The following is a 131,212-nucleotide window of genomic DNA, read 5'->3' on the forward strand; positions in this document are numbered from 1 at the left end:
AAGCAATTTAATGTTATCTTGACCTTTTCAGAAAAGTACTGACAGTAGAGCAGACTTGAGAGGCACTCTGTGGGTGACCTTGTCCCAGCACAAGATTCCCTCTTGCAAAGCCCTTCAAACTGTCATCAGGTCCTATGATTTATCTGTCTAAACAAGATCCTGTGGTTTATTTGTGATTCCCTCTCAAACCCAGAAGCCAAGCAATTTCCATGGCAGGGACTCCCTGCGTGAATTCACGCTCCCTTGGGGGTCACAGAGGATGCAAAGAGAAGGTGGAGACTTCTGTGCGTTGTTGAAGTTGTGAATGAGGAGAAACACAGGACAGCCAACCAAGGCAGAGCCAGTTGAGAAATCAGCTTAGTTTGACTAGCCTTTGGTGGCACAATGCTGTGTCAGGGTGGAGAAACCATGACCTCTGTGTTGCACCCTGGCCTCTCCTAGAGAAGAAAGGCTAGCCAACATGCTGGCAGAGACACGAGCAGGTCCACCCATGGCCAACCCCACCACTTGGGATGGCCCAGGATCCCAAGGCACTCAGAGACAAATGAAGTTGCAATATTGTGAATCTCCTTTTAGGAAGCATAAAACAGGGAAAGTGAGCAGGAAAATGTTTATTGTACTTTCCTCCACTTTTTTTTTTTTTTTTTTTTCTGGTCTCATGTCAAGCACGTCTGGCCAAAGAGAGGGGAAATGTGGTTTCCACAAGACGAAACTTTGAATGGATACAAGCAGTTTCTAAGGAGACCTGCTCTATAATTGTAGAGGAAATTACAAGCTGAATCATCTGTGGTTTGGGGAGAGAAATCAATGATATCTTGTAAGCTGAACCCAACTGTGATGTCTCTGACCAATAAGGAAACTGGAAAGAAATCAATTCCAAGAACTTTCTGCAAAAATCCATTTTAATTCAGGTCTGACAGAACAATTTTGTTCTCCCTCCTTAACACAACAGTGTGCACCAGCCCAAAATCCCCAATACTCTTGCAGAGACAAGCCTTTCACAGCAGAGGCAGACTAATGCACTACACTCCAGGCCTGACAAACCACTTGACAGTGAGTCTTGGGAGTGCACAAAAGACTACACACCTTTCAGGGCTGGCCTGCCAAAACTGCCTGTGTCTCTCCAGCAGGCAGATCCAAAGCAGAATCCACCAATTGTGATGCACTGCACCACGCATTGAGACGGATTACTGAAGCAAAACTGCACCCATTGGACCCTGTAATGACAGCAGCAAACTAATTCTGCTTATACCCTAAATGACATCTGACTCTCAAATGAGTGCTCTTTATATGCTGACGTTTTGCACAATTTAACTTTTTTCTATGAGACAGGAAAAAAAGTGAAAGCCTGAATATCTACTAGCATTTGCCCTTCATTTTGTACTTTCACTTTACTGTATACCTCTGTGAAATGCTCAACTCATTTAATCATAAGAGATAATAGGAGAACAATACTCTATTTTCTGGTAAGATGAGTGAGACGTTGTTATTGTGTTTATTCTACATTTTTCTCCGGTGTTGAGAGCTCTACAGTCAAAAATTGCAATGCTTGGTCCTCAATCTTTGGCAGATTTAATCCTGCATATGGTGTTATTTCTAATCCAACTCATCAGGACTCTTCCACAAAACAGAATGACAAAATATGTGTCAGAAAGATTGGATTAGTTACAAAGGTCACTGCTGCTTACTCGAAAGAGAATAACATGAACACAGGCTGAAGCACAGGCTTCTTCAAAACTTAAAAAAACTTTTTTCATAATTTATTCTCTACATCATGCTGTTGTTTTCCTTGTACCTGTCTTTTTTTCCCCCTTCTTTTCTGTTTCTCTTTTTGTGTATCAGTGTTGACCAAAAAATTTGATACTAAGCTCAGTGATGCTGGTGAGGTTAGTCGCACTCCGCACAGCTGCAGGACACACTCAGATATTAATGAACAAGCTTCTGTCTGGAACTTCAAACTTCTGGAACTTTTATTCCTTTTTCATATCATCCTGTCAACCTCATTATGTCAAGGGTTTTGAGCATGGGGTCTGACTCCCTCACGCAGTAAAATAGGCGGCACATGAAGCATCAGTGCAGGGAAGTGAAGGAGGTTCCTGGGGATCCTTTACTGCACCAGGACATGAAAACAATGGGTTATAGTTGAGGGGTTTCTCCCTTTGCTTCCCACACACAGGATGATGCCTACCAGCTAGCTACCTACAGCCTTTCTCTGTGTTTTATCAACCCCCTTGTGAACAGTCTTTCATCCTCACAGGACACAATTGCTAAAGACATTCTGCCTTCACCTTGCTCTCTGCTCAGATTGTGTCAGATGAGCCCTGTAACTTGAAACCCTGTACCAAAACTACTTGCTCTATCTTTCAGAAGCCAAGCACAAATGCTCCCATAAATATTTGCCTTGGGGTGCCACAGATCTCTTGAGCCATGTCTACAGTACGGATGGCATTTAAATCCCTGAGGATGGTGAAGAGTTCCCCTCTGAGCCTAAACATCAATATGATGCATGCTCTTGCTTCAGGGCATGGATGAAAGTGTATCCTTCCACAGCAATTGCAAAAAAAGACTCTTGAGAACTCTGAAGAGAGTCAGAGGGGACAACCGTCCCTCTCTATGCCATCCTAGTCATTTCATGACTAGAAATCCAGATTTCCACTGAAAGAGCTCTGTGATTCAACAGAAAAAAAAACTTCTAGTGTAAAAAAGTGCTTTTGTTTTCAAGTGAATAGTTTCCCTCCGTAAACGTGGAAATTCTTTTCAGTCTCAGCAAAATTAAGGAACTATCAAAAAATTGTGGGTTTTAACCTTTCTGTGGTTTTGTGGGTTGAAAATGGGGGAAGACAGGAGTTTTAGGAGGAAAAAGTCGAAGTGGTAAAATCTGATCAACAACATTTGATTTATATAAAGAAAGTTGAGGTTTCAAAGGCAAAGTTGAATGATGGGTAATAAGTTCTCCATTTCATCTCTGGCAGAATGTCAGGTCACTTAGTGTTATAAAAAGCTGTATGAATATTTTCTTCAAGATTCTTTTAATGAATTTCTTCAGCACTTCTTCCTACTTTCAAACATTCCAGCCAATGAATCTGCTGGAGATATTGCTGAGATGGTGAATTTAGAATTAGCACTGCAGAATAGTAAAAGCAAGTGAATTCCAGATATGTAAATATATGTTGGAAGTAGAAACTTGGTTCTGTATATTTCACCTGTGTAACAGGGGACAAAAATGACCTCTATGTCCATCCTGAAAGCCTCAAATTCTGAATGTCACCTACCTGAAATGAATGACTCATGAGTCTTATAACCTATTCTGAATAATAAATATATTCAAGAAAATTACAACTTATTGGAGGACAATTCACAAAGAGAGGATGAGATGAAATTAATCTAATATGGAATTAAAAATGAATTATTCATGCAACGCTACAGGACAATTATATCTTCACCAGTAATAACTGTATTGACATCCATGTGGAAGAGGGCCCCCATCTGGTCCTTCTTCCATTCCATCAAATATGAGCGTACCAAACCGCTTTCAGAAATTAATAGAGAATTGTGGTTTCTGTGTAAGATTCTGGATTGATTTCTTGGCCTGTAGGGGTCAGTTTTAAAAATGGATTGATGAATCTCTGACAATCTTCATCCGGAAGCCTCTGGTATTCCTTTTCAGATCCGTTGGAGAACTAGTTAACATAAAATTGTTTTTCATGAAAATTTGCCCTATCCTTTGTATTTGAGTTAAGAAAAATCTGGGATGATTTATGATTCACATAATTTACCTTGCTCTTGAACCTCTGCTATACCTGTGGGAGAAGTATTTCCAGGATTAGACAGAGAAAACATCATCTTATTAAAATGTTGCCCAAAGCTGCAATATACATACGATGGGAAGAGAAATTAAAGGAAATTGGATTTCCAGAGACTAAGCTGAGCCTGAATGATTTCATGTCAGAAGTGAAAGAGTTCCCTTTTTGCATCTTCTTGTTTTCCTTTTGGGTCTCTCTTTGTCTTTGTTTCCAGGCAGGGGTGAACGGGACCAATCTCCCCTGCAGCAAGGGGTGCATTCTTCTGTGCTTACAAACCAAAACTGATGCACCCCTCAACCTGTCACTGAATCACTGATGAAACCTGACTGGCCGCTGCAGGTCTTGGGATAGAGTCCAGCTGCAATTCATTAGTGCAGAAAAATTCTTTGCAAGGAAAAATCAAGAGCTTATGCTAAAAAAAGCAGAGCAGTTACAGTGTGACACTTTTCTGTTCCATCTGCATTATTGTGGCAATGCTCTTGTAGACTATGATGCTATAAAAATAAATTCTGATTAGATTTGAATGCTTGATGAAATCAGCATACAATTTAGTTTTTCCTCAGGGTGTTCAAGAATATTCATAAGAGCTCTTTAATTATTAAATAATTACAAATCACTCATTAAAACATTATTCATTTCTCCACATAATTATGCCAAGTCATATATTTCAAACCCTAGAATTTTTTCTTTCTTAGTGCCAGACAGATCCAAGCAAAGTTAATTGAATATTTTCATTATTTATGTAGTTAAATGGCTAGTTCACTAAACTGCAGTAGAGTAATAAGATGAGGCCCAAATCACAGGGAGAGCTCATGAGCGTTTCATGGGCTCAGCAGGCAGTGCAACACTTGGTGAAATGCATGGGATGACACTTGGTTAAATTGAAAAAATATCCTTGCTACCACATTAGGTTTGTTCAAGTTCTCCACAGGACCCATGAGGTAACATTTTCACTTTGTTTTCCTTAGGTCAAAGTGTCCCTATTGCTTTTGACTCCATCAGTTTCTTGCCAGCTCCTATTTCAAGGTACTTTCCCTCACTATCCAAGAATATAAAGGGAAAAGCTTGGGTGAGGAATGCTTGCCTGACTCCTCCAGATGAAAACAAAATACTTCATCAGTTAGGAGGGGTGAGGACACTAGCAACAAGCTAGTTAGGGTTTCAGCCATCCCATCGTCCAGCATGACCTCAGAGAATGATTACACCAATATCAAGAGGAGCTGCCTGTTTTACATAAGCATTTTCTGTGAAGCAGACATCACGTTTCCCCTTTCATGAGCAAACTGAGGGTAGGAGCAACCCAAGAGTATGAGTGGTTCAAGGGCTGCATGAGGACCCTAACCTGGTGTTAGGAGAACAAACACCCAGCATGGGCAGCACACCTTTTCACATCCCGAGGTCCCCTGAGGTGTGGTCCTGCCCAGGAGACCTGCCAAGGAGCAGAGGGCACCAGACAAAAGGCCGCTCCAGAGACTCGTTGTCCTGAGCACTGGCATAGCTCTGTTCACTCAGGATCAATCACTTGTAATTATCTCAAGGACCACTAACCATAACAAGATAAAATCCTACACAACATTTTTTTTTCTGTCTGTCTGCTATTCTAGTATTTTAATAATGTCCACAGGGGTTTGTTCAGGGTCACAAGGGAAGATGGTGGCAGAGCTGGGGACAAAGCTGAGGAAAATTTCATTCTCTTTCTTTCTATCCACCAAGGAATGCAGCTTCCCAAATCAAAGTGACAGGATGAGTTCAAAGGAAAATCAGCAAACTCACCAGTTAATCCAAGCATTATTTCTACAAATGATACTCTATCATACTGACAGAGATGAGGCCCACTCCCTGACCTTATTTTTGGCAGAATTGCTTTCTCGGGAGAGAAAAAAGCATTCTGCATCCTTGAGGTAGGGTTATGAAGAGCCTTATTAGTAATTGAATATATTTTCTTTTCTTCCCCAGCAGGCTACTGAAGATTCAATATCTGCAGAAATAGCCATGGAGAAGCCAACAAAGTATTCATCTGCTTACAAAGTCACAACACAGCATGGCTACCAGCTTCATACAGTAAGAGAGTAAAGGCTACAACCATGCTGTGCCACAGAAAGTCATTTCAGAAGGGTGGATGACATTGCAAACATGCAGGTGTAGCAAAAGAGAGGTCTGCAACACCTAGAAATTATAGTTGTATCAGTCAGAATGTAATTAACATGCCTGCCTTCCTTTTAAATATGTACAAAGATGGTTTAACTATTAATATTAACAACAGAATATAAGTATTTTGCAACACTCAAGGCACAATAAGTTGCCATTTTGCATAAGTATGTGAGCAACATGACTACCAAAGATGGGTGAAGTTGCAAGTAGGTGGCACTGAGCTAACAAAAAATTGCTAGAGAGAGAGTAAGATAAGCACATGGGAGTACAAATAGCCCAAGCAACCTGCATACTACACGAGAATGATGACTGACAAAGAAAAAAGCACAGTAAGTGAAACTGGAGGGAGGTGGGCTTTTCCTTATTGAGAGCAGGAAACAGCATAAAGCCATCAGGCATAAGCAAATAAAAACATAAATAGAGAAAAGGAAGATGACAAGCCAAATTCTAGCTTCTCTCATAAATGAGCTTTCAAGCCTCATGACCAAACCTTGGCAAACAAGGACTACTGAAGACCAAAACTGTAAGTGCCAGCTGTGAGGCAGCAACCCCTGCAGCACTGGGTACCCACAGCTGGTTGACAATGTGGCTGCTGAACACAGTGATGATGTTGGAATGATGGGTGGCAAATAGCTGTGAGCGCAAAGGCTGTCCTTAAGGAATGGATTTAGTAAAGATAAAAGTTTAAAACTTCCCTGATCTGTCAACCATCTAAACATCTCCACGATGGAAAATCCTAATTGCCACACCATATATGCATGTTCAGTTGGCATATTTGCAAAACAAGTTTCCTGCAACAGAAGGAATTTCTTTGCAAGAGCTCCTAACTGATCCTGAGGAGTGCACACCTAAGAAAATCCAGGTGCTATAGTAGTTATTTTTCAAAATAAAAAAAAAACTTTCCACAGTAAGGAGAGAAGAATTAACAGACTGGAGGAGTTCATAATGGGCATCTGTTCAGTACCAATATGAACCAGACTACACGATCTGTGGCCTAATCTGCATTCAGTGGATCACTGTTAAGCTATTTAAACTGAAGCGATTGCTTCAGTTAAGCTCCTAATGAATATTTGTTCACACCAGAGAAGCCTTATCACAGTTAGCAGTAACTCACAATTTAGCATATCTTGGGGAAGGTCAGCAGAAATAGCAAGACTTGGGCAATGAACCTGAGTCTTGCTCCAGAATGAAAATAGTTACTTTTTATCATTCCCTGATCCTAAAGGTCTTTCTGCAAGTGCGCAAAACTGCATCTTGTTTAGAGATGGGCAGCAGTGAGGTGCAGGAGGGGGTGTGATTAGCTTACGGCTTATTTTAACACTGCAGGACAGAATCAGTGGCTGGAAAGAGAAACCACAGCTCAGTTTCCAGCCCTGCAGCCTTTCAGCCAGGCTGCCCCCTTCCAGAGCATGACAGCACCAATTGTACATTACTTCTGAGGTGTCAAAAGACAAAGAAAAAACCTTGAGGTGGAATTTTTCTTGCCAGCACCTTTAGCAATCAGAATACTTTTGGAAATGTGGCCCACAGGCAGCCAAGAAGACTCTGATGACTTTATCACACCCTTTTAATAACCGAAGGCCTTGAGTTTTCAGACAATAAATCAAATATCTTCCCTGAGCTTTATATGTTTAGGAATACTGATTATTAACCCATTTAAAAAAAAACTAATTACTGCATTCCTAACTTGCATGAATGAATCTGTCTGTATGCTGCGACCACAAACCAGAACAATTTTACCAATACTATAAATTATGGTGATCTCTATAGGCCATCAGAAGGAAGGAGGCTTCAGTATCCTAGGTGCTATCTAGTCTGCCAGGAGGACAGGTTTTCTTTCTCTTCCAGTTTATAACTTATGAAAAAGAGCATTAGGGATGATGAAAGACAAAGGTTCTTAAGACGCTGTGACCTGATTTGCTGGTTTCCCACACTCTCTTGCCACGATGATCACGTTGTTAGGAAATGCCTGGGCTGTTCTTGTGTGGCAAAACCCAACATGGAAGCATGGGGAGGGAAGTGCCACTCTGTGCAGAAGGCACATTCAGCTGGGTGTTCATTAAATTGTCTGCTCTCAGGCAACTGGAGAGAAATGTGAGACAATACAGCTGACAGAGCCTCGCCAAACCATCTGAAGTTTGTGGTAGCCCCATGCGAGGGTTTTATTGCCATCAGTCAATCAACCAGCATGTTTGGCTGAACTTGTGGGTTCTTTTCCCTCAGGCAGTCAATGACATTAGATTGATGTCATGTTAACACAACTTTCTGAGCTAAGCAAACAAGAGTTTAGGCCTGATTTGTGTAAGGGGCTACCACAACATGCAAGCAAAAGGGGTAAATACAAGTAATTAGGCGTTGGGTTTGTTCTGTGTTGGGATGGGCCAGAACGGCACACCAAAACATGCTCTGGGAATAAAAGAAAATTGCAAGTTCTCCTGGAATATGATTGGTGAAAATGACCCTGGATTGACATTCTGTTCTTTCAGACAAAACTAACCCTGCTGGGCCTGTAACTTCACACTAATGCCAAGATTTCATAGTAGAACCAGGAGTCATCAAATAACGGGAAGAAAATTCTAAATAATCAAAAGAAAATAATTCTTCACAAGCAGAATTCCTTGACAGAGGATGTTGTAGACAGAGAAAATGTATATAGGTTCCAAGGAAGAGTGAAGAGATTGGTGAAATCCTCTGAAGGTTAATAAACCTTGGTCCAGCCCAGAAAACTTAAAAAATGAGAAAGAATTAGAGGAAAATACTATTATAGCTCTTCTTCTCTAACAGTCCTCTCTAAATCTCCATTTCTAATCAGCAGTGGAACCAGTATGCAGGGCTAGAAGAACATTTTGTTTGACCTGCCACTTTTGTATTACGTTGATGTTCTGAAATAATATCTCAAGTTTATTTGGCTTTTTTTCTTTTGCAGGTTTTTGTGGGGTTGGTTTTGGGTTTTTGTTGGGTTTTTTTGGGGGGGGTAGTTTTGTTTTGGTTTTGTTTGTTTGTTTATTTGTTTTGCTTTTTGTCTTCCCCCACTGACAACCCAGGAGGCAAAAGCATAGCTCTTGATGTGAGTATGTGGGTGTCAGAATTTCCACACTCTCTCAAATGCAGGCTAGATGTCTTCTAGCAAGTACATGGATGAGATTAAAGATCATCCTTGGACCACAGGAAAAAAATCATATTTTGCCAGGTCAGAACTGTGCCTTCCACTGTTTAACATGTGTATCAGTGTTAAGATAAATGCCTTAGAATTTGAATAAAAAGCCCACCAGAATCCACAAGCTACATAGATGAAGTGCACTTAATCCTGTATCACCATGCCAAAAGGATGAAAAATTACAGCTCTCTTCACTTTGATCTGGTAGGAAATATATAAATTCTTTTTCTACAGCAAGAAATCCATTTCTGTAGCCAGGGCTGGTTGTGCTGCAGGAGGGAAAAAAAAAAAAAAAAAAAAAAAAAAAAAAAAGAATGCAGGTTAATTCAGCTTCCAAACCACTACAATATACCACAAAGCCCTCAACTACTTTACACACAGCCTTCACCTCAAGAGACTCTAACAATTTTCTTCTTGCTTCTAGGTGATGATTAATACACAGGCTCCAAATACACAAAGGGGTAATAAAACACCCTGTGCCATGAGCACATATTGGATTGAGTTCATTATTTCTTGAAGGTGTTGAAAGCCCTTCCAGCAGCTCTTCCTGGGGAACAGCCCTTCTCTTTCTGAAATCCAAAGGTCTGATTATGAAGGGACACCTTATTAAAAAAAATTAAAAACTAAAAGGAAACATCATTAGACAATGTCAATAGATGTTTAAAATCCCAGAAATAAAATACTTACTGAAAAATGGTGCTCATTTTCTTTGGACAGGGCCTGTGTTATCACAGAGAAATGTCTCTTCAAAGATGGCCCAGTGGAAAAGCAGACAGTGAAAGGAGAAACAATGACTACTGGCAGCTACACACAAGAGAGGCCTGATGTCATGCACCTGGGAACTAAACCATCAGGACCTCAAATCTCTTTTCTTTCACTGCAAGCAAGCAGATGAACAGCCCTAGCGTAAAAGGGTGAGAAGGATGGGTCTTTTCTGAGCCACCTCTCCAAGGCATTGTTACACTAAATTAGCACAGAAGCATCTCCCACTCTTGCTAAACCTTCTTTTCTAATCAGCTTTACTAACCATGCTGGGAACCTTAGTGTCCCAAGATCAAGCCCAGCTTCCCCTGCTGATAAAGAACCACCTATGGTCACAGTCAATGAGTGCCAGTCCATGCAGGTCACTGACAGCAGTAGGAATAAGAGTTTCATCTCCTCAGTACCTCAGTAGCTGACCCTGCTTTAACAATATCTGCAGCATTGGCAACACTGGAAATTATTACAAGTGAGAGATTGATCACACAGTCAAAAGCATATCTCACAAATTCAGAGCTGTAGAAGAGCTCCTTTTCCCCACCTCTGTTTCTCCCAGCATCATTGTGAGAGTTGATGAGCTCCAAGTTGGCAGTGTCTTAGAGTCCAGCTGGCAAAACACAGTTCTGGTGTGCCAAATTCAGTGCAAACAAAAGGACAGCTTGTGTGGGTTTCACTTAACAGTAGATATCTGCCTATGTAGTCATCTAGGGAGACTCATACTACTCTTTTTCCCTAAACTCTGGGAAACAATCAGCATGTTTAGGGAGCAATTTCTCTAACCACAGACAGCTATGCTAGGGTAAAGTGAATCACACCTAGAAATTCCCATTTCGCTGCAAAGGCTACCAAGAGAGTAGAGGGCAGACAGCTTTGATCTCAACAGATACCTGTATGAAGGAAAATAACATCATCATCTTGTCCTTAAGAGCTTATGTTTGAAAGGGAAACAATTTACTGGCACAAATACTGCCCACAAGATATTTTCCAAGGATTCCTGTTTAAAGTGCCCATTCAATCAAACATTATCAAGTAATCCTACTGAGCTAAGGCTAAAGAGCCAGGTAAAGAAACAATGTCATACACTCTGAGGAAAAAGACAGCCTCTTTCATCCCCTTAGGTGATTGGATAATATGAAAATCCACTGCTCATACCAACAGGGAGAGTTGTGGAGGTTAATCAGTCATCCTGCTCCAGCTGAGACACTGAAATGCTGGGCAAAGTGCATTTCAGCCTGGTGGATAGACTGTGGAGAAGTCATGAAAACAGCTGAGCCCTGAGTATCACCGGCGAGGCACAAGCCTTTGACATGAGGCAGGAGTTGACCACTTCATCCTTACAAATCCATGCCTAGGAAGACGCCAAACTGACCCCTTTTGTAAAGCCACAAGGCCCTTGCTGTGAACAAAGGCAGCTTTTTGATCTCTCCTGAGCAGCTTAATGAGCCTGAGGTTTTTGCAGGGACAAAATATTTTTCAATCCAAACAGCACAGAGGATACCTGCCATCCAACACCCCCATCTCAGCCTGAATCACTACCTGTGTTTTTTCTTTGGTAACTATTTTCCTCTAAGCTCACCACTTGCACGTTTAGCAAGTAATACAAACCACCTTAAAGACACAGCAGTTCTACTTCCCCTGTGTAAAATATCCCGTATTGAATAGAAAACTTTGTTCACCTATGAAACAAAGGGAGGTGATCACCAAGATCAGCCTTTGACTGAAAAGAAGATGTTCTCATTATTTCAGACCTATGTTCCTGTAATCAGCAGCTCACACTCCAGATGAGGGAAAGCAGCACCAAGACTGATAGCAGAAACACTCAGGTTCAGACTGTGTGCTCATAGATTCAGGCAAAATATTCTTGCTAGTGTATAATTAGTCAGCTCTGTATGCACACTAATGGCAGCTGAAAAAAGGCCTGATGCTTTGAGCTTCAGGAGCCTTCACCACAGGAAACAATGTTTTATTGTAATGTAGGCTTCTGTATTATCTGCAAAAGTCCTCAGTGCAGGACAGATATTTTCATCACTCACTGTTGTATCTAGGAAAAAGAACTGATAGAAAGAATTTAAGAATAAATATTTTAATAAACGAACAAAAGAATTTTTAATTCTCTGCTTCTCATGCAGAATATAACATATATATAATTTCCAGGAGGAGGTGATTGGTGGTTCACCTCAGTGAGAAATTTTCATCCTTAGATTGAAGCAGACACTCAAAGCATGTGGGACCACAATGAGCCACTCAGGCTGAACGACACATTAGGGTCTCCAGAAAAAGTGTGGTGGGAGGAAAAGGATGAGGGAAGGCTCAGGCAGTATTTTCCTTCACTCAGGTTGGCCAGAGAAGTTGTGGATGCCCCATCCCTGGCAAGGTTAAAGGCCAGGTTGTACAGAGCTCTGAACAACCTGGTCTAGTGGGAGATGTTCCCCATCCGTGGCAGGAGGGTTGAAACAAGATGATCTTTAGGTCCTTAACCCAGGCCATTCTATGATTGCATGATTCTGAGTGGATTTCAGGCCAGACGCTTTCAGCAAGCCGAGTGCTCAGCATGCAGGCCTCCTTTATTCTGTACCAAGAAAGACCTATAAGCTCTTCTGCTCTCAAGGGCTACTTTTTCCCTTCATGTGGGAAAACATATCTGAAGCCTACCACTATTTACAAAGCTTTCTCTATTCCATCCATTGTATTCAATGGATTTTAGTGTGTCTAAAAAAAAAAAAAAAAAAATAAAGGAAGATAGTGAGTTAGAATTATAGAAGTCTGGGAGGAGATGTGGGAAAGGAATGCTTTTTCCGGTGTTTAATTATCAGAAAGCAGCTGGTGCCGCTAGAAAGAGCCAAGTTGTTCCTTTTCATTCTAGTCTATTCTTTGGTTTATTGAGAGAGGAGATTTTTGTTTGGTTTTTTCTCATTTTGTTTTGCGGCATTTTGGAGGGTTTTTTTTCGCATTACTTTGTAGCATGGTTCCCAGGCTGAAAATACTGTGTAAGCTAGGTTACAAGACTAGAAGTTAAACTAATACAAAGTGACAATCGAGAAAGCCTCTTTTAAAGTCTCCTGAATGAAAATGGGATGTTATCAACATAACATGAAATGGGAAGAGCCTATTCCAGCGCAGCTTTTCTTCAGATTCTTTGCATTTGAAAGCATAAGTCAGATACAGATTTGATATGAATTAACACGTCCCAAAATACATATCAAAAATAAACATTTGGGATTCTGAAAAGTCATGCAAAAGATAATGGCTGCTTTAAAAAATCCTTTCACTGACATAGATTTGTTTTCACTGTCTGTTCAAAAGCTGAAGTGTGTTGGTCAATCCAGCTGTTTCAGGACAAGGAGTGGGAATCAGACATGTGGACTAGAATTGTACTTGCAGATGAGGTGAGGAGTAATGTGATTAAAAGTCTGCTGCGTGCACATACTGCACCAACTCTTCAAGATCTGTGCTTTGAGCTTTGGACAAAGATAAAAAAGTGAAACCACAAATGGAAAAATGGATCTCTGGAGTTTTTCTAAAAGGCTGTGTTAGGCCTTTCACTGTGTAATTTTGTTTTACGTTACAGACAATATAATGAGTCATCTTTAAAAGCTGCTAATTGATTGGGCTGGGGTCATGTAACCCATCAGCTTCCTTTCAATCTCTTTCATAGTGAGCAAACAGAGAAAAGATATAGAGGTAACAGGACAATCCAGAGACACGCTATTTAAACAGTCACCTTAAAATGCCCTTTTCCTTAATGTTCCATTTTTGTACTACACATTCAGAAGACTTCAGTATTCCTTTAAAGAGAGTTGTTCAGTTCAGAAGAAAAGGCTAGTCTAGGCAGTTAAACTGAATTAAAACAACAGAGTGGAGAAAGTTCAGTTCAGCCCAACTTGCCATAGGATTTAGTTGCCCCTTGCAAATATTTTTCATTTAGACTGAAATTTCCCTTTCTGTGTGTCTGCTTTAGGCCAAGATTTTTTTGTGTGTTCTATCTGTCTATCTATTGATAGATACACATACGCTGTTTATTTGAAAAAAATATCACCAGTTTCTGAGAGCGGAGCTAGGCAAAACGCTAATTTCTCTGTGTGGTTCCCCAAGACACCTTTCATGTAACTAGACTGTAGGTGTTCAGATTTGACAGCAAGGCTTCACCTTGCTCTAGGACTTGCCCAGTGCTGTTACAAAAAATCACATCTACATGGGGCTAGGCTGTGAGGGTTTGATAAACTACATGTGTATTGGCTTAATAGAGGCTTCATGTGCATTATGTGCCCTGGCTGTGCCCCAGTCCAGGGCTCAGAGAGACTTTTCCTGTAATTTCAGCCATAGCCAGAAACTGAAGTGAAATTAGGTGGAGGCATTCTCTTGCATCCTTCCTACGTTTGATGCCCAGGTACTGGAGGGGAGAATGCCAGCAACAGTCTGGGTCCAGCCTGAAGGAAAAGAGCTCTACTTGGAAGAAAAAACTTGGGAGAGACAAAAAGAGAGTTACATCAATTCACCCAAAAACAGGTTACAGAATGAAAACTAAGAGTGGATGCAAAGAAAAAGGCTTCTGGAAAGTAAAAATGAAAATATTTCCACAGGCCCATTCCCATCTTTTCAAAAACAAAACAAAACAAATAAAACAAAAACAAAAAACCAAAACCAAAACCAACCAAACAAAACCAACCCCCCCCCTCCAAAAAAAACAAACAAACCCCCCCACTCTTTTTCTTTTAGTTGGAATCTAAACAAGATTGAGAATTAATGTGTCCTCTTTTTTTTTTTCAAATCATGAATCCTCTTAGATTAGGAGATGTAGCCTTCACTGTGTTGTAATCAATTCCTGCAGAACATTTAGTGTTCCCACCACTCTGCTGTTGTTCTCAAATCCTTCACAAGCCCCAGAAGATGAGGAAATAATATTCTCTCTCTATTAAAGACCAAGAAAGGGAGTAGAGAGGGAATTAAGTAAGAAAAAAATATCCATTAACCTGGGGATTTCTCATTTGTAACATCCTGTGGCCTGGCACTTTTCTACCTTCAAAGTGCAGCTGCTGATATTCCCTTGCAGCTGCGAATGCTCAGCTCTCTCACAAATCAGAGCTGAGGTTGAAGACAGACTCCTAGAAAACAGGAAGGGCACAACAAAGCATCACTTCAGTGTCCTGCCTGAAGACATCAGGGAGGTGGAACCCTGCCTCATCCTCTGCAGGGAGAGCTGGAGACAGACATTCTGTTTTGGGTGGCACCACCCTCATTGCGATGGCGGACGCAGTATTTATGGTCTCATGAGGGCTCCTTGTCGTGGTGTTTCGTGGCCGGGAGGCAATAAGCACAGTTAGCCCTGTGATTAATTTCTCTGGCATGCCTGTGTGACAGCTGGATTGGGAGCTGCCTTCCTGCTCCCTGTTTACGTGCCCAGTGCTGGAGTGGTTCAAATGCACTGTGACCTAAACGTGCTTCCAGAGTCAAGGCTGATCTACTAATATATAAAGATAGATCTCTCTGAGATTCTAGGTGACACCTTTCAAGCAGATGAATTCATTACATTACCTTGCATTGCAAAACCACCTCATCCGCTAAACCAAAGAAATTCTAAACTATCAAATTAAGTGTGACAGCTCTGCTAACACAAGAATACGTTGTTATCTCAGGTGAATAAACTGAAAATCTAAACTATCGGATGAGGAAAAAATTTGGAAAGGCATCCTGTCTCATTACATAACCCAACAGAAATGATAACCTACCCTAGCTTGGAGGGGTAGGTGTAAACCAGAGGAGTAAACCAGAGGAGGAGTAAACCAGAAACATGCAGCAGGATACAATGAAATAATTTGCTCTCTAAGGATGGACAAATTTAAATGTATGAAGTTATTTCATTGCTGGGTAAAAAGTGTTTTACTTGCTTTATGGGAAATGTATTGATCCAAACACTGTTATAGCCTAACCCCTTCTTTGGAATGTATTAGAAGTTCAGTGCAGAGTCTTGGGCTATCAGGTAACTGGTGCAGACCTAGACTCTGAATACTTACTTTTGTTTTGGCCTTTTGCATTGCTTTAAACAGAAGAGAAGAGCAAGTTTTCCTTCAAAAGCCCTTTTGCCACGCTGAAATTATTGAATTAGGTCCTCAGATTATTGGAATTTGAATAAACCATGTTTTGCTCAGGGTAAAAATGCACAAATACAAATTCACCCTTTGTTTTCCAAGCATCTTGGAAAATTGAGGAGGAATTAGAATCCCTTCACTGACCAGCCTGAAAATCAGTGATGCTTAGAAGCCATTGTCAATATTCCAGGGATCTCTGCCTAACCGGAAGAAGAGTCAGGAGGCACCTAGAAACAAGCTTAAGATCATTTCATCCTAAATACAGGAATATGGAACTTCAGCAATGAAACCCCAAACCGAGCAGGTAACTCAGCAGAATTTTGATTTTCTTATAGCCACCATACTTGGTCAACACACTCCAAAACATCCACTCGGGTTCAGAGACTGTCTCATAACTTTGGGTTGTGGCTTGAGTGAAACAGGGATGTGTTTCAGTTGAACAACCCTATTTATAGTTTCCAGCAGACACTAGGCCAAACTCTGTGGTTTTGCATGGTTTCCATCTGAAAGACAGCAAAAATTGGCCATTTCAGCTGATTTTTTGCTTTGGGTTTTGGTGCGGATGAGAGAAAAGAGAGAGGAAGTTTCATTCAAAACTTGAAGCGATGAGAAAAGTAAGAGTCTATGAACCCCACAAGCCAAAACTACAGAAGGTTGACATAGAGCCCTGGGAACAGAAACCACGGTGATTTTCCTGTCTACCATGGTAAGCAGAGACTATGTGGTGAGTGATAGTGCTGTAGGAAAATGTCTGAGTGGAGCTCCACAGACAGGAGGTGGATTGGATGGACAAGAAACCAACTGATTACTGCTGGATGGATCCTGTCCTCCTACATAAAGAACTTCTGGTCTGAAATCAGCTGTTCACATGTTAGCAGCAAAACCTTTACAGCATGCACCTCTCAGCTGTGAAACCTCAAAGCACGCAAAGAGGAAGCCATGTGGTCTTCTCAATGGCTGGAATAAAACCATGGGAAGCTTGGAGTACTGAGCCACTGACTCAGAGTGTAACCGTTAGGAAGTCACTCCGCTTTCTTGTGCTTCAGTCATAGCAGTCCAAAATAGCTTTAAAAAGCAGGAATCACTAAAAAACACCCACTCTGACTAACCCATTTGTTGAGTAACAATGCATGTGATGTCTCTGGAAGCTTTCTTGGCATATGAACACCTTCCCAAAAAGATAATCACCCAAGATATTTCAGGGTCATGATATTGTAAAGGGATATCCCTTTAAGGGAAACAAGAAAATGCCAACAGAAAATATCAGTGGAATCAAAACTAACCTACAAGTGTAGATGCCATCTTCCAAAAAGACATCTGGAATCACTCATTTTATAATTTTATTTTATATTGGAATCACTCACAATCATTTTATTGCTACTCATTTGCACAGGATTGTTTTCTACCTCATCATCATTTTCAAAGGGATGAAACAAAGTAGACCAGAATGAGAAACTACTGAAATGTACTTTCTAAAATGGAAGAAGACATCAAGGTATACCTTTTTTCCTCTTTCACAACTGGATGGAAAACAAGTGAAGCTGAATTATATTATTATGCACTTATCATACTTGCAGTAGTGAGAGGTACATAGCAATTTGGCAAGCATTAAAAAGACCTCAGTAAAACTTGAGTGAAAAAAGTTCAGTAAAGTGATGTTATTCACACAGTATAATGGCATGAACAGAAAGCACATTAAAAGTGTCAAGCCTGTTCTCTTCCTGCTATCCCAGCAGTATTCCCCCAAAGCTTTTACTCCATCTCCCAGATAATGCACAAAGAAACTGGGGCAGATACAAAAGCTATCTATAACAGAAAATTAAATGCAGTCTGACAGCACCACGACCTTTTGCACTGGCTTTAGACACAAACTACACTTTTAGTGAGCTAAGAAACAGCCAAGCTATGGATCTCTGCTCTAGCATGACCTTTCTGATCCAGCCTGGTGCTACAAACAAAGGCACTTGATCATGCCAGGGTGCCAAACCTGCCCAGTACGACAGTTGACAAAGAGTGTGAACAGAGGCAGGCACGTGCCCACTCCTTCTTTTTCCTTTCCAAGTCATAAGGAACTTTGACTTGAGGCAGTGCTGAACAAAAAACTCTTAAGCTTATTAATACAAAATACTGATCAGTCTGAAGGAAACTGGTTTTAGCCTTACTCAATGGATATAATTGTGGTTAACTCTATGGTTATCAATCAGAAAGATTATTCAGGGAAAAAAATAGTAAATCCTAATTTATTTCTGCAAGGATGAAATTTGACAAAATACAAACCACATGCACCACTAGAACTACTCATGGCTGTTGAACATAGTGTCATGTCACATGCAATCTATCCTATGTATAAGCAGAGTTCAAGAGTTCAGCTGATGAAGGTGGAAGTACACAAAAAAAATTTGTCACTAGTATTATCCCTGATCATCCCATTCCCTGAAGAAAGCAAGTCTAACATTGAAGTTAAGCCTTTCCAGAAGAGTTTTGAGTATGTCCAAAGATGGAATTTGCACAACTTCTCTGGACAATTTTTCCACCTCTGAAAAACCCTTGTGAACTAATTTTTCCTTATGTTTAACTGGAATTTCCCTTTCTGCAACCAATGTCTGCTGCACTTTCCTTCTCTTTGTGTGTCCTGGGTTATAGTTTAGGATGTATTCTATCACCATCTTCAGTTAATGGCCCATCAATGCCTTGTGCATGACTCATAGATAACTCCCTCCAGGAGCTATCTCTCTTTAATGGGCCATCAAGGACCTCCTGTATGACTCATCATCCCATTGTGAGATGCTCCGCCAGGGGGAGGAGCCAAGCATTCTCACCTGGATATAAGCTGGGATTTGGGACAGTAGAGGCAGCTCTCACCTATTGGTTCCCAGAAGACCAGAGCTACCAGATCTTTCTATGAGATCACTGCTTCAGGAAGACCGCCTCGTCTGGACTGCTTCCATCACCCTGCTCAGGTTGTATTCTGACTCTGTCAGTGGTTTTTTCTTTTTGTATTGTTGCTTTTATTTCATTTTATTTCCTTTTCTTCTCATTAAATTTTATTTCTGACTTAGAGCCTCTCACTTGGTTTGTTTTCAAACCACAACACTGTGTGTCTCTGAAAGGGTCCAGTACTTCCTGATCCCTACTAGGTTGGTGTTAGGCCCCTGTAAAACCATCTCTTCTCAGGCTGCTAATGCCAAGCTCCCACAGGCTGTCCTTGCACATGGCACGCTTCAGTTCCCATCCATCCTAGTAGCTCCCTATTAGCTCCCCTTTCTCAACTATTCTTCAGCCCTGCTGTGAGCAGTGGCCCAGTCACAGTCAGCACTGAATCATAGGAAGATTGCAACTGGAAGGGACCTTCAGGTATAGGTGCTGATGGGGGTTCTGCCCCCTCCTCAACAGCAGCAGCATCCACCAATGTTGATGGTATCAAACAAACAAAGTTTGAGAAACCTTACTCCAGGGTGGAAAATTCTAAAATATGACCAAATCCCAAAACTTCCTGCGGCTGTTCAAAAACTCCCGGCCTTCATATGCATGCCTGAAGATGTAGGATTTCATATTTAAAGGTTTTGGTGGCACATGTATTACTCTGTAGGGGGCTATTTATAGCTCCCTACTGATGCTCACAACACTGGCTCTTTGTACTGCCCACAAGTCATGTAACCTGGCTGTTGCCCAGGACGGTGTTAGTGGAAGACAGTGGGTACACTGGTTATGCTTTGAGAAGTGGCCAAGAGGCAGCTGAACACAATAAGGAACATAATAACCTGGACCTTTGCCCTTCCCAAATTGTAGGGCTGGCTAGGCAGTGGTCTGGTCCCCAGAGTATTTATACTTCCATTTACCTCAGCTCGGGGACAAAGCAGAAGAAAATTCCTGGCCATACACAAATTCAGGGGAGCAACTAAGCCAGACCTCTCTCCTGATACTAACAAAATGTCTAAACCAGAACTAGATGGGTAGGTTTAGGTGGCTAACTCTCAATGTTTGGAGAGACTGAAAGACTTGGAGGACAGCAGTCTCCCACCCTTCCAGAAGAGTCTCTGGGAACAGCTCACCCTCCCAGAGCCATGCTGAAGACTTGCACACCATCTCAAGCAGACTTACTGTCTTGTTTCCCCAACACTTTCATCTTGCCTTTATGTCTTCCCCAGTCTGCAAGAAAACACAAAACTCTCTTCCCCTCTCCCTTGAACACCTGCCCCTCTGGATTCACCTTCTTCTCCCATTCTGTTCTTAGGAACAGCTGACCAGGCTAATTTTTACGTGGTGAGAGACAAGTAAGACAAATCCCACAATAGTGCTTGTATCACACTGTGGTCCCAGAAATTCTGAAAAAGTTTTGAATTGTCCTTGTTTTTCCACAGCATGGGCTCCCATGGTCTCTTTTGCTGGAATTAATGCAGCTTTTATTTGCCTGAGGAGCACAGAGTGTGTGGACATAGCAGAGAATAAAGGCCTATGTATTTATTTAGTAGATTAAAGATCTTATATTATTTAAAAAGACACAAATATCAAGGGAAAAATACTGCACAGCATATGTCTCAAGAATAGTCAGATTCCAATTACTGTAATTATATCTTTCAAATGTAAGGTATGAAAATTATCACCTTAATGAGGGAACAAGGAAAGCAGAGGGAACAGTACCTTATTTCTCATCTTATCTTTGTCTTCCTGCCATTGTACTGAATTGCCATGATTACTTTTTGTTAAAGTCTTTTCATTTTTCTCACTGTTCTCTTGAGGATATAAGGCTAGGTGAACAAAGCAAGGTTATCAACCAAAATTCAATTTCACAAACTCCTAAAAGGAAATATTTATGAAAATGCAGACTTCAGAAAGATCAGGTTCATGTCTAACTTTCCTTTATGACTTTGAGCAGTGAATGAACAAAAGCAAATGCTTCAGTGTTGAAGTTTTTCCCAGATGGAGATTGGGCTAAATTAAGGGCACAAAAACACCTCCCACAGAAGGAAGTTAGCAAAACCTGCCTTCTTCTCCAGGTTTTTCTCTTTTCTGCCTTCCTGACACCTCCCCATCTTTATTCTTTTGAGCAACTAGGGGTGGGTCTAGTTCTCATTGAGCTGTTGCTGCAATTGTCTCTCACAGCCAGAATGTTCCTGCTCTGGCTGCTGCTGAGCTCCCCACCAGCTCCTGCTTTCCTCCCAACTGGATGGCATCTCTAGGACCGTGAGTTACACTTTGTGTAACCTTGTTCCATTAAATTGTGTGTCTATCAGTGAAAGCAATACGTTCCTCTTTGAAAGAAGAAGGTATCATCTCAACATTGATGGCACAAAAATAACTCCACAAATAATTTTCTTGCAAACTCAGTTCCTTGAGACAGTACAAGGCCTTTTTCCTTCTCAACAGTCCAGAAAACTCCAGGAGATTTAACCCCATGATCACTGAGTCCATTTCATGTTCACTGGGCATGAGGCAGCCTCAGAGCACAGGAGATGGGCACAAGCTGGTGACACATTCCCTGTGACAAAGCCATCCAAAACACTGTTTTTCTAAAGGGACTCACAGACAGACTTTCTGTCCTTTTCCGTTTTGGTGTAAAGGCAGAGGGTTCAGAAGAAGAGGAAGCTAAGGGAAGAAGAGATGTAAATAATGATGAAGGGCTAAGAGAGGAAGAGGTGTGAAGGTTAAGGTCTCAGACATGAGTGGGAAGGTAATAGGAGGAGGCCACCCAGCAGACCATTTCTAACAACATCCATTCTGCACAGAGGGCATCTGGGTTGGTGACCAGTGTCTGACAGTGCTCCACTTGGATATGCAAATGGACAAGGGAACGAAGCTAGCCCCACAGGCCCAGTTATACCCTCTCTAGGAAATCTGGGGTTGCTGTCACCACAGATGGACAGCTTGGTGCAGGACAGAAGGCAAATGATGACACCCTGTGACTTGGGGAGGACTTGGATGGGGAGGGCACAGATCATGAGGTGATGTCTCAGCTAGAGACAATAGGGCAGCTGTGACAAGGTCTGTGACACCATGGGGAAAATGTCTCCAGTCCTTGCTTGGTCTGGATATGCCTGAGTAAGGGAGGCCTGGACATCCAGTGTGCTTTGCCCCTCTGCACTGCAGAGGACTTTTCCATCTGATGTTGCCTGCAAGAGGATTGAACTTAGAACAAACACAGAAAGAAAGCTGTTTCATTGTAAGAAGCCTCCTGTGCTGTATTGTTCATATTTCTCTGCCTCTCGTGAAATCCCTGAAAAGGCTTGGTGAGGTGACACAACTATATGGATCCAGCTTCCTAATGCAGATAATTCAAAGAATAACAAGGAACAAGACAGGAGAGCTATTAACATTGCTTTAAACTTTGATGGAATAATTTGATGACTGAATTTCAGCTCTTTTTGAAGTAGAGATTAGTAGTCATGAATGCTGCTTTTCAAGGTAACCCTGCTTAAATTAAACCAGACAGTACTGAACTCTCACTGGAACGTGTTAAATTAATGGCAGAAGTCTTTAGCAAAGCCTTTTTCCCCCCTTCTAAACTGTGATAAGTGAGGAATTAGTGTTTTTAAAACAAAAATGCAATTTAAAAATTCAGAGTGTTGAAACTCATGCAGAACACTTAGCTTCTCCACTAAAGTCAGACAACTCCTACGCACACCAGCTCAAAGTAAGATGGGTCAGAAATGAAAAAAATGCTGACAGAAGCTCAGTTATAAATTATAGACGTAATGTTTGTAAAAACAACTTGTAAAAAAACAAGCAATATTATGCAGGTGATGCTGGAATTCCAAGCAGACAAGAATCAGAGGAGAAATGAAGTGCATATTTTGAACAGCAATTTGAAGACCTTCAGTACAGGTACAGTAGATTCTCATATGAAGGCTTGAAATAAAGTATGTCTCGTCTCTGAGAAGTTATGTTTTGGCACAGCCAGAAATGATGACCTCAACGTGGAAGTCTATAAGCAAAATTTTCTGCCTTTTTTTGCTGCAGCTCAGACTTAAGGATAGTAGAGCTACCTGCCAGCCTTGGAGTCTTTGAATCCCTGCACACACAGAGATGTGTATGCACATAGAGTATATCTAAAGCTCTCCATCTAGTGGCACTTCACAGAATCATAGGAACCTAGACTCCTTTGGACTGGAAGGGATGTTTCCAAGGCCTCTTACTCCACTTACTCTGCAATGATCAGGGTTATCTTCCACTACAGCAGATTGATCAGAGCCTCATCCAATCTGATCTTGAATGTCTCCAGGTTTTGGGGTATCTACCATGTCTCTGGACAACCTATTCCAATGCCTCAGCACCCTCACTGCAATCTGAATCAACCCTCTTTTAGCTTAAATCAGGGTTGTAAAGAGCCACGTGATGTTGCCCATTGGGTGGAGGCTCAATGTGGTTGTTGCTGTGCACTGAGTATGTACTGCATGTGCACAGAGACACAGGCCACCCTCAGCCCACTGCTCAATGCTGTCTTCTTCACTGACTGTCTCACTCCTCTCTCTAACACAGGCGTACACAGTCATTTCCCGTTCCCAGAAAAAATTACAGAGGAAAAAAACCTGTGAAGATTCATCAGCTTCCTTAGGACTTTCTCATCCTGTTCCTTAGGACCTTCTCATCCTGTGAGTATGTTTCCCTTGAAATGAGCTATCCTTGTTATTATGTTATTATGTTATCCTTTCGAATCTTTTTTAACTTGGGTGTTCAAACCTTGGAACTGGTGCAGGTGAGATAATGGAAGACAGAATAAAGTAAGGATGAGAGGACCACCAAAGATTCTAGCCAGCTTTGTGGACCTGTGTCTCCGAAAAACACCATTATAAGGAGCAGCGAGGGCATGTGAGGGGAAAAAGAAAAAGGGAGGGGGCTTTTACACAGTAAAAGTAGAGGGAAAGAAAAAAATCCTTCTCATTCAAAGTCTTCTGTGCACTTATCTATAAATCAAACAGAACCTCTCTGCAGTTTCATCGTGGTCACTGAGCTGGTAAATGCTAGGTCTAGGGACATATAGAACCTTGATCCTTCATCTATGCTTCCAGAGTGGATTTTTACATAGCTGAAGGTTATCTCTGCATCAGTGACCAAGTTAAGAAGTGTGTCCTGCTTCTTTCCTGGTGAAGATGAGGTCGTCCTCATGGGTGCCTGACAAGTGTGGGCGCAAGTATTCCCTTCATTCTTCCTCTCCACTAGAGCTCTCACTGGATTTAGTGGGAGAGAGCCCCAAACAAGGGGTGAAGGTCACGGGAAAACTATCTGCAGTTTTTCAGGGTTTTAGCCAAGTTTTATGCAGTTGATTGTTGGCTGGCTTGCAGATTTTCCAGCTGTTTGATTTATTATTTTTTCCCCTGTTCTCTAGCTTATGGGTTGATATTCTGGCCAGATGATTCAGTCCCAAGCTGGGACTATCTTGCCTCTCTCTGCTCCCTCATTGTGTTGTTGATCCAGAAGTCAAGTTGCCCACTGCCAGCCTTACTTTTATAAATTCTGTTGCCTTATGGTTTTTACATAAAGATTTAATTTTGTATTACCTTTACATACCCCATCACTAAACCTGATGCATGACTGGCTGAAGAACAGCAGGAGCAAAGAAAACCCTTTGATGTGTCATGAAACAAAGCAGAGGCCCATCTCTGACTCCGTTTGAGACAGAGTGAGTAACAGTTGACAAGTCTGTCTCTGTATTTGTGTTTCTCTATATCATCCCTAAAGGTGGAATGGACTCCTTGGTGCCTCTCTTTGGGCAGAGGAATGCCATCCTACACAGCAGGGGCCTTGATCAACATTCTCAGAAAAAGCTCTCTGCACGACTGACGGGCAGATTTCTCAACACAAATTTTTTTATTAAGCTCTTTATTATAACATGAAAAAAGTTATTCAACATATTGGATCTTTTGGAATCTATGTTTTGGAACTATATAGTAACTGGTTTTTCTTTGGTTAAAAACAATAGTTTGATAAAAGTATACAAGATATACGCACCCATACAATTTAAGAATGACAAGCATTAAAACTTCAAGTCCTATTTTTAAGTGGAAGAAACATAAATGTTGGAGACAATGTCATAAAATAATAGAATCATTAAGGTTAGAAAAGACCTCCAAGATCACTGAGTCCAACCTTTGACCAAACACCACTATGTCAATTAAGCCATAGTACTAAGTATTATATCCAGTTGTTTCTTGAACAGTTTCAGGGATGGTGACTCCACCACCTCCCTGGACAATCCGTTCCATTGTCTGACTCTTCCTTCAGTGAAGAAATTCTTCCTGATGTCCAGTCTGAAGCTCTCCTGGTGCTGCAGGCCATTTCCTTGTCCTGTCAACAATGTCAATCCAATATTGTTTGGTTTTTTCCTTACAGTAACACAACCAGTAAGCAAGAAACCAGATAATAAACAGAAAAAGAAATAAATCCATGCAGATGATTTCAGCATTAAACAGCTTGACCCTTCTGCTCTTTCTCCAGAAAAACAACTACTCCTGATGTCATAACATTTGGATATCCAGAAAAAGCATTATAAACTACCCGTAACAGAACTCTGCAGAGCAAAAACAGGGCATTTGGTAGATGGAGGCAATTCATTTTCTTGCCATCAATCTCTCCTATCTTATATGCTTGAGATTTAGATGATTATGTAGCTTGACATTTCCACTCTGATGACAGAGTTCTGAGAGTTGTCACTTCTTTGGGACAGTGTCCCACCCTTCCCTACACACATGGTCCTTCTCTTTGAGTGATAAACTCATGTACAAACAGCTGCTGGGACTTTTACCCAAAGTGCATCTTGGCTGTCTTTTGACCTGATTTTGCTCCCTTTAAGCTCAACAGAAGAAATCCCCGTAATTCTATATGAGCGGGAAATAACTTGCTGACCTCCTCCATGAACATCTCTTGGGTGGCCTTTGTCCTTTCTTGAATCTGATGAGGGTGTTCTCTGATCATCTTCAGTCCAAAGACTTATGCCATCATCCCTCAGTTTTGGCCTTCCAGTATGCAAGGGGTCACAACACAGCTTCTTTCACATTACACAAATTAAAAATTGGACAGGGAAAAAAGAAGCATTAAGGAAAGGGAAGGACATACATGGTCTTTCAGTTCCGTGAGTGTCTGTTGCTCTGTTTTTCTCCATTGTTTTATTTTCTTAGTCGATTGAGAGAATTTCTATTAGTATATATACTGTTAACTTCCTAGCTTACTAACCCTCAAAACGTGATATTTTCATTTCAACCTATGAATTAGCTGTTTTTTTCTTTAAAACACATGAAAAGGAAAATTACAAGAGCATTTGTTTTGTTAATGTATTTATTACAAACCACTAATGACAGAAAAAAAAGCCTGAAAACCTAAAGGGGAAAGGAAGATGTATAACCATGTCTAACTAACAAAACACTGGAAAAAAGAAGGAATCAGGTGAAAATTTTAACTGACTGAGAACTTACCTCATTAAAAGCTACAAATATAGGGAAAACAAGGAAGATCCCTGGGATCTGGGTGCATTGGAAATCCAACATGTGAAACTTATGTGATTGTTCCTTCCTCTAAACGTAAACCCCATGAAGGCTCTGCATCAGTTTTGTACACTGTAAATTATTAATGTGTAGTAGCAAGAAAATCTCACTTTGTGACTCTGACTCAACCTGTCAAAAGATAAAGAAATTTTGTGGAAAGCAAGCAATTGAAAATTATAATTGTAAATGAAAATAGCTCATGCTTCTAAAAGCATAAGATAAACATTTACCAAGTGGCCTCTTGAAGCAGACAAACAGAACGTTACTGAGTCAGAGTATATTATAGCCAAAAATGGTCTGATGTTTTACTGGCGTCAAATAATAGGTCCCAGTGCCCCTCCCTGAAATCCTTGTATGGTGATCCAGATACTGGCTGCATATACAGAAGATGTGTGTACACCTGGGAAATGGTAATGTCCCATCAGAGATGGTACTGTAAAAATTAATATGAGAGAAAGAATTGAGTGTAATAAGACATTCTGGACATTTTTCATACTGGGAATCTCACCTCTGTGAAACACAAAATGGGCAATTAAAAATATTTATTGAACTACCTCCCTCTGGATACTGAAATGTGAAGGGTTCATTATGCAATGCTGTCATTGCAGCAAAAGAGGACAATTTAAAGTAGCTTAAAAAATTAATTTTGACACAAATGCAAGATCGTTCCCTGACTGGATAATAGTCATGCACATGGGAGGGAAAAGAAAAAAAGCCATTTCTAACTGCAATTGCATCTTCATTTGGCAATTAAAGGAAAATAGGATAAAGGGGCACTTGAATGCAAAGACATCCAGAATGTAGTGGGCAGATCAGCTGAGCTCTTGTTTCAGACCAAAGAAATAAAGTGAGAAAGAGAATTTGCCTTGAGTGTTTCCCATGTGAACTTCAGCACATTACAGAAAAGACTGCTCAAAATAAAAAAGATAAAAGTAAGTTATCCTCCTTCACAGGACATTTCTCAAGTCATTGAGACACTGAACCTGCCCTTACCTTGTGTTGTTTCACCATGACCACGATGAACCAGAAATTCCACAGCTTCCCAGACATAACCAAATTCCGCTGGAACTTTGTGCAGAACCAAGAAGACTTTTGTCTTTTGAGTGCAAGCTTTTTCGGGAGATGACAGTCACTTGTTCATTCCAACAATGAGAAGACTAGCAGGCTCTGTCCTAGGTGAAATCTGGCTTCTTTAGCCTGTGGGAAAAAATAATAGCAACCAACCACTACAAGTTCCAAATACTTTTTCTTGATAAAATTTGAACAGCTGAGTAGGACTGGGGCAGGAGGGGTGTTTCATCCCCCAAAACTGCACATTTTTTGCTGAATCAGTAAAAGTGCATCTGATCAAATAAAAATTTAAAAGTACAAATCTTTAAAATAACAGCTTGTCATGATGATGGCTTCAGCTGTTTAAATGCAGAAGCCCAGTGATATTCTACATTCTCTACAGCACCTGACACACCTGCATGTGGCTAGCAGACAACAAATATCACACTTCTCTTTGTAGGTACCCATGGATAACTTTGGTCAATTCTCTGCAGCAGGACGAAGGAGCCGAAACCAGCTATTGGTAAAATCTGTCTGCACCTAGAGGACTATAAAATGAAAGGAAGCTTTATAATTCAGTAGTGCAGCATCTCAGCTTTCATTTTCTTTTATTTTCCTAAGAGTTTGCTTTCTGCCTGGCCAAAGAACTGTACTTACTCACAAATATTTCAGCATGCTGAGGAGTAAGCCCCCAGTAGGGCTACGTGTGTTTTGTGTTTCACATCATTTTGTAGATAGATAGGCAGTAAAGGAGCAGGGCGCATTTTGCCTAGGGAGGGTGGGAAGGGAATGCAACAGCCCTGCAAGCTTTAGTTGTTTGAGGTGAAGATTCTCTGATTGAAGCGGGGTTTGAGTTCTCCGCTCCTGGGTACTTACAATGCATGCAAATACTCCATTCACTGATAGCCTGGTATTTCCAAACTTAGCTCATTCTGCCTGCCTCAGCTTTGTGCATTACCCTTTTGACTCTGCGAAGAGCATTTGAATAGAATCAAACAACTTTGTTCTTTCATTGTGATCACATTTCTCCTGATAAGCCCACCTTTTTATGTGGTGGTGACCTTCTGGCATCTTTTAAGACACACAAATCACTCCCCCCTCCATTCCCCCTCCCCACCAAATAACACAACAACAAGAAGAGAACAAAAACTTAAAACGTGGGAATAGGGAATTTTACTGCTCCCCTTTCTTCCATGATTCAGCAAATAACTTCATAGTTTTTACTCAAACCTCCCTATACCTTGGTCAAATTTGGATGAAAATTTGGAATAATGCATACTCTGGTTTACCTAGGAGGATTTGAGTACAATAAACCAAATATTTATAGAAAAATTGCTAAATATTTGCAGTCTGGGTTTCTGTATTGTTTAAATTATTTTCCAAAAATAGCTTCCTATTTCATCACAGTTTTTTAACTTGGAAAATTTTGTTTTCTGAAAGTTTCTTTTACAGTTCTTAGTTTTTCTTTCTTATCTCAATCCCTTCAAAGGATCTAAATCTTTTCCTGTGCCAGCCTTCCTCTGAAAGGTGAAGGAAATCTCAGTGTGGAGCGAGGAAACTGAGAAGAGAGAGAAAAAAGAAGGAATATAATGAACTACCCTTGAAATGCTTACAAGCATTGACCCTGCAAGAAATTTCCCAGGTGACTTCTGCAAATTATATGCTATAAACAATTATTTTTATTACATACAAAGACACAAAGCAAAGTTGAGAACCTGATGGTGCAAGATACTGGTAAAAATAACAGAGGAACATCTTATTCTGACCCCAGGAGCCATGACCCTGCTGGGAAAGGGAGTGAACGTACTAATTCAAGGAAACAGCTAGCTTTTAAACATTCTGCATTAAAAGTGTGTGGGAATTGCTTTCCAGAGAAGAAAATATTTGGGATATGGTCCAAATCCTGAAGTAAGAAGAAGACATCAGCATCTTTAGGAAGAAAGACAAGACCAAATCTTCCTGTATTATCATAAATTCATTAATGAAACAAATATGCTCATTCTCACTCTTACCAAGGCTTAACTGTCTTTTTCTGAGGCTCATAGTCTCCAAGACACCTGTATTACCTCATCTCAGCTGCCATTATTCAGGACAACACTCCTTGTGTTTCACCTTCTAGATAACAGCCTTGTGTTTGATGCTGTTCATTGCATTATATTGTAATGTTCTGGGCCTTTGATTGTAAAATCACATCTGTGTCTTCTTTCTGTGTTTGGAATGGAGAAAAGCAGTTGTAAAGGTAAGTGCAGGAACAGAGTTGTGCAGATCAATGAGCAAACAAATTCATGAAAGCACCTTTACAAGGAAAAAGCCCCAACTCTGCCAGACTCCATAAATAAGTATCAGGTATTATTAGGAACATAAATACAAAAATGTATAAAATACTAAAAATTATGTGTACGTTCGAGATGTATGAAAACTGTGGATAAGTAGAACATTTCTGTCCATTAGGACTTAAACCTTTTTCTCTCCTATTTACTCTAGAGTTAGAGAAGTCATTTGGCATGCAAAGCTGGACTTGGATTGTGCCCTCTCCCAAAAGGGCTTTAGATATTTCTAAGTGACTGCCCTGCTCCCTTGTACTACAGGTTGAGCTATTTTCTACTTTTTCCTGTGAAAATTTCTGAATCTTGGCTCAAGTATTTTGTTCACCAGGCTGTAGGGAAAAGAAAAAGATACATTTTGTGTGCGTGAATGAACTTATAACCTGCTGCACAAAGTGCCAAAGAAATACATAGGGTTTTAAACATGATTTCCAAGCAAGACTTCTTGCTTATTCAAATAGTACCTCCACAGTGTGTCCATTATATAGCATAGGCATTGTTCTTTGCCATGGCATGCTCAGATTTAAACACATCAGACAGCAAATGTATTTCTCTTAGACATCCTGCAGCCTTATTGAGTGCCCACACCGTTGACCAAGGAGGGTGGTACCTTTGTAGATGAGCCTGTGAATTGGTTCGCCTCTATTAAAAACTAAATAGAACCATTTTTTTTCTGTACAAAACCAAGCTTTCTTTTCCCCTTTCTGTTTTTGCTTATTGTTCTGTTTAATGAAAAAACCTGAACGTTTTGTTTTCAGCATTATCTAAATCTGTTATCTCCCATGATTTGAGTTGTGAAACAAACCCCAGCTGTTCCCTCAGACTTCACTCATACTGAATCAAACCTCCAGCCTGCAGTGGAGGGCGGACAGTGCCACCCCTGTAGAAAAGGGACCTGCACTGGGAATTCTGGAATACAGGCAGACTTTCTCCCACCATCCTATGCCTCTATTTAGATGTTTTGTCATTGTTTGCTATTTATAAATAAGCAGGTTTCCATTGCATGACAAAGACTCAAATGAAAAACACAATGCTGATGGAAAACTACTTGAAGTAGGAGCCACGTGGGTGCTCAACAACAGAATGAAGGAGTATTTTAAGTGTTTGCTAAACCTTGTGAACCTTTCATGGAGTCAGTTTCTTTCACTGACTAGAAGAAAAATTACAGCAGATGAAGACTCTTAATATATATAAAAATCTCAGATGATACTTTGCAGTACAGCTAGGTGAAATTGTGCCATTCTGCCCGATAAACATGAAGTTCTTAAAAAATGGGACAGGAAAAGCTGACCTCACAATAGTAAGCAGAATAAACCAGTTATACTTAGTCTCATTGGTGTTTATAAGAGGTTTTAGCTGGCTTCCTTCCTGACTGGCTATAACTGGCACAAACAATTTCCTTCTTTGAGAGCAGCTGCCACTAGTGTAGTTTCTCTTAAGGCCAGGAATGGAATAAAGCATTTATTCTCTTGAAACATCCTCCTTTGTGTGGAGCCCTATAAACAAATGGTAACAATAACCAGACGTTCATCAAGTTGTGGAGTGGTGATTAGTGGGATGCCACAAGCATTAGTGTTCAGCCTAGGTAAAATTGGCATCTTTAGTCTCTTACACAATCTAATAAAATTTAGCTGCTGGAAAACCTTTTCTCATTTCATTGTTTTACTCGCATAGTGTCAAGGTAAAGATTGTTAGATCACCTTCTGCAATTATTCTTTTTTACTGTGGATTCTTCCACTGCCTGTAAAGGACTGACTTCACAGACATCTGTCCATACTAGAAAGCAAAGCAAAGTAGTTTAGAAGTAACATGACAGTGATAGATGTTGCTATTTAGCACAATTCATAACCTCTTAGTACAGAGGGATCACAGTGTGTGAGCCTGACTTGTACAGAACTGAACCAAAGGGATTTTTCTGAATTCAGAACAGAAAACACAGAACCAGGCGAGATGTGTTAAGCTGATATCTTGGGTTTGTAGACAATTGAACTAAATATCCTAAGTCAAAACTTTGTGCGTTCTATTTCTAAGAAAATAACCTTGTATCTCCTCACCATTTCTTTTGGAAATTCATTCCAGGGCCTTATAGCTCTGTCATTCAGAAAACCAAGAAAAATTCCAATGCAAATTTATTCACTTTATTTCAGTCCCCATACATTTGTAGACTGACTGTAATTTTCTGAACTAGGAAAGAGAAGCTTTTGTGAGAGCTTTTTCAGAGGTCAAGCTATTCTTGCAGTTCAGACTCCCAAAAGCTTGGGGCCAAGCCACAGAAACTTACATTGCACTTTTCACAGGTCTGATTTTGCTAGCTTTGCAGTATTCCCATATTCCCATAGCTGAAAGTGGGAAAAGCTATATCCCTTATTAAATTATTCCAAAACTTTGCATAAGAAACCTTAAAATACATGTTTGATCAATGAAAACAACATAGCATTGGTTTGTGTAGTTTCATGCCAACCTAAACCTCTAATTAAAATTTAGCACTAGGAGGTAAATGTTTTAGACCATCTAAATGAAAAAATGCACAAAATCAGGAGTGGAACTTGTGTTGATGGCAAGCTAAGGTTTCATAGTTTAATTATGTATCCAACAGTCCATCAGCTTAATGAAACAGAAAATCAGTTTAATAAGTTAATCAATATGACAATTGAGCAAATATACACATATATAACCATAAAAAAAGAGAGTGATAATTAAATATATACCATTTTAAGGAAAAACATCTTGAAGAATGTTTGGGGTCTTGGGAGCTGCTACACCCTGTCCCAACAGTATTTGTTGTTGTTTGAACTAAAAAGCCCTATATGCGTCATTCCTGGTGTCTTTACCAACATTTGGCCCAAATACAGATATTTTTATGTAACTACCAACTGCCCATTTAGTGGTCTCTCTAAAAACAGAACCTACATAAAATATGTACAAGTGGAGTGCCACCCCTGATGTATTATGAGGATATAAACGTCTTAAGTCCAATGCATGGCTTGCAAGGCTTAACTTGGACCTCAAATGTTTGCAGGTGCAGACACAGTTTACAACTGAGGAGCAGTGTTTATCAAGTAGAGCAAGGCAATGACCAGAGAAACAAACGGGAAGAACTTTGGCTAATTATCCAAGATGACTGAGAATTACAGTCAAAAAGGAACATTCCAGGACAGAGCAAAACCAAAGTCATAGTTATTAATTGTAAAAAAAAAAAAAAAAAAAAAAAAAAAAAAAAAAAAAAAAAGTGCATAGATTGGAAAAAGATACTTCATTTTCCTTTTTTTTTTTTTATCAAAGAAGATTACATTTGGATATCTTTTTTGTAAAAAATTATACCTGCAATGCATTGTTTTGTTGTACTGGAATGAGTTTAGAAACTGAGGAAGACTGTTGATAGTAAGTGTGTATAAAGATATTTATGAGGTTAGAAATAATAGCATAAAGGAATTTTTAAAGGTGTTAGTAGGGTCACTATCCCATGAGCATGCCAAAAATATGAAAATTACATTTGATCGGTAGCTGAGGATACCCACATTCTGATATTTATATAGTAAATATGTAATTATTAACAGCTTGGACATTAAGTGATGTACCTGAAGGCACTGTGGAGTTTTCTTGGGATGATGCCTTTGAAATCTGTTGATTTTCTTGCTTTTCTGGGCAAGAAAGTTGTGAGTGTAAGAATATTAGCAAATTGCAAACAAGATTTTTATTTGTCTTTTTTTATATTAACACCAAAGAATTTTAACTCTTAATCGCTTTTTACCTAACCAGAGTTTGTAATGATTCTTGCATGCCTATGCTAGATTGACACTAACAAAAATATTGATTGGTAATTAAGTTTTATGTAGTCCCCAAACAAATGATGACTAAATCATTTCATGTCAGCACTGTTCCCCTCAATGCTTTGTGGTTTTAACTCCTTGAAGTATTTAGAGAGAGAAAGCATCGTCCTATTTTGCTACAATAAACGTGTCTAATAGCAACTCAATACCTTGTGGATAGTAAGATTTTTTGTGAAATTCCACCAATCATATCAGTAGCTTTTATCTCTTCAATCATCAATCTTGAATATGGTAAACTGCAATTAAAAGAGAAATGCTAGCAAGACCCAGTGAAATAACCTTGGGACTTTACCTCTAGAAAGCACATTTTGTGCAACATCCTCGAGGGTGCATTTGTCTTTTTCATGGCCATATCATAGTCCTGACTGATGGCATGCCGCTCCAAAACTGGACTCCAAAATTTATGTGTCTGCATGTGTGTGTGTCTATATTACAGTCAGCAGCACCTAGGTAGCTATTAATCTCAACCTTAAATGAGTCTCTCCAGGCTCCATTTTCTGTAACAACTTGATCTTCATTGCGTACCTTAGGACCTCCACAATCCAGCTCACATCGAGGCATGTATGTTGCAGATGCAGAGATTCAGGAGCCTGAACCCACACCCCCACTTTACACCACATAACCAGCCCAAGTATTAATGCCTTTTGTTTCATAGAACCATAGAATTGTGCAAAAGAGAGAATAATTCAGGCTGGAAGGGACTTGAGAGACCTTTTGTTTAGCCTTCTATTTGACTTAGGGTCTAATTTGTACTACGTGGCCTACTGAGCAGTCCAGGCTGTCTAGGGCTTTATCCAGTCGGGTTTTCTTCATTTCTAACTGATGAGCATCATTTATACCAGAAATTCTTCCTAATAGTACTGTATTCTTGCTAACATTACTGAGTTTCACTTTTGTACTGCCAAAACGCTTTCCATTTCTCTTTCTCTATTTCTGTTTCCTTGCTTTTGTTCCAGAAGGCATCTCAGTATTGCCTCTGTTGTGCATGTCCAGTATCAATTTCTCTTTGAAGCAAAATATAATTTTTAAAACAAAAAAATATAATTTTCACCTCCAAAAAACCACCAGTGATAAACTCACCACAGGTCTTGATAAGTTGCTTGCTAATTCTTTAGTTTGCTGACTCTCTGTTTCCAACCATGTATCTTACCATTTCTTCAACTGATGGATAGAAGAGCCTTCAGGAAACAGTTTCCCATGCCTTTTTGAAAACATACATGAATCTGTAGTCGATATTGTAGTGTCTTATGTTTTACAAGCAGAAATTCTCCATTTGATCACCACTCACTGGGAAGCAAATTCATCAGGTAGGAGTAGAGGGCAAGACACATACAGCAGGCTGTGGCTGAAGAGTGGTAACTCAGCAAGGCATTTCTGGAGCTCTCATTCACACTTAATGAACTTCTCTAGTAACAGCAAATCCCTGAACACAGATGTCCATTACTGCCAAAAATGACAACAACCAGTAAGTATACAGGCAAAAAGTACCAGGATGATGAATGGTCTGAAGACAAAAATTCATAGGACAAGTCAGCAGGACAAACTCTCCGATGCAGAGGTACAGTGACATCTAAGAGAGGCTGATCAACAGCTTCATCTGGTTTTTGCAGTTGCATGGGTTAAACAGTCTCCCTGTGACAGGCTTGGACCAAAAACTGCAACAACATTGCTGCCTCTCAGGCAAATATTTACACACCTGAGGATAAAGCATGTATATGAGTGGTTACAGGGAGAAGTACAAGAACAACTACATTTTCCTGTCTCTGCTGTACTCACAGCCAGCTTTAAATCTCTGCCTGGACCTTGATAACCTGACTGCCCCTGCCCACCCCTCGAGGGCTCCCTTGTCCCAGGGTCCCATATCATCCCCCAGGCTATGATTCCTTGCCCCAGCAACTCCAAGCAGGGTTGGTCTTGTTATCCTATATATACATTTGAATTTTATCTATCATACTAATTGTTTTGCCATATTTGGCTATTACAATCATCCCAACTCAGCTTTTAACTTTCAGGCTTTAGCAATAATTTAACAGAATAATACCTTGTTTAGTTATTCTTAACCAATCTGCAATTCCCTTCAAAACATTTCTCATGCACTTTCCTTTCCATCTTTTATTTTTAGTCAGTTCTACTGGAATCTGCCCTCCCACATCAGGTGAGAGGGCATAAGACATACCCAGGTGACAATCTTACACAGCGCTGTTGCTGTCACAAGTCCCACATGGCAGATGGACCTGATGTTGTCTTCTTAACCAAGAGATCCCTCCACAGCTGGGTCACTGCAAGGCATGTGCTACAAGGAGATCCTCTGTGTGTTCTATCAGTTAGAAAGTTTTGTGGCACAGTCTTTGAAAGAGTTCTTCCATGACAAATAAGTCTTGTCTCTTCGGAACAAACTGTGATGGGCTGCACAACAGAGCTGAGACACTCAGTCACCGAGTGTCCTTCAGAGAAATATGACAAGGTGTTTTGCCTTCCGTCTGAAGCATCTCATTTCTCATTTAATAAGCAATTTGCTGCCAAATTTTTAATTAGGGGTCTATCAGAAAACATTCTTTTTTTGTCAGCAAAACATGCAACATCTGCCTGGTAATCTATCTTCCCTGTTTTCTCATCCAGACCAACAACTAAAAAAATCTTTAAAAAATCATCAGTTTCCTGCCTACTCAGAAAAAAATACAACCCCTCTTCAGTCCTGTGTTTTCTGACTCTCAGATGCATCAGTTTTCTACTGTCATCTCCCTCTTGTGTTACGCCCCTTCTGTTGAGAGGAGCTGCCCTGAGCGGTGGGTGTCCTGGGAGGGCACTTTCTCTGCTTAGAAAATAAAGAGAACTCCAGCCGGCTGTGCCTGCCAGGTGGAGATGTCCAACCCGGGTGGTGAGGCAGTCCTGTAGAGCACAGGGAGTGCAGAGAGGGCAGCACTGCTGCCAAAGTGAGCGCACCCACCATCCTCAGTGCATGGGGCCCATCCAAATGTGTTGCTCCTCACTGTGACCCTAAGAGCTGGACACAGCCCGGAGCTGTGTGATTGATACGGGTCCCATCTTAGGGAAAGAAGATGCCAAAAGCCCAGCTGCCCTCTGGTGTGTGCTTGAAGCAGCTGTAGTAGCAGGGGGATTCAGGGATTCTGCAACAGTCTCGTTTTGTTTTCCTAAAAACAGACTGTTGGGAACATAACTACGGAAATTCCACACATGAGCCCTTGTTGGTATGTATGAGATTTCAGTGTATCCACAGATGGATTTGTACACATTAGGAAGACTTGTAGCAGCTTCTGAAACTGTAATTATTTCCCATCTGTGACTGCGGACCTCAGAGAGGAGCAGGCTGCTGGGCAGGCCACCCTGATGAAGGGGCAGCTGTGCATTAACACCGTGCTGTGCACAAAGCTGACCAGTGATTCATGTGAGGCAGAAGCCTTATCCAGAGGATTTATCAGGAACCTTGATCCCTAAGCTCTGTTGATTTATTTTGCATGAGAAGTGTGGGTGTTGGGAGGAATTCTTTGGTCCTTCCTTGTTGCTCCCTGCAGAAACAGAGGGCTGCTGTGCATCCATCTTAATTACAGTGTTTGCCTCACAGTGGTTTTCCTTTCCAAAGCTGTCTTCCTGTGACAAAGGTGACAGTCTTCACTGTTTTCTTCTGATCAAGAGCTGAGCCACTCCATTACAAAGCCCATAGGCCAGATGTGTTACAAATGCAGCTGCCCAATCCCTGCAGGTTCACTGAAACAGTGCAGATCCAGATCTGAAAAACAGCTCATTGTTGCATGCCTCTAATTAAATTAACTAGAAAATCTTAATGCTAACATTGAAAGAAACCAAACCGTTTTCTATCTTTGCTTTCTTTTTGTTGCTTTTATGTCCAGCATTTTCTTCATGTGAGTTCAGTGAGTTTTGAATGGAATTGGGCTATTGAAGCCATATTCGGACATTTTCCTTATATCTGCCTACCTTAGATATTGCAGCTTATTTGTCCCCTTGGAACAAAACTTAAAAAGAGGTAGACATTGCTTTCTTGTTTCAAGTGGCCCAATATTTGTAGTTAATAATATACATGTGCAGATAGGTAGGTCAAGTCCAGATCCTCACAAAAATGCAGGTAATTAAAGTGAATTGTGTTCCTACACACCTCCAGAAAACTAAATTTCCATTCCTGAAGAGCAGTATATGTGAGGGAATTTAACATCACAGATGTGTTACCCTTAAGTCGATGGTATTCAGTAAAAAAACGTCAATGGCATTCAGTGCGAAAGGGTAGAGATAGAAAATGCCCATTTGAAAACTGAACCCCAAATATACAGTTAATGTTCACTTGCCCAGAGAATGTTGTTTTGTAACTTTGCCTGAAAGATAGATTGAGATAGAAAATATCTGAATTTCTTTTCATTACATCAATAATTTTCATTTGAGTATTTGTTTTCCCTAGCATCAATCCCAAATGCTACTTAAAAACACTCCTTGTTCTGATTTCAGATAAAGCTGTTTTACTACTGTTTATGTAGCACTGAAATCAAGTTTATATCCCAATGCTATCAGTGTTTCTTTATATCACACATGTACATAGAACAAACTTCCTGGTGAAGTACTATTTCTAAAATTTCATTACTGAAATTTCAGTCACAAGCATTACTTCTCCTCACAATCTCCTAGTCTGTTCCACTTGGGTAGCATTAATCCACTACACAGATGGAGGCAAGACATTCCCATTATTTGCTAAGATAACTAGTTCCTCCTCAGTTTCTGCAGACAAGGTTGGTTTGAGCTATTCTGACCCAAAAAGCTGACCAGAGTGCGTTAGGAACTCAAAGACACAACCCTCAGGATTATTATGTATGCAAAATGTCAAGTCTTTTTATATTTGTTCTTATAGGCCTGGAATATGGTAGATGGTAAAACTGCAGCTCCTATATTTTATACTTGATATAAAGAAGAAGTAAGGTCTTACATTGTGTAGGATCAGCTTTCTTCTGCAAGTTGAATGTTCAAAATTCACAGAGCCCAGTGAGATCTTTGCCTGGGGAAACGTTTTAAGATAGTCTCTATAATTAGTGGTCTAATTTTGTTGTGCACAATGACCTTACCCACCCAAGTGGGAACACAAAACTCTTATTTGCGAGCTCAAATTGGCTGAATGTGTGTCCTCAAAGAGGCATACTCTGAGTATGCTGCATACATAATATTAAGTATGGCAGGCTCTGAAACAACAGTCAACAACTGAATATGAAACACTGCAGAACTATTTTGGTGCAACATAGGTGAGACTAGGAAAAAAGCCAGAATGAAAACTTAGACCTTTCTAAATTGGCTCCAGTTCAGATCCCCAAACATGAGCAAATTTCTCCCAAGAGACTTGGAGCACTCAGAATAATTTGTAGTGTCAATGAACTGCCCTAAATAAGATATTAATATTTGATATCAGAATCTCGTCACTGCTCCAGTGTACCAGGATGTAGAACTCCATTCCTGGAGTGCCTGAGGCTCTGCATGAAGGAGGTCTATAAACCCCTGTGAACCAGCTATCCTGTACCAGACAGAGCAGACTACTGATAAATTCATTCACAATCCCAAAAATATACTTGCTCTGCATGGACATTTATAGCCTTGATTTTCATACTGTGCCTGTTTCTGTATTTATAAGCTGCCTACCAGAACAGCCCAGACACTCTTATCCTGATCATTCCTTGGCAATTGGCTGTTCCTGTTTCAAGACTTCTGTCTCGTGTTCAATTATCCAAATAAGACTAAAGGAATGAAGAGTGGAAAAGGCACTAATTAGTGCAGACAGTGATCCAGATCTCCAGGAAAAGCTATGAGAATCCTCAGCGGTAAGTAATGTGTGAACCACCATAGCTTGATTCTTTCTATGTTTCCTGCAATATTCCAGAGGAAAGAATAGTGCAGTAGGAACAATTAAGCTTATTCACCTACCAAATGTGGAGGGGCTATACACTCTTGTGAGTAAATACCCCAATTTCATTTTTGTCTGCACCCTTTAGTCCTATCTCCTCTACATAAGTAGAATTTGCAGTAACATCAATTATTGTTATTACTATAACTAATAGCACATTCCTGAAAATGAGGCTATTTTTTAGCTACATGACACAAAAAAGCTTGAAACAGGTAGAATTATTTTCTTTAAAAGTTGCAAAATACAAACTGAATTTTTTTAAAAGTTTTTTTTTGGAGCTAAAAACAGAGTCAAGTTTCACCCTAGGGCAAATTTCTATAGATGAATTATAAATCTCTAAATAATGAGATTTTTAATGAAAACAAGACTAACTCAGTGTGAACTGTAGCACAGCAAATTGTGCCACTAAAACTGTAACTTAATGGAAATCTGCAGAATATTGAAAATTTTTTTCGATTATTGCTTAATTTATCAAACCATATCATTTACTGCACACTCTAAATGAGGCAGAAGCTTATTCAAGGATGCGGCAAAGATAATTACAAAAAGCACCAAGGAGACACGTAATAAGTAGGTAGAGGAATAAGTCACATGAGAGAAGAAAGTATTGCTGTTATTATTATGTAAATCCGTGATACCAATGATTACATCAGCTATACCTGTGGGAGATGGTGGGAAGAACTGAGGACAGGGGGCTAAATGGAGAGAGAGATACAGAGCATGAGTGAAGGCGGCATTGTGGCTGGTGAGTCAGTAACATCATCTCTAATATCTTCTTCCCGGGGCATGGTAGAACTGCTGTATGTGTAGCATTTTTAACTGGAAGCTTGAGATGCAATTAAGCAAATGAACAGCTAAACCCAAAGGCTCCCAAATAAAGAAAAGATTGGCAAATTAGCTCTGAAATAAATAGCACTCATCATTTGTGTGGCACTTTATATTTTCAAGGCATTGTACAAACATTGACTAATGAAGGACCTTTGTGGGGGTTTTTTGTGTTTTTTTTTTTTTTTTTTTTTGTTCCCCCTGGAGTTCACATGCATCAAGGAATCTACAAATGAACAGGCCAAAAATGTAGCTAACCAAAGATAACAGAAGAGGGGATAGCAAGGAATAGCAGGGTACTAGGTAGACTCATGGAAGATAAAATCCTAAACCAGCCATGAATGGTGCAGTGCAGACTTGGTGCATTAACATAATGCATTCGTAGATGCTGCTCCTGAGAGAGAAAACCTCCCTCCCAGCAAGGCACGAGCACTGTGCTGGGACCAGCTATTGCTCCATCAGCCTCTGTGCCACACTTCATTGCTTGTGAAAGGTGTGCCTGAAACATCACAGAGCTCACCAAGGGGACCACAGACCAGGGAACTGCATCCAACAGCAGCCACACCAGTTGCAAGGAGATCCCATGACCACCACACTTTCCTCTCTGGAAACTCAACCATCATCCAGAAATGAATAAGAGATCCATGGAATGGAAAAACTTTAAAGCCTAATGTCCACAGAGTTCACTTGCTGAACTTGCTCCTCAGCATTAATTTATGCTACATGCTCTTACAATAAAAAATACATTAACTATTTTGGGAATGAGGGAAGAAGCACTTGCTAGTGAATACCCTTATTTATAAGGTGATTTTGCAAGGGATCCCTCCAGTCTCACAACTATTTTAGTTGCAGTTTTAAAACAATCCAGTTTTTGTCTTTCTCCTGTTTTGCTTCAAACACTAACTTTTTAGATGAAGACACCAGAAACATGATTTTACCACCTCAGTCAGTTACAGTAGGTGGGATGTCACTTTTCCTTTCTTCTGTACAAAAGCTTCTTTGATGGCTCACCATCCTGCGAGCTCAATGAACGAAGATGTAGCAGCGATTTCTCTGCTTTAAATGGATACCAGTCTCCCCAGTGTGAGTTAAGTGTGCTAATAACAAATACACCAAATCTGCTCGGAAGTTTAAGCCTAAAAAGCCTTTGTGGATCCCACAAGAACTCCAGACTAATTCCACACTCAGCTGAAAATGTACCAGTTCTGAAAATGGATAAGCAGGTCTGCCAAAGCCAGGCAAAAGTGCAAGCACTTGGGTCTTCACTCCTGAGGAGGGGGTTAGGTGCATTGCTCATGCCTCAGTTAGACTGGTGTGGCATTTGAAGTATCTGAGTGTCTTTCTGGATGTGGGCAGGGGTGTTAGAGATAACAATAACAACATATCATCAGGAGCCCTACATGTCCTGGACTGTCAAACATTGAGTCTTTAGCAACAAATAGCTTCTGAGCAGTGAAGGCTGGATCACAGAAAGAGATGCTGAGAGTACACAAGTCATTCTGTGACTGTGTAGTGGCTGCTCGTGCAAAGGGTACATTTTTAAGTGTTTGCAGTACCACAGAAGCCTTGCAGCTGGCTCTGAGTCATTCTGAGCACCAAAAAAGGTGATGAACATTATAGGAAATGATCTCCAGTTACTTCAAAGTATTATTCTGAAATGGAAATTTCTGAGAGTTATTTGCACTAAGAGGTATTTTGTGGTTATTAAGCTCATTTCTGTTATTTTTGCAGAAAAGCACTGCCTACTCCTGCCCATGACTCTGCAATGGTAGGCACAGCTGCATCCCATGAAGGACTATGCAAAGCATCATTTAAAGAATGCCAACAACAGAACAACAAATAATAGTTCACTCAGCAGATGCTGAAGATAGTGTCTTATGCTGGCACATGCTGGGATTCTTCCTCCTTACATCACTGCAGTGAATATTCACCAAAGCTATCACAAATCAGAGACTTTATCACCTAAAAGGAGCAGATCCAATTATTACAACCTGAGCTGGAGGATCTATTCAGGCATCTTCACCACCATTCTGCTGACTGCTCTCAGTTCTCCTCTCAGTCTCCAGGCTTCCAGGGTTTCCAATGGTCTGGTCTGTTCCATCCCCGGATAAATTTATCTCAGCTGTTCAGCTAAAAGATAGTACAAGATCACCTGAGTGCTTACTGGAGATGAAGATTGCTTCCAGGTCTAGAAGCAGAAAACATACGGGCCATGCAGCTGGCCCTACTTGCTCATTGTAAGTGCACTGAAGATACAAACCACCAATCTTGCAAATTTTCAGAGAAAATTTTCCCGACACTGACTTCCATTCTATTGCGCTCCTATATCTGAAAGGAAATGGTAGAAGCTTCTTGACTTAGACAATTAAGTCTCACCGGCTGAATAAAGCTCTAGGAGCAGACTGCTGTGAGTAGCTTTTCCTGGGCAAGAAGACAGCCTCATCATAAGGGCTTGCTCTGTCACATGTCTATGGTACCTGACAGATTACAGTTAACCAGGTAATTAAGGTAAAAAAAGTAGCTTAAATGGTAACCTAAAACTGTAAGAAAGGAGAATGATTATAAACAGTGCAGACCATACTAAGGAATTATAGTAAAAAGAAAAAGCCCTGAGGAGGATTAAAGTGTTAAATAGTAGTTAAATAGCAAGAGAGGGAAAGACAGTCTAATGCCTCTTTTTCTTCTTCTTCTTTTTCTTTCCTTTGTAATCCAGATTTAGCAGCAATTTTTGGATGCCTGATGCCCTGGTGTGTGGAAATTGGATGCTTTTTCATGAGATTAATTTCCTCAGCAGGCATGGGGTCAGGTGAGGGAGTTTGTAACTTCTACTGTCACACAGCCACTAGGACATTGGTGGAGGTCTCAGCACAGGTCTTATACCTTGCTCCCCCCTTCACTGGGAGGCAGTGGTTGCAGAAGGGAATGGTTTTGCCCTCTAATTGGAGCTGGGCAGTCCTGTGAGTACCACTGTTTATTTGGAGAGGGTAGATATGACATAAAACAATCCCTTTAGTTACCAGTATCAAAGGAGAGAGACACTCTCAAAAGAAAGAAAACAGAGAAGACTGTCTGAAAATGAAGCCTGGACTGGACAGAGGGCACCTTATACATTCCTATGGTGGTGGTAACCCAAAAAAGATGCATTTCATCAGGAAGCAGTTTATGAACCACAGCTGATTTACAAGGTGAGTCACTGAAGCACATACTCTAAAAGAAGGGCAGTGCCCAGTAAAAACTGACTACATGTGGCAAACCACACACCAGCCCGCCGCAAATTCATCCGTGCTGGCCCATGTTCGTGTGTCCAGCCCTACGTACCAATCCTAATGCAGAGTGAGAGAACCTCTCCTTTCAGGCTTGGCAATGCCTGTGACAAGATTTAGCTTAGATTCAGCTAATATATCAAGCTATTTGCACGGTATGCCTTATCACTTGAGTGAAGAAAAGAGGCCAGCTGAGAATCTATGTTTAAATATATTTAGCCTGTCAAGCAAGTGCTCCACAGTGTGGGGGTGTTTAAACAGGAGTCAAGGCCCTTGTCATGAAACAGCAAGGTCAAAGACATGCCACCACTGTCCCAGCCCTGCTTCCAGCTCCAGGCTCTGGGTGGCAAGAGAGGAGGCTCCAAGAGGACAAGGCAGCAGTTGGGAGCACTGAAGAAGCCATGCTGAAGGAGGCAGGAGCAGGCAGATGCCAGCTCCTGGGGCTTGCATTTCCTGAGGCAAACATCCCTTCATGTTTTTCCTCTGCTGCTACCCACTGCCAGTGAGCCTGTCTGCCCAGGCATGTATCTAGCTCCAAAATAAGCCACCTCCACAAGTTTTCCCCACACTGAGCTCCCAGGTCTGCTTGGGAGAGCTGCCTCTGGGTAGGGAAATTCAGCCCCTTGCAGGCACAGGGATGGAAGCAATGCAGAGCTGCCTTTACACATCCTGTTCTGTACAGTCAGCTCATAGCTGCCTAGCTACAACCAACCCTTGAAACAATCATTCCAAGAAAAACACCTCCTTAAATAGTGGTGATTTGGGTGAATTTGAAATGCCACTGCACTGCTGCATAGATCTGCTATCTGTGGCTGAAGTTGCAGTACTGACATTCACTTCCCATTAGTGCTGAATTCTGAAGCTCCAGCTCCATGCAGTACTTAGAAAATTTTCCCCTATGTACCTTCCAAGATCCATCAGCGCAGTTTACTGACACCATCAAATGCTCACTGTTTTCAGTTCTGCAGAGCCCAGGACAGCTGAACTGCAAGCTGTATCTACCCCTTGCAGCATCATCAAAATTGCTAGCTAAATTATGAGTTCTGATGCTTTATTACTGCAGTGAAGATATAAGGAGAAAAAAAAAAAAAAAAAAGGTTTTAGGTTTATTTCCAGTACCTGTATGATTCTTAAAACTGTCATTGAAACAAAAAATACCCACCCCCACTAGCCCCGAAAAACGAACATATTTTTCTGCATGGCAAATGAGCTTCTCAAGACAAGAATAAATTAGCCAAGGAAGAACCAATATATCATTTTTTTATAACTTTATGTGGAAGTAAATTCTCAAAATAAATGGTCATTATTATGAGCACAAATTTTGCCACCCATGATTGTAGGCAGTTAGTAACTGAGCATCCCGATGTAACCCAACTTCACTGTTTTGGTATCATCTATGTATTTAGTTGAAATAACACATGCAGCACAAGGACCCTTGGAACTAAAGCCTATTCAGGCTTGTATCTTCTGTTTGCTGACGTGGCTTCTAGGACCCAGAGTTTGGTGTTTTGGGGCTCACTGAGCTTTATGAGCTGCCAGAGTGAGCTCACAGTTCCCTGCAGGTGAGAGCTAAAACCCTGAGCCTTGAATATCTCTTATTTTTTTAAAGGCTTTTCAGCAGGGTGGTTGTGTCCAATACTTTTCTTGATGGATAGGACTCTTCCTGAGGAAGCACAGCTTCAAACTTCCTCATGCTGAGGATGGCCTCAGAAACAGATTTACTCAGGCAGTCTCCTGGTCACAGAGCTGCTCACAAGCTCCACAGTAAAAAGAAAGGTGGAGTTAAGATAACCTGCCTCAGTTGCCTACCTTTCATCTTCTAGTTGACAAGAGAGTGCAGAAGAGGACCCAGATGATGGAGAAATATATTTTGGACAGGAAGGTTGCTCCCCATTGAAACTCCATGGAGGACTGAGTGACCAGAAAATGTCTGTGCAGCTATGACCCACTTAGACTGTCAAGCCTCAAGATTTATATCTGAGAAGTATTTGTTCAGCTGACTCCTGGAGAGCAGCAGCAAGGCAGATTTTCACTGCCTTTATCTCCATTGACCAGCTATATCCACTGCAGGAGGTACCAGACCTAAGGGAGGCTCTGGCAAGCAATGGAGGCAGTGGAGTCTGTTTTCCTATTGGGCTGGTTGGTACTGGTTGGTGCCACTGGTTTCATACATCAGCCACAAGTAACTGGATTGGATTGGATTGGATTGGATTGGATTGGATTGGATTGGATTGGATTGGATTGGATTGGATTGAGCTGGATTGGGGAAATGTGGTGTCAAAAAGCCATCACAGCCATCTGTCAGGTATTCTGACACCTGAAGTTTGTTACCCTGAAAAAGGCCAGATGTCAGTCCTAGGTGAAGACGACTCCCATGCTGAGATAGAAAAAGCCTTTGATTTAATAAAATAAGGCATTATCATAGGTATTGAAAATACTAGTTTTGTTTCTACAGCTTGTTTGGCACACCTTCTAGTTTTAAAGGCCTGGAGAAACTTGACAGCTGATATGGGGATTAATGTTGTCATTTGCTATGGTTACCAGCAAACCTTTCATTAATTCATTGCTGCAAGGTAAACTGTATTTCTACATTTGCTCTTGTTCTATGGCTGCAGCGAGCTGTTAAGGTAGGACTTGGGATTTAGGTGCTTCAACACAAATGTGGGCAACTGATTCATTGTAATTTGGCTGTCATGCTATTTGGGCATTTGTTGGATTTTTTTTCAGTTCATACAGACAATGATTACTGCACAAGCAGAGATGTTTAGGCTAACTTTCAGGAACTTTCAAAGCACCACTCTGGTTCTGATCTACCTCTTGTCAATAATTCTTTCTTTTTTGAAATGGCTGAAGCACATTCTTCATTCACACAGGCATTAAATAAAATTATGAATTTGAAATATCTACAGTGAAAATACTAGATGGAAATAAAAGGGCAACTGCTTTGTAGTTATATATACACAGCATCAATATGCCCATTTCCATTAAAATATTGCACATTAAAGGTTATAGGAAAAGCCATGCTGCAGCAATAGTTTGATTTGTACTGCTTTTCTCTATAGAGTGTGTAAATCCTGTCTTAATTTTGTCCAATGATATGCCAGCCTAGAAGAAGGGCATGCAATTAAGAATGAAAAAAGCACAAATAAAGTGCCATCTTTTGGGCACCGCTTAAACTCCACATACGTTAAATTCCAGATACAAGTAAGTACAAAGGTTATACAGGAATGTGCATGCACACGTATCCATGTGGCAGGGTATTTTAGGGTATCAGCTTTACTGTCTCTAGAGAGGCAGTGATAGGGACTCAAAGCCTGAAATTCTCCATCCAGTTTCCTGCAACTGATCACTTCTCTGCTGTAGCATCCCAGGCTCCAGCAGCATGAGGTGCAGAACAATGCCTATTTCTGAGGCTGCCTGTGCCATCTCCCTGCTGGACGTAAATCCTATCAAGACAGATAAATAGATGAATATTTGTTCTGAAATTTTGTGTTTTGAAACACAAGAACAGTGAGAGTAAGGCAGAAATGCAGTGTTTTAATTTCTGTAAGGGAGAAGAGCTTCATACTTTACCAACATGACATGTTTTTCCAACATTTGGAAATGGATTTCATTCAATATCAGACTGCAAACTTCTGGGACAGGTTTTCTAATGGAATCTGCATAAATAACCTTCCCCCTGGTGGATACAGGCTTTCCCACTGTGATTCACACTTTCACCACTGCTGGGATTAATTATTACAACACATTGCTGTGAGCAGAAAGAGGGCCTAAAACAAGTTCCAGCCCAATCAGAACAAGCCTTCCCAACCATAACTCCAAACGTCTGTGTCTCAGGCACTGCCTTAACATTTTCTGGATGCCACAACAAATTTCATAGGTTGTCAGGAGTAATTACATGCCCATGTTGGATAGAGTCAGGTGCTCAAAACTCCTCTGAGAAGCTGATCCAACCTTGAAAGAAGATTGGGTGTTCAGATCACACTTTCCTGAAAAGATACTTCGGCCCCATACAAGGTTAAGGGCTAATTACAGGATGACAGAAAAGTGCTGCCCTTACCAGTGATGTTTGTACATTACAGCTATCACCATTATGGCTGCATGATGGCTGGCTGTAAGCACGCAATCAACTCCCTAGGTCATAACAAGGCATTAGGCAGTTCTTGAAACATGCAGGAGCACTCTGGCCAAGAAGGTGCTGTATAAGGAGATAGGACACCATTCAATCTGCTTCCAGGCAAATTTCAAATATTAATTTGTGCCCAAATTGGTCAGTGTGATCATTGAACCCAGCTGTGTTTAGGGTCATGATGACATACCTCTCAAGGCTTATTATTCAGAATTGTGCATGACTTCAATACACTATGAGATCAGAAGGTCAAGCCTTGGCAGCTCCTTCCCTGACCTCCTTGGAGACATGGCGCTGAATCCTACAGTGTTCTGCAGACACTGCTGTCCTGCCCCTGGATCCACCAGAGCAAGCCAGGACAATAAGGATGAATATTCAGAGATAGAAGAAGTGCTGACACTTGAAGCCATTACTGTTGCGATCAGGAACTGAAGAATGGAGACAGGCAGACAATTCTGAGCTCAGGCTGGAGGGGGAAAACAACATAATTTCCCTTTTGCACAGATTTTTAAAGATGTTTAGGCTCCTATAGCTTCAGAAATTTGTTGTCTCTGAGATTCAGCTGTACAATACTCAGGTTTTCTTTGACAGACACATTCCTGTGCATCTCCTGTCCCTATGGTCTCTCTCCTTTCTTTTTCCATCATGGCTCTGTGGTGGGAAGGCAGGTTACTCTGTTACATTTCCAGATAAAGGTACTACTCCTCCTTAACATCTCTCTAGGGAAGACCTACACAGAAATTGATATTTCAGGAAAAGGAGAATTAGATTATAAAGAACTATGAATTGGGACAGGGGTTCAAAAAAAAAACCCATTTAATTGAAGATCTCCATATTCCCATGCGATTCTTTACCTTAGATATGCTCTGGTAAAGATGAGTCTCTTTTCAGCTTAGCTTTCTCCCAGCTAACATTGCTCTGCTCCTACATTTTCCTCTTACCATCATCAGATGCTGAATTTTTTAATATTTTCCCAAGGATACAGAGAGTTTGAGGTCTGATGTGCTCTCTTTATTTCTGTAAATTGATATGCTCTGTTCGCTTACTCAGAGGAGTTTGGCAGCAGTGGCCACAGCCCAGTGTGCATGGCAGACATCGCACATTGCAGAGAGATCAGCACACGATCTCGCTACTCTGCTTACCAAGCATATCATTTACTGCTTTGCAAACAGTAAAAGGCCTGATTAAATTCAGGGTTGTGTGTTTGCCAACCTGACTTGAGTTCGTAGTCAATGGAATCAAAATGTTCATTAGAACTGGTGTACGCTCAAGAATAAATCATTATCTTTCTCATCTGCAGACTCTTCAGTGGCTTGCATGTATTGTTTCTGTGTGCAGTCCTATATATTTGAATGGGTTCTCAGTAACAAATATTATATGTATTTGCTTCTGGTGACAAGAACACATTGTTTGACACCTGTTTGGCGGGATACATTGTCAAGTTTTTCCTTTCTGCATTGTTGAAGGCCCAGGGTCAGCCATCAGAATGCTACCTTAGGCATCTGCTTCAGATTGGAAATTGCAAAGAAATGTCAAGAATCAAAGAAGAGTGCGGTGCCTTCTTTAAACAACTGGATGAATTCTCTTGTCTCAAGCTCTGGTTCTCAAGGTGGGGTTTACCCACTCCAGCATCTGCTGTGGGGCTCAGGCAAGCCAGGAGATTTCTGGGATGTGTTGAGACAATTTGAAGAGGCAGAACATCTAGGAGGTGTTCAGCCAGTTCAGCTGGTTGTGGACAATGAATGACTAGCCAAGGACATGATAACTGAGAGCATCCTTGGCTGTTGGAACCATGAGTTGGTAGGGCCTATGACCCCTAGGGAAGTGAGGAAGAAAAACGAAGCAAAAATTTATTATGAATGGAAGGAGAGTGGACAACAACTTTTTTTTTCAGGGTAGAAGTAGACATTATCTTGTAGGAGGTTGTTCAGAGACCCAAGGAGAGTTGGCTGTGAAAACCACTTTGGAGCACAACAATAGTCCACCCCAATGGACAGGACAGAGCACACAGCATCGATAGAGCAGCAGGAGCCAGCCTGGTTGAACAGGGAAATGCCAAGCTCAAATGTCAAAAGGGGATATAGGAAAGGGGGAGCAGGGAAGGCTGTCATGAAAGAAGATGAAGACAATGTGAGAACATGACAGAGGGACAGATGTATCCTTGAAACTAGTGTGAAATGCAAAAAGGAGCAAAAGAGCTTGAATAGTCATGACTCTCTGGGCTTACACATCCTCAAGAGATTCACCCTACACAGAGATCTTGCTTCTCAGTTTATTATGTCAGCCTTGCACCAATAGCACAGAGAAGGATGGAATTATTTCAGTGGGAAAATAAGTTTGTCTTCACACACACACACACAAAAAAAGAGGCAATTTTGCATGAGAAAATTTTCAATTTCAATTTTGTTTAAAAATGTTTTGATTTTCTGTCAAGCAAATTGAGCAGACAGCAGCCCAGCTGCTGACTTATAAAGTTCTTTCAGCTGTGTTTCATAGTAGCAAAAAGTCAAATCAACCAAAGCCTGCCAAGGGGGAAGCTAAAAGCCACTTCATCTCCTTTGTTTTCCAGTCAGCTCTTCTTCCTGATTTGCACACCCAGCAAGGAAAGCTAAGTTCTTCTTCCTTCTGCCCTGCTGGATCCTACTCAGCACATCTCCAACCACAGGCAGGAGGGAAGTGGAAGCAGTCCCCTGCTACAGCTGCTGGAGCTATGAGGACTTGTCCTTGCTCCTCCTACTCTAAAGCAACATGGAAAATGCCAGCTGATTTCACGTGACATCCACTAATAGGAGTCTTCAGATAGGCAGACAGAAACCTTCCTCGCGAGGTTTCTTGGATTCTTGACATCTCTTTTTTTATTTCCACCTCTACTTCATATGTTTTGTTGGTTTATGTTTTTGGGGTTGTTTTTTTTTTTTAATCCAAACGCTTTCCTTCTTGAGGAACCATCAGATTCCAAGCCAGGATGACCACAAGTTGCTTCTGCTGAGTCCTTCAGGCCACATTGGTACACAGAAGGGTTCCAGGGATGAGCGTGAGTCCAAGCCTGCAGGTGGGCTCCAGGCCATCCTGCAGACAGCTCTGCCCTGTGCAGAGCAGGGCTGCAGCAGCAAACAGCACAGCCACAGCCAGACAGCACACAAAGCACAGGAGCTTGTACGCCAACTTTTGTCCTCCCCCTCTTTTATTTAGTAGCAAAGCCATACCCTTTGGCACAGACCAGGACCTTGCTTCAGACCACTCCAAGACATGTCTATTGACCAGGGGGAACTCACAGCATCTTCTGAGCCTTCCTTACTCCTTTTGCCACTGAAAGAGGTGATGTCTCCCTCTGGGCTCTCATATTCTGGGAGCACAGCAGTTTTCCCCACTCTTGACAACTTGTGCAGCTGCTCCTGGAAGGCATCTCTGGGGTGACCCCAGAAAGCTGGGATTTTCCACTGATACTGAAAGCTGTACCTATCAGAAACAAACAGGTTTACCTGGATCACTGTGTGGTTCAGCTTCAAGATCTAAACGGGATTTTAAAATGTCTCAGAAGCCTAATCCTCACATGACTGTCACTTCAAAGGCTAAGGACCATTGCGCCCTACTAGTGGCAGTCCATTTTACCTAGGCCATTAATGGTAGTGTTTCTCTAACATCATAATGCTTAAACAATTATTAGGGATGTGTTTTACCAGACAGCATAAGAATTTTCCTGGAGCCATTCATGCTGCTGATGTTCCAGGGAAACAAAATGAACAGCTAGTTCAGAAGTGAGAAATTTCATTTGTAAATGTGCATCTAGAAAACATTTAGAAAGTGTATACATCTATGTATGTATGTATGCATGTATATATTTCATAACTCTACTGCCTAATTTGCATTGGTATTTTGAGAATTTCAGCTCCTACGTGAAAATGGCATTTTGTAGAAATAACCCAGAGATAATGAAGTAGAGCAGAGTGTGGATGTCTGCACCTTTACTAGGAGAAATTAAATGAGTAACAGCTTGACACAGTTGAGCTGATTTCCAGGACTAGGGGGCAGGTGAAAAATTCTAGCATGTGCTGAGGTTATACCAGATAACAGCATCATTTGAAATTTTACCAGATAACCCATTTCCTGCTTCAGATTTTTTATGATGTGTTTCAAATGAAGAGGAAATTCTAGGTAGTGCAGCTGCCTAGCTGTGTTACACCACTCCAGTCTGCCAGTGGCTGATTTCTGATGCTGTTTTAGTGCTGTGGATGCTGGTTCAGAGTGTGATAAGCAGCACAGATCCTTGTTAATGCAGATACTTCCTTTGGCTCTGCAACTGAGGCCAAATCAGAAACTGCAAACATCTCAGTATCTACCCCTTGCTTGCTAAGAAGCAGCTGCTAATGCAATGTGTCCCTAAAAGGTCCCTAAATCTGGTTTCTTTATAATACATCTCTTTCAGAGAACTTGGGTGTTTTGGAGTGAGGAGAAGACTGATAGGAAATAGAAGTCTGCTTTGATCTTAGAGTATTTAGGTTTTAGACACAAAACAAGAGGAGGGAAGGTCTTTCCATGGACAGTCACTGGAGGAGTGGGGGCTAACATATCCTTAAGCACAAGAGATAGAAGGACACTGAGAGGATACAAGTTCTCAGTTGTCTTAATCAGTGCACTAATGTTGGGGAAGAAGAAAGGGAGATAAATAACCCTACCTTTCTGGAGGGATGTGTGCTGTCCTGTCTGTGCTGGAAAGAGGGAAAGTTTTCCAGGGTGTACAAATAAGGGTCAAAACCCCACTTGCCTCATTGACTGACCCACTGGGACAAATTATTTCAGCTCCATGTAAAACATAGTTAGCTTTGATCACAATTACTACAGCAAAGCTGAAGGATTAACCAAGGACCTCACAAGACTGGACATCACATAGGCATCAAAAAGCAGTCTCTGGACATTGGTGGAGGCAGTTAGGACTCACAGAAAACACAACTTCTCCCCAAAAAGTCATTGTAGCAAAAACTTCCAGTGCCAAATGGATGCAGGGTTTCTGAACAGTGGCAAAGGGTTTGCTGTGGGACTGCAAGCTAAGAAATAGGGAGAGGGACAGGTTGTGGAGGAGAGAAGGGCCTTGAGCTGAGCAGAGGTGGGTGGCAGAGATGCCACAAGGAGCAGGATGTGAACAAGCAGTCAACACAGGGAGCGAAAATGAAGGCAGCAAAAGTCCCTGGCGTGCATTCTCAAGCCTGCTGGCTGCAGGGTTTCCCCTAAGCAGAGGAGAGACATGTGTTGTCATGCAAGTCAGCAAGATTAGACTCAAGTGGGGTCTTTCCCCACCAGATCGGGGCTGGACTAAGGTCTATTTGGGTAAAATGTGGCTCTGTTTTATCTCTTCTTAACAGCCATCCCAGCATTGCTCATTCTTCCCTACACTCCTTGTAGTATGGACACTTCTCATTCCATACAGCAAACAGGAAAATTCAGAGGACTGGGTTTTTCTGGGACAGTGAAAGAATTTCAGTGCTCAGCTCTCTGGAAATTAGAAGCTAAACCCTTGAGTTCAGCTTCAAAAATCTCAGCCAGATCAGTCACTGCAGTTGTTCTTCTGTATTCAGATACTTTTGGCCAAGTGCATTATTTATGGTTCTAAATAATGTCCCAGTTACTGTTTGCTATGACACTGAGTTAGGACTCACTGGGAATGTAAAGAAGAACCTGCAGATATCAGCCCTTTCTTGCGCAGAAATCAATGCTTGTAAGAATCAGCACAGATACATCAATTGTCAGAAGAGTTAGTTTGGTCATTGATTCCACAGACACGGAGAGTATCTGAGACTGCTTCTCCCATTAATGAGTCTAAAGAACCTACTGAGTATTCTAGTTTTTATGCATAATTTCCAAGAGCTACTGACTTTGCATGGTATTGTGAGGATTATTAATATTAAAATGTTTCATTGGTCAATTCAGAAAGCTCTAAATTTCTCTTCTGACCCCTGCAAATCCAGGTGACTTTCAAACTTGCCAGAGCAAACCTCCCCCTTACTTATGCAATTTATAGGAATGGAACCAGAAAGCTCTGTGTTGAATGTTCCTGCTCAGAAAACTTCAAATTACTCAGCTAAAACCACAAGCAGCATCAATGTTTGCACCAAGAATTATTTTGAAAAGGAAGTACGTTCCATTTTCATGAAGCAGAGGAAGATAAAGTGATGTTTTATGAACTTCCTCTTATGTGTCAAGCTGGCTTGGTTGATTTTTGGATAGCACTTCATTGCTGGGTCTTTTCCAGGAAATGGTAATCTACTTTTGAAACTCATCCTCCCCCTCTTCACTAGTCAGAAAGTACGACCTAGTTTAAGTTACAGCTTGAAAACATGACCCAGTTTCACAGGTAGCCTGCCCTCACTGAACTCAGCATTGTAAAATCTGGGAATCTTTTCTTCATGAAAAGTGATTTAGATTGTTGCTTTGAAGCATTGTTCCTTTTAATCTGCCCCTGATAACTTAGGAGTATTGCCTAATTTAGAAAGGTCAGGACAAAAAATAATTTAGAGGTACTTGATATCCTAGATTTCGCCCCAGTGATAAAAAAAGGCTTGAGGGATCTTCTGTAGACCCCTTCAAAGGACAGTTGTCTGAAGGCCAGTTAAAGACCACTTCACCACTGAAGACACAGCTGGTAGCCTGTGGGTTGAGAAACTTGAGCACAAAGAGTGATTGCACTGCTGACATGGGAACAACCTGGGAGAATCATAGTGTGGTGTGGGGGAGGGCACACATGCCAATTTTTTCCTTCTCACACAAACAATATGCAATGAGGGAAGAAAATGTCTCCTTGCTTTTCTGGTCTCTCTGTTTCATGGCTGAATATTTCAGTATCTCTAAACATTGAACAAATACACTGTTTTATACAGACCCTGGACTTATTTGTGGCTTGATGTTAGCACAGCAGTTGGCCCATTACCTCTGGGGCAGAGAACACTGGTATGCTTTCTCTTTACATCTCTACCTGAATCAGGAGGAGTTGCTCAGATGAGGCCAGTTCTGACCATGTCCAAAATAGAAAAATAGGCACCCTTGAAAACAAAGACAGATGGTGAGAGTGGGTCTTCTATATGTAAATGGTCTGGCAGCTTTTCTGGAAGCAGTATTTCTCTTAAATGCTGTGATTCTAGCAGAGCACATCACAGCAAAGGCATTAAACCTTCCTGAGATTGTCCTAACTGCTGACGACCATTTGAAGAGATGTCCACATGTTTCTCATCACTTTTCCAAATTTTTCTCTGCGTTAAATAGGGTTCTGCCTTAAACACTCTAAATACATAGGAGGAGTGCTCATTGTCACATCCAAACAGATGAATGAGAGGAATAATACCAGAGAGAAAAGTTTCTATTGTATAACCAAGAGAGCACTGCTGTAATTAAAATGGTGGTTCCTCTATATTGAAAGCTACCATGATCACATCCATCACACCAGTGCCTTTGGAGTGATCAGCCAGACATCCAACAAACATCTCACTTCCATAGCATAAGAAACACCAAAACATGCAGCACTGAGATTTAGGAGTGATGGAGAATTTGAGCCTTCAGAGGCACATACTGAGTTAATTTTCCCTTAAGAAAAATTAATGCCCTACAAACACGAGTATGGGGGAGCCATAGAGATAGTTACGTGCCATCTCCTTTGCACATAAGTAGGAATGAATTAGGTGAAAATGGTATTGTGCAAGGTTTACTTGCATCACCTAAATCTAGGTCACATCATGAAATTCAAAGAAAACTTCTGAGTTCACCGATTTATTTTTAGCAAATATCACATTTCCAAGTATGTAGGAGTTGATAATACCAGTATTTCGTTTAGGCTGGTCTTTTCTCGCTTTAACATCAGTACTGGTGGTGAACTTTTGGATAAAGGTTATATAATGTGAAACGAACATGTAGGAAGGGCTTGGTCTAGCCCAAACTCGGCTGCCTGTTTCCCTGGCTGAAGCAGCATGACACTCTCTGTCACCTTCATTCCTCTTGTATTCTATGTGAGAAGCTGACCAGCGTGTGCTGGTCTTGATGTTCAACCCAAACTACTGACTCCAAACAAAAGCCCACGATGAAAGATAGTCCATCAGTAACCATTGGGCAGCATCAACTATAATTACTTTGAGAGGAGGAGCTGGTATTAAACCCATGGTACATTCTTGGTGTTGGTCCTTATTTTAGTGGCTCTTATAGTCCTGTTATTTTTTCCTCCCTCTAATGGCCAAGAGGGAGAGGAGATCCTGCCCTGGCAGCGGGAACTTGCTCCAGCAGACTCTTTGGTAACCGGCCCATTCCCATTGTTGATTCAGACTGTCTCGTGTTGGGAACAAACCCACATTCATGTACTTTTTCTTTTTCTGTAAGAACTTAAATTACTTTTCATTGAATGTGTCTCCAGCCCATAATGGTCATACAGGCCATCTGCGCTCCCGGGCATTTGGCTCGCAAGAGGAGCAGCAGATGCTGACTGGAGCTTCCTCTGCTGGCCACCTCTCAGTTTTGTAAGCAACATCAATACCTGGCAAAAACAACACAAGAAGAACAACAACAAAAAAGCCTCCTTACCACTAAGGCAGAATTTCTGCCTGGATTTTATTTTACACAATGCAAGCACCCTAGATATGGAAGTGTGAAAATCTCTGGCAAGTCAGGTGTGCCATATTACCTCTCCCTCACTGGATTATAGCCTCAAAACCTGGCATGGAGCAACTAGAAGCCCTTGTGCCTATTCCTGGCCTGTTCCTGGCTGGGATGCTGACAAAAGATGGGTCATTCTGGACATTTGGTGAGCAAAGACATTTACACCACCTATTCATTTGTTGTAGATTTTGTCAGAGACATTTGGTATGATCCTTTTAACACAGGCACAAAATGCCCAAACAAGTTAATAATCTTATTCGTGACAGACCTCCCAAAAGGTACAAAAACTAGTATGTCACCAATGAGCAATTATTCTCAGGGCTGTGTTATCCTCAGTTACACATGGGCTGTAGATGCTATATTTGAAATAGATGTAACAGAAGAAATATTATTTGCATTGTGCTTTGTATTAAAGTAGTTTTTACTGCAGTGACAAATATTAAAATATATTTAAACTATATATTAAAATAGTGGCCATCTAAAAAAGGCTTAAAAGAAACTGTCTCATATAAAACTATTTATGATAATAAACAGTTATTGATGTCAGCATGAAAACATCCACTGATTTAAAAGTGGGAAGCTCAGCCCTTTCACTCCAGTGTGATATTAACCAGGTTTAATAAAACTGAGTGAATTGTAACAAGCAATTTATGTATTTTGGAGGAATTTTTCACATTCAGCAAGTCTTACAGCACAGCTGGGCCAATAGGGTTCTCAATTATCTTTTTTATGTGAGCTGCTTTGTTTCACAATCTCACACATCAGCAAAATTCTGCAAGTGTGCAGATGGCATATACCAGAGGACAAGAGTAAAATTGAGGAAATTGGTGCAGATATTTTCAAATAAATCATGGAGCATTTCTATTTGGCTCATATTTGGGGAAAAATGTTTTTTAAATGTAATTTTAAGACAACTGAAAAAAAAAAAATAACCAGATAACAAAGCAAGAATAGAATGAAGTGCTACAGGAAGCAGAATGCTGGACTGCAGTCCAACACATTTGTGAGAGAAAAATAGTAATCATAATACTACTTTTTATATATACAATAAGACTAATGAGGTTTAAATAACATTATCTCTTTTTACATAGTGGCATGATAGGTCTGTTAGATTTGAGAGAAAATGCAGATCCACATAAATAGTAATTCAATTATACATTTACAGGTGACAGGTAAAGTCACCTGTAGGTAATAGGTGGTAAATTCAACAGTTGCTTTCAGGAAACGTTTACTGTTTCCTGAAAGTTTATTTATGATTAAAAATACTTTGTGCTACCAGAGTATTCTCCAATTAATTATTCTCTATTGACAGTGATAGTTTGGGAAAAAAAAAAAAAAAAAAAAAAAAAAGCAGAGGCTCATTCCTGGACCTTCGCTGCCCACAGGGGTTTATGTTAGCTCTCATGTTTGACCTGCTGGGGGGAGCCCTCTCTGTCGGGTCCTGGGCCGTGCAGCACATATGCTCAGATTCATGTGATAAAAACACAACTTAGTGGGTTGTAACTTGGTAGGATCTTCTGCTTAAGAGGGAAGCTGGCTTAAGCTGCAAGGCTGTCCGCCACTCAGTGCCTCGTAACTCCAGCCCTCTTCCAGTTAGCAGGACAGAAATAACCTAACTATCCATTTCCAGAACTGCAGATGTTTTCCCAGAGCAAAGATCTGGAGCCATGATGAGTGATAAAACATTACACCAGATGGATCTTGTTTTGTTTTAGATGTGTCACTGCATGTGATACTGCACTGCAGAAAAAAAAATACTTAGTGACAATATCATTGCAAAAAGCTACAGGTCAAGAAGGCAGCTGGTCAAACTTGTAGGTAATACAGAAAAATTTATATCTGGGAGATGTTTACACAGAGAAATAGTCAATGTGCAAATGGTTGCTAACCAAAGCAGTGTCATTAGTTATTAGTTCCCAGAGGGCAGAATAAGCATGTACAGGTTACATTTGCTGTACATCAGTTCATTTGCTGGGATGCCAGCAGGCTGGAGGGCCCATGCTGGGGTCAGAGCATGCACAGCAGTAAACTGTGGACAAGCAAGGAAGGTCTGCTCCACTCTGCACTCATAGCCAGCATCTCTGGTGAACTGATTTTATCTGTGATGTCCATGGAAGGTCGTGATTGTGCCATCTGGTGTTCTTGCATGACAGAGTGAGGAAAAAATTCCCAACACTACACCCATCCCAATTAACAGCGAAGAGTAGGTTAAAATCCTTCAAACTGATGGAATATGAAGTAAGAGAATTATGTACAAGAGAGTATCTGAAGTTCCCAAAATGTTTTCTGCCATGTGACCACATTTCAGTGCCTCCAAAATCCATCACCTGTGCTGGAGGGGATGGGGGAGGAGATCCTATTTGTAAATCTTCCCCTTGTAAGGAGCTGCGGTCCCCAAAGCCACCTATCAGGCATCCTTATTCACACCTGATAATACAGACAGGGACTGAGGGATTTTGGAACCTACAGGATGAGAAAGCAGCTATTTTATGAAGATACAGGAGTACCTCAGTAGTCACAGAAGGATTCTGGCATCCTCTACTAAAAGAACAACCAGGGATTTCCTGTGCAGTGAATGAATCAAGATCCAGAAGGCTGGGAAAATGAATCTATCATTTTGTGACTTGCAGCATGGAGGGAGCTGAAAGCAATTGGAGTTCCTGCTTGTCTTCTGTCACAGCCCAGCATAAATTGATTGACATTTGGTGACGTACAGTCTGGGGAAAAGCAGCGTGGCACAAGACAGCAGGCAGTAACAGCACACGGCTCAAGCGCTGAACAAATGGAAGGAAAATATGCCCTCCCTAAACTTCATAAAATGAATTGTGAACAGACAGTACTAAATCAAAGATACCCAAGCCCTCACCTCCACCAGCACAAGTATTTCCTTGGAAACACAGCTAGAAACCCCAGCATATCTAGACTTAAGGCTAAAAAAAAAAAAGCAGAAAAAAAAAACATTTGAAGTTGCCAAGAAGTTTTTGAAATCTGATTCAAACAACCTCAAGCTGACACAGGTTTCTCAGCTTTCCATGACTGAGCTTTGCTTTGGAGCTGGTCTCAAATGGAGACGTTAGGCAAAGGTATGGGATTTACAGGATCAGACCCCGGTGAGCTAAAAAAAAAAATAAAAAAAAATAAACAGTTGGTAAAGTCTGCAGGTTGTGAGCCCAAATACAGCAACTGTGAAATACTGGACAAGAGACCAATACAGAGAGGGAGAAAGAACAAGAAGTTGCCTGTGTATTTGTGCAAGAGTGTTTTTTGCTTTAGGTGTGATTTTTCTCTGATCACCACAGCAAAATGCAACATACCCCCATCTATATTAAGTTCTGCTGCAGACTAATTTTTTAACAGCAGAATATAAACATGTGGTTATTGTCTGGAGCCCTCCAAAGCTGGTACATCAAATCAAAGGGCAGCAGAGACTGCTTAGTGTCCAACCTGCTGGTTCCTTATTCCCTAACTACTTTCCTTTGTTCCTTTCCAGCTCAGTCCTTGCGCCAAGGGTTAAAAAATCCTTTTGAAAAGCAAAATTCTTGTTCTTTTTCATGCAAAGGCACAGCAAAGCTACCTGACAGTGGGCCAGAAAAAGGAGAATATACCTAGATCTGAACCAAGGCTGTTGCTAGCACCAGGAAAAGGAGCTGTAAGAGTGGGGTGAGCAGAACACACTGGCAGCTGGAAGGAGCCAGAGAAAAGGAAGTGGGATAGACAGAAAAAGAAACAGCCACTGACTGGAGTGAGTTTGGGAAGGCGGGGGGAGGAGTACCCAGGTGCCAAAATATGCAATCATAACCCCATGTATAAAAATTAACTTAGCAAGAACATGGTAAGAATATACAGATGTTTACATGCACACAAATATCCTGAATTGCAAGTGAACTATTTCCAAGTAAGATTTTTTTAACTTCAATTTTCAGCAAATAATCACTCCCTATCCACAGACCAAAATTATCTTTTGAATATTATAAATAACAGTCACAGGTACTTTTCTTTGCCTAGAGCACACACCCCTTCTTCTCAAGGTAACCCTCTCCATTAATTGATTAGTCTGCTCTTTTCATTAATTGTATTCTGATGAAGCAATCAAATAAATGAAACAGACACAAAGGAACAGAGACTTCTGGGAGAAGACTTGGTTTTAGGGAGGTCAGTGGTAGTGTAGGCAGGTTTCATCATCTTGGAATACGTGCCCAGGTTGCCTCAAATGACACCACTGAAGCTTTTCAATCTGTGGCTGCTCTGATATAAAAAGCAAAGTCAAACTGTACCTGGACCTCTGCATGGAGCTTCCTGCTTCCTTTCAGATGCATAAAGGCTAAGAAGGGACTAAGGTATGAGAGGCAGAATAACAAGATCTCTTATTTGATTTCTATTTTGTAGAAGGCAGAGTAAGGGCTCGGCTTCTAATTGTTGCTCTCACAATGAGTAGACTATAAAGGTCCATGAGGACGTTATCACAACCCTCCCACCTAGTTCATCACACAACTGGACAACTTGCAGCCAGAAGATGCTAAGGAAGAAAAAACCACAAAAACCACCCTAACCCTCAAACCATTTAGGCTTCAAAGTTGTTGCACAAGGGAAATTTAAAGCCTCCTATTGTGAAATGTAAATGTTTACAGCCCTTCTATTGAGAACATGCATGCTAAGCTGAGCCTCAGGAGCTCTCTTCTCAGCTTTGGTGGCTTAGGATGCACAACCAACCAACAAATCCATGCTCAGGGGTTCAATACATGCTACAGGCCCTGTGACCTTCTCTAGAACACACTCACAGTCCACAGCCACTGTGATTCAGATGACCTTTAATGCTGGTGGCTCCCCTCCTTCATATCACACCATCTGTGGGCATCTGCTAAGGTCAGCTACTAAGTCTAACTTTACTTTCAATCACTTGAACCCCATCTCTGATTCCTCAGAGGGTAGCTGAAACCCCTAGGACAGACACAGAATAGACATTTTTCTCCCAGGCCTGCTACCTTTATAGCAGTAAAAATGATTGTGACCTGTAGCTCCTGAAAATAAGAAAACCAAGAGCCCTAGATTCCTCAGTCATTTCTGGGTTTGAACTGACAACTGATGTGAAACATAAATGGGAAGTCCTCGTTTTCAGCTGAATTTCTGACATCTGAAGATCTAACCTGACTTGAAAGTCATGTTCTTCTTCAGTCATGATCTGAAGCCAAATCAAAACTCCATTAAATTCATTGTAATTTCCTCAAAGTAGTTGATTTACACCTCAGTTTTCTTTAATGAGTTATACTATACCCAGCCTGCACATTCTGAAATCCGAATAAAATTATCAAAGCTACACAAGATATATGGGTACACATGAAAATAAAGAAATCACAAAGTTGCTTTTTTTCTTAGAAATATATTTTGTATGAAAACAATATTAACATCAAAAAGAAATGTATATTATACAGTATAAAATAATTGCTTGGATTCAGCTCAGTTCCTTTAACAAAAAAAAAATTTAAAAGCCTGAGGATTTGATAAAGCCCCAATTCCTACAGATTTGATTCCTACTGCAATAAATAGTGGGCTTTCCCCACATCATCCATAGAGCATAAAAACACTTCAAACCTCCCTCAACCCCTTACCCAGCAAGCTGCTGTCCCCTGTCCAGATGTGCTCTAAATATCACCTCCCTGGCCCCTGTACCCACCCTCAGATTCCATCCACCCACTTCTCTTGGCCAAGCACTACACAAGCTACAACTCACGCTGCAGGAGTCTCCCCAGTTAATCTCTCGGCTAAAATGAACAGTGGCCAGCCACTGACAAATAATGTATAAATGGCTGAGTTGTTCTCAGCTGTCTGTCCTCATAAAACCTGCAAGAATATCTCTTAACTCTGCCATTCATCTGCCAAAGCTGGCAGAAGGGTGCAGAGTTTTAAAAGCTACAGTGGGAGACAAGAACAGGCAATGCAACAAGCTCCACTTTTTCAGGAAACTAAGCTAAAAAAGTTACTGCTCAATTGCAGAATTTAACACTGGCAAATTTTGTTGTTGGAAAATATGCCTGCTCAGCACCTATAAATACCCCTAAAACATATCTGGGGCTCACTATGTTTTGGGTTTTTTTTTATTTCATTTTTACATAATACCAGTTTAATTGCCCTCCAGGTTTGAAAGGCACCCAGTGACCAGCATTCTGGTGTAATTACTCATGGCATTGGTGTGATTTCGCCTCCCTTAATACTGACAATTTTAAAAGAAATCTATTAAGTTAAGAAGAACAGAGATATATATTACATTTGCTAATTGCAAACAACCTCTTATAGCTGCATTTTTTCCCATTGGGATTAAAAAGTGCACCAGTTTAACATGTCTGTACATAAAAACAGTTTTAAAACATTAAATATACAAACAGCAAGGCATCTTAAATATTTTGTATCAAATACTATAGGACAATATAATTTACACTTTTTTTTTTTACACAAAACATTACACCTGAAATATAACTTTAGATATTACAGAATATAAAAATACATACTTTTTGTTTAAAAAATGTCTTTGCAGGTTCTGGCACAATGTAATACTTAAAGGCACACCATAGTTTGGCAATCTATATTTGCAATTAACTGTGCAACAATAATAACATGACCTGTAATTAACTTTTTAGAACTGAAAGGTGAGATGATCTCCCTTCTTCCTGGAATGGCCCTTTTAATCAGGTAAAAGTTAAGTTGAAGTGTTTAGCTGTTCTCCAACACACTTCTGCTATGGTCTGAGCTCTCCAGCCCTAATCCAGCAAAGCAGAATCAGCCCCAATTCAACATGTGAAAAGCCACATCAAATGCAATGGGATTAGTCACACTTTCGTAATCTTTGCTGTCTCAGGGTCAGAACGCTCAACCCCAAGCAAAATGGAGCCCTAAGTGCAAGCTGGGAGCCAAGTTCTGTCCTGCCCTACGTTTGCACCAAAACAAGCAAGGGTAATCAGGGCAGAACTTGGAAAGAGAAGCTCAATAACATTAATTGAGCTATTTCAACTATACCAATGCAAAAGGCACAATGACTCTAGTGAGGACAGTGGAGACAACTGAAGTAAAACTGCTTTAACACTAAATCAGGAGAACATTTGCCCTCATTTTGCCCTTCCATGTATTTGCAGGACTCTCGCTGGAGTCCACATGGGACAAAACCGTGTCTTTAGCGATATATGGCTTATACAGATGTAATTGGGTTGCAGAAGATTTTCAGTTCTTCAAGTTGTTTTTGGACAACTAAAAACTCAAACGATTTTCAGCACACTAAAGAAAGGTTCAATCTAAATCTCTAACTTTAAATGCTCCAAAATAAGTTGCTTCTTGCGAAGAATCCAGTAGCAATGGGTTTGATACCTGTATACTTATCATTTCACCAGATTTTAATTTAAAAAACCCCCCTACATTTACAGAATAAAAATGAAATTCTGAATTCCCGGACCAGTATTTGGTGCTTCCTCCCTTCATCAACACATCAAAGCGCCTTATTTTAAGGTTTGTCTTAATCACATACACCATCAACTGAAGTCCTCTTTTAGTCAAGTTTCCTGAAGTTTCATGATGTCTAAAACAAATATTGGCATAAAGGTAGTAAAATCCATCTTGATTAACAATTAGTTTTCCATCATGGAATGTCATATTTGATAAGTTGCCTGGCCTTTGTCATGATGCCAGGACGTGAGGTTCACTTTGCGAGTTCCTGGAGATAAAAAAAAAAAAAAAAAAGGATTATTTATAAATATTTGACAAATCCCAACATTTAGAAAGCAACCTCTACATTTTTAGAATCAATAGCAGCTAGAGTTCGATAGGTCAAAGTGAATATGAAACAATTATGATAGAAATTCCTAAGAAATTTCCTCTTTTCATCACACACTCCCACATTCTGCTTAGTATTATAAATTGTGCCCTCCCAACACAACACCTGCTGGACTGTGGTACGAAACAGTTGCTTGGCCTGTAGTTTGATTATGCTAAGCAACCATGCAACAAGCTCTGCACAGACATTGCATTCCACCTAAAACCTTATTCAAGTTACAAACAGTTGAGAGTAACTTGAAAAACTTGTTATTGGTTAAAACATGTAAATGTTGACAAGGAATAACTAAATGGCTAGGGGAAAAAAGCTGAACTGACAATTCCCAAGAGAGAAACTTTCCATATTTTATGTTTGCATGACTGTAATGGTAGAAGGGTAAACATTTTCATTTGACAACACCAAAAATGGGGGAAAACCAGTACAATAGTGCATCTTTAGTACTACACACTAAACTGCCTAGACTTTACGCAGCACTTCAAGTATTTATGACATAAACTTCCTGATCGGCACAAGCCACTAACCTTCTATTATTCGGGGTAATACCCAGGGCATAACACAACAAATGGGAGGTGGCCAACTTGTCCTTCTAACCACTAGTAATTTTCAGCACACAAGACTGACTCCACTTGCTCCCTCCCACAGCAGTGGGCTCACCAGAGGACTTCACATCTCAGCATCTAAATGCCTGCCTGAAATACTCAGTACCTTCTTCTCCCAACATCAAACCAAAACAGTCCATCCTTAGCAAACTTTCCACAGCACACAGCAGGGCACAGTGCTCTCTCCTCCAAGCATGTACAGAGGCATGTCCCAGGACCCTGCAAGGTCTGTGCAGAAAGGGAGGGGAAGCAGGAACAGGGGAATTTGAGAGAGATGAGTCTTCCCTAACTGCCAAGGACAAACAACTTCTCCATGTGAGAGGAATACTTTAACAGCAGCCCACAACAAAAGCCTTCTAGTGTTCATCCACAAAGACTTAAGCAAAAGCACTGTCAAAGTGATCACAAGTAGCTGCACCCCTATGGGTCTAGTGCAGCCAGGCAGAAATTAAGAAAGCAAAACCAGACAGAGAAGTCATCTTCTCTGTAGTGCCTCAAAAACCCTCATCTGAAATCCATTAGTTAACTGGAAGAGACACCAAGATCTTAAGTCTCTTAGGCTGCAATTATTCACCCTGCGAAATACGCTGAGTTAGAAGTACCAGAGTGCACCTCTGAAGCACCAGGAATAGCTGAAGAAGTTGTAGAATTTTGTGTGCACAGCATTAAGTTGGGAGAAATCCTGCACCATGGAGACTGGGCTAACCTCAGGATGAGGAGGACAAGCAAGAAGTCACTGCCTGGGCTGAGGAGAGGCACATTAGATACAGGACAGGAATGCACACCTATGATGGAACAGAAAGGCATGCTGTGATTGCCCAGTGACACGCTGGGTAGTTGCTAGGCAGATTTTATTTACCTGACAAGTCAACCTTTTAAGTTGCCAGTCAAGCTGCAATTTTGAAGAAATCCTTAGTGAGAAGGTTTTCTGCTGAAGAACGTAAAAGAGAGTAAATGAATGCCACAGTCACTTGTAATTGAGAGAGGGGCTCTGGATGAGTTTTGATTACACTATTTGGATGTTCAGGGGAACAGGCCAAGAGATGATGGGAGATGACCCTCTCTGTTTTGAGCCAAGGTTTTGTACAGATAACTTCTGGAAGTCCCTTCCAAGCTAGATTAGAATGCTACGATTGTGTGTGCTGAGGCAGACAGGCATTTTTGCCACAATTCAAAGCTCCAGAAGAGGTGTGCCACAGGCAGCAGCACAGCACAAGGATGTTCTGGTAGGAGTTATGCCATGCAACCTGTAATGGACAGAGCAAGCAAGTTCTCAGCACTTCTGGTGGTAACACACCCAAATTTGGAGACATCAAAACAATCAGTACTCTGAAACACAGGAACTGCAGGAAACTGGAGCATGTAAGTGCCAGATCTGTTGTCCATGAATGTCATGTGTCAGAAACTCTGACACAAAACCCAAGCCATGAGATGGTCAAAAGTGCTGCAATACAGTATCTTCTGTGAAACAGTTTACTTTGGAACCATGAAAAAAGCAACACAAGGTTAGTCCTGTTGACAGAGAAGGAAGTGGCTGGGGGATAATGAGCAAAATAATTGCCTTCCAGACAGGACAAAAAGCATTATTTAAGAATTCAAGATAATGCATGCTCTTTCTCAAAACTGAAGATTAAAAAAACACTGTCTTGGTTTTTTGTGAGTTTGAACCAAGACTAACACAAATGAGTTAAATAAAATTAATTAGCAAGAAGGAAGATGATGTGAGGGGAACAGAGGAGAAAGGAGCCCTGTTTTGATAATTTGTTTGTATCCCAGTAGCTTTCAGGTATAAATAAAGCCTGAAAAAAGGACCAAAGTACTGTTTGCTCTGAAAAGTCTTTTGGAAGCAAAGGGCAGCCAAGTTGAACCTGCAGCTGCAAATAGCACAGAATACTACAGCATTTCCTTAGACAGCTAAAGATATCAATTCACACCCCAAATTATATATTTAAAATTTATATTTATTTCTGTTTGTGATTTTCCCCTTTAAACTGTGACTAATTTCTGTAATCAGTTTACAAACCAAAATTCACTGTTTTTATTTAAAACCTGGGTAGCATTTATAGTGAACTCTGGTAAAAACCAAACAGCAAGGATCCAGCTCTAACCTAAGGCAGCAAACTTAAAAAATACACACAGCAAGCCAAACCACTACAGCTTCTGCGCCAAATGGTGGGTGAGGACACCAAGATCTGGGAAGGGTTATTTTCCCCCCTCCCTTGCACTATCCCCCCAGCTGAAAAAGTCCACTTGGGACCTGACATTATTGTGAACCAGGTCAAAGCAAAATGTTCTCTCACAGACACTGCTCAGTGCCTGTTCATGAAGGGTGTTCAGCAGAAAACTGCTTAAAATCCTGTTAGATAGTGATGAAGACTTTTTTTTTATTTTCTGGCACTGTTTATTCTGGATGAGTGTGATGAACAGAAAAGAACCTTAAAATACTAAGAACAGATCTGTCCACTCAGGGATGGTAGGAAAAGATTCAGATGGATTTCAGACATGCAGGGTGAAGAATCAAGGGAAGAAAATAGCAATTGCCATTTGCAGTCAGAGAAAACAAGATGGGAGAGGAAAAACTCCTGGTGACCCCTCAGGCAAATTTTTCTTTATTTATGCCTGTCACTAATCTCTGTACTACCCAGCCAAGTGGGGTACTGCCTCATGCCAGTGAGCATGATATTAAACTGCCTCACAGCCAGCAGGTTCAGGTTCCTGCTATCCCTAAGGATGCAGCCCCTCACTGCTGCAATGCTCACAAGGGCTGCAAAAGCTGTGCTCATGGATTAACTCCTGGAAATGCTCTTTCAAAAGAGGCAAAAGCCAGATCAGGAGGGAATATATGCATATCTTATCACATTGGTAAGGAGTTGATCTGCAGAAAAAAAAAACCCCAGTGTCTCTCTGGCTATTAAAAAAAAAAAAACAACCCAGTGTCCCTCTGGCTATTACCCATAGATGTGCTGTGCCACACCCCTGAAGGTTAATGCAGCAATGCACAACTGTAAAAATTATCAGCTGCTGTAAATTACAGTTGTAAAATTACAGTTTACAACAAAATACCCAGGAAAGCAGCAAATAAATTCCACACAGAAAAAGGTGGATTTCACAGACTGTGACACTGACACACACTGCACTTCTGCAGATAAGTGATCTGTTTCTATGACTAACAAATTAATCGAAACCTTCCAAAGATATGCTGATATTCCAAAATGCTAAGGCAAGTTTTCTGATACTGAATCCTCTACTATTGACCTATTGTAAAAGTAGGTCAAAGCCAAAATCTGACTAAAATAGAAGCTTGTCAGGAAGCATTTGAGCTAACAAGAAAGCTTGTGGAAGTTCTGCCATCTGACAAGCTGTTTATGCTCCATGCTATAAAGCTCTAGATTGTGGCAATGCCAATGCACTTTAAAGAGTCCTATCCCTCCAGGCAAGAAGTCGTACAGAAGTGCTTTGTCTTTAAATAGAGCAAGAGCAAGGTATTACTATGCAAGCTGCTAAAATCTCAGATTTCAAGTCTCAACACACCAATTCCCCTTTGGTTGGGTTATATAAAACAGAAAAGCAATGTGCACAGCTCAATTAACAATGAGTTCAGCCCTGCAGAATGTATAAACCTTCAGAGAAAGAAGACAGCGGTGATCAATACACCCCTTCTTAAGATCCTCTACCTAATAGCTTCACAAAAAAACTCTGGTTTACTTCTACCACACCAACTGTTGAGAGTACAGCATTGAAAATACAGCGAAAAATCTCAACTGACAGTGCCCCAGGGCGAAAACTAAAACTGTTCTAACATTTTAAAATTTTAGGAATGAATCTGTTCCTCTGGAAAGTGTTCCAAGGCAGACTCATGTCTTGTTCTCTGATATTGTACTAGCGAGGATACTCCGAAAGCCATCTGAATACTTGTGTGTAGAAAATAAGAGCTCTGGCAAGATAAAAGAACACCATCCTCTTACCACAGGGGAAGATAAAAGCCACACAAACAATTTTTTCCCCCACTGAGTAGCTCGGGCAATGTTTGTGCAGGTACCCACTTGTATGTATGCATGCATCCTCATGGCTGGTGTCCAGCAGGAGTCAAAGACTCCTGATGGGCCCTACAGGCCAAAGGAAAATGGGAAATTTCAGAGGAGAGTGTTCAATGTAGATCTTGCTGCCTCTCCTGAAGACAGCACAAAGGGGCAGGCCATGCCCCACAAGAGGCTGATCACGAAATGTGGCAATTTGAAATGGAGGCCATTCAGCACAAGACTGATACAAACGGGAGCCATCCTCCTTTTAGCACTTCCCCTCCTGCCTCTGAAATCCTTTAATGCATCCTATTTATCCTCACTATCAAAAGCCATTTCTGAAGTCTCAGTCTGTTGCTGTTTTACTTAACCATCTTCATACACTTCACAGTATTGGAAGTATTCACTTAAAAATTGAACTTACCAGATGGAATATTCTTATCATCAATAATGAGATGGGCAAATGGCTGCTTCTCAGGTTTGTTCCTCCTGTACAGCTCAAGTCCTAATGCCTCCATTGCAGCTAGAGATAAAAGAATTGCATTATCCCAAAAAGACAAGTTTAGTGGAACTAAAATATTTCTTATTCATAAACCAATACCTACCTTTTTCTGGTCTTGGTGGCGCTCTTCCCATAGCACGCTGGACTTCCTAAAATGAGAAGGAGATTTTGCTTTGATGTTTTCTTGGTTTTATAACAATGTTTAGTTTGCACACTTACAATACTCTGTGCATGTATCTGGGGACACTGCTCCACCTGCAGCACATTCAGATGTCTGGGATTTGTATCATGTAAATATGATAATATATATAACAGGAACACACAATCAAATTACTTCTACTAATCTGGTAATTCTACTAAAGGTGAATAGAAATGATACTATGTATGATCACTGCATTATTTACTGAAGTAGTAGTGACAGCACATTTAAACCTTTTGTGTTTACTGTCCTTGGAATATGTCTCTAAATATAATAGAACAATGATTGATAAGAAAACAATGGAATTTATGAACTGATTTAATTATTTGGAGTCTAAAGGCAAAGAAAGAGGCATTTTGATACAGGAATTAGTGTGTAATCACTGTAACAACTAAGGACAGCTAACCTGAATTTTGTTAGTGATGAAGTGAACAAAAACCTCCACACCTCACACTTGGCCACCAACAGGGAAAGCTACAAGGTTTTACAATCAAGGCTTACTTCTAACAAGGTATGCAGGAAGGTTTAAGATACTTAAACTGAAGGTTTAAGTATCATCTCCACTGGACCAAAGGGACTGGGTACCAGACCTGGAAAGTACGTAATTCTTCAAAGCTGCAGATAAATTTTAGCATTAATGAAAACTATGCTACCCAAACCCAAGAATAGCACAAAATGCAGGCATCAGGCACCACAAAAAGCTTTTCTTTTAATCACTCATACCTGTACTCCCCTTGAGAAAAAGATACAAATAGCAGACTTCAAGAATCTAAAGACCCTGTTCTTGTTACAAGCCTAGCTCAACCCTCAGTTCTGTCTTCCTTTTCCCCATAACTCTCCCATCTATTTTCTAAAAAAACAGGGGTAATATGTTTGTTATTCTGAATAACCCGTACCATGGAGCTTTCAAGAAGATGTTTAGTAAAAGGAAACATTTTGCTGAAGACAGCAAGTCATGTCCCTTTTGAAACCTAAGAGTGGTGGCCCTTGGTTTCATCTTTATGCCATGCACACTGCTGTTTGCCTGATTCAATCCATGTATACAAAATACATCTCAGATTTGGCCAGATCAGCAAAGTCCCACTGTGCTCTCAATCACTGGGGTGTTTCAGAACTTGAAATCCTGCTCTGAAAACACCTGAAGTCCTGCTTTTATGTCGTTTTGCAACCGCAGTGAAATATGTGAAATATGCCTTGGCTGGTGCATTTATTACTCTCACTTTCCCCTTTCAGTAGGTGCTTAAATGCTAAACCAAAATGAAAAGCCACAGCAGTATGGAAGTTGTAGTATGACTATCAAAACACAGTACTTCAGCTGAGATATGCTGATTTCATAGATAAGAATCATGAAGATGCTTTTTGCTGTAAAGACAAGAAGAAAAGCAGAAGAATCACAACTTCAAAAGCAGCAAAACTCACATTCAGTTCCCGCATTTACATTCACTTTGCTTCTCTGATCTTCCTACTTCAATGTCAGTTCTAGGAACATGAAAATTTAGTTCAATTCTAGGAGCTGCATGTCAGCAGCAGCCACTAGCCACACTTGTGTAGGAAATAGGAAGATGGCAAGAGAATGCAAGTACTAGGTACTGTGAAAAACAGCAAAAGCCTCTGAAAACAACAGGATGTAAGGCAAGAAGAGCCTGGGAGATGGACCACACTCTCAGAGATTACTGCAGCATACCTATCCCAACTCTTTTTCTCTTGAAGGAGAGACATGTTTGTTTTCTTGCCTCCTTACTGGAAACTTCTCAGACATGGAGTTTGCTTTAAGACCCTTTCCTCTGGGAGGATGTGATAACATCCTTGCCTGGAAAGCCTACTGAGCAGATCCAAAAAGAACCATGTACATTTCAATCTCCTACTATCTAGATTTGGTACTTTAAAAAAGATAAAATATCCCATGGTTGATAATTGCTGTGCCCTTGAAAGCCCTGAAGTGGTTGACTGCTATTCTACTTTGAACTTACATTTTTCTTAGGGTCATTCAGTTCTGCTTCTGCACATTTCCAAACGTGCTCTTGCTTAAGCAGCTGAATACCTCACTTCCTGAGACCCAAGCAGCCTGACTCAGCTCTGCTTCCACACAGAATGGCTCTGGTCCTCATGAGATCAGCCTGATCTGCTCTCCTTGTAGCTGGTGGTGGTGCTGTTCATCTGCAGCTTCTGCACTCAGTAAGCAGGACAGCTACCCAGGAAGACTTGGCTCCACAACTCTCCTTGTCTGGAGTCTGTGACTAGCTCAGCTGGTTAGATCATGGCACTAATAACACCAGGGCTGAGGGGTTGAGAAAATGTTTCGCTGACTCTTCTGTGAGCTTATGACTAGCTCAGAAGTGGCTAGACTGTGGCCAGAAAACAAAATCCTCCAGCAGTTCTCTAAGCTCTGGGCTAGTGTCAAGTTCTTTACCTGATTCTGACCAGCCTCATGAAAGGTTGTAATTCTTTCTGTAATGCTGCCCCAGCTTCCAAAACAAAGATGAAACACATTAACTAGTCCCTAGAAAACAGATCCAACAGCTGTAGGATCCCTCATAAAGAACAAGCAGTTAAACACTTCTTGATTCTCTGTTTTTTTACTTGGTGTTCATACAGTTCCAAGGTGCTGATACACAACTTACCTTAGAAAAGCATTTAACTATGTATTTGCTTCTGACCCTGAAGGACATTTTTCAGTGGGTGTTTGAAGGTAGCCTCTTAATGGGATTATAAAAGCCCCTCGTATTCTTACTGCATGCAAGGAATTAAGAGCTGTGATTTCTCAAATCACTGAAGTATCAATTGTGCTTTTTAGCTCCTGAATGTTCTTAGGTGTTTCATACTTAGTCACAATGTAGAGACTCATTAAGGAGGCCAAAATAGCTCAAGAGAACCCATGACTAAGACACTGCTATAACGGCATGAAAACTGCTGACAAAACATTACCAGCAACTTCTTTTAAGACTGCCATCCACTGGACCATGTGTGATACCAGGCTGTTCAGTTATTTTTAGCAGAATTGTACACAAAAATCACCCCACTCTTAATCTTATGACAAGCTGCACTTGTACACCTTTGTCATTTGCTCACTGCCCACCAAGTCAACTGTGCTGGCCTGCTTCCCACATTCCAACCTCCTCCATACACTCACTGTTTAAACAACAGACAAGGAGATAGGCACAAAAATGAAAAATATGTTTTCCCCGCATTAAAAAAAAAATAAATAAATAAATTAAGAGGCCGCTAAGAAGCTCCACAATTTTCTCATTTTAAAGCTAAAAACCATGTTTTAAGTGCCTAGAAAGTTGGGAACTGCTCTCTACCTCATTCACAGCAGGTTGCAAAAATAACTGTTGCTCTTGAAGTTATGTCCAATGCTGAGGATGCAGAGACAAGGCTACACCTGAAGACATGACATTTGTGAAAGGTTTCTAGTCTCCTTTAGCTTTTATCTAAATATCTCAGTATCTACTTTGAGCAGCTCTAATAGCCTTTTGAGACCAATGAGAACTCCTGGACTTACTGCTCCAGATGTGGTCTTAAAGCGTCTTTATGCACTTTATTCTTTTACTACCAAGTGCTTTAAGTACAGCTGATATCAGGAAGAAGTATCTTATTCTCTTGCCGGAAATTCAGCAATTTGAAGAATGCTAATCAGGAAGGAAGTGAAATAGAAAGTACACGAACCTATATTCATCAGACTGTGGTTTAGAGACTAGCAATAAAATCTCTATCCAAATGAATAGTCTACTGCTTGCAGGAAAAAAAAAAAAAAAAAAAAGACATGTAAAATTGTAGAATGGAAAGCTACAAAATTGTAGGTGAAATTTTAACAACTTACAGCAATCACTTGTGAAACCTTTACTTGGTCCATAACTATGTGCTCTTTAAATGTCTGCTAAGTATATAGATGTCCTTATAAATGCTGCCCTAGGGGTCTAGCAAAGCACTCTGCTGCCATGTGGGAGAACAGCTTAGGCCTGAACTCCACAAGCAGCTAGAAGCTGGGAGCATTGCCAAGCAAAGTTACTTATGGATTGACCCAAGATATGTTTGTAGTCCTTTCTGCTTCAGGCTCATAACAGACTTCATAACGACTGTGGTTAGAGCATCTGGACTGCCAAAAGCTTTTTAGGGTTATATGGAAAAAAATTAAGCAAACAGACTGGCTAGGAAAGTATATTATTTGTCTGCTTGAAAGTTTATGTCCAATATTGAAAATATGCTCTCTACTTAGTAAGCTGCTCCTTAAGCAGAATTTTTATCACAGAACATGTTAAGGAATCAATCATTAGATTCTGATTAAAATAAAAAGCTTTATTATTTTTCAGGAGACAAGTACTTCCCGACTGGACCTTGCAGCCCTACTACACTGGTTTTCATATGAGCACTTTCATTTTCAACATCAATCCCTGCTTTACATTTCAGCTCTCTGTCTACAGGTGTGCAAAGAAAACCGATGAGAACTGGCACAGGAAGCTGTAACCATAAACCTGAGCAAAAGAAATTTGCCTATTTTCATTTCCTGAACAGCTTGAATTGCAGAAGACAATATATTGAAAAACGAAAAAAACATTAATGGCATTTTGAAGTGTTCCATTTTAATAACTTAGCATGCTGCCAGTTCAAATAAAGATATTGGTTTTTAAACATACATAATTTAGATTCTTTAGATTCTCCTTAAGGAAAGTGAAAAAAACACATTCAACAGGAAACCTCCTTTAAGTCCCATTAGCTGCATCCACACACAAAGGAGTGGCCAACGGCAAGTAAGCTACAGCTGCATCTCTACTCCGCAGGGTGACGGAAAGGCAGAATTTACACATGACGATCAAGTATAATTCTGCCTTAACACTATTACTTTCACTTCTCTGATGTATCGAAAAGATGTAAAAAGCCTCAGCTCACCACCTTTGTATCTAGTTTTTTTCCTCTGTCATTGATACAAGATGACAAAGCACCCAGACTACTGGTGCAGCTGCTTAATAAACTCCACTGCATTCAAAGGAAAATCAGAGTCTAATTACTTTGGCAAGGGAAATTTTATTGTTCTCAAACTAATGGTCATCAGCCAAAAAAGTTATCCCTACTCACTACTTATCCTGGCCACGGACATTGCAGCATTTAACCTCCATCCAGACTGGCAGGATATAAAGCCTCAGCTAAAGCCAGTGCCTTTGTTGAGCAACCAGCAGCAAAATGACCAGAACACAGGGGCCCCCCATTGACTTACTGTAACAAGCTCCTTACTCTGTCACAAGTGAATGAGCAGCTCAGCACACAGCACACATGTGGGTGCAGGGTGAGAGGCTCTATAAAATGCAGGAGGAAAGAACTACAGACCTAACTAATCCTACAGACATAACCCTTTGTTTCCCCCTTAAGCTCTTGCAGGATGTGGCAAGCAAAAGGGACAAGACATGAACTCCTATGCCTCTCTGTGTTTTGTTCACAAAAAGATGTCACTCGAGTTCTCTGTTAAAAGCAAACATCACACTAGCACAATTCAAATGCTGTAAATTTAACTCAAGTACAGTTCATGCTAAAGCACATGTGAGTTCAGCTCAAATCTAATGTAGTATCCTTAATGAAAAACTGCCAGTCCTAGGCAGATGTGAGGCAGTAAAGCTGTAATGGGCCTGATTAACCAAGAAAACCAAATACCATAGCAGACATCCATCTGTTACATAGCCCATAATTAGCACTAAACACTATCATGAACACAAGAAGATCAAAGGCAGTAACTGGGGATTGTGGCATATTTCCAGCTTGCCTAGGTTTCTTCATTAGGGCTGACTTCTTTTGTCATTTGTGTTTGGGAACAAGCTGTCATTCTCAGCTCCTGGGCAAGGACCACCCAGCTATGATGCTAAAAAAGCAGGTCTACTGCCTGTGTAGAACACAGAACTGGCAAAGTGAGCAAAACCAAAGCAGGAACTGATGCTCATTTTGAACTTCAGACTGAGTAAGAAACAAGAGCAAATGCTATCTCCTTTTCCTTCAGGCAATATTTTGCTTGCTGATGATCTTGTCTTAAGAGAATCTTGTCTAGAAGATTCCTTTGAGAAGAATGTAGAACTGACACTTGTTATGAGCATCCAAAGCGTTGGAAAACCTATACAAATATTAGCAAAAATTACTACTGCTCACACCCATCTAAATGTCGGAATGGCTAATCACCTAACTTCAACCAGTTTTCTTAGTACAACTTCAAATCTTCCTTTCTTAAAAAGAAAGCAAATAAAATGTGCTTGAATACAGAATTGGTTAGCCACTACCAGATTCATCAGCAAATACAATACAATTCTGGATTAAACTTCAGGTGCTATTCAAACACCAGGAACTAATTTATAGAACTTGTCTCTGAATACAGATTTAGAAAACTTGTTTTAATTTCAACAGGACCATGAAATAAACAAACACATTGTCTGTGCCACTTACCCTCTGCACAGCCCTTTGGAGAGCCTGTTTCACACTTCTACAGGATTCAGGCATTAACTTGGCTTCTTGACTTTCAAAGGAGGCATCATGCAAATCTGTACTTTCTTGGTGTCCAAAAAGTGTTCTGACACAGTGTGCATGTTCTTTTGAAATTCTAGTAGGGTCCATCTGGAACAAAAACATAAGCACAACCACAGTTCTAAGTGTTACAGACACTTTTCAAACATCTGAAAGTTTGGGCCTTGGCTAAGTTTGTTATCTAAATTCTCATCATAAACAGTGTAGAGAGAAAAAGTTCCCAACATCAGGTTTATTTCATTGAACAAACATGTGAAATAGGAGAATGAATTATCTTCTGGTACTGCCTATTTCATTAGCTTAGACTAGATATGCGACTTTCGAAAGTTAAAGGTAAATCCCATTCTTATGGTAAAGTCAATAATTTTGAATTCCATATTTCAACCACTCAGGGCAACATCACAGTTATTTTATCAGGAAACATACACAGTTATGCTACCTCAAAAGCTATTGTTTGTAAGCTGACACATGAATGTCAAGTACAGAAACTTGGGGAAAGTACGTATGTGTGTATATAGCACATCATTTTCAAGAGGAAAAACAGAAGTTATCTCTGAAACCATTTCATCACTGAAATCTTATCACTGAAGCTGTCAGTCAGCTATCACTGAAACTGTGATATGTATGGATGTGCTTATTGTGGACAGAGTTTGCTTACTTTACAGAGGCTGATACAGAGCTGTGTTTTGGATTTGTGACCAACACAGTGCTGGCAACACAGGGATGTGTTTCTTACCGCTGAGCAGGGCTGACACTGAGTCAGGGTCCTTTCTCTGTCTCACCCCACTCCATCAGAGAGGGCTGGGGGTGCAACAGGAGCTGGGAGGAGACACAGCCTGGACAGCTGACCAGAACTGGCCAAAGGGATATCCCAGACCATATCTGCATCATGCTCAGCATATAAAGCTGGGGGAAAAAGGAGGAAAGGGGAGACATTTGGAATTATGGCATTTGTCCTCCCAAGTCACTTTATGTAGGGTGGAGTCCTGCTGTCCTAGGGACAGCTGAACATCTGCCTTCATATTCTGCTTCATTTGTGCATGCAGATTTTTCTTTACCTTTTAAACTTTCTTTATCTCAAGCCACAAGTTCTCACTTTTACTCTTCCAATTCTCTCCATAATCCCATCAGGGAGTGAGCAGCTGTCTGAGATTTAGTTGCCAGCTGGGATTAAGCCATGACAGTGGCAAGAGATACTGCTGTGCGAAACAGTCACCAAGACAGCAAAAGTCAAAGACTAAAAGATGATTAAACTGCACCACAAGACACTTCTGCATTATTGGACAAGGAATGGTAAGTTTAGAGTATCTGCAAGACGTTTTTAGCAATCAGTCTTTGAGACTGAATCAAGTATATTTTTAAATCCTGCATCCTATCACTCAGATAAACTGGAAAATAATCCAAGGATTAGGATTGTACCTTGATGGAATTTTATTGCACAGAACCTATTTAAGCCATTTCACCTTTTTTTTCTTTTTTTTCACATACTCCAAACCCTTTACACTGAAGACATTAATAACTATCTTTTGTAGATGGCCTAAGACTCTTAGAAATTGTTCTCAACTTGCATTTAGTCTGCTTTCACTTCAGGCTTAAAGAAGGGTTTATGCATCCAAACTCTTGTCTGGGTTCTCTAATTGTAGCAGCTAGCCTATTAAAGAACATTTACTTCTGTCTTTCTTTAGTTGGAAGAAACTTTTACCTGAGAATTACAAAAGATTATCTGTAATTGCAAAGCAGGAATACCAAGACATTATGGACAGTGCCTAATGTTCAGGTTCCTTTTACACAGAGCTGAACAAAACAGCATGTCAAAAGGAAGTATTTCACAGTACAAAACAGCTGGAGTGAATCAAATATATCATTTGTTCACAGGAACATAAACTTCCTAACCCCCAAGAGAAGAAAGTAGTTAACTTAAAATCATAAGATTAGGATTATAGAGCTGAATTAAAGTCTACACCACCCAGGCAGCCACCCAATGGTAACACAGAGCAGAGAGTCATTTGTTGCACAGACAGCAGTACCAAATGCTGCCTCCTCCATCATCATCCTTCTGCTCAGGTCTCCAGATAGAAAGCTCTTTGCCCGATTCATTCAGACCAGCATCAGATCCTGTAGCCTGGTTTAGCTATCTCAGTCATCCCTGCAGATTTGGAATGAAACGAGTCCTAGAAGGCGCACCCGAAGATCATAAGATGCCACAGCTTTGACAGAGGGTTAGTGATAAGTTACAGAGTGGCTTGGAGGCAGCAACATCTTCCTGTAATGACCTGACACAGCTGAATTCCAAAGAAAATCTGTGTATAGCCATTGCAGCTCTATGAATTAAATGCTAAAAACCTACACTAATGCCTTCTGAAGTGAGCCAGCGCAGCACAGCCTCATTAACTGCATAAGGAGATCTGAACCAACACCCCTCTGCTCTCACCCCCTTCACCATGGAATTTAATTCCTGGATTTCAGTCTCCTCTTCTAAATCAGTTATAAGGGAGGAATTCTTGCCGACCTAATTTCCTTTAGGATTAGTTCCCCAAAACCAAGTCACTCCAGATAACAGCATCAGAGTCAGTATAAGGATAGGCATAAGAACAAAATATCAGGAAGGCAGCTCTAGCTTTAATTGACTATAAAACTGCACTCTTAAGACATCTCTCATGTTATGTTCCACCTGTATTCAGAACTCAGAAAATCAACTGTAAATTAAAATAATAACAATGAAAAAAGAAGCACAGAATGTTTACCAACAGCTGCTAAAAGGCCATTAATGCAAAATGACGTGGGTTGGAAGGTACCTTTGGACATCTCTAGTCCAGCCCTCTGCTTGAAGCAGGGCCAACTTGTAACTTAGGTCAGGTGAGTTAAGGTCTTTTTGTGACAAGCTTTGGGGAATGTCCATCAATGAAGACTTTCAGCTTCTCTGGGCAAACTGTCCTGAAACTTCACTACTTCTACTGTGTAAAAAAAAACTTGGGTTTTATATCCAGCTACAGCTCCCCTTGCTGCAATTTATGACTGTGCCTCTTGTTTTTGCTGCACGCAACTGAAGAGCCTGAAGTCTTTAGGTAGCTAAAAACAGGATTAGCTTCCCTTACCTTAGTCTGTTCTTAGTCAAATCCAGTTCTCCATTCTTTTATACATTTTGATTCCTACCTGTCACAGTGGTTTTCTGCTGGACACCTTCCAGTCTGCTGACACTTCTGGCACTAAGGGACCCAAAATAAGACCCATTATTTCAAATGTAGCCTCTCATGCTGGGATTGTTAGAGACCTGATGGAACTGATGTCTCTAACAGGATCTGGATATCCGAGTCTTCTCCTCTCTACACAAATCACAGGATAGAACATAGAAAGCTACAGGAAATAACTGCCAATAAATACTAATTTTTATCACTAATTCTAATCGACAGAGACTACTAAAAATCCAGTTTTGGATTAATTAAAACACATCTTCTGAATAACAAGCAAGAAAACTAGGTTTTACAACAAAGATGACAAAATTTGTACAGGCCTGAGTGTCCAGCATGACAAATCATGCCAGCATAAACTCACTGCTATCAGCAATCATTCAAATGTGTCACACAATACTATATCACAGCAGTAACAGCAGCCTGCACAGAACCACTTGCTCAGATTACAGTTTATCTGCTCAAGGCTTAAGACAGCAAACCAGCATCTCTGCACCTACAGGTAAAAGACTGAAGACTTAATGGAAACACTGCAGCTGATAGTTTCAGCAGCTTGGAGCTGTGCAGCCCACCCTGACAAAACCTGCAAGTCTCCAGAGTTACTTTTTGATAAGGGGAAACTGATTTTGGGACTGGCTAACCCACCTGTTGCCCTCACCTTTTTCAAAGAATACCTTTAAGAACAGTCTTCACCACACTGAACTATGAAAATCAGCTCACTTGCCTGAAGAGGCATTCTCAGAAATCCTGCACCTCACATCTTCACAAAGAACAAGCACTGAACTGCCATGGCTGTAAACAAGTACTACCAAGCACTGAGATCAAAACTGTGGGGAAGCAGTGATACACAGAAAAACTTCCAAGGACATGTTTTGAGAAGAACTTCTAAAGAACAAGAAAATGATGATGAAATACCAGAAGCAGCTTGCTAGCTTACAGGGCAGGGCATCTTCAGCAGAAAGCCCTAAAGATTTAGTATCTGGAAGAAACACCAAGATGCAAACAAAAATAAAGGAGAAAGCTCTATAAAGTGCAAAGTAACCTAAATGCCCTAGAGGGATTAAACTAAAGAGAGGAGTGTATAACTTATTTTTTTATATCTGTTTTGCTTGACCTTGCAATCAGATCAGACTGCTCAGTGCCCCCTGGTTTTCAGCATCTCTCATCATTCTAGTTGTGTTTCTGGACTCTATTCACCCATTTCAGGGCAGCCAAAACGAACTCCAGCATCATGGGTAAGACTAAATTAATTTACAGAATTAAGAACCAATTTTCTGATGTAAAAAAGACTCGGTTTGGTTTTAAAAGACACAATACATTCTACCCACCTTTACTATTAAATTTTGCATCAATTACGCACTGAAACAATATTGCATTAAATACTTACTCGTTACAATACATGTTTAACATCTACACTTGTATTTATTTTCAAACTTAAACCACTTTTCAGACTATCAAATATCACTCTGCACTCCTTTTCCCCTGCCAAATGCACAGCAGGCAGATGTGTGGGAGTCAGATGCAATGAAGCCAGGAGCCTGGAAATCATGAGGTGAGTTCTCCTTCTCCTTCTTAAACACCAAGAAGGGATTCTTCCAGGCTTCTGAAACATGCTAATGATCTTTAAAATCTAAAAGATCTCTAAAAATAGCAAGCTGTTTTTTCTGTTAGCCACAATGCTCACAAAACTTCAGATGAAGTCTGAAAGGTAATCATTTAAAAACATACCACAACGAAAATCAGAGTTCCACATAAGCATGAAATGACAATAAAAAATGAGCTTCCAAGTCACCATTTACCCAAATGTGAACTCTTCAATCCGGTAGAATACTCAAGATTTGTACAGACTTCTTTTAATGGGAAAAATGCACACTCTTTGAGGTCTAGCTTAAACAGTGGGCATAAGACACCCAGCCACTACATTTCAATTTGAGCACTTTCAATTTGCTTCACTGCCCTCCAGCTCAGCGTTAGATCAGATTCCTACTCTTTTGAGATCTAAGTGCAGTAAGGAAATGGGCCAAAAAGAAAAGATTAAAAGCTAAGCTTTTGGAGACTATACCTCAACATTTGTCAATCAAAGTTAAAGAAAATACTTCTCTCACTTTGTGCTGTGTATGAGTCTCTATTGAGTGATGACCACCAGCTGTTCTGAGTACTTGAACTAAATTTTCACAGCATTTTTACAGATAAGAGAAAATATTCCTCAAAATATAGGCAAAACAAATGCTTAAGTACCAATACATTTTTTTATTGCTTAATTTCTTAGATTCAGTACACTGCACAGGATGGACCAAAAAGCAAGGATAAAACATGCTAGTGTCTTTACATTTCAGTACCCTATTTTGAGAATACTGGTAAAATTCAAACTTATTGGTTTTTTTCTTTCTTTTCTGACATACTAGCTCATTGTCTCACTTGCAAGGCACTGCATTATTTCTTGGCCACAAACATGTGTTTACTCGTGAAAACTTAGTGTCAGTCTTAGTTATGTGTCTTGTGAAATTCCAAATGCCCAAGCCACAAAATAAACAAAATTAAGGAAAAACCAAAACCTCAACTATTGTCTCAGCTTATAGTGTGTCATGATCCAGCCCAAATGATTTTATGCGAATACAGACAAAATGTGAGTGGTAAAACTGAGTCAGAGTTTACTCAGACTCTCAGATAAGATTTAAAGAGCTTCTAAGATATAATTTCTTAATATCAGCCTATACAGTCAAATCCTTCTTATTCACATTTGCTTAATTTACCAAGCAAACAATTCAAATCTTTTCATGCACAGCTTCTACAAGTAATACTTTATTATTTTAACAAAATTAATTAAAAATAATTTAGTTCTGTTATTAAAGTACAAACTTAGCTGAAATTTACACTGTAAAGGCCAAACTGAAGTAGCTTAATATAATCAAATTTCATAGAAATCTTTTCAAAAGAAAGAGGTCTGATTATGACCCATTTAAATCAAATAAATCTCTAAGAGCGTGAAATAAGAATTAACTGCTGCAGGACCTACTATGTTTTTCCATCTATCTTATTTTACAATTAGAAGCAGACAAAAAATATGAATCATCATATCATCACTGTAAGAACTACCACTTCTTATAGTGAATTATGTACTTAGTTCAAGAGTATACTTATTATTCTATTTTCCATTGATTACATTTTTTTCATTAAAATTCTTCTAGGCAATGACTTCAGCCAAGCCTACATTGAGTTATACCACCTCTTCCAGATGTGAATTTCCTTTTGGAAATTCAAATTTACAAAAGACTTCATTCAATAGCATTACTCCAAATCTACAGGAACAAGAAACTAGTATGAGAATTAAGCTGTCAAATCCAGTTACACCTGAACCACGCTATTTTTTTAAATCAAGGAAGCAGAAGAAAAATAGCCATTATAGTTCTTTTCACCCTTTGTTAGGCCCACGTGAACCCCTGACATGTACCTATCAGAAAGAGTCTCTAATAAGGGGGTATACTTTTATTAGTTGCTTTGATTGCAACAGCTCTCAGGCTCCCTAATGAATGTATAGCTGTGCATCCCTGAGCTATGTTTTGACAAGAATGTCTTTTCAGGTTCATGAACATCTGGAGTGAAAAACATTCCCCTGTCACAAGTTGAAGCAGGCATTCATTTATTTTACTGTCAAGCAAACAAGTAGCTTTAAGCTACTTTACAATGAGTCCCAGAAATTAGATGTCACTCTTCTGAAACATACAAGTTATGATTAACTAAGTGCTGTATTGACGCTACATTTTATTTGGAGACAAACGGAAAACACAAAGACATTGTCAGTAAGAAAACACGAAATAGTCCGTAAAATAAATTATCAGCAGTGCTACTGTATATTTGACAGCCATTCATTTGATTAAGTGGGTATACACTTGTGCAACACCTGTTTTCAGAGTGCACTTTCTTAAGAAATCCAGCCTGCTACCTCAAGATCAAGTGCCTCTACCTAGAAAGTAAACCAAAAGAAACAAGTTTCCAGTCTCTGTCGACTTCAAACGAAAAGTACACACAACAGAAGTACCACTTTCATGACGGCAGTCAGACCCACATTAACAGAACTAACTAGCATCCGCCAATAAAGCCCAGCAGACATCTAACACCTAGCCCTGAGAACCACGTAGCTGGCAGCTCCCCACTTCCTCCGAGAGGGCTCAGCCCCGCCGGGTAAGAGATAGAGCAGCGAGGGAATCCAGGCAGCCGAGCCATTTCCAAGAAGCAGGCTCCTCTTCTCTCTGAAAGCCCAACCGCTCGTCGCCTTATCTGCCCCCGCAGCGACCCCTCCCCGCGCTCCTCCGGGCACGCACCGCCGCCTCTCCCGAGCCAGCCCGCACACTGGAGGCCTGGCAGGTGAGGGGAGCCTCTCGCCCAGAAATCCCCAGAATCCCAAAGAAAACTCCTGAGCTGCGGCAGGCACCTCGGGCCGATGCCCACGAGCACACAGGCCCCGCTCCTCTGCGGTGCCCCTGCGCAGCCGGAGTGACAAACCATCGCCAGTGGTGCTGCATTATGACCTTTTCTGTCCTTAAAGCTATTTTCTCCTGCTCGTGAAACATTCATGGCACCCAGAGACCTCAGCCATGTCACAGAATCACAATTATAGGGAGTTGGAAGGGACTCCCAAGGATCATCGAGTCCAACTCTTGACTCCTCACAGACTATCTCCAAAAATCTCGCCATATGCCTGAGATTATTGTCCAAACGCTTCTAGAACTCTGTCAGGCTTGGTGCTGCGACCGCTTCCCTAGGAAACCTGCTTCCAACCATTCTCTGGGAGAAGAACCTTTTTCTAATAGCCAATGTCAGACTTCTCCACAGTGGAAAACTGAAAGATGGTCATTAAAAACCAAAGCCCTGCAAGACTTCAGGTGAAGGATCAGGACTAACCCGTTTCCCGAGTCCGGGAGCCCCTCCCGCCCAAGCCCGCCGCGAAGCCCTGTATCCCAACCAGCACCCGATGCCCGGGGCGCCACCTGGAACCCCCCGTACTGAGCAGCTCCAGGAACAGGGGTCAGCACAAGCTGGGCAGGGCACTGCGAGCCCACTGGCCCGACCCCCTCTCAGAACTGGATCAACTTCAGAGACAGAGAAGTGTGTTCTAAAACTTTCTAGTTGGTTCTTTTTTTTTTAATTAATCGCCTCGATGGCACCTACAGGAGGGCCTCCCCCTCTTCCGCAGGGTGCGAGGCGGCCGCACTTGCCACAGCGGGAAACGCCCGCGCCAGTCCCGCTTACCTGAGCTCGGAAGTAGAGGAAGAGGGCGACGCTGCAGACCACCTGTCCCAGCCCCAGGAGGACGAGGGCGGCCAGGAGGGAGCGGGATGCGGGCGGCGGGTGCGCGGGCGGCGGGGGCGGCGGCGGCGCCGGGGCGCTCTCGTGGGCGGCGCCGCTGCCCAGCTCCTCGGAGCCGCGCAAGTACTTGGTGTAGTCTCGGCTGGCGCGACGCATCGCAGCTCCGCTCCGCTCCGACGGCTGCACACGCGGCTCCCCCGACCTCCCTAGCGCCGGCAAACAACCCCGCCGCTCCGGCCGGGCACTTCTTATAAACGGGGCGGCCAATCAGCCCCGGGCGGAGCGCCCCTGCCGCCCTCCTCCTCCTCCTCCTGCCTCCCGCCCGCCGCCACCGCCACACACATCACCGCCGCCCCCTCCTCGCCTCGCCTCCCCGAGCACAGACCGGCCCCCGCCGGCCCGGGCCGGGTCGGGCCCGCCCCTGCCCCCGGTGCCCCGTTCCCCGCCGCCGGGCAGGTCGCCTGGGGCTGGCGGTCGGCGCTGCTCCGCCCCGCGCAGCGGAGCGCTGCTCCTCCGCGCCGCCGGGGCGAGCAGTGCGCGGGCAGCCGTGCCTCCGCCGCCTCCTGCCCCATCCTCACCCTTGCCCCACTCGGGTTTGTGGTCTGCCCCGGCGGCCCCGTCAGCCGAGGCTTCCCTGAGCCCCTGGTTGTATCCGCAGCCGCTTTCCCCTAAGTTCCCGGTATCTGAAGTCAGCGTGCACCTCGGGTGCACATCCCCTGGCCCCTTTGGTGGGTCCAAGGGCCTGTCAACCCCTCCCTGTCTCACTCGCTCCTCACTCATGCCAGGCTAAAATGAGCACAAATGCCTTTGACTTGCACTGTCCAAAGATGCAGCGCCGTTCACAATCGTGTTAAGGGAATGGGTTAAAGACATGACAGAGGGGTGCTGATACCTGGCTGCCAGTGAAACCAGCTCAGAGCCTCCTCATCTCCTGCACGCAGCCAGCCTGCTACATACACATTTCTGAACCCTTGGTTGGGAACATCTTCTGGTGCTGTCCATGTCTCAGCTTACATTCAATATTGAAACCTCTTCTTCATAAAGCTATACTACAGTCTGTAGGCATTTTCTTTCTCATGGTCCTCTCAATGTCCTGTTTAGGCCAGATAAAAAAGTGAGTTGAAGTCCAGCTGAGGCTCTGTGGAACTGGGGAGAATGACACAGATCCATCTTGGTCATCTTGTCTGTAGAAAAAACCCTGTATTTCAACTTAAGTACATGAAACAATGTATTTGTTTAGGTCTCTCTAATCTTAAAAATTGAGAAAATTTTACTTTCTAGAGAGTTTGACGGAACCAGAGCTCATAATTATGAACTCCAACAAAGTAAAGGAAATGGGAACTCAGCAAACCACAGTGTAACAAATCGCTATCAGAAGAAACTGATGTTTAGCACTGAACCCAAATAGTGCAATAGCAATTCCTTCAGCAACAAGACAATACCTGAGGAATGATGACGAGAGGACCTGCATCTCAACATCACCCGCCACAAAGTCATTGGGAGGAATGCCCCAACCTTGAATATCTGCCACTATTTCTTCTTTCTAAATGTTTACTTTTATTCTCAGAAACGTTGGGAGCACTGTGGTCTGTAGTCCAATTGGAGGGAGTGTTCCTGTAAACATGTCTCAACTTTTCTAGAAAAAAAAAAAAAGACAAAATAGCCACCTGTAAAATAACCATGAAAATAATCTCATATTAGAGTGAGCTGCACCCTCCTAAATAGATTTTACATTGGTCTACAAAAACAATTCTTTCAGAAAGAATTTTTTAAAGGTACAATTGGGCTTTTTAAACGGTCTAGGTAGTTTTTAAAATCCAGTCACCAATTAGTTAAAGGAGGAGTTAGGATAGTATCAGTGATGCTAGCACATGACTTTTTGTGCTTTCCTGTGAGAAGGAACTCAAGAAAGTCTGCTTTTTTTCAGGCTAGAGTTCAAATTTCTTCCTAATGAAGACGGAAAAAATTTATGTCAGCTCGTGCCACCTTAAGCTGCTCTTCTAGATTCTTGCAGAAGGAAATGGAAAGAGACTTTCAGTGAGGAGCTGTGAGGATCTGGAGATGCCATATTTAAATACTTTGTCACATATGGAAACAACTTGCTCCTGACAAACATGCTTCCACCAGGATCACTGCTTCATTAACCATCTTCTCTACTGACACCATCTTTAGTATTGCCATTGTATGCTACACCAGGGAACCACTACCACTGACTCTATTGCCTAGGTGTCTTATATGTGCCAGTCTCTTGACACTGAATAATGAAGCCCATCTCTTTCATGTTCATCCACAACCATTTCACCCTCACAAAATCTCCAATGCAACTACAAGCACCCAGGTGCTTGTATCCAAGCACCAGGACGTCAAGCTCATCAGGGGTCACCCCGCTTAAAACACAAACCTTCCCACCAAACTGACATGGGCTCCTAGGGTGTGCTGGGGTACATAAATTACATCTGTACTGAAAACTTAGATTCCCTCATTGATTTCTACCACAAATTCAGCAACCAGAGTTACCCATCAAACTCTCTGGAAAACTTACATCAGCATCGACTTTCTAGACACCAAGGTCAACATAAAAAATAGCAACCGTCAAAATACCATATGCAGAAAATCCACAGACCAACACACCTCCTTCCACAAACCATCAGCTATCCAAAACACACTAGAAAAACTGATACAGCCCACAGACATCACCTCACTTGCTCTGAGGAAAGCACTCATGACACGCCCTCACAAAGCTACAGATGATGCTCATCTAACACTGACACTCCACTAGGGTCGCATATTTGAAGAAGCCACCTAAGCCTTTTCCAAACTTACTACAATACAGAGAGGAAATCCCCTACTGGGTATCATATACCACAATATGCAAGAAATGTATACTGGAAAATGTTAACGAGTTGTAGCTTATATTGGAAGAAAACCATACCTTGAAATTATTTTTCCTAGAAACACCCATCCTTCCCTTCAAACCACACTCATTATCATTAGCTCCATCACTGAAAGCAAATTTTGACAGACCAGTATATGCTGGCTAGAGCCAGAAAGCTCAGGAAAATCATACCCAAATCTTGTCACAGCCCTCATGATAAACACCTGCTCCAGCAAAACCACCAAAATATACAAATCCTACACATTCTGAAGGGCCATAAGCAGTATCAAAAGCATTCACTGCTCTTAGGGACCTCTGTGCGTGAAACCAAACATCCACCACAGGACACCTAATTTAGAAAGAACAGCGACACCCACTTACCATTTGGAAAATTACATTCCCAGAACAAATACTCCATCTCTAACCTTGCAGTCCTGGCACTACAAGACCAGAGATGGGCCAGAGAACCAAATCTTTGATTACTGTTTGCTCTGATCATTCTGCTTCTGTCACCACTTATATTCTTATTTGGGTCAGGATCACCCTCTGCTTCCGACATAGAAAACACTTTTCTCTCAATGTCCGACTGATTAAGATAATCAAACAGAATTCAAAGCAACCAGCTACAATTACTTTCGTATTTTCTCTATACTTTAGACTCAAAGAGTATTTAATCTGCATGAAAATTAGTCAGCTTTATCTATATCTCATTTACACAATTGTCTCTGTGGGCCTAATAAAAGTACTTTCCTCTTAAAACGTGTTATTATTTGGATTGTGTGAGGACTAATGACATGCACAAAAGTTCCCATAAACAAAGTCCTGGCTCTGTAATATGAACTCTTGGTCCTTGAGCAGAACACAGCTCTTTCCTATTGTCTACAAAATGCTTGTTGTTGCAAGAGATGATCACAAATATAGTACCCGTTGTGATAACACTGCATAGCTGCTAGGATTTTTTTTTTCATCATTTTGCTTTGAAGCAAAACAGGAAATTGTGTTTACATAAAAAGGCTATGTTGAAAGTAGTTCTCATTGCGAGGCCGATTCTCATTGCGAAGTTGAAAGTTTTGAAAAATCTGAAAATGTCAAAGAGCAACAAACCTGCAGGTCAAAGTGAAACATTATGGGGGGAAAATTTAGGGGTTTTAATTTTAGCTTATTCTCTTTCTAAACAAAGAGAATCACAAAAAGTTCTTGTCCTGACCTACACCTTAAATAATACAGTGTTTTCTACCTCAAGAGAGATTATGCAGCTGAAATATTCCATTTTGGTAAAGCAGTTAAACAAGTATTATATTCTTACATTAGAAAGATTTTTTTTTCTCCTGTGGACTTCTGTTTACAACTAAAGTTTCTTGGTATTACTATTAGTTGGAATATTGTCAGTCAGTGTCAGTGAAATTAATCCATTAGACAGAGGTTGTTTTTGACCTGACACAAATGTTTAGTTGAGTTTTATCAATTTTGAGGATGTTTTGGACAGTAAGGGTTCCAAGGAACAGCACAGACTCTTTAGGGGATGTAAAGAGAATCCTGTACTGAAAGTCTGATCTACTCAGTTTGCATAGGGATGTTTTGATGAAAGTAGTGAGAATAGGCAGAAATTCCATGTATGTTGGGAGGGAATGAAATTCTACAACTTCCAAAATTGTCATGAAATGAACTTTACCTTTTTTTTTTTTTTTTTTTTTTTTTTTTTCACTTCTCAACACTCTATACAGTGGTTAATATAAGTAAATATGAAAATGTAAAGAGAAGGATGGCAAAATAGGACCAATAAGGGAGAATGCCTTAGTGAAAACTTAGGCTTTTATTTAAAATACTATTCTAGAAAAGTCTGGGAAACAGCAATTGATAAGCTGGAAATATTTACAATATTTTAAAAGAATGGAAAAATGAATTAAAATGTCATTTAAGTTTTCCAGCAAATTGCCATTCTGCTTCTTTCTAGTCTAGTGGGTATGACAAAGGTCAAAAGAATGAAACTGATTTTGAAATATAAACAGAAATAATTAGCATATTAGTCTTTTACATTTATGTAAAAACACTTAAATTAAGATCATAGAAGTTACTTCATCCTTGCTCAAGAAAAATTAACTGAAATGAAATTGTAGGGACATTCTTATGCTATTTTAGAGCTGGAGACAGCAACAGGATGTAGGGAATATAGTGGGAGAAAAGTTCATATCTCTCTAGGTTTGGTAAAACAAAAAAAACCCACGTTCTTGTCAGTAGCTAAAGTCCTCAGAGTCTGTCAAAAAGCTCAGAGAAATTGGTGAATATATTTTTCAGGACTTAATATGTTTTGGATCAGATTTATTTTGTACTGTACAGGTTTCACACATTAGGATTGCAGCACCTCATTACCTCTTTGCAGAAAAGAGAGTTTCTGAATTTTTTTTAAGCCAGATATGCTGAAACATTTTTTAATATAAAAGATTTCTTTAGTGTCACTTGACTGTGATGGCACATTTCTTTGTGGTGTGTCAGTTTCAAGTATCCTAGTCCATGTCCAAGTTGCAAGTGACATGCAGACCTGTGAATCTCCTGAGATGGAGTCAAAAGTCAGGCAAGAGTACATCCCAGTGATTATAATCCATACCAGGAGCACAGTCAATGAAGCACTTTGATCAGAAGGGTTTGATATTGGACAAGGTCACTCTGGTCAAACTATACATTAAAAGTTCTTCTATTTTATTTTCCAAATAAAACAAATCAAAACATTGTACAATACAATAAGCTGAATGTATTAAGGCATTTCAGAAATAGTAGTTTTCATTAACTGATGCTGTCAGAATTACATGAACACTTTCTATTTTATTTCACTGAGCTGCCTTTCCTTCTCCATGATTTTTTTTGTTGAAATACACACAGCCCTACATTTTTATTAAGACCAGATGCCTAAATTTAAATATTTCAGTTTACATTGCAGCTAGGAACTGTGTAACTTTATAACTGTATAACTTTACCTTCTTATGGCTGTCTCCCAAGCTGCTACTACACATCCGCTTTCAGCAGTACCTAGAGATGGTGGAATTGCTTGGATTCCTGTTGCTGCTAGTACTGATCAGATTGAGTTAAGGTATATGCAGTTGAAAAAAAAATCATTCATTGACAGCAGCTGTGCCTCAGGACAGCTTTCTCACACAGGAGGATAAGAGCATGACTGAGTCAGATGGAGATCCATCTACACACCCTGGCCCGTGTGGGTGGCAGCTGCTGTAGAGTAGGAGTAGCCATGTCCAGCTGTGGAAAGCAGTGTGGCTAGCCCAAGCTCTGCTCTTTGGAAACCAGACTGCAGTTGCCTGGAGCCTGTCTTTCACAGGGATGGTTTTGTTAATCAAGTGTAGTCTGGAGCTCCAGCCACCACGCTGGAATTTCTGGATCTGAGACTCTTGAACTTGTTGGTTCAGGCAAAAAAACAAAAAAACCTCCCAACCCAGGATTATGCACTAGCACCAGCAGTTCTGCATCCACAGTGACAGGGAGCAGAACAGTTTCATGCTTATTCAATACCCAGACTCTTGCTGCCCAAGAAACCCAAAATCAATAGTGAGTAAACCCAGCTAAGACAAGAGAATAACGTTCTGATTTCAGAAGTAGGAGTGGCCAACAGTTTTTGCCCAGGAAAGAAATAAAAGAACAGGCCAAGCATGTAATTAGACTTCCCAGTACACTCCAGCAGCTTGTGGCTCAGAGCTGCCTTATGTCAGTGGCCGTATTTTTTTGTGTTTAAGTTTGTGCCTGAAGCTGCCTGAAGCTTCTGATGGTGTGTGGACATGTGATGGAGCCTTGGTGGGAGCTGAGTCTTGGATGGGGCAGGCTCAGGAAGATGTGACACAAAAAGAAAAGGCATAACACAGCAGTGATCACAACAAGGAATGTGAGTCAGAAGCTGTCAGACATGCCCAGCAATGCTTGTGGCTCACAGGAGGGGACACAGAGAGTACCAGATGATGTAGCAAAGATCCTTTAGAGGGGATATTGGAAAAAGGAGACCTGGAAACATGAAGTACTGGATGAAGACCAGTGGGAAAAGAGTAAGATGAAACACTTGGAGGTCAACAAAAAAAAAAACCCTCCTTCTTAAGGTTTAACTTAATCATAGAAGGGCTTGGGTTGGAAAGGCCCTTTAAGATGATCTAGTACTAAGTACATAGTGATATGGGAAAGGAAGTTGATTGAGATAAGTTGCATCCACTTGATATAGACAAATCTAAATCTTACAAAAGGGATATGCCATTCCAGGCTATATGGGAGGACAAAAGTGGAAGAGGCAATGCCTCTACCCTTCCCATTAAAGTTTTGACATTGCTCTCATCAAATCCCATCAAATTTCACAAACTACTTTATTCCCACTCATCTTGTTGGCGGTGGTCATGTCTGTAGGTGCTCTCTGGGCTTGGCACAGAACAGCCATTAAGGAAGGGATACTGGGCACTCCCACAGTCACTCCACAGGATGTGGGAGACTTGCCTTCACATTTCTTTTTTTCCAGTGGGAGTCAAGCCCACAAATATTCCAGGATCCCTAGGAAGAAATCCTAACCACATATCTGTGTGCTGGCTGAATATTTCACTCTCCCAATTTGTACATTTTTAGGGATTTTGAAGAGGAAGGAAATGGGAAAAAGAATACTATGGGGGAGGGAGGCGGTGTATAGGTGTGTTCCCATGAAAAGCAATGTTTGCCTTAGAGATAGTATCTATCTATCTGGAACATCTGTCTTCATCTCACACTTCCTCTTTTCTCCACGTATTTCAGTGGTTAAAGCATGGGGCAAGAGCATCTGGTTTCAATTCTGCCTCCATGAAGGCACAGAAACATGTCCCACGTCCCCAAAAAGAAGTACAATCATCCATTCCTCTGACACAGTAGCAAATGCATTTGCATAAGCCCACCTGCCAGAACATTCCACATTGCTTGGAATGATTAGAAGGAAAACAAATGGATTTTCCAACTTAGTGGGATTGTCAATGCAGAAAGGAGATGGAATTAGAGAAAGATTTCATGTAGATTATGATGTTATGTTTATTGTATATCCTGAAAGCAGGGGTTTCACAGTCAGCACTGGGCCTTGTGAGTTTGATTCCAAGTACCTGCTGTGGGGAGAACTGACTGCAGACCCAGCTCAGGACAGTGTCCCAATGCTTTGGTAAGGACAGCATGAAGTCTGGTGTCACAGTGCCCAACATGTCAGCCCCAGAGCGCTGAAGATGATCAAACACACATTCACTAATTTTTTTCCTCCTTTATCACCTCATTTGATCCTGCAGCCGGTATCACTTAACAGTTCAAATAAAGACACTGGTAGAAGCTGCCCAGGAGCACTATAAAGCAGAGGCAGGTTTCAGTCTGAGGCCACCTAACATGGCATAGCCACTGTAGCATAGTCAATAGCAAAGAAATACGCGTGTACTTGTTATCTCTTTTTTGTATGGATCAGTGCCCAGTAGGGTTGCAGTGCTAAAGCCTGTATAAACCCTTCAACAAATGCATCAGAATCACACAGAATCAGCAGTGATTTCTGAAAACATTCAAGTAGAAAGCAGCAACTCCCTCAGCATTGCTTGGAGCCTGAAGAAATAGGGTAGTTTCTTCATGAATAACTACTTACAGACTGCTTATATCATATTCTTCTTCATCATACAAAAGCACAATAAAAGAATGAACTGAAACAGGGAACAATGCTGTTTATTCTACCACATTTTTGAAGATCTCAGTCCTAATTACATATCATAAAATACTTTGATGCCTCATATAAAAGCAAAGTGTTAAAATAATACTTTGCTTGTTGAGAAGTTCCTACTAATTATAGTTTGAAATGTTTGCATTTGCTTTATTTCCTCAAAGGCAATTATCAGCAAGCTGGTGAAGTTGACTGAGACTCCAAACAGAGTGCTCTTGTGCCAGATCTATTTACACAAGGGGATAGGGCTAAGCCCTGGTGAAAGCTTAGTCTGTCCCAATCTGGTACCCACACTGAAGAAAAATTTCAAACAGGAAGCAGGACAAAGACATGCTATCAGAATATCAGAGGAGTGAAAAGCCTTCAGTCAAGGCTAAAGGGGTGTAATTACTTGTCACAAATACATTAGATATATGAAAGTGGAAAAGGATCTTATTTAAAGTAAAGATCTACAGACAAACAAATCAATATAAATTGTCAATGATTATTAAACAGGAAATCAGAGGAAGACTTTCAAAGAATCATAGAATACTTCAGGTTTGAAGAGACCATTAAGATCATGGAGTCCAACCATTAACATAACATTGCCAATTCCACCACTAAGCCTTGTCCCTAAGCACCACGAATACTTGTCTTTTAATCCCTGCAGGAATGGTCACTGCAGCACTTTCCTGGGCAGCTTGTTCCAACACTTGACAATCCTTTTATTGAAGGATATTTTCCTAACATCTAACCTCTCCTCTTGCAATTGGAGGCCATTTCCTCTTGTCCTGTTGCTAGTTGCTTGAGAGAAGAGGCCGTCCCCCACCTCACTAAGTTCTCCTTTCAGGCAGTTGTAGGGAGTGATAAAGCCTCCCTGAGGCCCCTTTTCTCCAGGGTAAACCCCAGCTCACTCAGCTGCTCCTTGTAAGACTTGTGCTCCAGACCCTTCACTAGGTTCATAGCTCCTTTTTTACCCATGTAAGGAGTAATGTTTTAGAATAGCCTATCAGTTAGAGTAAATGGAGCAAGGAGTTTCTCCAGAAACCTCACTAGATAGACTTTACTTTATCTGTGAAAGGAGTTATTTGAGTGTTTTATAACTCTTGCAATAGCAGGCATCTATCTTGAAAGGTCTTTTCCAGTCCTCCTCCTGTGGTGACTTCTGCTTCTGGAAATCAAGAACTTTTGAATACAAAGGAGATGATCCTATGCTTTTGCAAGGTGCGTATGAGGCACAGAGGAATTGAACCTTGAAGCACAGAGGAATTAAGTGGTTTCTACCTTAAATCTATAAAAGGAGGCTGTTTCACATGCAATTTTAAAATTATAATAATGAATAGTTTTATGGGAGAAAGGCTCAGTAGCTAGGTATTGTTATCAACATGAATGGAGAGGTTTAAAGAATGAAACTGCAGTACAAGATTTCGATTTTAAGTTCTGTGCAGCTTTGTTCTCTTGGAAACCGGTACCTATTGTGCCTGTAATTAGCAGAAAACTGAATCCCACAAAGAAAAGGGTGAGTTTCAAACTCTTGCAATAAAATAGATGCCACTGGAGGAAAGACCTCCATGCTAGCAATTTTACAAATTAGGAACTGAATCTGGAAAAGAGCACATATTCTGCTCCATGTTAGGGGTCTGGCATTGCAGCCAACGTGCACTGTAAGTCCTTGAACTGCTTATGCAGGTGATGGTTTTATCTTCCTGTTTTATGGAGCCTTTCCTGGGCAACAAGTCAATGGATTTTACTTATTTTTGCTCTCCAGACATCTTGTAATTTAAAAAACGAACAAACAAACAAACACATGCCTCAAGGTTCATTTCTAGCTACAAGACACATAATTAATTAAATGGCAGCTTTTCTATCCCATCCCCACACTTATGGACAGCAGAGTTCAAGAAGTTCATGAACTGGTTCCCCACAGTTATCTTGAACATGAACTCACTGTTTAGTCAATGGCTTAGAAAAACAAGGCTGGACAGCTGGTCTCTGTGCTACTCACCACAGTCTCAGGGCAGGGACAGAGGAAATTTAGAGAATATTTCCAAATACAGTCTGCCAGATTATTCAAATCTACAATGCATCCACATAGATGTTAAGTATTATTTGCTCTGGAACTTAATGTACACTGTAATATGCTCCCTGTTTTATGGAGTGTGAAGGCTGACGTTTGAAATTAGTGCTGTTTCATAGCCTGGTATCTGGTTGCTACATCTGGCTGTGTCATGTAGTCTGGGGAAGTGCTCTACCACAAGGACTTGAGCCGCAGAAGATGGTGAGACAGATGAAGCTAGATAATCTTTTTTATGTCCATGAGGGTCAGTGTTTCAACACCAAGAAGAACTAAGACAAATAAACAGAAACAGGACTCACTGAAATTAATGGCTCCAGAACACAACAAATCCAAACAGCTTCTTATTTTCTATCCACAGTCACTTCAGACTAATATGAAAATTCAGACGGTAAAGAAGATCTTTCCTCTTAATTGTTGAATTGAAACTTTCTTACAGAACCACTTTCAAACTAAATATGCACACAGACAGAGCACTCCCCCCACCTAAGGTCTCTGTCTGTATGTATGCATGGCTGTGCCAGTATGTCATTTGAGAGGGTTCTTCCTTTCCCAGTGTTTCCTAATCCTAAGAAAACACCATGTCCTTGCCTTGTAACTGTGCAAGAGCATTTCAAAAATGTTGCCACGTGGATGTAGATATCAAATACAATTTGTTCCTTCTCAGTTTTTCATGTATTATCTGGCGATCCAAACAAATTTTCACTTTAAAGTCCTTAAATATTAGGCTTGAAGCAAAGATGGCTGCAAAGATTTTTTTCAGCACAGATTACCAGGTTCACACACACTTCACTGTTGCTGTGTAATATGACAGGTTTTGCCGTATGAGAACTAAAGATTTACAAACATGATTTTTTAGTACTCTCCCCAGCCCAAACACACACACACACACACATATGAAAGCTGCAGTCTGGACTCAGCAAACACTTTCATCTTCACACAGAAGTGAATGAAATATTTCCATTTAGAGTCAGAGACTGCCTCCTTCTGTTTTACACCCCACCTCCAGCACCCCAAGGCATCATCTCTCCTCCTCTTTGGCATTGGCACAGGAGAAAGAAAGGAGGTAAAGCAGGGAAGGAGTAGGAGGGACAAAATGAAATTCCTAAGAAAGGCTATGTTTCTTGTGCAAGCTTCATGTTCTGATGCCTGTTCAAATCAAGCCTGCAATTCTGCACATTATCTACTAAACATATACTGCATAATTTGAAGAAAAACCTCTGGTTAAACATCATTCCTTGAGGCTGGTTCTTCAGCAGTCTCTTGTTTACAACTGATTTTGAAGCAGTTTATCTCATTTTATTATGGAAGTTTAGGCAGTATCTCTTTATGAGATGTGTTAAGTCCCCACACACACAAGTTTTGGGGTTTTTTAAATTTATTTTGAATAGCTGCTCTCATGTGGACTGTCAGTGTGCCAGCCCTTTTTGCAAATAGCATGCTGTCCTTCTGTGCCCTGGGCCTCCTGGTTGGTCTGGGAAATGCAGTGTGCTTGGAGTTTCTGGCCTCCTTTGGGGTTAGGTATGATGGTCTCCGTTGTGCGTAAGCAAGTGGTTTCAATCCTTAATTGCAATGGGGAAGTGGTCAGACAACATACAGTCCTGGCAGGATAATGGCAAAATGTCTTGGAAGAGGACCAGAAAATAGCAAATACGTTACATATGAAGTGAATATGTATTTCTAACATAACATGGAAAATGTGTAACATATAGGAAAGAAAAATGCAAATATGTTTTTGATGGTTTTTCTTTGAAACTGGTGTATTATGTCATGCTTTTCCCTTATTCCTCTTTAAAGAAATTAAAGAAGTTGTCTAAACATTTCTTCTTACATCACAATTACACAAATCCAAACACTTATTAAGAAAAAATGAATGTGTGTTTTGACTATAATTACGAATTTAAAATTAGCTGTCAGTCATCAGTAGGGAAGCACGAAATTACAGGATTTTGCCTTGTTTTATCTAGGAGAATGATTGCTTCATCACAGATGAACACTAATACCTCACACTAGACAGCTCACCTCTTCCAAAGAGACAGGAAATCTTTCACAATATCATTTTGGTAACTTACTACATCCTTCTGAGATATGTTTTACTTTACTCACTTTACAGAGGATTAAACAGAGACATAGAAAACTTAGCAGCCCTAAGTCTCTCTATAATTCAACATGACAGCTGAGAATTACTTCCAGGAATTGTGTTTCCAGTGCTTTCTTACAATCCCTTTAGTGATTCTCTCAAAAATGTGCTAGCCAGGATGAAAATCCAGCTTATGCTCCAAATCTTGTCTGTGAAGTTGATTATCTGAATTAACACAAATTATCATGTACATCCCTGAAGGAAGAAAAAAAACCCCAAAAACAAAGTAGCCAACACAACCAAATTCAAAACAAAACCAAAAACCAAACCCAAACAGCAAATAAGGAACGACCTCTCATCTGAGATTTTCAAAGTAAGCTATTTGGCCTTCCAGCTCTGCTAATTTCAGACAAGGCTGCACATCACTTACATTTGGACACTCCTTTACCCAGGTTTTACCTGGGTTTTTTACAGGTGTGGATGCATTCTCCCACCTGCTGACCCAACTTTGTACCCATGGTCTGTTTGCACCACAGACATGAAGGACATTGTGTATATAAGGTAGGAGATCCTCTTGCAGCTGCTTTTCTGCTCTTTACAGAGTGAAGCTCATACACATACGTGAAAAATCAGAAATCCATGAACAGCACCTCTGCTTTTAGGTCATAGACTTTCCTCTCTATGTAATAAATCTTCCCTCTTGTTTGTTAAAGGTGGAAGCCTATCTCTGATTTTATATGAGAAATACAGAAATAAAACTGACACCTACTTGGTCCCAGTCCAAAATAAAATATCACTTGAAAAATACTAATTCAAGACTCCTTTTGACAGTAGAAATTACTCCTTTATTTTCTTAGTATATATGCACAAAAAGAATAGCATAAGGGTTGTAGCTTAATTCAGCAAGAAATGTTTTAGCTTACATCACCTCAGAGGTAGTGATGATAATTCTTACAGAGCAGGTCATGGTCTCATCTTAAATCATATCTATCTTCAGAAATAGGAGATTTGGTGCCAGATGCTCATGGGACTGTGGAGTCATCTTACTGTACCAGAAGAGAAGCATGTAAATGTTCAGCTTGTCCAGGGCATGTTTTGCTCTAAATCCACCTTGATTCTAGGGGATGTGTGTGGATATTTATAGCAAAAATATTTATAGGACCCTGTTCTGTTACCTGTTGCCTGCTCAGCTATGACAACATGAACAGCATACCTTGATATACCCAGCATTATTCCAGGTACTCTAAGAGAAGCTAAAACCTGAAAATTACCTTCCCGTAGTCAGTCTGGTTGTGGGTAAAACATTCTTCCACACAAGGCAACACCCCAAGACACTATAAAACCTGGCATGTGTGTACTCCAGGGCTGGTTTGGATCTATTTCCCAGTTTCTATATGTACCTAAAGGTTATAGTTCACTGGCTTGTTTGAAGCTCAGTCACCATCATGTGGGAAGAAGGGAAATATCCACTTATTAGGCCCTTTGTCTGCCAGTCCAAATGCCTTTGCTGACATTGAGGAGGTTGCACTCAGAGGTTCTGTTCAGTCTGACCAGAGAACGGCACATAAATGAATTGGAACTGCAACTGCTGTTTTGTCTACATAAAGAAAAAAATATAAAAGAGGAGGGGGTTTATTACTTCAGTTATATTTCTGAATTGAAAATACAGTACTTTAGTACTTTTAATACAGTATTTTTAATATGTAAAAAATATTCTTCTAGAAAAAAATCCAAAACAACATGTATATATTGTGGGGGGAAAAAAGAACTGTTCTACTGAGGACACACTTTCCATTGTTTATAGCACTTCTCACCTAGGATTGACCAAGTATCACACATAAAAATATCTGGGGGAAATGTCACTGCCATTTTTCAATATATTAGAATTGTTTCAGATGGCTAGAGAAAACTGCTAAGATGTTTTCAACCCAAGATGACATTCAGAGCTCTGAAGCATAAGCGAAAAGTGCAAATTGGTTTGTGCACTTTCCATTTGCTCTTTTCACTTGGTTGCAATACACCATTTTCAGCATTAGACCTCAATACCTGGGGAGTTAATTATCACAAAACAAGCACAGCCCTCCATTCTGGTAAGAATGTTGTTCACTCTAAAACTGTGTTAAAATTTAAGTTTCGGGTGAGGTTTTAGAAGTTGCATTGTACAGTCTGTATAGGAGTCACTATTGATTGAATTTGAGGGGATAAGAGGTGGATTAAGCTTAAAATTAACCTGAAAGTAGTTCTGCAATGTACAGTCAACACACTACCAAAAAAACCAAAAAGAAAACCAAAAAAAGCAACCACCAACAAACAAGATAGAGTGGGCAATTCATTTCCTCTGATACATTTAAAATTAGCCCCATTTATCATAGAAATTAGCTAAATCAGTTTTTTACTAGCATAGAATATCTACCTGCCAATATGAATAATATCCATCTGCCAAAATGAGGAAATATTACTTTCCCGAACCCCAAGTAGTAACCAAATTCAAAATGCTGAGAAGAAACCCAGACGGAACAAAGTAAAGACAGCAGCACCACTGCTTTATTTTTGTCATTCTTTGTAACTCAGTTTCCTGTTCTGTAATAAATTGCTTAACCTCTTACAAGATTAAGCTCATTTTCATCATTAACCTTGTCCAGTAAAAGCGAAAGCAAATTGGCAGATGCAGGTTGGTCTGTTCCCACAGTAACAGGTAATCTACTTAGGGGGTGAATTTGCATAGTATCGATGAGCCTGCAGGCCAGCACGTCTCTCAGTACAGCTGCAGGAGTCAGCTTAAAGACAGCTGAAAGCAGAGGGGAATTGCGTGGAGGAAAATTCCCATTCTCCAAGCGCAAGTCAGAAGGCAAGGAAGGGGCGGTGGGGAGACAGCTGATTACCTAAAATGCCCAAACATAACTTTCTTTCTAGATGTCACCCTGAGCTTGCTGGTTTAAAAGGCTGCGTGGAGAAATCAGCTTTGTCTACAGCACCACAAAGATACAAATATTTGAAGTCTAGGCTGCAATTTTTTTCTGGCTCTCAGTGTAAAGTCAATGCCAAGTCAGGTACCTGCAGTAGGGGTCTGGGTGTTGTTAACACCTTTCTCTTTCTTGAATATGAGGTCATAGTTTGGCCGTCTTATGTAACAGTCTAAATCATACCTCTTGAGCTCATAACCTATGGTCAACTGCTACACTAAAATAAGGCAGCTATACCAAGAAATCTGAATGTGAGCCAGACTCACCAACACCAGCTATGTAATCCAGTTTTAGATATGTTGCAATGATTATCAAAGAATTCAAGAGAACAGAAGGGAGAGAGGTCAAGAGAGAAAAAGTAAACAGGATCATTGAGATTCTTGCACAAAACAGCATCCTTGTGACTAAATACCAAATCTGGAAGTGCCTTTGGGCTTGTTTCCTCCCCTAGGTAGATGCCAAAGGTGGTTCTGCCTATCTCTAGTCTCACTCAATGCTCTTTGTTATAAAACTCAGATCCAGTTTAACTTTTTATCAGTCAGTAGATCTTACATTGTCCAGGTTGAAATTGTCGATGTTGGATATGACAAGGGTAAGTTAAAAAAAAAAAAAAAAGAAAAAAAAAAAAAGAAAAAAAAAAAAGCCATTTATTTTGGACATGGTTAGTGAGATATCAGCTGGCAGATGGATTTTGCACTTCAGATGTTTCAGTATCTGCCTTTAAAGGGTTTTTCCCTGCAGTTATGTTACACTACCCACAAAAGCAGTTTTTTCCTTAGTTCAAATGGCAGAAGCCCATGTACTAGATTGAAATGTTCCAGTCCTTCAAATTCATGTTGCACAATGATGCTGAGCACTGGGACTTATATCCTTTCATTTTCTGTGTTTAAAGATCTAGGAGGGAGACACACAAATCTGTTAAGAACACAAAGAAGATAGCAAAGGAATTTAGGAAACGTGGTGGGCATATATACACTATAGTGTGATTTGTATATATCAGAATCATATACAAATTTCATCTTTAGAGCATTTTGTTGTTGTTCATTTTCTGGCAAGCCTTTTTTGGAGATATAAAAATTTTGGGGCAAGGCATCAAAAGATGCAGAGTGTTGTACAGAACTAGCCAAACTCTCTCTCTAGAGTCTCAAGCAATTTCAGACCAGTTACCACAATGAAAATGTGTTGTGTGACCCCATGGAAGTGGGCAGAAATGTACCTCCACAATTTTTTTCAATCCTCTGGGCCTCAAATGTGTACCCAACCTATTTCAGAGTGAGAGGGGAGATCTCCGAATATCTCCTAGATATGGCTTCTAGAGGTCCTTTCCCTTTCCCTTTCCCTTTCCCTTTCCCTTTCCCTTTCCCTTTCCCTTTCCCTTTCCCTTTCCCTGTCTTCTCTTGCTGCACATTCTTTTAATGTTTTTTCTACTACATTTTAATTTAAATCAAACAGAAAGTTTTCCTAAAAAAATTTTCCTAAAGTGCAATTTTTGTCTTGGTATATATTGTCCCCAAATGTTTTAAGATCTCAGGAAAAGAGATTAATGGCAAAGGAGAATATGTGTTCCCGTGGCTAGAGGGATAGGGATAAAAGATGGAGCAGGGAAAGGAAGACAAGGTTGAGAATGAGAAACAGTGATGACATTTGTTTTCTCAGATGAAACCGTTGTCCTTTGAGAATACATAGCATATTTATCTTTTAAGGGAGGAAAAAGAATTCCCACTAGATAGACTGAAAATTTGACAAAGGTCTGAGAAATAGGATCTTCTCAGAAGATCTTTGTCTGTAGGTGGGTAAAATCATAATAGCTCTGTTTTTCTTGGTTTTCTTTACATGAGAAAAACTGAGTAAGAATGCCTTACTATGCATAATTGGAAGGATATTCATTTCTTGGAGTTCTTTTTACACTGCATCTCTGTCAATCGAAAGGTCAATTTGGTTATTTTTCCCTCTCTCACATCCTATACTGAGGGAAAAAAACCGACACCAAAACATGTAGACAGGTCTTTCAGATTTCAATGAAAATAACAGCTGTTACCCATAAAAGCAGCTTCCACCCAACACGAGGATGACATCGTCACAGTGACTGAGATTTTCCTCCCAACAGGCAGAGCTTTATCTCAGGCAGAGCCAGGCACTGCTTTGCTTAGCAGAAGCAACTGTTGTGATTTCATTATTTAACAGCTTCTGCTTTGGGACTGAAAAGAAACCTTTGATCTGACTGCATCTACCAAGTTATCATGTAGATGGTGGAGCATATTGACTGCAAAAATTGCTAGGCTCAGCATTTGTTTGTTTGTTTGGCGTGGCGCATGCAGAAACTTTGGTTTCATATTGTTTTGGTCAGATGTAGGTTTTACATTCCCTTCTTATTGCCTGATCAGTGCACTGGGAAGACCACCAATCTTTTGGGTGGGCTCTACAACAGTCTCTTATTTCCCAATTTATTTAAATTCAGGGTATGAAATCATTGCAACAAAACCACAAAAGCCATGGAGTTTACAGACAAACTAAAGCCTCTTCTCCAGTGACTTAGATGCAATTATAGTATTATACTAAGCAAGCAAATATTGTTTAGCCAGGAGTTAGTTTCTCCCCTAAACCAGTGAATAGCTAGGAGGACAGTCACTTCACATGTGTTCCTAACATCAGGCCAAGCATAGATGCAATACAACAGTGAGTGAAATTCAGCAGATAAGCTGGAAAAAATCATGGTTAGTTAGTCCATTAGCGTGTGTCCCATAGGCCAGATGTGAAGACCATAAATGCTGTGAGATGGAGAAGCTGACAATGTGCTCTTCCCTAGCATGGGACTGTGAGATAGGTGGGACTCAGCTGTGTGCGCCTGGAGCCTAGGGTACTTTTGACAGCTCTAGCACCCCTTACACCAAGCCGCCCATGCTGAAAAATATATTTGATAAGAATGTTTCAGCTGAAGGTTGGAAAGGACACGTGCTGTGTTTCCCAATGACACTCAGTAAAAGAGTCTGTGGGTTGAGAGTAGTGAATTGCATAAGAGCTGTAAGAGGTACAGAGTTTTAATAACTAACTAGGGATAGACCTCTCTATAAAAAAAAATCTAGCTCTAGTTGGAGATGCCTGACATGCTTGAAACTGTGTTCAAGATTGTTAGAACCAAAGTGTTGCTACATCAAGCGTGGTGGGTGGCAACAGACAACCCAAGTGCAGTCATGAGTAAGGACGTTTATCTGTGTAAAAAGGCAGCAACACCTTTAATTTTTTCTCCAGCTGCTGGCTTTCAGACAGCCTTCAGCAGTGTCCCATCCTGGCAGTGCACATTTGGGTCCTGGGGTGCACAGTGCTGTTCGCAGTGCACTGTTCGCAGGCAGGGCATCTCCCAGCAGAATAACATTTCAGTTCCTGAACAGCTTTCACTAATTGAGCTCTGCACATTAAGTGTGTGGTATTAAGGGATAATGTTATGGCTTTTTACATTGTCTGCAAATATGCAGAGTGCAGTGCATTACCAGGGCTTCTCAAGAGACCTGTTAACTGCTTTTTAATATTTCAACCTCTGACATGGGTGTTAATGTGGTGTTATAATTGGAAAAGTCTCTCTCCCTTACTCAGCAGTTTCATTCCATGTGTGTGTTCCAAGACTTACTTGCTGACTTTATTGACACACATAATAAGTTTATTGCTTCTCTTCTTGCTCTATACTGTTATTGCCAAGTCCCAGGCATGCAATCTTCAGTCTTGATGGAAATACATAAACCAGAAAAGCATAAAGTCTGACTTCTTTTATCCAGGCCTGGGGTTGCAAAGTTGTTAGGTAGAAAAATGAGAGGCGGGGGAGGGTGGGGAGTGCATAATTTCAATACCAAAAAGAGTTGATTCAGCCCAGAACTCCTGTCAATACAGTTGGACAGAATACTGTTTCTTGATCTGTCTCTGGTCACGGAGACCATTTGTTTCCCAGCAGTATAATACTGGGCTATCCTTTAGTTATTTAAAAGATTTGTCTGGTATTTTATATTTTCTGGGTTTGTCCACAAAAGCCTGAACCAGAGTTCATACAAACAGAATCACAAAATATCTTGAGTTAGAAGGCACCCCTAAGGATCATCAAGCCCAACTCCCTGCTGGTAGTTAGGACTACCTAAAACTAAACCATATGACTCAGACCATCATCCAGACATTCCCTGACCTCTGACAGGCTCGGTGTTGTGACCACTTCCCTGGAGAGCCTGTTCCAATGACTGAACATCCTCTCAGTGAGCAGTTATTCCTTGTAATTTGGCCATACTGATTTCTGCTGAAGCATGGCCAAAAGTAGTAAATTGGGCATTTGGTGATGATCCTCTGAACATTTAGGTTTAGGAGGAGCAGTGTTGCCTTGAATAAAATTACTTTTTAAGAAGGGAAAGAATGGAAGAGTGGCTGTGAATAGTTAGGATCAGTGGGAGAAGTGGAGATTTCCTACCACCATAGAGAGAACAGTAATTTGAAGAGGATGGGTTCAATAAAAAGAAACTCGTTTGATATAAAATGTTAGCATATCCCTAAACAAGTGACTTACTTCTGAATCGCATTTCCCTGCATTCATTAAGATCTTCTTTATTTTCCTCTTTTTATGCTCCTTTTTAGGATTTCCACAGATTGGCATCAACATTAGCTATAGTCTTTCAGCAGAGTAGGGAAAATTGAGTTTGGGCATCTGGAAGCTGATAGTAGGGCTAAAGCTAGGCCAGTGTCATAACAGTTCAACCACCCCAAGGTGAAGAAGGACTGGTACAGAAGGAGCAGAGGAAGGGGAAGTCTTGCAAAGCCATGTTTGTGGGTTTTGCTACTGCTTAGAAGAAACAAGCCATAAAACAATGACTTGTCGGGAGTTTCTCACCAGCAGAAGTTGCCACACAACCATTCCAGGCCTGATTTTAGTTACATCAGCTTCCTGAACTGACTTGCCACTGTTCACACTCAGTGGTATCCCGATTGGAAATGGAAAAGGACATTCACGGGCAGGGGAAGGGGAGCTGGCCCACATAATCTTCAGCTCACGTGAGCTTCAGCTTTAACAGAACCACAGTGTAAGAGCTGTGGCTGTGGGAGAGAGCTTATTGCAAAGCACACACCTGCATCGCTGTCTCCAAGTGCATCATCTGGCCATGAATGTAGTCTGATGAATGTCATACCTGAATAACCACTCTTGGGCCAAGGCACAATTTTTAAACAATTAATTTCGTGCCACACTTACCTACAATGGTAAGAACCACAAATTGCTCTCTAGGTTTCATTTCCTCTGTGTGACCATGGATTTTCCAGACAAGCTCATCACTTTTCCAAGCAGTCCAATCAAGCAGTACTAAAACCCCATAACAGGGACTGACATTGTGCACTCCTTCAAATTCAGCTTCCATTTATCCCAGCAGTGATTTGTTGTTTCTAAGCAGTGACTAGGCCCTCAGTTCACTTTGTCCATGCAAAAATGAACCTCATAATCCCTCCATATGAGCAAACCAGCACTGCAGCATGAGCCATCATGGCATGGCCTCTCATGTTAAAACACTGCCAGCGTGCCCAAGCAGCCTGTGGGAGAGAGCCACATTCCCTTCCCACCGCATGGTTTTGACAAGGATAAAAGGAAATACTCAGATGTCCTGTGGGAATGGGGGTGATCTCAGATGTGAAGGAGTGAAGTGTTAATCTGTCATTGCATTTTCTTAATGAGGAACCACATTAACTGTGTCATTTGGTATTATTGCTTGGAGGGCTGGGGAACTATGTTACATTCGTTCAGCTCTGATCCTGTGCATAGTGAACATTCTGTTCAACTGCACACCTTGCCATAAGGAATAAATCTGCTGGAAAAATGCTGTGATTGATTAAGAGTGTTCTTGTTAACTAGCGACCTTCCCAAACGGCAACATCTGCTTCAACAAACCATGAGAAATAGAAGTACCAGCATAAACAATAATACCAAACTCACAGCAGCAGGTGCTGACTTTGGAACAGTTGTCTTTACATTTTTAGAATCTGTTACTATTTTGCCAATGTTCTATAGGCATGCCAGGTGATTCAATTTTCCTTTTTTTTTGTTATTTATTTTTGGCAAAGTAAAATAACATGATAATTTTGAATAAATCTGAATATAACAAGAAATACGCAGCGAGGAAGATGTATTTAACAGAACTTAAGAAAAAGCTAAAGGTCTGGTAGGAGTTTTAAACAACATATTTTTGTTACAGGAGCTATTTTTATTTTGACCATTTTTGTTAGCACAGCAAAAATAAAAAGGACAAACAAATATTTTCATGTTATTCCGGATGCACCATTTTTCTGCTCCAGCATAAAAAAATTATTTTAATCACTCAAAAATGCAAGGCTTTGGATCTCAATGCAGCTCTCAGGGTATCTGTCTGCTTCTGGCTCCAAACCATTGTGCAGCAAAGGGGAACAGCACATCTGGCCTCATTCTGCACCTGTGAAGAGCTGGGATTTACTGCAAAGCCAGGTAGCAGAGAAGTTAAATAATTTGGAGAAATCCTCTGTCAGGATGCTGGCTCAACGTCTGCCCAAAGTCTGCCCTGGCACTGAGAAGAGGCTGCTACAGTCAGAGGGAGCATTTCCACCCTGCAAGGAGGGGGCTGACGGCAGCAGACTCTGCCTGCAAGAAGGTCTGGCTACCATGTCTGCCTGAAGATTGAAGGTGGTGGCTTGCTGCCAGGACCAAAAGGCTGGGAAAAGCTGATAACTTTGGGAAAAGTAGCTCACTGTCAAGTGAAGAACACCACTAAATGCCCTGCCAGCTGCATCCCATTGCCGGGTGGAGACTGCAGTGAGGGGAGGGATGATACTGAAGAAGGGCATTTTCTCATCTCCCAGGACTTTTCCAGTTAGGGGAAGTCACCGTTTGGTAGCTAAATGTTTCGTGTCTCTGGGGGTATCCTGGGGCCCCAGGAATACCTTATCCTCTGTCCTTCCAGAAGGCAAGAATGCCCAGACACACTTGGGCATGCTCACTTAGGGAAATCAGGTGCCTCTTGGCATTTTGTCATATGGTTTTGCCCCCTTTTTTCCCCCGGCACCAGCCAGAAATCTCTGAGTACCTGTAGCCACTATATATTGGGTTTGTGGTCTTTTTCCCCAAAAACCATGGTCCCATTCTTTTCAGGAGACCCTGCTGTGGTCCCTTGATGGCTTCACAGTGATGCTGATGAAAGTATCAGATGTGCCAACTGCCTGACTCAGCTTGTGGTTGTGCCTACAAGAAAGGGACTGGCCTATCCTTCTTTGTGCTGGGCACCCCACAGGCAGGGATGGGACATGGTGGCACAATTTTATAGGGCAGCATAGTTTCAGCCAGGCAGAGTTGAACCTGTGTCCTTTCAGCAGCACAGAGACAGCAGAGATTTGTTGGCTCCTCTATTCCTTTTCCTGCCGCTGAGTATAACCTAAGAAGTGGGAAACTGAAGCTGAGAATTGATCTTTGGTAGAAGCTGGGTCTCCTGGAGCCTGGATTGAGTTTTGTTTTCTCAGCAGTTGGTTAGCTGCATCTGTGAAATTATGCTCTGAACAAGGAGAAGTCATACTCTCTATTTTTAGATATTTAACTTGGCATGCTCTGAATGGCTCTCAAGCTGAATAATGACGATGTTTTCAAATAGAGATGTTGTGCACTCACTGAGAAAATTCATTAAGAAAGAAACAATCTCTTTTAAAATGCCATAATACAATACTGCACTGCAATGGTGCAGGAAATCCTTGCATTTAGTGCATTACCAAACAAACAGAAAGAGAAGCTCAGAGAAGGCTAAGCCTGTCTGTTATCTTATATACTGTTTAGAAAAAGAAAAAAAAATCCCACAATTTGGTTGTATGTAATCTTGGAAGCTCTGAGCCTCAGGCACAGACAAGAAATATATATATATATATATATGTACACATAACAAATTGGGACAATTTCAGGTGTCATTTTCATTTTCTCTCAGTGTTTGGAAGATTAGCTTGCTAAGCAAAACACTTCAGTATATCGGGTAACAAAGCAAGATTTGGCTGCTCTTCAGGGTTGTGGATGTTCACTGTGGATTTTACCCATACATTCCTGTGCTCTTTATGGGGAAATTGTCTTAGTGTGTGGGATGGGCAGAAGGGGTTAAGAAACCACTGATCTTGTGTGTGAAATTTTTTCTGTATTTCGTTTTCGCTGTACAGCAAAATAGTTATTTTGCTTTCGCTTGTTAATGAACTGAGCACTGCCATCTTGTGGGGATTTTTAGCAAGTGAAGATATTCTTGAAAACCTGCAAAGGGAAGGAATAAACACTATGCGTTGAGATCTTGCCAATGGATTACTTTCCACCTCTATTATGACGTCTCTGTTTACATCTGTAGACTTTGGCTGTATAAACCTAAAAATGCAATTGATAAATCTGTATTAAAAGTGTAACATAATTTTAAAAACTGATCTATATCTCTTCCTACATTGTTTTTGGGGTTTTGGTGGGTTGGGTGTTTTGACTGGAGATTTACCAGTATCATGTGAACTTTGCAATCAGGAGCCTCGGTAGTTCTCTGCACATTTCTGAGACCACTTTCACAGACCATGAGCTCAAAATCCACTAATTGTATTTAAAGTTTATTGACTCATGGACTCATAGTGGAGGGCTGATTCTGTGCAGATATCCTGGATCCAAACCTATCAGCTCTTTCTGACAGGTATTAATTGAAGATCCATTCTTTGAATTCTCTTTTAGGCAACTGCTGTGAGACAGCGTCATTTGAAACACTCTGAGGTGAAACTAGGAGATATTTGGTTGGACTTGGCACGGTTCTCCAGCACACACAGAGATGCTAATACAGCCTCCCTTTATGAAAATCATTGAGTAAAGCATAAATTTAAAGAGAGAATTTCTCCTGGTGTCTAATGAATTACTTTTTACACAGGCAGATAGTGATGGAATAAGGGAGAACCATTTTAAAAGAAAGGAGAAGTGATTTAGATTAACTATTAGGAAAAAATTTTTACCCAGAGGGTGATGTTTCACTGTCACAGGTTGCCCAGAGAAGTCGTGGATGCCCCATCCCTGGAAATGTTCCAAGGCAGGTTGGGTGGAATCCTGAGCAACCTGATATAGTGGGAGGTGTCGCTGCCCATGGCAGGGAAGTTGGGAGCAGGTGATCTTTAAGGTCTCCTCCAACCAAACCATTCTGTGATTCTATGAGTTTAGAGAAACACTTTAGAGAGAATTGTCAGTGTAAGAGGATCAAAGTATACCTACATAGTGGAGCTAGAGGGTCAAGAATACTTACAGAGGGTCAAGAAAATGAAACATACACACTCATTAAAGTTTCTTTTCTCCAAAAGGCATTGACAATCCCAGTATATCTACATCAGTGTAGGCAAAAGTATGGCAAGAATGGGTATTGGTGAGGACCCACTTCTGCATATCATAAATTTTTTTAAAAAAAGAAAGGATCATTCAGTTACGTACTACAGAGATTGCTGAGAGCAATTCAAAATGGGGAGGCAAAGCTGCCTCTGACTAGTGCCTCAGGTGATGTCTAGTCTACAACAAGGCACCAAGGCCATTGGCTCAAAAACCTGGTCATTGCCAACAGCCTAGAATAACAATGATGTTGTTCAAGACAACAATATTTCTTGCCTCCTGCCAGGAATAAAGAGTGTGTCATTTGATGGTAAGGGACTTTTCCTCTGACTCAATGCCTGAGGTAAAATCTTCGGTGACCAAAGTCCCCCGCTTACAATCCCTCAGTCCAAGAACAGCGCCCTCACACCTGTCTCCTGCGGGTTTTTTGGGCTGTGTTTGGGCTTGTGGTGAATGCTACAGATCTCAAACTAGCCCTATGGACCATCTCCAAAGAGAAGACCCTCAGACTAGAGCCAAAAGATGGAAAGTTGGAGGAAACTTCATGGGTCCACCAAGCAATCCTACTCCCAAACCCTTTGGAGAAACAGAAGATACATGTGGTTGCATGGCTGAGGTACATGCATTTTTTAAGTATAGATGTATAGGTGTGTGCATACATATATACATATATGTATACATATACACATATGCATATGCATGTATGTGTATATATATGTATATATATTTTGGAAGCAAATCAGCCCTGAAGAAATTGATGCAAGGCTCTGTCAGTACCAGGGGCCCTGTAGCCCAAATGTGCAAAGAATGTGGGCTTCCACTGCAATGAGAACGTGTGCAACGACCCACTGTGAGGACATCCATGGGACTGTCTACTTTGGGTTGTGCTCACTGAACACGTTCTTGGAAGCAGCCTAAAAAAACCACACTGACAAGACCACAGGAGGGCTGCTTCTCCTCCACTTGCCTTCCAGTTCTTCCCACTGCCCCAGAAATCCCCCATGAGTGGTGTAAATAATTTGCTCTATGAGCATGCTGCATGTACATGGCATATAGATGTCATTGGCTATACATCCATCAGTCAGTATTGGTTCTTTCAAAAGCCTTATTTCTTTATCTACAAAAGAGGCTTAATAATAAAAAGCTTTGGGTTTTGTCTGTTTTTTTCTTTTTCAAAGAACAGAGAAAGCCACAGCTCAGAAGTCCTTCATGTAACAGATAAAAGCTATTAGCAGTGTCTTCGTGGCTCCAGTCAATAAAGAGGAAATAAATTGCTTAGCTAGAAAGGATTATAAACAGTTTTATTAACATTTGCAAAGTGCTTTGAGGCTCTAACATGGACAGTGGAAACAAATATTGTATAAACATGCTGTTATTAAATGACTGCTCATCTCTGGGAAATGGCATGGGAGCGGTTTTTCCATATTTGTCGTGACTCAGTAATTCCAGGTAAAGCACACGCGTTTCACAAGTTAAAAAAAGAGAGACCTCTTAACTGTCAGCTCTGTCAGCACGTCTGAGGAGTCAAAAGCCAAGCCATGTTTTTCCTGGCTTGCTGATTAACACCACTAGCAGCAATGTTACGGGGGAAAGGCTCCTTGCCATTTCTTTCCATCCTATTCCACAGGACTTCACCTGAGGATGTGAGTATTCTGCCTGTAGGTGAAGGGCTGAGACACTGTCAGTCATTGCTGATTTAACAATGCTTCTGACAGACAGTGAATCCAAAAGCCTTCAGCTCTGCCTCCTCATTCAGCTCTGGCTCAGCAGAGTTTTTCTACATCTAAAACTGTCAAACATTTCTTTCAAATTATAAAGGCAGCAATGACTAAATTCACATTGAGGATGAGTACATTGGGTGAGAAACTCTGTTTTCACACAGTCACTCTGAAAAATGCAATTTGAGGCACTAAGTTACGCAATAATTTTTTGTCAAAATGCTGAAAATTATTCATCCTGTCCCTGCCATAACGACCCATCAAAATGTCAATTCTTTTTCAGTGCGGCTTCTAACCAGTGATATTTAACACAGGTAATTATGCCTCTTCAAATGCAAAGTTTTGTAAAGCATGATGCATGAAGCAGTTTTACCAGCTGTTTTCCTGAGCCTGAACTCCTGAGCTGGAATGATACATTGTGATCCTGATGTAGGACTTCTGGTGGTTTCATGAAAAGCATCGGGAGCCGAAACCATTGTTGTATTGTATTTCTACTGTGTTTGGATGCTGGCCCGTGTGGGCTCCAACACCCCCAGAAGCAAGCTGAAGCTGGCCTTGTGGCCATTGACACTGCTCTGAATATGGCTTATGGAAAAGTTCCATTTAGTTTTACACTTGCAATAACATTGTGCCCTGTGTGTTGTTTTTTGTTAGCTGAAAAGCATATGTTTTGGCTTTTCCCATCAACGTAGGAGAGAGGGCTTGTATTTTAAGTCATGGGACAGAAAAGGAATAACAAAGTCAAGGCTTTCTTTCCAAACTGCTGCACCTACACAACATTTTTACAAGCTTTTTTGCTAATTTGCATAATTGCATTTGCCATTTTTTACTCACTTCTGCTAATTATCATCACTCAATTTTTGCGCAGAATTAACAGCTTGTGAGGACATTTTCATAGCACAGAAGCAAATTTTCTCTGTGAGGGTATGCAATTATTCAATTCTAGCCAAAAAGTGCTGACATGTGTAAATTGCATCAAACATATTACCCTCTTCACTGGTCCATAGAAAATCTAATAAAATCAAGAGGCACAGAAAACTTTTTGCAAGGTGTTCTGACACTGGAAGACTGGGTTTCATAATTTATGTGGATTTATTAAAGCCAGTTGATTACCTATTAATTGATTACAACTAACTTGTGTCCGATTTTTCATTAGTGGCCAACAGCCATCACTCTTCAGACCTTGCCAGCTGATGCACAAAAAGCAGAAATTTGCTCTGATGAGATCGGCTGTGAAGCAAAAAACCTACTCAAACTAGTAAAGTTTTAAAGACCTGGCACTGGCTGTAAATGCCATTTTGTTACATGCTGGACTTAAGGTAATGTTCATTCAATAAGTATTAAAAATACCAAAAATGTATCCTTTTTTTCTAATATCAATATCACAGTTTTTGAAAATTTAATCACTCTAAAATAGAATAGCTGCAGATTTTACTAGCAGATCCATCAGCTACTCATCTCTCATTACACCAATTTCTACTATGATTGTAAAAGCAAGCTCCTGCATGATGCTGAAGCATAAATAATTCTTGGAAAAATGATAACGAAACCCACAAGATGTCTAATAGATCTAATTCTGGAAGTATACTTATTTGACAGTCAAGTAAACTGTTGATGTGGGAAGGACTTTCGAGCATGAACTGACTAGCATGATTCCATTTCATTTGGTTAATGAGAATCAAAATTTTAAAAAATTCCCCTAAACCAGTGTTGATGTATTAATACATGCTACGACCCAGCCTGCCATTTGAAACCCTTTGGGTGATAGCTCAATCTTCTGAATGTCTCCAGAGGTACCTTCTTCTTCTTGGTGACTGCAGAGAGAATTTCAAAACTCAGTTAGGAAAGAATGTCTCATCGAGCAAGTCAAATTTAGGTTCCCTGCTTAGCTGGGCAGAATAGATCCCGTGTAAATATATGAATTGAACATTAAAAAAAAAGCTGTTTACTCATGTAAATTTACTCTGGGTGCTGTGCTGAGTGAACGTGCCCACCTGCAAGCTGGCTCTGGTGACTCTTGTAGCTTGTGTGAGATCCTCAGTATTTCTTAGAGATTGAAGCCCCTGCCAGGTGACACCCCGAGCTGGGGGACTGTCCCCATCTCAAAGCTGACAGTGTCGTAACATCCATTTTCATAGTGTGGATTTACACCTGAGGAGAAGGTGATATTTCAGAATGGGAACACTGCATTGGTGAACTTTGCCTTTTATTTTGTAGGATGGGAGATTCACCCATTCCAGTTATTGCAGGCAGGGCAACAATTAATGGGCCATGGGGGCAGTGCAGCTCACAGCGGGCAGCCTGGCTGGGTCTGGCTGCCTCTGAGAGCACAGGAGCATGGGCTCACCGTGCTCAGCCCCACAAGGGGACTTGGTGCCCACTAAGTGCACTAAAACTTGGTGCAGGCTAATCAGTTCAAAAATCGTGAGCTGGCCTTCTCCTAAACTACCACTGAAGAGATTGAAGGATGTCAATTCATCATCACATTCAACAGAGTAGACACTGGAATACTGATACTGGAAAAGCCAGAGTGCTTCTTTTATCTAGCAGCAAGAAACTTGTTTTGGAGAAACCATCCATTTACAGAACAATTTGCACTTCTAGTTTTATCCCCAGTGAGCATTCTTGATTTTTGTTCACAGGCTGCATGTAGATAATACCTCTCTCTTAGTGACACACCATACTACACACAGAGGAGTCAGACACAGCGGTGATTATCTTGTGGACAATCCCTTGTTTCTCTTGGAAACATTTCAGGGATGAAGTAACAGTAACCACAGTGAAAAAAAGTCAAACAAACAGTACAGTATTATGGCAACTGATTACATCTTGTTCAAAAAAACATTAAGGGTCCTGCTCTATCTTTCTTTCTTTTCTTTTTTTTTTTTTTTTTTTTTTTTAACTTGAACATATATTTTTCCCAATCCTTGTCCTTCCTCCAGCACTACCTCTCCAAAATTGTCCTGCTGGGATCCATGTACTAAGCAAAATAGCTAAATTAATTGTTCAGGACTGTTCCCAGAGGAGATCCAAACTGTAGGATACATACTGGTGTCAGGGCTGCTAGTCAAGTAGTGCATTTGACTGTGAAATTGAAGATGGCCCTGGGGATTCCTGTTGTGGTCACACAGATGAGTAGGGTAAATTTCAGTGTACAATACATAACATTGAGAGCAGGATGATCACAAAGGTGGTAGTTAAGGCAAATTAATGGTCAGTCAAGTAAAAAAAATATTGTCATGATCATGCAATGATCACTTATGACTCCTGTAACTTCACAGATTGTTCCAATTCCTAAACAAAGCACTTTAGGGTATCCCAAAATTTAAATTGTATCAATAATGAAATAATTCTTGGAAATAGCCACATAGATACTAAGTCAAGGCTAGATACCATGCTCTACCACAAGTTATCTGGCCTTAAGTACACGTTTGTTTCTGAACTCCTGGAACCTATATACAAATGTATAAATAAGCATTTACCCTACAACTATTTGGTCTGGGAAAGGAAAAGCCTCAATTTAGAATACAACATGAAAAATGCACTTCTAGAAGCTACATTTCTTTAAAGTCAGGATAGTCCTGTTTAAATGCTTCCTCTGATTGCAAGGCAGCAATGAATCAAGAATCCATTTTTTAACATAGAAATGCAGATAGAGTTAACTGTGCTGGAAACCATAACAAAAACCTCTGAGATGACTGACTGTGAAACACCAGTGTCACAAGCTGGCACTCAGTTACATGACATGTTGATTGTGCTTTGCTTCATTTTCTGGAAGGGGTGAAGGTACAGTTTTATGGCAGGAGTACTGTCTAAACTCCAGCTAGTGTGTACATAGATTTTGGTATCTGAGTCTAGACTGAGAAGCAGACACAGCCTCCTACCCAGACTGGCTGAAAAAAAGTTATTTATCTGAGCCACTGCCACAGGGATGAACAGCCACCACCCACTTCTCCCCATCTGGCAGTGCTTGAGCATCACCAGATCAAGCCACATCTTGTGTCCTCATTCCTATTGTAGAGCATAATGAAAAGGAAGGGGAAATGGAAAGGGAAAGGGAAAGGGAAAGGGAAAGGGAAAGGGAAAGGGAAAGGGAAAGGGAAAGGGAAAGGGAAAAGGAAAAGGAAAGGGAAAAAAGAGGCAAGACAGAACAAGAAACAGAAGATAAAAACTAGAAATAGCTACACTTCTAGTTAACCACTTCTGAATGTAGCCAACATTTTAAAAAATAATAAATTATTTTAATACATTCTGTCATCCATGTTTAAATCAAATTTCACTTAGAGCAGCGGATTTCTGTATTTCTAATATTTTGCTACAGGGCTGCCCACTAAACCGAGGGCTGCTTTCCAGCAGACCCCTCACTCTGCCACAAATTGCACAACAACACAGGCAAACATCAATAATGCATCTGGAAATACATGACATATTTAAAACCTGCAATCAAAGAGAGCCCAGTGGGGAGCAAAGAACACTGGTACAGGCTCTAAGGCACTTATATAGCATGGACCCTTTGCCCCCGAATACAATCTGCCTGATACATGCTGGAAAACCTCACTGGGCCAGCCCTTCATTCCTGATTGCCCTCGGCACAGATCCAGGTTTAACCATGCTGGCTTCAGCCAGATAGATTACTGAGGGAAGGAGGGAAGATGGATAAATTCACCCACTGGTCTGAAGGCCAAAAACATCTGCTGGAGTCATGGAGTTGTTGGTTGGCTGAGTTCACATAAAGGAAGCCCCGCTGGGAGTCAGTACCCAGCTCTTCGGAGTTTTGAGGGCTGTCCTAGGAGACCGCAGCATTTTGCTACCTAGGGGCAGCAGAATGTCAAACCAACCAAGAAACCTTGCAGCCTATTAGCACAGCATGACACAGCCAAAATGCTCTTTGTCAATATCAAATAGATATTAAAATTGGGAGGGATTTTTTTTTTAAAAAAATTATATTGCACACAGCCCAAAGGCTGAGCTCACTCCACTAAATTAAAGGTTTCAGATGTGCAAAGATTTGTAGTGCATCCATGTGAGGAGATCTGAAATGTGGCACCAAAGTGATGGGCAGCTGCACAGGTGCTGAAGACAGTTAAAATGTAGCAGCTTTTATTTGGGAGTAACAGGACCCAAACAGAATTAATATAGTGATTAAACGGGAGGATTGTTTCTCTATTAGGAAATTTTCAGAGGAAGTTTCTTATCCCTGATACTTGTTAGGTATTTCATGGGGTGGTGTCTGGCAACAGTGTTATGTCATATTCATGCATGTGATTTGCATCCCCATCTTTTAGAATCAATGGGTGTTGCTGAAATAAACCCACTAATCCACAACCTTCTAGATTAAATAAATCTTAGAAACACATTAATCTTCAACTCCTAGATAGGATTAATCTTAAAAATACGTATGTTAAATAAGTAAATTAATAATCCAAAAGCTGCGTATTGTGACCCTGTACCAGACTTTACAACCAAATGTTGCCACTCTGATGACTAAGGAGTTGCAATAAGTGTTGTCCTTGTGGTATAAATACAATTTCCTAGCAGTCTGCTGCGTCTGAGTCATCCCAAACTCTAAAGGAATAAAAAGCCTTTGCCCTCAGTTTTTGCTTCTCATATCTGAGCAGGAGGTACAGAACATTTTAAAGATCATTCCCTGCTTCAAAGCCCGTTGAAATCAGTCAAAGCCTTTCTGCTGAATTACTTAGTTTTGGATCAGAGCCACCACTCTTTAATAAATTAAACAGTGAAGTTTAGAAGTTGCCTCCTTCCATTACTCATCTCAGACTATGGAGATGTTTTATAACAGTTCTTTTTATAATTGGAGATTGCAAATCCCATTAACCTGGTCACTGTGGGAAATACATATATAGATATAAGGTAAGACCCTGATCCTCTACAAATATTAACTCATTTTCAACTGAAAGTTATGCCTTCGGCACTCCTACAGATGTTGCAGGTGGGAGTTAAGGAGGAATTAAACGTGCATTTTAGATGTGCATGCTAGAATCTTTTGAAGAGTAACAACACTCTGTAGCATGACAAATTTTGTGCTATACATTAAGACTGCTATTGCCTGCCGGTTACATCCTTTGCTAGTCAGTTTATTAGTTATAGATTACAAGCCATAGAAATGCCAAACCTATTTTTCCTGGGGCTTGCACTTCACTGACTGTGAAATCTGCAGCGTATCTTGTGATTCAAACTCAAGCTCCTTAGCAAAGAGAATGAAAAGCAGGAACTCAGTGGTTTGAACTATCATCAAAGACACACTCTCTCTCTGCACCTGAATTTCTACTTCTGTAAAAATGGAACCTCTTCTGACTATGACAGAAATAAAAGTTGTGTTAAATGTTCTGTGAGGTGTCTCAAATTTCTTTGCAGAAAATAATTTCTGATTAAAAGAGAGAACTTTATTTCATGTGCTAGATTAAAGGTCAGACTGGATTAGGAGGGGACTTTCGTTCACGAACATGTTCTCATCAAAACTTCACTCTCACGCTATGACATAGGCAGCAAGACTGATTTGCCCAGACTTTTAGAAGAATGGGAATGAATTTTTATTACACATTCATTTAATGGGGGAGGGAGAAGATAGGAGATATAATCTGTCCTTTGCAAATTTAATATGTGGTTAACAAAATGTGGAGGAAACAATCCACTAAAATTATTTCAGTGAAGTGCTGGCTAAATATTTATAAACTGAAATACTAATTCCACAGCAATTTTAAGTTACTATCCATCCTATTTCTGTAAAATGTCTCCTAAGAATTATAGTGTTGAATCCTGAAATATTTATTGAAGCAACACTATGTTTTCCCTGGGTAACAACTCAGTAATGACTTCAGCATATAATTCGTATTATTTAAGTCATATGCAGCATCCATATTTTAAGCAGTATGTCAGCTCCTTTAAATTGTATCAACACTGTGTTGTATAAGCTTGTGGCAGGAATAGAAGCAGCTTTTGTTTGAAGCTACTATTTAAATTTTCACCAGAGAAAGAGAAGGTAGTAATTTATCCATGGAAATAAGATGTTTCTGAATATTACAAAATAACCATTATTTATGGTTAACTGCATCCAGAACCTTTTCTAAACTTCATGTGAACTTCTACAGTCCTTCCAAAGAATGTTTTTAGTCAATCCTGTATGACATCTATAGCCATAATCTGGGGAAAGTAGAGTAACTGGACACCAGTATTTAGTACCAGTAGGATCTACTCTGTCTCTTGCTATTTATCTATTATGTTTATAATGCCCGAGTAACCAATGGGTACAATAAAGACACTGATTCCATTCCTGAGAAATGAGCCTTTTAAATTGTAATGCTGAACTTCTGAGCTTACAGGCGGACAGATAAAGAATCAAATGGATATTTTAAAAGAGCTTTATTATATTGTGATTACAATGTGATGTTAGAAATTCTATGCAAGTCAAAAACATTAAAATGTTACTATCAATATTGCTTTTTCTTTTGTTGAAAGAAAATAGACTGGATTTTTTTTCTACCAGAAGCAAAGTAAAATTCTTATTTAGCTCAGGATGACAACCTGAGCACAAATAAACTGATTTTTAGGTCTATGAGGACTTGTGGTGGCACTACTCATGACATTCACATCTGTCAATAGGAGTAGACATTAATTTCACTGTGTGCATGCGTGTCATTTTCCTGGGCCTAGCTTAAAAAAAATAAATTCAGATGCTTTTGAGAGCTAAAAGTCAAAGATATGAAGAGAGAGAATATTCCTGAAAAAAGCCCTTGCACAACCCAGGGTGGTTACATCAGGCTTTCATTTTTAACATGGCCATGATTTCATCACTCTGCGGTTGGCTAGACAGATCACTAACATTTTTGGTAATTAACACTCTTTTTTGTCACTTTGTGGAATTGTTTGCAAATCTATATTTACATAATTACTTCTCCAAACTGCAACAGAATCTGGCACAGGCGTGCGTCACGGAACGAGCTGGTTTTAGACCCACTCATTGTCTGACCTCTCTGATTGTAACACATACAAGGTTTTACCTTCTTCGTCCTAATTAGCTGGCCCGTGTTGTGCTGAGGTCTTTTACAAGCTTGAAAAGAAGTAGCCTCTGTTTTCTGGTAACCAATCTTCAACTTTAGAACTGTCACAGACATTGCAAAAGAGATTTCATTTTGAACTGCAAAATAACATTCATACAGATATTCATCTTGTTTATCTGTCTTCTGTAGTCACTCGTAAGAGTAAACCTGTGTGTGAACTATGTAATGTCAAAGGACCAAACCAACACCTCCAGTCCTGGTCCTGCTGCAATCTGCCTTGTGTGGCATTAAGTCAAGGATCAAGGCATCACTGGGGTGCTCAGTTTCACTCTTATTCTAACAGTGACTGCATTTTTATTCAAAGAGATACCCTCAGCAGTGAGGCACCACATATTTATGGCATTGAGCTTCAGCCCTCTCATGGCCTGGAGACAAGTGCTGTGAAGCTCTGGACTCCATGGTGATAGCACCAACACAGAGAATACATCCTGTGGAAAATCAGGGTTATCTTGTCTCAGAAATTGCCTGTAGAGTCTCCTATTATGGATGTGAGCTTTTCATATTTCCATTCTAAAGTCTATTGTGAATGTTGAAATCCTGTCCTCCTTTCAGTCCTAATGTTTTCTGTAAGGCAGCTACAGAAAGAAAATTTCCAGCTGTGCCTATTCCTTTCTATGTGAACAGAATATTAAATGTGAGAGAACAAGAACACCAGGGAATAAAAAAAAAAATCATTGTAAGAAGGAAAAAATAAACACGCTTTTAGTCTTTCTATTCGTAACAATCATACAGCAGCAAATTTGATCTGCCTTTTTGACCTCTCATTGATGGGACTGTCATGTTTTTAATAATATTTCAGTCTTTCACAAAGTCTGGCACTCTGTCCACCACACAAACAGAGGATGCATTAATCTCAATAGCAGACTTAAATTTTGTGTTCTCCTTCCTTTTACAGCTGCTTGCCATGGGAGTACTTTTACTTAAGGAACTTTTTAAAGCTTGGAAAGACAAACTCCAAATTCTCAGGGCAAAGCAAGATGTTTACAGGTGTTCCTGTTCCTTAACACCTCATCCCTTCATCCACACCCCTCTTACATGCCTTTTTATGGCACTTCTGGCACATCTGAAATGATCACAAATTATCAGACTCTTTGCTCTGCTCCTCCCACCATGTGAAAAATCATATAGGATGCAACTGCCCACATGGCAGACCAGGAAGCATAGGAGTAGTTGCCACATTGACATTCAACATTTCCTCCATCCCCAGCTGCAGAGTCCTGGATGAAACACTGTTGAGGGGGGAAATTCCACATCTGCTTATTTGTTCGATGTGTTCACTTATGTCAGATGTTCTGAGAGGTTTCTTAAACCACTTAAGCAAGGGTTATCCTGTTTCTCAATATCCGACTGGTACTGATGCAGATGTATCAGGAAAGTATTTTAAAACAACAAACTTGTAAAGAGTTATGATTCAGTATAATTCAGTATAATATATAAAGAGGAACCTTTCTTTGGAGCTTTATCATTCCTCTACTGTCTTTTTCTCTCTTGATTTATCTGGGAGGGAAAGACAGTAAAGGTCAAGGAAAGAGACTTCTATTTTGAGGGGCATGAATCAGCCATCCAAGGAGCCTCTAATAAATATGCATCAGGTAAAATAAAATTCTAGCTTCATCTTCATAGTTGGTCACAATGAATTCCTGGCTTTACAGATGAATACATAGCCACTTCACATGGAAAACTGAGAATAAAAAAAAAAAAAAAAAAAAAAAAAAAAAAAAAAAAAAGAGAGAGAAGACTAAATAAAGGAAACAGGATTACAAGGTATCTCTAAAGTTAACTATCACTAAAGGCTCAGGTCTGTTGCCCACACACAGATATTTAGAGGCACTTGATGTTCCTTGTAGAGCCCTGCCTGGACTCCATCTCCTGCCCCACAGCTCCCTCATAGTCTTTGTGTCCTACCCCTAAGTACACCTTGGATGTCTCAGACACCACACAGCATCTATGTTTAGGCAGCCTAATCCCTAAGCCACAAATGTTTGATATTCAGGTCCAGACTGTAGACACATAAATATACTTTCTAAATGCGGGTGTCTTTGTGCGATCTAGCTCCCATTATAGCAGGTGGAGACCAGTCCATAGGGCCAGAGGAGTGTGGAGAGTTGTTCTGCTCTCCCTAAAGCAGATGCCTGTGTCTGGCTGGTTGAGCAGCCCCCCTGCCTCTGAGGATGGGGCTGACTAACTCACTTTACCCAACCAGCTGCTTGTGCATGGCTGGGAGATCAGTGCTTAGACCTAGGAAGTGTTCACAGCCAAGAACTAAATCCTGCCCTGAAAAGCCAATCATCTTTTGTGAGAAGCTCTTGGTGAGAAGGAAGGTTCCAAGCTGAAACCTTTATTCCACACAGTCTCAGACTTTTCTGAATTTCAGTGACATCAGCTGTGAGGAGTTCAGCCCATGAAGAGGTGTCTGCAATTATTGCCTGAGAGATTATACCTGATGGGCATTGCAATATGCCACAGAAATAGAGGTAGAGGGGCTGTGGTGACATGAGATGCCCATTAATACATCCTCCAGTGAACGACCCTCAAGTCAAACGTGGCAAGGCCAGCAGAGAGGAAACACCCTGGACAACAGGATGCTACAACAGCTCCGGGGTCTTGGCTTCAGCTGCCATTAAGAGGATTACAGGTCTGTAAGGGGCTATTGAAAGTATCCTTTTAATCCACACAGAGAGAAAAGCTGCTAAAAGCTGTCATTCACTCAATGAATCTGTTCTCCAGGGTTCTTCAAAGGTTTCTCTGCTTTTATTGGCATTCCACTGATCTAGTGCAATGCACCATACCTGCAGGGTCCCTGTGAAAATGTGTATTAGCCCTAATAACAACACCAAGAAAACCCTTGGGCAAGATGCAACAAGTTACAAAAGCAAATCATTACTGTGTTTTGCATATAACAACCCTTCCACAGGACCAGGTAAGATTTCTCTTCATTAATCTCTCACTGCTCTATGCCTAAGAGGGTACTTTTTTAATATTTGAGATACATTTTAAAAACCCCAGAAAATTAAGGGCTAACCACTACCCAAAGTCAAAAATGTTTACCACTACCTCAAAGCTAATTCATAACCATCTCCCATGCTTCCATTTTCAGAACAAGTACTCCAAGGAGCAGCAAGAGGCATCGACAGCAACAGAATGGGACAAAAAGGGGGAAGGAAAGGCAAAACATTTCCTATTGTCCATGTCCTGCTGTATAGGGCAAAGGCTTGTGGTATTGGGTGCTAAAAGATAGTCAGTGCCTACCATTAAATGTGCAAAGAGAAGAAACATGGTAAGTAGCTGGGGAGAATGGGGATTTCTTTCCTTCTTTCACTTACTAGTTCACGTGATTTATTTGTCTGTGTAGCTACTTGAAACTAGTATGAATACCATTATTCAATACCTACATATCAACAATAAAATGAACAGTTTCTGAAAAGCTTCTGCAAGCTCTCTGAAATTCAAGATGACTATATCTAGGAAACAAACAAACAAACAAAAAGCAGGGGGAGGAAAGTGCTCCATTTTCTCCCAATCTATATATTTTATTGATTTCTTAGCTCCACTTTCTTGTGGACTCTTCACTGTGACAGACTTTTGTCTTGTGAATACCTTCCTCTATTTTGATAAACTCAATACAATTTTCACCTACTCTGACAATATTCTTAACACCTATTTACTTAATCTTGTTTTCTTTTATTTTTTAAATTATTTTATTATTAAGATAGTTCTAAATTGAAGGTTTATGAACTTTTTTTCAATGGAGAAAGGAAATTTTGGGGAGTCTCTACTGCATTTGAAATTGCCTTCAAAATATACTTGGCATTTGAGAATACAACACCCAAAGAGAATGAAGTACAAGTCTGGTCTTGCACAGAGCCCAGGGGGAGTGGTTCATATGCTTTTAGCTGATCCATAATCTATGTTTGGGTGGTTACTGAAGCATCCAATTTTCAGAATGAAGCCCCCCCCTGAAAATAGGTGGATGACAATACATGATATTGAATTCATATTAATTTATTATTTGGATACTACATTTCTTTTAAAATAGTGTTTCCACAACTGGCTGTTTCAGCATTTATTCTGAATACCACATGCAGTGTTCAGCCAGGCAGACACTGAGGCATCAGTATTAAACTGAAAATATGAAGGTCCGCTCCAAGTATTTCCTTTCCTTTGTTTCACATTTTAGACATAGGCACATATTTACTCAATGTTCACTGTGGATTTCTGACATATATTTCTAAAGTCCCAAAAAACTACTTGGTGTGACTATGCTGTTGAATTCTGGCTTCCTTCCTATCAGTAGGTAGGCCTTTAATCTTCCTAGGAAATACCAGTAACCATGACAATTAAATAATTATTTTGGTTATGCTTAATTCTACAAGAAGGAACAGAGAGTGTGCAGACGAAAGTTTTTAAGGAAAGAGGATCTGAGTAGTCCCAGCAAAGTTTGCACATTGTTTAAATATATATCTTTTTACATCAAAAAAAGTCATTCAAAGCACCTCGGCTAACAGTTTGCTGCCTGGTTTGAGGCAGTTTAATCTTAAGGTGTGGCAAGCTCTGGAAACTTAGTGACTCACTGAATAATAACCAGCTACAACATAAAACATCAGCCTACACACAATTTTCCAACCTCATTCTGTAAATCTTTTACTTGAAAAGAAAAATAAAGCAATTATCTCATTTAGTCTGTTTTTAATGTTTATGGCAAAAAGTAATATACTTAAGGAATATTATTCTTTCTTGAAAACATACTAAGATAATAAAGAAAATCACAAACAAGGCCTTGGAAACTTCTTTGAAGTTTTACTCTCCATTTCTTCATTTTAATTTTATTTTAAAGTGATATAATATGCAAGTATCTACAGCACAGAAAAATAAACTTGTAATATCTGTGGCATTATTATTATTGCCACAAAAAAAAAAAAAAAAAGCAAGAATGGGGCACATAGATTTTTAAAATAATAATACAAGAAAAACCCACAGAAAATACATATTTTCTTTATTTTTCCAGACAGGATAAGTGTTATGTTACAAGCCCCCCATGTGAATAATCTTTGTTTGCAGAAATATTCCAGATTACTCCAGACACAGGAACAAATGAAGAATGCTGCTAGCTCTCAAAGGCTTCACCTCACTAATTTCTTTTTTCCAATGGGAAATCAACATCTCTGAGAAGTGAGGAGGAAGAGACACAGGAAAGGCAGAAAATCTCACCCAAAACTGTAGTCAAGGTGTGGCTGGATGCACATCTGGATCTGAGAACTGCAACGTGCTCCCAGAGTCTCTGTTCAGGGTTTAGTGTCTACATACATGGGCACATAAATCCATATGGCCTCGAGTGAGAATGGAGTAAAGCCATCCCCAAACACAAACATTCTCCATTTACTAGAATGCAGTCAGGTTAGCAGTGACATTCAGGATAGGATCTTCTCTCCTGGAGCTGCTCCAAATGCTTTGCCAAGAAAAATAAGGTTGTTCAAAGGTAAGAAGAAGATGGATCTGGTGGGAAATATCCCACAGCTGATAGACTGTGGTGGGCTGACCCTGGTTGGATGCCAGGTGCCCACTAAAGGTGCTCCCTCTTCAGCTGGACAGGGGAGAGAAAACCTAACAAATATTACACTCATGGGTCATGGTAAGGGCAGGGGGAGATCAGTAACCAGTTACCATCATGGACAAAACAGACTCAGCTTAGGAAAATCGATTGAACTTATTACCAACCAAATCAGAGGAGGAAAATGAGAAATAGAAGCAAATAATAAAATACCTCACCCCCACCTCTCCCTTTCTTCCCAGGCTCAACTTCACGTGCAAATACTCTCCCTCCTGTTGCCCCACAGCACAGGGATATGGGGGAGTTTGGTCATTTCAACTCATGTTTTCTCTGCTACTCTTTCTTGCTCTACCCCTTAAAGGGGTAGACTCCTCTGCCCCTCCTCCAGGATGGATCCCTCCCACAGGACACAGCATGCCAAAACCTCCAGTGTACATCCTTCTCGTGTGCTCTATTTCTGCATGAACTGTTTCAGCATGGACCCCTCCCATGGGGTACAGTGAGGGTCCCCCACAGGATCACAAGTCCTCCCAGCAAACAAGCCGCAGTGTGGGGTCCTTTCTCCATAGGGCCACAGCCCTTCCAGATTTCTCTTCCAGCGTGGAGTTCTCATGAGTTCACAGCTGCCCTCCTGCTCTGGTGTGGTCCTCCATGGGCTGCAGGAGGATCTCTGCTCCCCCTGGGACCCCCATGGGCTGCAGGGGCACAGCTGCCTCACCATGGGCTGCACCAGGGGCTGCAGGGGAATCCCAGCTCTGGTGCCAGGAGCAGCTCCTGCCCCTCCTTCTTCATTGATCTATGTGTGTCTGCAGAGCTGTTTCTCTTACAGACTCTCATTCCTGTTCCCAGCTGCTTCTGTGCAGCATTTTTTCCTCTTTATAGCTCTTTTGTCCCAGAGACACTGCCACTATCACTGATGGACTCAGACTGGGCCAGTGGAGTGTCCATGGACCCCCCTTGACACAGACTCTCTTGGACACAGTAGGATCTTCTGGCAGCTTCTCACAGAAGTCACCCCTGTAGCCCCCCAGTACCAAAACCTTGTTATGCAAACCAAATACAGGCACATGCTTTGCAAGAAGACCAGAGGGATTATTGAAGGGATGTCTTCCAAACAAGAAGTCTTTTATCAGTACTGAAGCAGCTCATCCTACTCAGAACTAAAGTTAGGAACACAACCGTGAAGCATCAGTTTTGCTTTTCTCTATGACCTTGGATACCACAAAATATACTTATTTTGAAAGACTCTGGGATATAATTCACTGTTGCATTCTGTATCCCCTTTCCAGATGCCAGAACATAGCCATTTCCAGTTTCTATTTCAGGATTTAGATGAACAGGTTTGGGGAGGCAATTTCCTTTCAGGTAAGAGCCTCACCTCTCTCGGCCTGACTTTGTTTACTGACATGCCTTTGGTTCCTGTCTTGGACAGCTTCTTCTACCAGATTATACCAAATGAATCAGTGGCAGAAAAATAAATAAATGCAGAGCTCTCCACAGAGTTTAAATTCTTTTAAAAAAAGGAGATTTTTGAGTCCAACATCAACTGCCTAATTTTGGTAGGAAGCATGAGGTTACTCCAGAGATGGGAGGCAGTAAACCATGTATTTGTGGCATTCAGACTGGTGATACAATCATGTAGCTCCAAAATAGGAATAATCCACACTGCCAAAAGCTACAGAATTAAGTGTGATGCAGATGACGGACAGAGGTGCAGAAACACAGCAGACAGATAATTTTCGGTGTTGCTCCATTATGTGCCAAGCGTACAGGTGAGGTAATATTGGAACCCAGCACTTTCTAGAAAGAAGCATAAAGGCAAAGTTTGCCAATTTACAGACTGGGGAGTATTAGATACACCAAAGTGTCATACTGATCCTCTTAGAGTCAATGTTTTTCTCAGAGATCACCATGACTTTTTGAGCCCTGTGTTAAAATACTAAGTGAAATTGCATGGCTAATTTAATGAAACTGCCTTGGAATGTGTGAACCAGGTGACTGCATGTGCAGAACCCCTAAAGCAGCCAAAAGACCACAAAGGCAGTCAGCCTATGCCTGTAATTACTTAAACAGCACAGACACAGTCTGCACAGGCTGTATTTTGTCCTGTGGTATTTACTATGTGAATGTTATATATTAAAAGAAATGGGGGAAAAACAAAACAAAAACCCCAACAAAACAGAAGTTTTCCAAGACTATGGAATGACTTACATAAGGGTTTGGGGGCTTGTACCCCAAATGCAGGAAACAGTGTTCTGTTCGGGTTTTAAATTTAAAAAAAAAAAAAAAAAAAAAAAAAAGCAACTCTAAATATTCTACATTTATAGATGGCACAGGGTATTACACTCTGCAGCATCTCACACAAATTTTGCTTGTGGCCATCTTGAATGCCTCCAGCTCCAGATACACTGTAATTACCCCAACCCATGTGATGCAGCATGTGCTTTCCTCTGCTAAAGGATAGATTCTTTTCCATACAGCAGTTTCCTAGCAGTATAGTCCATGTGCCATAAAGCTCATTCTGATACAGTAGGAATATGACAGCTCAATGCAAAAGGAAAGCAATTAATCTGGATAGCTTGCAGCCTTTGAATTTCCTAGACATATTTAATACAAAGCTTACATAAACACTGTAAGAAGAGCTAAGCCATTCCCTACATGCTCATATAAAATCATTCATTTGTGTGCTCAGTGCAAGAGCACCACAAAACACACACATTCAGTTAGAACGGCATTAAAAAACAGATGTATTAATTAAAAAGTATTAAGATAAAAGATGTATTAATTAAAATACATTAAAAAGGTATTAAAGTATAGTCTCCCAAGACCATAGGTAAATCCTTAAGAGAATCAAATCTGTAATCAAAATTGAAATGAAGATTGCTTTGAGAAAGCATGATAAGCTTCAAGGATTTAATGGCAATGGTCTAAGAAAGGGAAAGTGCTCAATAGTCTACCTTTCCTCTGCCAAAGAAAATACAGACAAAGGCAACAAGCTGCAGCTACAATATGAAGTCAAAAGATGTAAAGAAGCCCATGCAAATATTTACTGCTGAGTTTGAAAGAAAGCCACTGAAAATTGCTCTCAAATGCGGGAAAGTCAGCCCCAAAAATCCCAAGAGTCTGAATTCTCTAACTAAGCAAGCAAGATGTCCAATCCCAAAAGTGTAAATATTTCTAAGCGCAGTGAAAATACTGTAGAATGTTAATATGTTTATTTTTATAAAGTCCAAGTCATGATGGTTTTAGAAATTAATAAATTTAAGCCTAAAAAAATGTCCATCATGCTTAAATTGAGCAGCATGGAACAGGTCTGTTGGTATGTAATATCTGGAATGAAATATGCACTACTAGTAGGGCTTTGTTGCCTAAATGGATAAATTCCTTTGAAGCATTTCTAGGTATTCATTGTCCAAATTTTAGCTTAATGAAATATTAGGGAGGAAGGCAGTGAGTAATTTTATAGATACATGTTTGCATTACAAGCAATGGACAATGGGAGTAAAGTTTTATCATGGATGTTAAATACATCTATGCTATCCCAGAGAGGCTATTTTTAATGATAAAATTAAACTGTTAACTGTTAAAATTTCTGAGGCTTAAGTGTAAGACTGCAAGCTTTACCATAACAACAGAACCATTCTAGGAGCAAAGAGTGCCTAAAGAGGATTTGCAAAAACTGGAAATAGTTACATCCCCTTCATAAGTGCACACACAAATATATATGAGCACAGAAAACGATCAGTTGAAGCACATTTAAACCTCTGCTTTTTTTCAAATATGTAATCGCAGAGGAGTGAAAACTCTTCATTACTTAAAGCTGCAGTTGAAAAATCAATGACCTGTGGGATACATTACAGAGAGCTGACAGAAACTCCACTTTCAGAACACCATATTGTGTATTTTTTCCTATTCTTTAAATGGCATATTTCTTTCAAGAGGTACAGAGACACTTGTGGGGTTTTTAAGTAATTGAAAAGGGTGTGTAATATATAAAACATTAACAGTGTAGTGTATGAAACATTTAAATTGATTCCTAATTATTCATTTATTTTAAAGTTCATCTGTTCACCAGCAAACAAAAAGGAAGAAAACCAAAGCCATCTTTGCCCAAGCCTCCTTTGGATGCACACTCATGTTTCGCCTGCTTGTTTTGAAATGCTGTCCATAAATTCTGTCCAAGTGGCATTGTGGCTCCAGGGTTCCTAGAAGTAAGAGATAACAAAACACTCCTAGATCACTCAGTTCATCTCACTGCTAATGTCAGACAAAATAACAACAAAATAACAGCTCTTACTGCTAGGAAGTTTCTCTTACCAGCTACCAATGGCATTTTCTCTCGCTGTTTCACTCCCCTGTGTATGCCTTGTGCACAAGCTTGAGTTATTCCCTCATTTTCTGATATTCCACCCACCCAGTGACATGTGGCTGTAGTGTAAAGCTACCCTCCACTGGGCACCCACACCGTGCTAACCTCAGACATTTGAGGACCATAAGGTGCAACCCCAAAACTACAACAGCTTTAGAAGAAACCGAATTTTTTTTTTAAGTTATCCAGTTGTATTCTCTTTATTCGACATTTCAGGTTCTTAGGATTTGCAGTTTAAAATCGGGGTTTTATGCAGCTCTGAGGGCTTGGACTTCTTAATATGTTTTTAAATGAAAACTTTTATTTTGTGCATTTGCTCAATAGAAAGATGAAGCTAAAAAAGTATGAATTCTTAAGATTTGCAAAATATTTACAAGTTTTGGAAGTATCTTACCCTTTTTTCTGCTTTTTTCCCAATATTTTTGGATTTATCAAGAAATACTGCACAGCCCTTCTGGCAGATACAAGGACTGAGTTTATGATCGCTACCTACCATATAAACTTGGCACTTTACTCTGCATTTCCAAGACTCACGTTTACTGCAGAAACAATTTCCTGGGAGTTTCCTGTGTCTGTGGAGAGAGAGGGGAGGTGACAGCCAACTTCTTGTGGGAGGCAGGGTCTAGTTCCATTCAGTTCTGACTTTACTAAAACAGATAAATTGCTTGAGCTTGTGCTCACCTAATTCCAAGTTGTCTATCAACTGCCAGTCTCTAGACCACCTCCCATTTTTAATGAAGACTTTTATTTTCCTGTCAGCACAGAATGGAAACAACAATTGAAACCTCAGAAGTTGCCACACAGCAAATTTCTCTTGCAGCTCTGTTCACATGGGAATTTTCAAAGAGCCTTTAGTAGTCTTAAATCCAGAAAAATTCCCATGTATTTGTGATTTTCGTTCGTAATGGTCAACATTTTCCATAAATTGCAGTGTAGGAGTAAGTCTGTCCAGAGGATCACTGCCTGCTTTCCCAAAGCTTTGAAGGAATAAATGAAAGAGCCGCCTCTGAGGAGGGTTTTCTGTCTCTGCTTGTTTCCAATGAGAAGAAATCCTATCCCGCTGTCTCGGTTAGGACGACACTTCCCCCTTTTCTATGTCCATTCCCGACAAGGATGAAAAAGTCAGCAGAAAACCACAGCTGGATGCTGGCTTGGTCCAGAAGTGTTGACTGGGTGGAAGGAAGGAGGAACCAAGAGGGGACAGGCAAACAGCTGGGCAAGAGAGAGCAGGATTTAGGGACACAGGGATGTGTGGAGCAAGAGAACACATTGAACAAGGGAAAGCGGATGGAGCTCCAGAAAGAAGTGAGTAGAATGATTTGGTGGGGGCAGGACCAAGCTGCCAGAGCAGCTGAAAAGTGACAGCTGAGTGACAAAGCAATGCAAGAAGAAATGACAGATTTACAGTCTTAATTACAAGCTGTGAACAGGATCTTTTTTTCCCAGAGAGCGGGCGAAATAGCTGGACCTGCATAGACACGTTTGCCTCGCAATCCCTAAGCCAGCAGAGCAACAGCAGGATGCGTTTTCTCATTTCCTTCTCACATCCTGGATTTTAAGACTGATCTCTGAGTATCTGAAGGCGGTTAACAGCATAATGACAAGACTGCAGATGCCCAAATGCCAATTTCAGTTTATATTATTAAAACACCTGCATGCCAGCTGCTGTTCAGACAAGTCCTCAAGTGTTCCAGCTGGAAATGTTTCTGATCCAGGAAAAACTGAGGTGCTTGGGGAAAAGGGAATTTCTCTTAATAGGGAAAAAATGTATTTCAAAGTTTTAGAACCATGAGCTGTCATTTTGGCCAGGATTCTATGGGGTCCAGAAAAGATCCATTATAAAAGACAAATTGGGGATATCTGATACAACGAAGTGGAAAGCGTCATATTTTTACTGAATAAAAAACTTTCCTTCGTAACTGAATGTTGGGTTTTGATAAAATTTTGATGTGCACAGGAAAAACC

General features: G+C 40.7%; 1 protein-coding gene across 1 annotated transcript; it reads right to left on the minus strand.

The window, feature by feature from the left end:
* Positions 1–61,751: 61,751 nt before the first annotated feature.
* TNFSF11 (TNF superfamily member 11) lies at positions 61,752–84,953 on the minus strand. Its single transcript, XM_066313332.1, is given in 6 exon segments — positions 61,752–64,043; positions 64,046–64,090; positions 69,253–69,351; positions 69,434–69,479; positions 75,950–76,117; positions 84,466–84,953. Coding segments are annotated over 6 exon segments (945 nt in total). The 5' UTR covers positions 84,679–84,953; the 3' UTR covers positions 61,752–63,669.
* Between the last annotated feature and the right edge of the window lie 46,259 nt (positions 84,954–131,212).

The sequence above is a fragment of the Sylvia atricapilla genome, chromosome 2 (genome assembly GCF_009819655.1).
Source record: "Sylvia atricapilla isolate bSylAtr1 chromosome 2, bSylAtr1.pri, whole genome shotgun sequence".
Classification (NCBI taxonomy): domain Eukaryota; kingdom Metazoa; phylum Chordata; class Aves; order Passeriformes; family Sylviidae; genus Sylvia; species Sylvia atricapilla.